Source organism: Ochlerotatus camptorhynchus, unplaced genomic scaffold, assembly GCF_037179485.1.
Source record: "Ochlerotatus camptorhynchus isolate MF236.1 unplaced genomic scaffold, CSIRO-AGI_Acam_v1.1 ptg000493l, whole genome shotgun sequence".
Classification (NCBI taxonomy): domain Eukaryota; kingdom Metazoa; phylum Arthropoda; class Insecta; order Diptera; family Culicidae; genus Ochlerotatus; species Ochlerotatus camptorhynchus.
Window position 1 is genome coordinate 1,416,632 of NW_027040978.1, and position 123,300 is coordinate 1,539,931.

General features: G+C 41.4%; 2 protein-coding genes and 1 long non-coding RNA gene across 6 annotated transcripts; 1 reads left to right on the plus strand and 2 right to left on the minus strand.

The window, feature by feature from the left end:
* The first annotated feature begins 21,254 nt into the window (after nt 1-21,254).
* Nucleotides 21,255-95,774, plus strand: ctrip (E3 ubiquitin-protein ligase ctrip). Of its 4 annotated transcripts, none has more exons than XM_065235515.1 (10): nt 21,255-22,132; nt 84,396-89,615; nt 89,688-90,094; nt 90,156-90,495; nt 90,588-90,949; nt 91,010-91,306; nt 91,371-92,027; nt 92,095-92,283; nt 92,344-92,545; nt 92,612-93,577. In XM_065235515.1, exons 2-10 carry the CDS (start codon nt 84,704-84,706, stop codon nt 93,073-93,075), a joined length of 7,830 nt encoding a protein of 2,609 aa, XP_065091587.1. In that variant the 5' UTR covers nt 21,255-22,132; nt 84,396-84,703; the 3' UTR covers nt 93,076-93,577. The 4 variants fall into 4 exon arrangements, with proteins under 4 accessions (XP_065091587.1, XP_065091589.1, XP_065091586.1 ...); XM_065235517.1 differs by lacking the exons at nt 21,255-22,132; nt 92,612-93,577 and adding exons at nt 33,024-33,239; nt 95,765-95,774 and having other exon boundaries at nt 92,344-92,557; XM_065235514.1 differs by lacking the exon at nt 21,255-22,132 and adding an exon at nt 33,037-33,239.
* Nucleotides 95,775-104,851: 9,077 nt separating this feature from the next.
* LOC135712580 (uncharacterized) lies at nt 104,852-108,206 on the minus strand. Its single transcript, XR_010518657.1, has 2 exons — nt 106,432-108,206; nt 104,852-106,140 (listed from the first exon to the last, which is right to left on the minus strand). It is a non-coding gene; the product is annotated as an uncharacterized LOC135712580 (long non-coding RNA).
* Nucleotides 108,207-113,746: 5,540 nt separating this feature from the next.
* LOC135712567 (SAFB-like transcription modulator) lies at nt 113,747-118,676 on the minus strand. Its single transcript, XM_065235528.1, has 8 exons — nt 118,411-118,676; nt 118,028-118,273; nt 117,759-117,963; nt 117,465-117,552; nt 117,371-117,402; nt 115,907-116,948; nt 114,754-114,885; nt 113,747-114,694 (listed from the first exon to the last, which is right to left on the minus strand). Exons 1-8 carry the CDS (start codon nt 118,534-118,536, stop codon nt 114,055-114,057), a joined length of 2,511 nt encoding a protein of 836 aa, XP_065091600.1. The 5' UTR covers nt 118,537-118,676; the 3' UTR covers nt 113,747-114,054.
* Between the last annotated feature and the right edge of the window lie 4,624 nt (nt 118,677-123,300).

A 123,300-nucleotide genomic window follows, 5' to 3' on the forward strand; every position in this document is an offset into this window, starting at 1 on the left:
AAGTAGATGGGCAAAAATACAACATTGATGGAACCTCCAGTTCAGCAGTTGCGATCATCACGGCTCATGATTTCGTCGTAGGTACATGGTGGATCTACTGGGGAGGACGTTTTAACAGCAGATGTCGCTCTTATACCAGTGACGAAATTCAGGAACTTACCTGCAAGCCTGCGCTTCCGTTCGCTGCGCATCGTGTTGGACTCTACACAGTCTTGACGTCTTGGTTGCGAAGGGAGCGCCCCAGAATTTGCTCCAGCTGGTTCTGGTTCTTCAACTTCATGCTGTTCACCATCAGATGGATTATCTACCTCATCGCGCTCATCATCAGTCGCTTCATCGCTATGAATCGCACCTTCAGAATCAGATTTCGCATCGTTCACAGCATCTTGATTATCGCAACGCATTGGAATCACTAGACGATCATTTTCAGCTGGAGTTTCTATCGTTGAAAACGGAAAACAAGCTTCACAAAAGCAAACATCTGGGGCGATAAAAACCTTTCTTGATGATTTGTCCCACAAACGATACCCGTTGGGAGTGTAACCTATCATCACAGCTTCTAAACTCTTGTCATTTAGATTCTTTCTCAACTGATTAGGCACCCAGGCACATGTCTGGTTTGACTTTCGTCCAACATTCGGCTGTTGGACTTCTGTTGATCATCATTGTAGCGAATAAGCAACGGTTAGCTGTATTTGAATAGCTTTTTGCTTGTAAAGGGTGTCCACGATGAAATTGCCACACACAAAATTGATTCGCAAAATTCGAGTTTTCATCCGATTGCCATCAAATTTTCAGGGATTGAGAAATAACTATTAAACTTCATTTTACCTTTTTACTCGTATTTTATTTACAGTCCATACGCAAATGCCCGCACCTTGGCCTTAACCCCGGCCATAAGATTCTGCACAACCTGTGAATCAACCGTTTTTTGCATGTAAACCCATACTTTCTTCAGTTCCTCGACTGTCTTCACTACCTTAGGTCGTTTAAGAAGGTGCTGCTTCATAATCGCCCAGTACTTCTCGATGGGGCGGAGCTCCGGAGTGTTGGGAGGGTTGAACATTTTCGGAACGAAATTGACCTTATTGTCCGCATACCACTTCAGCACGTCCTTGGAGTAGTGGCATGAGGCCAAATCCGGCCAGAAGATTGTTGGGACGTTGTGGGCCTTCAGGAGAGGAAGCAGCCGCTTCTGGAGGCACTCTTTTATGTACACCTGTCCGTTCATCGTGTCCTGGGTCACGAAAGGTGCACTCCGCTTCCCGCACGTGCAGATGGCTTGCCAACAAGGAATTTCTTCGCAAATTTGGACATCTTCTGAGTGCGGACATGCTCCGGAACGCTGAACTTATCCTTGGGCGTGAAAAACAGGTTGCCGGGGATCTGTTTGAAGTCGGCCTTCACATATGTTTCGTCGTCCATGATGCAGCATTCAACTTTCGTCAGCATGTTGAGGTACAACTTCCTGGCACGGGTTTTGGCGGACTTGTTCTGCTTCTCGTCGCGATTAGGGGCCTTTTGTACCTTGAACGTTCGAAGCCCAGCCTTAGTTTTGGCCTTCTGGACAAAACTTCGGCTTAGGTGCAGCTTCTTAGCCACATCCCTAACGGAGGCGTTCGGATTTCGGTTGAAGGTCCCAACTACGCGGTTGTGATTTTTGGTGTTGTACGGAATACTTTTTCCTTCACTTCTGGGCTTCCGATCGGTGGTCAACCGTTCCTCGAACCGCTTAATCACTCGCGACACCGTGGAATTCGCGATTCCCAACGTTTTAGCGATGGAACGATGCGAGAGATCCTTGTTCTCGTGATGAATGCGCAAGATTTTATCACGCACGAGCTGTTCTTTCGACTCCATTTCCGCGAGTTTTGATCACAGGACTTTAAAACTTGCAGGATGTAAATACTGCACTATGAACTAAATCCACCCAAATTTTCATTAAATTCTACCCAACGGTTAAAAAGTTAGAGCAATTTCATAGTGTGGCAATTTCATCGTGGACACCCTTTAGAACTTCTTTTGGTCATTTGAGCAATACTCTCTTCCTTGATCCACAGTTAGTTTGCTTGTTTTCGGATTCCAGTAGGACGACACGAGGGCTTCGTAATCTTTGAAACATTCAAACACCTTCTTATTGATTGTGGCAAAATAGCTGAAGTCGTCTATAATGGACACGAAATACCGGGAACCATTCCAGGAGGGTCAATCGGTCCACAGACGACGGAATGAACTCTTGGGTGCTGCTTAACGGATCTCTGCACTGCTTTGCTTTTACACACGTGTCACAAAAACCGATGTCCTTCATTTTCCCTTTGATACCAGTAACCATTTCATGCTTGACTAGATTGTATTGCTTGCTGGCTCTCGTGACCAAGGCGACGGTGCCAAATATACAGATTGATTTTTGGTGTAACAGGGTCCGCAACCAGCTTGAGCTGATAAAGATTACCTCTCAGATACGCTTCTGCTATGAGTTGACCTTCATATGACTCTTCTTCTTCTTCTTCTTCTTCTTCTTCTTCTTCTTCTTCTTCTTCGCATTTCAAGCTTATTACATATCGCATACTAGCTTATTGCGTGCTCTCAACTTAGTGTTCTAGATGCACTTCCACAGTTATTAATTGAGAGCTTTCGATGCCTGTACCATTTTTGCATTGATATAATTGTGTGGCAAGTCCAATCATACTTCTATGCCCAGGGAAGTCGAGAAATTTTCCAACCCGAAAAATTCCTAGACCGGACCGGGAATTGAACCCAGCCACCTCCAGCATGGTCTTGCTTTGTAGCTGCGCCTTTACCGACTGAGCTAAGGGAGGCCCCACCTTCATGACTCAAAATCATTTTATCGCTTCCATTCTGTTTCGTAAATAGCATCTCGATGCAGGCCAGTGACAAGGCCTATACCAACAGCAGCGTTTGACAGTAGGCAGCATGTCCCGGGCTCAAATAATTTATTTTGCTGTGCTGGGCCCGCTGTCACTGTATAACATGTTGCTTACGCGCCTGCCACTGGGCTGATCTCGATCCCTGACTCGGATAACTTCTTTACTGTTGCAGACAACGAAAACGGATTTGGCAACACTGTCGGTTGCCCTATCTTTATCGCAGGCCTCGAGAGCACTCCCCAAGGCGGAACAGAACTATAGTCAGACTGATAGAGAAGGTCTAGCCATCATCTTCGCAGTTACGAAGTTTCACAAAATGATCTTCGGTCACCAACCACGCTCCATTGATTCGAATCTTCGGCTCCAAGAAAGGTATCCCGGTGTATACGGCTAACCGGTTGCAATGTTTTGCCCTCACGTTACTTCTGTACGACTTTGACATCGAGTACGTTCGGACTGAGAAGTTCTGCCACGCCGACCTACTTTCCCGATTGATTAGCCAGAATGGAAAGCCAGAAGAGGACTACATCATCGCTAGCGTTACACTGGAGGAAGATGTCAGTTCAGTAGCCGCGGATTCACTAATGTTCTTCCCCTTAATTTTAGAGTCGTCGCGCAAAGCACCCAGGCCGATCCACTTCTACGCAAGGTCTACCGGTACATCCAAAATGGCTGGCCGCAATCTAAGCAGGTCGAACCGGAGATCAAACGATTCCACGCCAGACTGGTATCCTTAACCGTAGTGGATGGGTACATTTTGTTTGCCAAACGACTCGTCATTCCATCGAAACACCAAAAACGATGCTTGGGCCAGCTTCATCGAGGCCATCCGGGTATGCAGCGGATGAAAGCGATTGCCAGGAGCTACGTGTACTGGCCGTCACTCGACGAAGACATCGTTGGTTACGTCAAGGCCTGTGCGCAGTGTGCGTCCGCTGCGCAGTCTCCTCCTCATACTACACCGATGCCGAGGCCGAAAACAGTTGGCCCATGGCAACGCGTTCACATCGATTACGCCGGACCAGTCGAGGGTGGCTACTTCTTAATCGTCGTCGACTCCTACTCCAAGTGGCCTGAGATTGTCAAAACGTGCAGCATTACATCGATATCTACAATTACCATCTTGCGTGGACTTTTCTCTCGAATGGGGATGCCGGTTACACTGGTCTCGGACAACGGAACACAATTCACCAGTGCAGAGTTTGGCAAATTCTGTGTTACGAACGGCATCGAGCACCTCACGACAGCCCCGTTTCATCCACAATTAAACGGACAAGCAGAGCGTTTCGTGGATACATTCAAAAGGGCCATCAAGAAAATTTGAGAGGGGAGAGGAACAATGGATGAAGCAATCGATACGTTTTTGTGTACAGGAGCACGCCAAATCACTCTGTACCAGAAAACAAGACTCCGTCAGAGGCTCTGTTCGGCCGTAAAATCCGAACCAGCCTTGAGTTGTTACGCCCTGTTACGCCCACCTCCCGCACCCATCGCAGTTCCAGAAGAGCAGAAAGAACAGAAGCGACGAACGTTCAACCGCGACGATGCTGTCTACGCCAAGATCTACACCAAAACCATCTGAAAATGGGTACCTGGCATAGTTCTCGAGCGAATCGGCAACGTAATGTATAACGTGTGGACCGATGCTCGGATGCTGCGCTCGCACGTCAACAAGTTGCGTAGTCGAAATTCCACTACTTCGAATTCCAGTTACCAGTTAGACAAGCCGTGATCTCACACAGTTCATTTCCATTGAACGTCCTGATGCCTACCTGGAACCTACCTCAACCACCGTCGCTTGCACTGGACGAGCCCGTCCAATCATCATCATCGCAAGCCTCTAACTCAGCATCAACTACAAATCCGATGACACCTCAATCATTGCCGCCGTCACCGAGATGTGGTCCACCAGTGACTACGAGTACATCGATGTCGTCAATGTCTTCTACGACAGCAACATCAACTGAGTTCGAGTTAGCAGCTGAAACAGAACCGGTAGAAGTTCTACCTCGGCGCTCTTCCCGTCTTCGAAGGCACCCTCGATAGTTTGACCCTAAGAGAAGAGGTGACAATACGGGGGCGAAAATGAATCACTTTTCCGTCAAACGTGAACCAGCTCCTGATTGGCCGATTTCATGTGCGTAAGATAGAGATAGAGATAGATAAAGATAGAGGTAGAGATAGAAATAAAAGAGAAAGAAGCCAATTGTCACCTCTTCCTCTTAAGTTTGACCCTTACCAGCTCTATTAACATTCCTATACCTGTTGGTGTCATTAATTTTCATGAGTGAGCTTTTATTTGCGAGAAATCGACGGCTAAAGTCATTGTTTACAAAAGCAATTACGCCCCTTTGAAATGTTGGCACTGAATTGGATCTTCACGACGATCGGATCGCTTCATCTCCTCGGCTAGCAACCTCTGCTTCACCTTCTCCAGAATAAGCTCATCCTCATTCGTGTTCTCCAACGCGGTAACGAGAGGGTCAAAAGTATCCGGCAACGTGAGGAACAGTCATTCTCTTCCAGCTTGGCGCCCGTCGTTTTTATTTGCCGCATAAGCGCATCGAATACCTGGAAGTGACTCCGCATCGACGATCCTTCTCGCATCCGAAGCCTTGCCAACTGCTTTCGCATTACCGTCTGACTTGCCACAGACTTTTTGGCAAAGGTGTCCTCAAGCGCCTTCCACATAGCCTTGGACGTTTCTTTCTCCCGGACTATTTCTAGACATTCATCCGAAATAAAACTCACCAGCATAGATTTTGCCTTTCGAGCCACCTGAAGAAACTTCTTCCGCTCGGGATCCAAAGCAGGCACATCCTTTTCCAGCGCTCCAGACACTGCTCTGTAGCCTCGAGGTGTGGCTTGACTCTATACTCCCTGAAATCAAAGTAGTCGTTGTAGTGACCTGACCTGGTCACTCCTGTTATTTTTCGCTGTCATTCCAATTCAAGAGCTCGATGTGAGCAATTCAAGTTTGCTTTAATATAACATTTTTTTTTTTGTTTGTTAAGTCTCGGCCTTCAGTTTGAAATGACCGATTGTGGAGAGTTGACTCACTTTCTTGGGATGAAGATACGGTACGATCAACAAAATGGTAGAATGATGCTGTCTCAAGAAACCGGCCTGGAAAAGATTTTGCAGAAGTTCGTTCGGCATGGCGGAGTGCAATGCAACAAGGACGCCAATGGAGAAAGGATTGAAATTGGATCGTCAAGTGGCCGAAGGTGTTCAAGAACCGTACCATGAATTATTGGGAAGCCTGATGTACATGATGATGTCCACAAGGCCGGACATTTGCTTTCCTATCGGATATCTGGGGAGATTCCAACATCAACCTGGACAACAACATTGGACAGCTCTGAAACGGGTTGTACGATACTTAAAAGGATCGATGGAGTGTTGCTTGACGTTTACTCGAGACAATCAAGCGGCGCCACTCATCGGGTTTGCTGATTCAGACTCGGCCACCGATACTGACGACCGGAAATCAGTAAGCGGATTTGTTTTCCGTGTTTTCGGATGTACTGTTGCGTGGTTACCCTAATAAAAAATAACCATAAACGAACGATAACCCAAATCATAGAACTATACAACAAATGGTTTGGATGATACCTGGAACACGTCGTTAAGCAAAATAACCATAACAATTTTATTAGGGTAAGCAAGAAACAAACAACAGTTGCAGCTTCTTCAAGCGAAGCTGAATATGTAGCGTTGAGTGCTGCAGCATCGGAAGCAATATGGCTAGTCGGTGTTCTAGGCGATCTCGGTAAGCTGAACATTGAACCAATCGCCATATACGAGGACAACCGTGGATGCATTGGTATGACCAAGAACTTGGAGAGTAAGAGAGCCAAACACATCGACATTAAACACCATTTTCTTCGTGATCATGTCGCTGCTGGTAAGCTATTGGTGGAGCCGATAGGCAGCAACAACCAATTGGCTGACTTCTTCACTAAATCGTTGGACGTCTGACGATTTGAGGAACTTCGGACGATGCTGGGACTATCCAAGCGAGAGGGGGTGAAATCAAAGTAGTCGTTGGATTACCTGACCTGGTCACTCCTGTTATTTTTCGCTGTCATTCCAATTCAAGAGCTCGATGTGAGCAATTCAAGTTTGCTTTAATAAAACATTCTTTTGTTCGTTAAGTCCCGGCCTGTTCATTATTGTCCCGTCCTGTCCACGTAGTTCCTTCACTCCCAGTTCACAAAATTGTCCTCTTTGAGCTGAGGAATTCCAGAAGTCTCCTTCATCGTGGTGCCCATAACCTGAAGAGATTTGGTCTTTCTGGAACTCAGAGGAACTTAATAAACAGGAACAGTTTTATTAAAGCAAAGAGAATACACGTCTACATTTCTTGAGGGCTTGTTGATGAGAGGCAAACAAGTTTCTAGCGATCGCTTCTTGCGTGATCACAGGCTTCTTCGATTACATAAACCCATCCTGTGGCATCTCAAATCACATGAGAAATAAAAAAAAAACGATTGAAAAAAAAAACAAAAATCATATCGTCCAGGACAACATTGGCAACATACGGACATGTTCCGTATACCTCAGAGGAAGTTGCCAGTTTCTGTCTTGGACCAAAACCCATTACGTGACACCTCAATTCACAGGAGAATTCAAAAGTAAGTGCAATGGTCGTTCTATCAAGTTTCCAGGACCACTTTGAGCCCATCTGGACGCGTTCCGGGTACCCCAGGGGAAGTGGATAGCTTCTAACTTGAACAAAAGCCCAGCATACGGCACCTCAAAACACATGGAAATTCAAAAACAAGTGAAATGGATGCTATATAAGAGCCTAGGATTAAAGAGGCTGAATTTATATAGAGACGACATGTCAAAATTAAAAACAATCGATTATCTGTCAAAGTCATAGGAAAAGTCATTCCAATCGAGCAGAAGACCTGTCAAATGGATATGATGTCGTCTCTTTATAAATTCAGGCTCTTTACCTAGGATCACATTAGACGCATCCGAACATGTTCCGGATGCACCTTGGATAGTTTGCCGTTCCTTTCAAGGGCCAAAACCCTTCATACGACACATGAAATCAATACGTAAGAAGAGTCAGATCTAACTATAGGTGGATAAATTCAGGTTATAGTACGTTCAGACTACAGAGTTATAACATGTTATAGCGCTATCTTGATGGTGGTTTCTGTGTTGCAATTATTTGACAACCGTTATAACATGTTATAACTGCTCAGTCTGGACAGCGTTTTAGATATGTTCAATCTAAATTAACAACACTGTACCAAAACATCATCCTCTGCTCGAATGAAACCTCAGACCATTCAAATCGAATAATCGAAATCGTTTTTTCAAATATGTTAGCTGACGGTTGTTTTGCATTGGCGTAGCTGGTGGGGGTGCCTGGGATGCCTGGCCCCCTCCAGAGGAATCTAGGCCCCCTCCAGAGTTTTTTGAAGATTTAAATAATTTTAATTTTTGGTACTAGAATTTCCTAAAGGGGTCCGGAGAGAGCCAGGATCATTCTGAAAGGGGGCTACGCCAATGTTGTTTTGTAATCATATGATGCTCCTCTCGAATACAGGATGAACAATGTTACGAGAAGCAAACGGACCTCAGTTGAAACACGTAATGCTCTCTGTTGAATGATTGTAATCCCAAATCGAAATGGATAATTATGGTATTGGTTCAGCGCAAGGGGTAATTCACTCAGCACATTGTGCCGGAATTATATTCTACACAGCTTGGGCACATCCATCGGCACATTGTCGACATACCTTCGACACAATCTCGTAGGCATTAGATTGTTGTAAATAAAATGGGAGCACTGCTGGACAACTGCCATTGAAGTTGTTCAGAACATTACGTGCTGTTTGACTGTATGTTCAGGAACATTTTCTAATTGAATATACCAGAGGAACTCAGACCAGCAGCTCACTTATAGATCTAAATACGAAATGTAGGTTCTAGAGTGGACTCAAGAGGAAGAGGCAGTTAATCAGACCTCATTAATACCCTTAATTCAAATAATGCTGCAACTCACACAAAACAAACTTAAGAAGTCTATTCATTACCCTCTATAGTCGGTCTCCAACAATACTCCCCACCGGTTCCAACTCTTTCCAGCCAAAAGGCTAGGTTTCTGGTCTGCTTTTGAGGGCATTATAAAACACTAAAACACAGGACATTTATTACCCCATGGATCACAAAACACCGAAATATCGCACATTCGCCACTTCCCGCGTCATCATCAATCCGATTTATCCTTGCGATTTCAAACCAAAACATTCAAGGTGTCAGAAATACCGGGTTGCCGGGATGGATATTTTACAAATAATCGAGCTTGCTCTATGACCGGCACAATCAGCATACTTGCGGCACACTGACAAAAAAGATGACCCAAAATTGGTGTGCGGAGTGACCTACCCCTTGGTTCAGCGCCATAACGCAAATCATCGAAAACGATGATGTAAATAATTCTATCGTACATAATTGCTGATCTGAGCTGACAGACAGGGTGGAAACATACTAATTTCTATCAGAGGTGGTACGAACATTGGTATAGCGTGGAAACCGAAGATTGTCTATTTCGTGGTGGAGGAAGTTTCCTCTACCAATAAACGATTTTTGTATCCATGACAAGGGGTGATCACCGCCCCTTGAAAGCTGACGTTTTTTTCTTTTGCTGCGGCTTTAAATTTGTTGGCTTTAAATTTGTTGATTTGTGTGCTGAAATTCAGTTTCAAGTGTTCATAAAGTTATCTTTTAGTGATACATCGTGTTTTGCCTGTGGTAGCCTTGAGTGACTAGGTTGACCTTGAATTTAACCTCCAAAATATACGACGCAGTTTCAGTTCCATTGTTCGGTGTCGGTTTTCATTGCCTCCCGGTCGAGCTCCCGGTAGCCCGGTTCTCCGAGTTCGGATGCTACACTTTCGGCGTGAATTATTCCGGGAGCGTGTTGATAATGTGTCCGTCGCGAGTTTTGGTGGTGATTCGGTGACCGACATTGCCGTGAATCAGCAAGTTTTCCGCTTGCAAAAGTGCTCGGCTGCTGGTCTCTCGCCGGTGTAGGAGATTGCGAGCAATATGAAAGATGCCTCGCTGGATACGCCCAAAACTGGACGGGTGGCAGTTGGTGGCCGCGAACTGTTCCTGGAGAAAGCACTAGACGCGAACCTCCTCCCAGATAACAATGGCAATGCAAGAAAATTTGTGTTCGTTAAAGGAAGTATTAATACAAAGGTGCATCACGAAATGAGATGCAAAGCTTACGGAAAATCAAAAAAACGGAACCCATGGATTGGAGGATCAAATTAACATGGTGAAAACAGTCCAAAGACATGATACAATTAAAAAAAATATAAACTAAATACGTGCCAGGTTTGAAAATATTATTTTTGAACCTGGAAGCGTGTATGTAATACCAATATCCATTTGATAACGGTGATGCATACAACCGGGGCTTATTGTAAGTGAAAGTAACCTCGAAATGGGCGTGACTCTCCAGACATTCTGAAATGGGTTGCTGGATCTGCAATGGAGCTATCACTTTCTAACTCCCGGACTAAAGCTGTCTACAATGACCATAAATGCGACATTGTAGAGAGAGTTCTTCCATAATAACACTGCCGGCCAGTGGGGGTTAGAGGGAATACACACACACACATTATTTTTTTTAACTAGTATGTTTATTTGGAAGGCTCAATCGCGTTAGCTTTACGGAGCCGATAGTTCATTGTTCTTTGTTTGTAACAAAATTCACTTAATTCTATGTCTAGTAGGAGTTGGGCCGAATACTCGCGGCTTACTCGAGGTTAGAGAGGTACATTGTTGAAGGATAGGATCAGGGAAGGAGCTTGGGGGTAAGGTTTCGTTGTCTCGTCAGAGCGTTGTCGCCAGTATGAATGGTAGTGCGGTTCTAGTTTCGTCTGGAGTTCGACCGGCTATGGTGGGTGACCAGTGGGCGACGATGAGACTCATCGAGACGGGGGGACAAGACAAACAAAAACTAATAAAGAGAGACAAAAGACAAAGGAATTAAATTCTTATACTAGACATTTGAAGAAATACATAAACCGACTGCATATAGCAGATATCGCGAGTTCCCAACACGTCTCTGATAGGAACATAGGGTTGTCTTCCTTGGGCCTCAAGGGTATTCAAAAGTCGCTCTCTGGCGGCGTAATTATCCGTACATTGCCAAACTGCATGATCGATGTCATCGTAACCGTTTCCACACCGACAGATGTTGCTGTCCACGAGGTTTATTCTATTGAGATGAGCATCTAGCAAGTAGTGGTTGGACATAAGTCTACTCATCACGCGAATGAAGTCACGACTTAAGTCCAAGCCTTTAAACCACGCTCTCGAAGAAACATTAGGAATAGTTGAATGTAACCACCGTCCAAGATTTCCATTGTCCCAATCGGTTTGCCAACTCGAAAGGGTACTCTGACGCACTAAATGGTAAAATTCATCGTGTGAAATTTGCCTGTCATAAAATTCGCCTTCCTGCGCGCCCACCTTTGCGAGAGAGTCCGCCTTCTCATTGCCTGGGATTGAGCAATGTGAGGGGACCCATACAAAGGTAATCATATATGATCTTTCGACCAGTACACTCATCTGCTCCCTTACCTTTGAAAGGAAATAAGATGAGTGCCTACCTTGTTTCATCGACCGAATAGCATCAATCGAACTGAGACTATCCGAGAAGATGAAGTAATGGTCTGCGGGCATGTTGGAAATCATCGCCAATGCGAAGTTGATTGCTGCCAGCTCAGCAACAAAAACGGAACAAGGTTCCTGGAGTTTGCGGAAGGCGCTAGAGTTTTCATTGAAGACACCGAAGCCAGTGGATCCATTGAGACGTGACCCGTCTGTAAAATATCTTTTCACGCAATTGACGTGTTGGTACTTTTCAGTAAAAATACGTGGGATAATAATAGGTCGAAGTTGATCGGGAATCCCATGAGTTGCTTGTTTCATGGTCAGATCATATTCAATTGAGGAACTGCGATTGGTGAAGTGAACACGGTCTGGAGTATAACAAGGAAGACACATATCCGACGATATGTAGTGGTGGTAGATTTTCATAAATCGAGATTGTGTGTTCAGCCCAAGAATTTTTTTCAAAATTTGCAATTATAAGTGTGTTCGTCACTCCGCATTTGATTAGTATTCTGAGAGAGAGCTCCCAGAAACGGTTCTGGAGGGGTGTTACTCCTGCCAGAACCTCGAGACTCATGTTATGCGTTGAGTGCATACAGCCAAGAGCAATACGCAGACAACGATATTGAATTCGTTCCAATTTTATTAGGTGACATTTTCTTGCCGAGAGAAAGCAGAAAGAGCCGTACTCTAGAACAGAGAGAATAGTTGTTTTATAAAGCGTTATGAGGTCTCCCGGATGAGAACCCCACCATGTGCCGCAAATTGAACGGAGAAAGTTGATCCTCTGCTGACATTTTTGCTTCAAATACGTAATATGGGCATTCCAAGTGCACTTTGAATCAAACCAGACCCCAAGGTACTTGAAAGACAATGATTGGGTAATGTTTCTGCCCAAAAGATTAAGCTGCATTTGGGCTGGGTACCGCTTTCGAGTAAACACTACCAGTTCAGTTTTCTGCGGCGAGAAATCGATCCCTAGATTCCTAGCCCAAGACGACAAGTTATCTAAGGAACTTTGCAATGGTCCTTGCAAGTCCACGGCATGTGGACCTCTTACGGAAACCACACCGTCATCTGCAAGTTGTCTAAGCGTGCATTGTTCTGCCAAACAGTTGTCGATATCTTTGACATAAAAGTTATAAAGAAGAGGGCTGAGACATGAGCCTTGGGGCAGGCCCATGTAGCTAATTCTGGAAGTTGTCAGTTGTCCAAGGGAAAAGTTCATTTGCTTTTCTGACAACAAATTGTACAAGAAATTATTTAAAATTCCAGAAAGTCCACATCTGTGCAGATTGTCTGACAGAATTTCAATGGAAACTGAATCAAAAGCCCCCTTAATGTCCAAGAATACTGAAGCCAATTGCTCCTTGTGTGCAAAGGCCAGTTGAATATCTGTGGAAAGCAGCGCTAGACAATCGTTTGTTCCTTTGCTCTTGCGGAACCCAAACTGTGTATTTGATAGCAAGTTATTTGATTCGACCCAGTGATCGAGTCTCCGAAGGATCATTTTCTCCAACAATTTCCTAATGCACGAAAGCATAGCAATCGGACGGTATGAGTTATGGTCAGACGCTGATTTGCCAGGTTTTTTAATGGCTATTACTTTGACCTGTCTCCATTCAGGCGGTACAATGTTGTTTTCTAGCAAGGAATTGAATAAATCTAGCAAGCGTCTTTTAACGATATCTGGGAGATTTTTCAGAAGATTGAATTTAATCATATCGCTTCCCGGTGAGGAGTTGTTCGATGAAAGAAGAGCCATAGAGAAATCCAGCATTGAGAATGGTCTATCCAGAGAGCCGCCGCTAGGAGACGCTTCTCGAAGAATATTTTGTGCTGGAACTGAGTCCGGACAGACCTTTTTAGCGAAATCGAATATCCATCGGTTGGAGTATTCTTCACTCTCATTGAAAGATGAGCGGTTACGCATATTGCGAGCCACCCTCCACAAGGTGTTCATTGAGGTTTCTCGTGAGAGTCCCTCGACGAAATTGCGCCAATAACTGCGTTTTTTTGCTTTGATTAATTGTTTCAGCTTTGTCTCAAGCTTTGAATATTCCTCGAAGTAAGTGGAGGTTTTGTGTCTACGAAAAGCTTTGAAAGCATCAGATTTTTCTACATACAATTTTGTGCATTCTTCGTCCCATCCAGGTGTGGCTGGTCTCCTTTTGAAGGGCGCACTTGGAACTTTTCTTTTTTGTGCTTCCAGTGAGCTTTTGTATATCAAATCGGCGAGGAATCGATATTCTTCCAATGGTGGAAGCGTATCTATTGATTCGGCACCGATTGTCACCGCCGTTGCATATTTCTGCCAATCTATGTTCCTTGTAAGATCAAATGGAACACGAGATGGTTCTGCAGAGTGAGGGGCACACTTAATTGAAATGATGATTGGCAAATGATCGCTACCATGGGGATCATTGATAACCTTCCACATACAATCCAATGATAGCGATCTTGAACACAAAGATAGGTCGAGTCGGCTTTCTCGAGCCGGAGGTTTTGCTATACGTGTCGCTTCACCAGTGTTCAAAATAGTCAAGTTGAAATCGTCGCATAAATCGTAAAAAATAGCCGCTCTATTGTCATCGTATAGATCGCCCCACCCAGTACCATGGGAATTCATATCACCTAGAATTAATACTGGGGATGGAAGAATCGAAACTAGATTCCAGAGTTGACTACGGCTAATGGAGGTTCTTGGTGGAACATAAACTGAAGCTATGCAAAGGTCTTTGTTCTTCACATTTATTTGGCAAGCGACGATTTCGACGCCTGATAGAGCAGGAAGGGAAATTTTGTAGAAAGGGTAGCACTTTTTGATCCCTAAAAGTACTCCTCCATAAGAATCGTCTCTATCCAGGCGTATAATGTTAAAATCGTGGAAGTTGAGTTCTTTATCGGAATAAAGCCATGTTTCACAGAGAGCAAATATATCACAATCAGAATTGTGAAGTAAAAATTTGAACGAGTCTAGTTTAGGCACTAGACTACGGCAGTTCCACTGTAGCACCGTGATCATATCTTCAACCTCGTTCGACGAATTATCCATCGAAAGATATGATTGATGCAAGGAGGGGCCATGAAACAGTCAATTGCTTAAGATATGATTCTAGTGTTGGAAGCAAGGCAGAAACTAAGCTTCTAAGAGGGTCTTGTATGTTGAACATATTTAATATGAATTCCACAATGTCCGAAAAAGCTAGCAAACCTCGTTCGGACTTGGATTTCTTTTGAGAAGTTTGAGGAGCAGCTTTATTATTTTTATTATCTTTTTTGGGCAATGGTGGAAAATTCCTGCTGCATCCAGGGATTGGTTCAGCAGGAGCCTTCGGTTTCGTTTTTTCATCCCCATTACCCTGGGAATTTGCCAATCTTCTGAAGGTGACTTTAGTTTTCTTACGGCGCACTTTCGGGGAGGGGCATTTTCTTTTTGTGGATCCGTCCATTTTTGAAGGTGCGTGTACCACCGTAGAATCACCTTCATCGGATGAGTCAGAGTTCGATTCTTCAGCTGACAAAATCGAAAATTGATTTGCTTCTTGGACGGCTGATGCAGCCTTCACCATTTGAGCATATGTCTGCTTGGAGCGTCCTGAGATTGAACGCTGCACTTTATCGGAGTGCTGCTTGTACATCGGGCACTCCTGCAAAGGGTGAGGATTCTCGCCACAGTAAGCGCATTTTACTGATTCTTTGTGGCAAGAATCCTCTTTGTGGTTTTCACCACATTTGCCACAACGAGTTTTGTTGCCGCAATGGCTGGCCGAGTGTCCCAGCCTTTTGCAGTTGGTACAATTATAAACCCTCTGTACAAACAACCGCACCGGAAAAAAAGCACCATCAACTTTGACAAAGTTTGGGAGAACTGAACCAGCGAAAGTCACCCGAAACGAGTCTGAATGCTGATAAACTTTCTTGCCATCTTGTAAAGACACTGAATGCAGTTGCCTAACATCCAGTATTTTTACAAGCTCGCTTGTGACTTTTCTGTTTTTAAAACAACCCGAGGCACGTTTCAAGTCCTCGACAGACAGACTCGCGTCGGATACCACGCCTTCTATCTCCACATCTCGAGAAGGGATGTAGATGTTGTACTCAACACTAAACAACTCGTGATCAGCAATTTTATTTGCTACATCATAATTCGGTGCTTCTACACGCAGTTTGTTGAATCTCTCCTTATGTACCAAGATTCCCGGATACTTACGCAGCAAGTCTCTCGAAATATCGAGAGTTTTCAAGGGTTTATTTTTAGGCCGAAAAAAGACAACCCATGGTCCTTTCGAAAGTGGTTGGTAATACCTGGTTCGCGCAACGTTGGCATCGGAAGATGCCATAAGTGTTGCGCAAAAGCGGTGCGCAACCGCTTAAGAAGGAAAAAAAAATAAAAACCTTCTCCAATTGATTAATTTCAATTACTATTAATTAAATGTTTTGCACGGCGTACAAGCAAATTTAAGAGAAAAAAAAAATCGAGAAAAAAAAAAAAACTTATATCGAGTTGCAACAAGTTGTCTCACTATGAACCATACTCCCTTACCAGGGGTGAGAGACAGAGCCACGCGCCACGAGGCAAAACAAAACTACAATAGGGAGGCAATGGACTTGCAAAATGTATTGTACTATACTTGTGCCGGTTGTGTAAACAACCTATCAGCCGGTGCAGCTAGGTATTCCGTTTGCTGCTGCTACTATTGCTGCTATTGACGGAGATGGTGCGATGATGATGGTGATGATTTTATGATGATCAATCACTGGGTTAAAGATGGACAGTCTATACGTAAGACTCAGCTTACGATAGCTGCTTCCGAAAACCGTGCGCGATTCACCTGAACACTTTTTTTTAACTCGAGAGCGATGGAAACGCGGTAAAAAAAAACGAGTGTCGTATGAAGAGACCAGGACGCTGTTAACTGGCTCAGCGCTCGATACGGAATCCAGTGACTGGGTTGACCTTGAATTTAACCTCCAAAATATACGACGCAGCTTCAGTTCCATTGTTCGGTGTCGGTTTTCATTGCCTCCCGGTAGCCCGGTTCTCCGAGTTCGGATGCTACACTTTCGGCGTGCAGTACTATCAACAATCAATACGAAACTAACGATTTAAAATTGGCTCACTACTTGACTAGCCTATTGGTCCCAAGGAAACGATTAACGTACCCCATTCTAGTCGAAATTCTAGTACTACACAATGTTTGTTTTGATTCGCTATGAAAGTTTGACAGATAAAATGAGGGGTTATTGGTTTTTCCTATGTTTCGAGGGGTGAATCGATTAGCTTGGGACCGAAGATAGTACCAGAGCTGAGTCAAAAAGTTGAGCACGTTATTTTGGGACCTTCTAGTCTTAGAGTTACCTCTATGGTACTATTGAGAGATCGGTCCGGTTAGTGAATTAGTCCGGGAGCGTGTTGATAATGTGTCCGTCGCGAGTTTTGGTGGTGATTCGGTGATCGACATTGCCGTGAATCAGCAAGTTTTCCACTTGCAAAACTGCTCGGCTGCTGGTCTCTCGCCAGTGTCGAAGATTGCGTGGAAAAAGCACTAGACGCGAACCTCCTCCCAGATAACAATGGCAATGCAAGAAAATTTGTGTTCGTTAAAGGAAGTATTAATACAAAGGTGCATCACGAAATGAGATGCAAAGCTTAGAGAAAATCAAAATAACGGAACCCATGGATTGGAGGTTCAAATTAACATGGTGAGAACAGTTCAAATACATTTTACAATTAAAAAAAAAAAAAAAAAACAAACTAAATACGTGCCAGGTTTGAAAAGAATATTTTCAAATAGCGTGTATGTAATACCCGGTAATACCAATATCCATTTGATAACGGTGATGCATACATGCGGGGCTTATTGTAAGTGAAAGTAACCTCGAAATGGGCGTGACTCTCCAGACATTCTGGAATGGGTTGCTGGATCTGCAATGGAGCTATCACTTTCTAACTCCCGAACTAAAGCTGTCTACAATGACCATAAATGCGACATTGTAGAGAGAGTTCTTCCATAATAACACTGCCGGCCAGTGGGGGTTAGAGGGAATACACACACACACACACACACATCACAAGGGGTGGTCACTCTACACACTTAATTTGCGCCAACTTTTTTCTCAGTGTGCCTCAGCGGTGCCGCAGCTGTGCCGGCAGTGCCGAGAAGTAATTGAACTGCCTTGTTTGGCAACCGGTATTTTAACAGCGCTTGTTTTTGTTTTGTTTTTCGAAACCTGAGATGACCCGCACACAAAAAAAAAACATTTGCAGATTTAAGAAAAACGTTGGTTAAAATAAGAGTACGCATTAGTTCTTTTTGGTAGAGAGTTCAAAGCTTTCCTTGCAAATGTTTAGTAACATTCACATCAAGAGCTTGGTCATAATTTTATTTTAAAAGGTGCTCCTCTCGTTCAAACTTTTTAAATGTCAAATCCAAAGCATTTCGTGTTTAATGTGAAAATCTGCTTATTTTGTAGGAACAAATAAATACTTTCCAAATAAAAGTGTTGACATTCGAGATAACTGTGATGTACTCTCATAATAAAATGATAACATTTTTGAAATGACATGAATCATTTCATAATTCTGTTGTAAAATGTGATTGTAATAAAAATAAAAGGTTTCAGAAAGATTATATTTTTTGTTTTATTTTTAAATAATGCATTTATACAGGTTATTAACTATACTAATTAAAATATTTCTTAACACGTATGTAGCTTTTACCATTGTTCAGTAGGTAAACATGAATTGGAGGGCCGTCAAAAATATCTGCGTCTAACATGGCAAAATTATCCATTTTTGATCCTACCTCGTAGGACACAAAATGATCTCTGTAACCTACGATCTGATATTCAGCAACAACTAACTGGAATTTGTTATCTGTTATAATGATTGTGTCATGAATTTCGTACAGTTTTACACTCTGTCCATTTGATATTGTTAAAAAATCATGTTTTTGATAAAACGTACCCTTATTACCCTTATATTGTTCAGTAGTCGGAACTTCTCTCCCGTTCGACAGGGTTCAAACAGTTCATTTACATCTGCTATTGAAACTTGTTTCAGGTCTTCATACTCTAGTCCTTTTTCTGAAATAACGAATTTAAGTAAAAAACAGATATTAGGAAAGACCGCGAGAAAGATTGATCAATTAAAATTAAAAATTAAATATCGTTAGAAATTCCGATGAGGATGTTGGTTTGCGTGGACGTGGATTATAGAGTATTCCTCTGTGCCAACATACACTTCAGAAAAACAACAATTAACGTACCTTTCAATAGCACATAAATGCTGTTGCTCAGTTTCCATTCGTCAAGCTGCTCTTTAAGAGGGGAGCTTGGAGAGCAGCTACTAGCCGAGCCACCGTCGTAAGTCCCACTCGATTCGGAATGCTCCGGAAGGTCTGAAGAACACCTAATATTCTGGTTCACTTTTTTCGGAAGCACCTCTTCGACTTCGCATGTTTCGTTTATGTGTTCTAAATAATGAAAGAAACGATAAAAAAATAAGTTAATGGCAACAGTTTTATTGTAATAATATAAACCCGTAAATAAATAATATGAGCCAAGTGTAGATCCGAAGTTTATTCATAATCTCATTGCAGAGAACATAACCTTACAAAATCCAAAACCTAATAACACGAAAATATGTAGGAGTATGATAAAAATTACCTGCATTACAATCCGTTCCTCTTCCGACAGTACCAGCCGCCGAAACTGAAGGTTGCTCTTCCTGCTTCTCGTCTTCGTCCTGCACTTCCTCAATCAGTCCCGCTCTCCCGGTCGCTCTCGTATACATTTACGAACTCTGGTTCTCTACGCATTTCCACTGCTTCCACACTTACTTTAACTATTTAGCTCAGATGCTGCGGAAATGTAATTTACTATATATCAACAATTTTTTTTTATTTCGGAATCTTCACACCTCGCGTGTTTGTGTTGTTATGCGAAATCCAGAACAGTGCATGCAGAATGGATGGTAAAAGACTGACGCATGGAATTGGCATCAATGCCACACTGAAAGTCAACCTATTCTAATTTTAAAAGTTTACACTTTTAATTTTAAATGGAAATCAACCAGATTTCACTTTTGATTTAAATGATATATTCTGGGAATAAGATTTTTCATCTTGATTTACCAAATTTAAGCGAACTTTTAAAAGAAAAGTTCAATATTTTCAAGGACACAATCTTTTTGTTTTGTGTGCGGGAGTACACACTAAGATTATTTTACAGATTTCTGTGAAAGTTTACCGAAATCTTAACAGCTGAACGTTCGGTAAACCATTTTACAGTTTTCCTGTAATTATTCACAGATATCTGTGAAAAATTCACAGATATTTGTGAAAAATTACAGAAAATCTGTGAAACTGTTTACCGAACGTTCAGCTGTTGAGATTTCGGTAAAATTTTACAGATTTCTGTAAAAATTCTAAGTGTGTAGGAAGAACATTTCCGTTCCGAGATACGGACCTTGCGGGTGGAGTTTCACCTAGTACGAGTCAACGTTGAGTAAAGAAAAGTTCCAGGTTTTTCAATAGCGGTTATCATCGTACCACATCGTACGTTGTCGCGAGCGATAAGTAAAGCATAGTGAGGTGTCGTGACATTTTCTCAACCCTTCCCTCCTCTTTGCTTGCCCGTGTGTGCTAGTAAAAAAAGCTCAATTTCAATGCCATGATCATTGAACGGAAACGGTGCCGGCGGTGGCCAGGACGGGCCGCACAACCAGCGCCTCTGTACCGGCCAGGAGATGATCGGGACGGCTACGCTCAGTAGCCGGAACAACAACAACATAAAAAAAATGTTCGAATAGCTGTTCATGGCTTTAAACAAGCGAATTATAAATCTAATTTAAAGCATTTGAAAGTCATCCTATTCTCAAATTGTTGTCCTCTGAGCGCTGTATGTTTTACAGGCAATTTTAAAATAAATATCCTTTATTTGGATGACATTCATATGTATGCTCGTCAGCTGACGACGAATTCAACCATGAAGCAATCATCAGAAATTCGAAAGCATATCGTTAAAGGGTTCGAGCAATACAATAATCATTCGAAGTATTGCTGATATTTTCGTTCAGTGTAATGTTATCAAAAACGGAGGAGCAAAACCACCCAATAGGGGTAGTAAAGTGTGGGAACCCAACGTTGAAAATAATCATATTTACCTACTTTTGGGTACAACTGACTTACTTTTGGGTAGAAAGCTAGTGGAAAATTCCATACAAATTGCACACAGGTAAATGAAAACTACTTTGATCTGCTTTACCTACTTTTGGGTTCCTGCACTATAGTGTCGAGATGAGTGGAAAGAACTTACTTTTGTAACTTTTTTCTTACCGTGCACAATAACAAAAACCATAACGAATGTCATCCTCCCTGTGATTCCGTGCACGCAAACACTGTGAACGCATTCCTCTTCGAAACTCAGCTGATCCAGTTGACACGTGAACGTCGCCATGTGACGTCCATGAACTCCTCCGCAGCGAAGAGAAGTGGGTTCGAATGGAAAGTTTTCGTATTTAATTTAATCTAATCAATCAAAAGTCTACGAAATGCCAGATTTTTTCACTCAACCGCTTCGTCATTCATGATTGCCGGTTCGCATCACCCACAGAAGTCGGGGGCGAATGTTTTGCGATGTGTGTGGGTTCGATGAACATCCCAGAGCTTCATCGCTTCGCACAGTCAATCCGTGAATAGAGTTCAGTGACGATAGGCGTGTATTAGCAGCAGCAGGCGAGCATACGGCGCGTTTCCTCGAGTGTCTGCGCTGCGGGAAAATCTTGCCTACTCTCTCTCATTCGATGTGTGCGATCAGACATTTTGAAAAGCTTGAAGCGAGAAAATTTCTATTTCCACTTTTTTGCGAAGCAATATTCACTGTTTTGTGCTCATATTCGGAGAAAAAATAGACATTTGCAGTGAAGTACGTTGGAATATTGCAAGATTATGGTAAAGTGAAGATAGAATCAGTGGTCTATTGGCGATAAACTTTGGCTGGACTGGATCCAAGCCCAGTATTGATTTTCCATTTTCTCTCGATGGTTTAATTTATGTGCAAAGTTGAAAGTCTCTTCGCATATGGCGATGATAAACTTGATGGAAATTGTTCAATATTGAATTCTTAGGAAATAATTTCTTGGAGAAGACGAATCTTGAACTCGAACAACGCAATAAACGAAGAATTTGGTTCTGTGAAAATAAGTGAATCGGTGATAAGAAAAGTGACATTCTGTCCTGCTATCTCGGTCCCGAAAGTCATACCTCCTGGTACTGTCGACTTTATTCGATTCTGTGTTATAGATGTGTCTCCCTTAAGAGGTTCAGTTTTTCATATTCGCCTCTCTGTGTTATAAAACGCTCTGTTGCTTGTGGGGAAAAGAGGGAGAAAAACATTAAGGGAAATATCGGCTGTAGTGGTGTGAACTAGTGTGTTTTGTTCGACTCAACGACTCATAAGAGCGAACAAGCAGTGATGAATCAAAAACAGCTGTGTATGCAGAAAATAAAGAGTGCTTCTTGGTCGTCGTTGTCGTCGTCTTTGTAGTTGCAGGGTGAAGTCAGTGATAAACAACACATATACGAGAGGTAAGGCATCTACTTGCGGAGATATCGTCTTTGTATAACTAACACCCTTTCAAGTGCGGTGCGGTCACCGCTTCAAGATTTTCATGCTTGTTATACATACAGGAAATGCTCCACGGCAAAATAACGAAGTAGGTAGATACTTAAGTTTCCTTGGTTCTGCGAATCATTTTCGCTTCTTATTTGAGTTATATAAATGAACTTTGGATGCAGTAGACGAAAATAATCCAGGACTACCCATTATGAATAGCCGTCAGTGTTGATTGGCACTTAATGTACATTTAATTACTTGTCATTGATACCTGCGTAGAACTAATAGATATGATTATCCGGTTCAAATCCATATATTCAATTTTGTGTATAGGATTTTTTAAAAAACGCAAACAGTGCGTTAATTTAGTTATGTAGCTTATAATTGGCAAATCCAAGTTGGCACTCGTGGAGAATAGAAGAAGTATGAGAGTGATGATGGTTTCAAAATTTTCCACGAGGAGGTATACAAATGCAATCTTAAAATGCTTTTATTTTGCAAATGGAGCATTTTATTTAATTCTGGTTGCTGCTACAGTTGTAGAAAAGCTAAAATCTATGTCTACACATAAAAATCTGAAAAGAAATTATTTTTTCCATATTATATGTCTATTAAGTAGTCCTTAAGTTTTCTACTAGCGTAGCATCAACCAGATTTAAATAAAATGCTCCATTTGCAAAATAAAAGCATTTTAAGATTGCACTCGTATACCTCACCGTGCAAAATTTTGAAACCATCATCACTTTCATAGTTCTTCTATTCTCCACGAGTGCCAACTTTGATTTGCCAATGGATTAATGTAAGCTTTCAGTTTAAATCTCACCACTACCGACAGGATGGCGCCACCTCCCTATTGAATTTTTTTCCAAAAATATCCATTTTAGAAACAGAAACAAACTAAAATAGCTCAGTAAAAAATTAAGCTACCACTTGTACCAAATATATATCTCATAAAAGGCTCGGATTTCGTAAAAAAATCAACGTTTTTCGATTTTCTGCATACAAAATAAATCGCCATTACTTTATTTTACTAGTGAAATCTGTTGCGAAAATCAACCATGTTGTTAATCTATTAAAAATCACATAGAAATATCGCTTTTAGAAGCGATATCGAGAAAAATATCTGTTAGACAAGTTCGGTAAAAATTAAAGCTATTAAGTGTACAAAAACATTTTTTGATATTGATTCTAATTTTGTGAAAATCAACATTTTCCGGTTGTATAAAAATCGCTTTAACTTTGTTTACTAACGATATCTCTTGCGAAAATCAACCATGTTGGTAATTAACTGATGGAAGACGCTTTTCCAGGTAGTCACATGTAGGAGGCCACCCACCTTGATGCACAGAGAACAAACGTCCAACTTCTGTCAGAAACTTGTGTAAAGATAAGTGGGAACATCGCCGTTACGTGGCGCTAGCATCTCCTGATTTCCTCTATAAATTTTCCACTTTCGACCAATTTGGCGCTAGTATCAATACATTTTCTGTTGAAAATTGCCACTTGGTGCAACCCGCACTTGGTGTCTAGTGTAAATTGTTCAACGCCAGCGCCATCAGATTGTAGAGAAGGGGTTCTAAGTGGGAAAGTCGCCGTTAGTGGCGCTTAAGTCAAATAGGAATCTTTACACTAGTTTTTAGAGAAAATTTGTTCGAACCTCAACGTCCGTTCTCTGTGCCTTGATTGCTTCATTAGGTCAAAAATGGTGCGAACTTTCCTCCCCAATAATGATTTGGCTGATGACTTTTTGTCGGACATAACAGCATAACATGGGTTTAAAAAAAAAATTGTAGTGCCGAATCGATGTTATCCCCCGCGATCTTCCATAAAGCTCGCTTGAGTGTCGCTTTACTTGTCCGTTCGCCTGCGGTTGGAATGTGTGCGGTATACAGTCATGAGCTTAAGAAAGTGTGAAATGAGCTGTATTAATTATTCGGTAGAAATGTATACGGAACTAAAGTCGACGTACACTCTATGTCCATTGGACCAAAGTAGGCTTCGTATATTTGAAAACCCAGAACTCTTGGCCTTTCATTCCTAGGAGCTCCAAGAGGCAAGTCATAATTTAGCTGCAAACTACAGCGTTGGGAGATTCCCCTTTGAACCAGGTGGAAATTCACAGAATGGTGGCGTTTTGACAAGTTCTCGGCAAAATTCAGCGAAAAGCTCGGAGTCAAATTGTGTCCCGTTATCCATAAGGAGCAAGGAGAGTGGACAATCGAATCTTGCAATGCACTCGCGAAGTTTACTCACGGTTGTTGAAGCTGTAGAGCGATCACCAGAAAGAACTTTCTTCGCAGTGTTCCAGCGTAGTCCAAGTGAAGACGTGACCATGGTTGAACTGGAGCTTTAGATGCAGCAGCACAACGTGAACATTTCCGAACGTAGTCAGCATCGATGTTTGGCCAGTAAACATAACTCCTAGCAATCAATTTCATTCTCTGCATTCCTGGGTAACCAACCCGCAACTGCTTCAGAACAGGAGCTTGTAACGATGTAGGAGTGGTGATTCTGTCCATGAACATGTTGCAACCTTTCACCTCCTTACAGCGATTCCCGTCGTTTGTAGAATTGCAGGATCTCTCCGGAAGATTTGTGTGGCCAGCCTTCACGAAATTGTTGAAGAACTGGAGACTGGAGCTTTGTCTCGTGTTGAATTATCTAATGGGTTACTGGCAAAGCTGCAACGGATTCCGCTTGTAGACAACGGACATCTGTTTCGAGCTGCAAGCTGGCGATGACGTAGTCTTCATCTGACTTGGAGTGTTCACCAATCAAACTGTCTGTCGACGTGAGCGCCCATCTCTGGAGTCGATTTACAAAGTGGACTGGAATACCCTTCTTTCCAGCAGCGGCTTGTGATCCGTGTGTAGCGTGAATCAGGGCTAGTCCTTCCTTTTCTCCTTGAGCGTAATTCTTCTCGGCATCCGTGAGAGTTCGGGAAGCATGGTAAACTGCTTTGACAGTACCATTGGGACAACGATGTAGAAAAACCGCACCAACTCCTTTCTGCGAAGCATCAGCAGCGACAATCATCTCCAGGCTTGAATCGTAGTGGGTTAGCAGCAAGTCTGATTGCAGAATTCTCTTGAACTGCTCAAACGACGGTTGACATGCTGGACTCCAGTTCCATACAGTATCCTTTTTGAGTAGAGCATCCAATGGGTGATGGAGTTCATGCATGGACCGCACAAGTCTGCCGTAATAATTGATCCCACCAAGGAATGAGCGAAGTGTTTGGACATCATGGGGTACTGGCATGATGACCAATCGGCTTGACTTTTTCAGGGTCAGGACGAATTCCCCAAGTATTTGATCGATCGATTTGAAAGGTATTTGACTCGATCTTCAAATGGAATCTGTACTCCTGAATGCGATTGAACAGGCGATCCAGCTGCTCGATGTGCTCCTCCTGTGAGCTGCTTACCACAATTATGTCGTCCACCTCCAAACCCGCAATCATGCAGTCAACAAAGGGTTAGAACTCACCAGGTTCTGTCTTGACGATTGAACTGGAAAAGACCCTTGTTCGTGTTAATTGTCAGCATCTATCTATGTGAAAATCTTCTTATCGGCCAGTTTAGCGAAAATATCTTGAGGCAAAGGCAACGGATGGTTATTAGGCTCCAGTTCATTGGTCAGTCCAGTGGAATAGGCTGCATATATCCTCACTCTGCCGTTGGGTTTACGTACAGACACTATCGGAGCTGCCCACTTAGAATAAAAGACCGGTGAGATGATCCCTAGGCTTTGTAAGACGGTCCAATTCGGCTTCAATTTTCTCGGCGGAAGCACACAGTACATTGCATTGAAAGGTAAACACAATCAGTCGTTTTTTGTTTGTCCTGTACTAATTTGTGTTTTTTCACGTTTTCACCGCTGTTTTAACAACTTGACCCACCTCGTCATACGCATCGGCAACCGCTGCATCGGAGAATCTTGGAGTTTTATCGCTTGAGCTGAAATTCGGTACATTATTAGTGATTTTTCGTTTGGCTTCGATTGGACCACTTCAGCGATATGGAGGTAAACAATATCTGTTTCTCATGCGCCAATGAACTGCAGGATGCCGAAGCTATTGTCTGCAATGGCTTTTGTAAGTCTTCGTTTCATTTGAAGTGTGTCAAGCAGACTTCTGCTATCCGTGACATGATCAACAATTCCTCGCAATTGTTTTGGATGTGCAAAGGATGCACTAAAATGATGTCTATCGCTAATTTTCGGCAAACCATATTGTCCACCAACACAGCAATGCAACTTGTCAATGAGGAGCATAACAAAGTGTTGCAAGAGCTTAGGAGTGAAATTGAGCTGAACACAGCAAAGATAAACTCCATCCTACAGCACAACTCAACGTCGGATGCAGAAAAAACGAGTTCTGGCTCAGAGTCCACACGAAAGCAAGAAAAGGCAGACAATTCTGGCAGAGCCGCTCCCCCTGTGAACCATGTCGAAGGAACGAAAGAGATGGATGCTGATGTTGCTGTTCCGCTAGCCGTCTCACAACGAGACACAAAATTCGTTTTGTATTTGTCCGGTTTTGCCCCCCAAGCAACAGTGAATGAAATTGCGGACCTTGTGAAGAAGAACCTTAACACTGATGAGACTATTGACGTTGCGAAGCTGGTTCCAAAAGGTAAAAATCTTTGTGAACTCACCTTTGTCTCGTTCAAAGTCGGCATTGGTCTGCACCTGAAGGATCTGGCTCTTCAAAGTTCGTCGTGGCAGAAGGGAATAGTCTTTCGCGAATTTGACTCCAACCAATCATCAACACGAAAAAACTTTCGTCCATAAATCACATTGCCCAGTGATCCATCGCACTGACGTCACTCCTTCAAACAAACGAGTATCCGATCAATCCCAAACTCACGAATCGACCACAGCTGACAGCCACGCACCCGACTCTCGCACTATACGTTCACTGACTATTTACTATCAGAACGTTAGAGGGCTACGAACCAAAACAAACGACCTATTTGTTGCCCTCGCTTCGTGTGACTATGACGTCATTGTTTTTACTGAGACTTGGCTGAAGGATGATATTCTCGACTCGGAGCTTACAGACTGCTACAAACTCTATCGTTGTGATCGTAATTCTGCCACTAGCCAATTTCGTCGAGGTGGTGGTGTATTGATAGGTGTCAAAACCGGGCTGATGAGCACATCTGTTACTTTCTCGGAAGACGCTATACTGGAACAAACAGCTGTTTGCATTGAGTTGAAGGACGAAAAGATTTTTCTCTGTACAGTATACCTGCCTCCTAATTCTGACCCTGCGCTTTACGAAACACACTCCACTTGTGTTCAGCAACTGACATCGCTTGCTAGAGCATGTGATAAGATAATTGTGTTGGGTGATTACAATCTGCCAGGCTTATGCTGGCAATATGACGAGGACATGAACTGCTTCTTGCCGATAAATGCGTCCACGGAGTCTGAATTAGCATTGGTTGAATCTATGTTGCCTACAGGACTGCAGCAGCAGAACCATTTCGTTAATGACAACGATAGGCTACTCGACTTGGTTTTTACCAACAGTTCAGCTTGTGCAGATATGTTTGAACCACCCTTACCGCTGTTGCAAATGGACAGACATCACAAACCGATCGTTTTAAAACTGGATGTTGAGAACAATTTTGTCGAAGAGGAGTCTGAATGCTTTGATTTTCATCGCTTTGACTTCACTGTGTTGAATGGGAAAATTCAGCAAGTTGACTGGGAACAATTATTAAGAACAGATTCAGTGGACGAAGCAGCTGTTCGTTTTTACGGTGAGCTTTTTGGAATCATCCGAACTAGTGTACCGATGAGAAAACGCAGACGGAAACTTCACAAAAACCAGCCATGGTGGAACGCGGACCTTCGGCACCTTCGGAATCGTCTTCGTAAATCTAGGAAACGATACTTTAAACGCAGAAGTGAGTCACGAAAAACTGAAATGTGTGATACAGAGGCTCAATACAACTCTTTAAACGCAAGATGTTTTCGCGACTACATTCATCGCATCGAGGACAACGTGAAAGCGGACCCGAAATCATTCTGGAATTACGTTAACGACCGAAAATCGACGAAAGGGATTCCTCAGAACATGCGCTACCAAGGAATGACTACCACTACGCAGCAGGAATCAGCGAATATGTTCTCGTCTTACTTTCAAAGTGTGTCAAGTAATAACTCACCACCTTTGTCTGTAACGTACCTGGACAGTATTCCGCAGTATGATGTAAACGTGCCACGGATGAATTTTTCACCAAACGATGTACTGCTCAAGTTGCAATCAATCGACGGTTCAAAAGGCGCTGGGCCTGACCAATTGCCTCCATTTGTCGTTAAACATTGTGCGAATTCTCTAGCGTTACCTGCAAGCATTTTGTTCAACCGTTCACTTAACGAGAAGTGCTTTCCTACGATTTGGAAATCTGCTTCAATCACACCAATTCATAAATCTGGTTCGCTCAACGATGTAGAGAATTATCGTGGGATCTCCATTCTCAGCTGTCTGCCGAAGATCTTCGAAAGCTTGGTGCATGATGTGCTGTACCAGTCTACCAAATGTATAATCTTTACTGAACAACACGGTTTCATGAAAAAGCGCTCGACCACAACGAACCTGCTAAGCTATGTATCGACTCTTGTGAATAGGATGGAAAAACGACAGCAAGTCGACGCTGTATACGTGGACTTTGCCAAAGCTTTTGATAAGGTGCCACACATCCTTGCAGTTGAAAAGTTCAAAAGGATAGGACTTCCTGAGTGGCTGACACAATGGATTCTGTCTTATCTCACAGGGCACAGTTCTTCGGTGAAAGTCGGTGAGTCCTACTCTGTTCCATTCCAGGTTCATTCCGGAGTGCCTCAAGGCAGTATCTTGGGACCTTTGCTGTTTGTTTTGTTCATTAACGACCTCTGCATGAAGATAAAATCTCCAAAATCCTTGTATGCTGACGACCTCAAGTTTTACCGAGTAATCACGTCGCTGGTAGACTGCTGTGCGCTTCAAACGGATATCGACGGACTTCTGGAATGGTGCAGTTTGAATGGAATGGAAGCCAATATCAAGAAATGTTGCGTGATTACATTCAGTCGTTCACGTACACCGATTGCTTTCGAGTACAGAATGGAAACTTGTTGCTTGAAACGTACGAGCACCGTTAAGGATTTGGGGATTCTCGTTGACAGCAAACTAAGGTTTGTCGAACACATCGCTTCAGTAACAGCCAAAGCGTATTCTCTGCTGGGATTTTTGAAGCGTAACACGAAATTCTTTGAAGATGTGTACAGTCTAAAGACGCTGTATTGCTCACTTGTACGCAGTGTTTTAGAATATGGGGTGCAAGTCTGGGCCCCGTACCATGCAGTTCACATCAATCGGATTGAACGAATTCAAAAGAACTTTGATCGATATGCTCTTCGAGGCCTTCACTGGAGAGATAGAACGAACCTGCCATCATATGAAAGCCGTTGCATGTTGATTGATCTACCAACACTATCAAGCAGACGAGTATTCCTTCAACGCATGCTCATCTTTGATGTCCTGACAGACCATATCGACTGTGCAGACATACTTGAGAAACTCCGCTTTAACACACCGTTTCGGGTGACGCGGCAACCGGAGTTCTTCCGCCGATCGAATCACCGTACTGACTATGGAATGAACAACCCTCTGGATGTCTGCTGTAATCGTTTCAACGAGGTTTCCAATATGTTTGATTTTGGTATGACTAAAACTGTGTTTAAGCTTAGAATTAGTAGATAAGTTATTTTTGTCTGTACGATGTTTTTATATATCGAAGATTAAATACATAAATACATAAATAAGTACTGGTCGCTTTTGACAAACGATCGGCTTGACACCAGGCCCTGAGCGTGAACGACACTTTTTTCTTCGTACAAAGTCCAAGATGTTCGCTAAATACGTGGCTATAATTCTCTTTGAAACGGTTCACCAAATCTGCCAAGAATGTGACTTCATGGTTGGTTGGTTGCATACCGCGTTAAACGGCACACCCCCATGTTCCAAAAAGCTCGATCCAATAAGCTCCAAACAGATTCAGATCGTTTCCTCTTGAGAGGAAACACCTTCGCCGCTTGACAACGTCGTTGAGCGTGATGGTACAGAAGAACTCCAGCTTGAGGCCCATATCATCACCAGAAGCGTTCACTACGTTGATAGATGGCGGTTCATGAAATCACACTGATGACTGCAGCACTATCTAACTGTAGTCTCGCTGGTATTCCGTTTAGTTCAACAGTGACAAATTTCCTTCTATCTACGGTGCTGATTGGGTTCACGGAGTAAATACCCTGTGCCGTCGCTGTTGTCTGATTGCGCTTATTCTTCTTCCGAGAAGTTTTGGAGTTGAAACAAGCACAATATCCTTCCCTGTGACCGACTTCCTTGCAAGATTTGCACTCATGCTGGATAAACGTGAATAATGTCTTTCCCGCATCTCCGACACGGTGAATTCTGAGTTTTGAATTGCGGCTGAATGGGCTGGGCGTTGCTCTTAGCTCTTGGAGGCTGCTTCACCGCAAATACGGTTGGCTTGTTTCCCGTCTTCTCAATAATTGCAGTGTCCCTCGTGAGATTCAGGAGTCGCTGGCATTCCTCGGCTAACGAACGTAGATTCATCGGTGCAGCAGAATTGGCACTCTCGATCTTGGACAGCAGGGACGTTCGAATATCTGCATCTCTTGATGAATTCAGACCCCAAACGAACAGCTAGCACTTGAACTGGTCCGCGTTGATTTCGTTCAGCTTAAACTGCTCGCACTTCTTATTCACGATTCCAGCGTAGGTAATCGTCCGATTGATTCTTCTGGACCTGTAAGCACAGATATCTTGAATTGAAAAGCGATGTATGTTGTCCAAAGATGGACGTCAATGTCTTGACGGTCTCATCGAAATTGAGTTCCTTCGGATTCTTCGGAAAGATGTAGCTGAGGTATTTCTTGTGAGCCACAGTATTGAGGTTTCGCAGTATGAGTCGGACCTTGGCTGGTCCATCCTGACTTCGAGCATCTTCAGCGTATTTGGCAAACAAAGCCAAAGTAACTCCAGCTTCCGCATCGTAGCAAAATTCTGTGATTCCAATTGACAATGACTCGATCAGGAACTCACTTTGGTTCTGGCGGTGTGGTTCAACCGGATGCTGCTGGCTTAGCTGCAGATTACAGTCCCTATTTTCGTCGTTTTGAACTGCATGAGCTGCTTGTGCCACTGCATTTTGGGAAACTGTAAGTGCTTCGAAAAGTCGACCTTGGTTGTCCAGGATCCGTAAAAGATTGACTTCAAACTCCGGAGACATCTCTTCTTGCGTAGCTTCTTAAAAATTCTCGTCGCCAATATTTGTTGCGCATGCAATGAAATAATATACCACCTTTCTTTTCTATGAGATGATAATACTTGATGATAGATAAGAACAGCAACTGAATTTTGTGGCTTCTGAATGTTTGGCTCCCAGCTGACAAGCATGAGTGAGTCCGCAGTACTAAGGGCTAAACGCATAATCCTAATAAAATGTGTATGGTCATTTAACTTAACGACGTGGAAAGCATAAAAACCCATTTGTGGAATAGTTCTATCTTTTGAGTTATCGTTCGGGTATGGTTTTTTTTTATTAAGGAAAGCCTTAGTATATGAATCTCATTAAGCTCCGGTGAGGAAATCAGCCCAATAAATTCCAAGCATTCGCCCACTGTGATAGTCAAAGCGTCAAAAGTTTCACCTGATCATCCGTCTTCTCGGAAATCCAACTCCCGAAGAAAGCCTTCATTCACTTGTGAACGTGCTCCGGGTCATTAGCAAACACCTTCTTCCGTCAGCTGCGCCATCTCATCGTTTACTAACGGACACTGCGTGAAACTGTTCAGAAAACATAAACACACCCACACAGCTGTTACCAAGGAACGAACATTCTCAAACATTCGTTCGTGTCGAGCACCAACACAGCCCACTCAGTTTGTTCACGACGGAGCGTGTCGCGACGCGTACATTCTCTACTACTCATTTACTCACTGTGCTAGTCATTACAGTAAGCGTCCGATAATTTAACGTTCTCTGTTCGTCGCAAGTTTGAATATTAAATCAAATATAATTATCCATTTTGGACATTTTTCCATAGATTTTCAGATTTAGTATGAATTGGTATTTTGCTATATCTAATACATGACCGGTCACACATTGTGAACACCGCCCAACCCCCCTAAAAAATCCTCATGATACATTTCAAAGGGGCATAATTGCTTTTGTAAACAATGGCTTTAACCATTAACTTCTCCCAAATAAAAGCTCACCCCTCCAAATTTAAAATGCTAGCTTGTGGAGGAAACATTCATCTACCTGTGGTGTCATTAATTCCCTAATAAAATGTGTATAGTTAATTTGCTCAACGACGTGTTCGAGGTATCATCCAAAGCATTTGTGGAATAGTTCTACCGTTTGGGTTGTTGTTAATTTATGATATTTGTTAATTAGGGTAGTCAGCTTATGTTTAACAGTATTCATAGTATGAGAATATTTATTTATGTTTTAATATCTTAAGGCATGAATGATTGCGCAAATTTTAAAATCTTCCTTAATTTTCTTGTTATAGTTTGTAGAAAAATACAATGTAAACGGTTTCCATTTTATTGCTGAAATGTTTTCAAAACAGTTGAAAAATTTAAGTCAATAGTAGAATCAATAATCGAAAAACAATTAGTCAATCTGAAATTTGATCAGAAATGTTTTCTCAATGTTTTCACATCTGGCACCCCTGCCCGAGCATCAAAGGAACACGCACCAACACACACGAGGCCGAAAAGAAAACACACTCACGAACTTCGACACCCCGAGCTGCTGTTTGGGCATCGTTCGCAGTTTGCTTCGGGTCCGCAAACGTCAGACACAGAGCACAGCACCAACCAAACCAATCGACCGACCCGACCAGAAGAAGAGTGAGTGCTCGTTCCGTGTGTTGCGACATTTTCGTTCTTTCCTTTGTTCAGCGAGTGTTGAAAAGTGGCAAGTTTCTAGATCGATAAAATTTTCCAGTTTTCCCTATGACTACGGAACAATCCGGAATCGGAAATCCAATTGTAAGTAGATGCCTGCTTCATTTATCTATTCGATCGCTGGGTAACGGCTGCGGAATTATATAATTTCGACGGTGAAAAAAGTGCCACTGGCAGAGCACATAATGGCCGATGTCGAGAGAAAAAAAAAACCCCCAACCTCCAACGTAGCTCGAAAAGGGCGATGGAAAATTGCGACGGAATTGATATTTTTCCGATAGATTCCCTCGAATTACTGACTAATTCGATTGCGAATGAACTGACTAGATGTTTGCGGGTGCAATTGTGGTTCCGTTAGTCGAGAGTAGAAAAATCCAAGGCAATGAAAAAGCTGCCAAGAGTGCGGAAAAGTATGGCCATTTTGTAGCAGCAATCAAGCAGTCGTGAGTCTATCGTCATCAGCGCACGGACGGCGGAGCGCTAGTGCTACACGTATGAACCATTTTTTTCCCTCATTCGATTCGATGGGAGCTGTTTCGTTGTTGTTGGCTGATGATAGCTCTCGGCTGAGCTGGTGCTGGTGTTCAGAAACGTAAACTTCGGTCGGTCATAAGTCTAATCTCGTTCGTTGCCCAGAATTTATATTTGAGAAGAACGGAAAACGGTGACGAATTTGTTCAATATTTGTTATGTGTTGGCATTGTTCGCATTGATAATTTGATGTTGTTGCTGAAGAGTGATGAAAAATTCAGTTATGCAACTCTGTGTGAATGAAATATGCTTACTACACTTTGTTTTAATTAATGTGAAAATTGGCTTATCTCCGAAATCGATTCTAAGATCTGCAAGTTAAAGGTTGTAATTTGGTAATCATAATGGTAGTTTCATCTCCCATTAAATCGGTAAATTTTTAAGCATGTTTTAAATTAAGTTCAAATGTTCCTCTAAGCTAAAAAATGCACATTGCCGACTGTAATTTGTGACAACATTACAGCGAATTTTATTAATAATATGCAGGTTGAACCCTGTTCTAACTTGACCCGAGCCAGGTTACAAAAACAAACGTCCAAACTGACTGGTGTAAGACAACAAGCAGTCCTTATCTTGATACCCGATCTAGATCGGATCTGATTTAAAAAAATCGTAGTATGTGTAATTTATAACTAAGGAACAATTTAGACTCATCCTGGCAAATTAACAGAATCATCTGGTGCCTAAATGATCTAACAGATGCGTGGGTGTGTTGTGAATCGCGAGATATCGATGTTTATTTTTTCCGAACTAGATCCTTCTGACAGAAGGACCTGATTCGATAAATTATAGATCGTTGTTTTCTCACAAATCATAACACACCGACGCAAACTATAGTCGCTATATGCATAGTCTGGCGGAAACAATGACGGAATGATCTGTCATTTTTGGGCAGTGATGCCATGTAGTCTTATTTTAATACACGAAAAAAGTTGGGATCCCCTTGTTTATCTTGTTTATGTTGATACCTTAAGGTACTGTAACAAGTTTGGTAGCTCAAAGAATTGTTAATTTTTGGAACTACGGTATCAAATTAAACAAGGGGGTCCAATCTTATTTCGTGTAAAACAAATCAGAATACTTGGCATCGCTGCTTGTGGGAGCCAATCGAACATAACTCTTTTTTTCTTCAGATCAATATGGTGGAAATATTGCAAGCGTGACGATAATTACATCGAACAAAAATTAAAGCATTATAGGTGGTGATTTATCAATGCATTTCTGAATGCTATTTTTAAGTTTTTCACGATAAACAATATACTATTAGAACGTTTTTTACTGATGAAACGGTAATTTGGCAAATGCATTGCAGGTATGCGGGGTTTAAGTTGATCGATATTATTTTTAAATATTCCCTCACATTACGTATGAAATTGTTAAAAATGGCATTGATACTGCGTAGATTAAAATGTTTATGTGCAAAGGATTGAGCATTTGCTGTTAATTTACCTCGGTGAGTTTTAAGTGAGAAATCGTTAATCGTCGATTATTTACATTTTTGAGTTGGGCCCAAGGGGACAACTACCAGGGAAACCTGGAATTATCATAGAATTTCTATTTCAAAAGCCTTGAATAATCAGGGATGGGTTAAACATTAATTTCCATCGAGTTGATGAATGTGTCTCTATTTTTCAGTCCCAGCGTCTTTAAAGTCTATGATTTCGTATTTTTCGTTATCTTCGATATCTCAAAAAATCCTAGAATGTTCAAAACTTTTGTATTATCAGTCTTGAAATGTAAGTCCCAGACTCATAAAAAATATTCTAAAAAAATACACGTGTACAAACCATATATACTATATTTTTTGAAGTAATGAAATTGGGTTGTTAGCGGAATGGTTTTTATTAGTTAGGTAGGTTCCGATTCAACACATTGTAGTTTCATTTTTATACTTTTTTACCTAGGGGATGAGTACTTAAGGGGACTAGATTTTGATAAGTTCTTAGTGGGAATGACACTGATGAAGACTGCACATTGTAGTCGAAATACGTATCTGTCATGGATACCAAAATTAATTAAGTGGAATTAAATGGAAGATAACCTTTTTTGCTGTTCTTTATTTTTTTATTATTTATATTTTTTTTAGAACGTTCTATCATATGTTTGCGTAGAAACAATAAGAGTTCAAATATATGCATGATGTCCGACAGTCAAGCTGCTCTAAATGCTTTAAAATCGGCGACATGTACATCAACACTTGTCTGGGAGTGTGTTCAAACACTTCAAAAATTGTCTTGTCATAATCAAGTCAACTTATATTGGGTTCCTGGTCATTGCGGGATTGGCGGAAATGAATGAGCTGATGCACTATCGGATCTTCTTCGGTCAGAGCCCTTTTGTGGCCTATCGGCTGCAGCTCTTAGAATGGAGCTAAAAGCATGGGAATTTTCGTGGAGGAAAACTGGAAGTATGCTGCAATTGCTAGGCAGTCGAAGCAATTCATTAATCCAAACATTTCTGTGACCCACAAAATCCTGGAACTTTCTAAGAAAGATCTTAGCATATATACAGTGTCCGAGCCGTTATCACTTGAAGCTGATTGGAAAACTTCAAGATGATGTATGTCGCTTCTGTGGTAAAGAAAAGGATGACTCGGAACATATGCTATGCCACTGTCCGGCAATTTTCAATAAAAGACGTAAGTTCTTCGACAAGGGGCTGATAGAACCCTTTGACATTTTGGAGAACAACTCCCGGTACGGCAGTGCACTTTTTTTTCGAAGTGTAATGCCTTGCTGGGATAATGCTATTAGTCAAACAATGGCGATCACTCCTAATAATAGTGAGTGATACGGCAGCTTGATATCAGAAAAATGGTATCAGTGATGAAAACACCCGACAAGGATTAAAACATAGATACAGGCCGGACTCGATTATCCGGAGGCTCGATTAACCGGAGGCTCGATTATCCGGGGCTCGATTATCCGGAGAAAATGGCTCGATTATCCGGAGACATATTTTTTTACCTATCTTGCAAATTATTTTTCATAAACCGCTTGGGAAACCGACTTTCGATCCGAGGACGAGTAACATACATCGTTCGACTCAGTCTGACAAGATCGGGAAATGACTATATTTAAGTGTTTGTGTGCCTTTGTTACAAAATCCAGCGTTAAGGGGTTTTGGATTAACTTTGACCTGAAAGGAATCAAACATATCATGTGCCACAACAACATACAAAAACTGAATCTCATGATGGTCCGTTCACTAATTACGTCTCGTTTCAGGGGGGGGGGGGGGGTTAAGGGCAACCGAACAAAAATTTTGAAGATCCGTAAAAAAATGTACCAAAGGGCCTTTAACCCTCCGTTACTCGCGCTGTTGTACTTTGTACAACACACATGAGTTTTCCATTGCCATTTTGTTGCTGAGTTACCAATCGATCTGAAACCAGCGAGTATTCCTCAAAAAACTTGTTTTAATCTAAACAAGCTAAACTTTGATTAAACTAAAAAATGCGGATAATAGGGAAAATGTAAATGTAAATCGCGAAAACTGTGACCATACTACGTTGGATTTGACTTAATTGATTACAACATGGAATATATCAAGATTCTGGCAAGATAGAAAGTTACTGTCTCTGACAAAGTTGTTCAGGAGATCATAGCCTTGTCGCTGGTGGACAGTAGTTCAGAATTTTCTTACTACGTAGCGTTAGTATACATGTGAAATTCTCGCATGTGATATATCTCGAGATCCTGACCAGATAAAAAGTTACTGTCTTTCACAAAGTTTTTCAGGAGGTCAAAGCCTATTGCTTGGTGCTCAATAGTTCAGAATTTGCTCACTACGCGACGCTAGTATACACGTGAAATTCTTATATAAAATATCTCGAGTTCCCAACCAGATAGAAAGGTATTGTCTTCGGTCTAGTTGTTCAGGATGTCAAGGCTTTTTCACAAGTGGACAGTAGTTCAGAGTTTTATCACTTTGCGGCGCTACTATAGATGTGGAACTCTTGCATATAAAATATCTCTAGATCCTGACCAGATAGAAAGTAAATGTATTCGGCAAAGTTTTTCAGAAAGTCAAGATCTTTTTGTCACCCAATAGTTTAGAATTTTCTCACTATGCGGTGCTAGTATATACGTGCCTTTCTCCCATATTCAATAGCTCGAGATCTTGATCAGCTAGAAAGTTGCTGTCTTCGGCAAAGTTGTTTAGGGGGTCAAGACTTTTTGGCTGGTAAATAGTAGTTAATAATTTTCTCACCACGTGGAGTTAGTATACATGTACACTTATCCTGATCAGATAGGAAGTTGTTCAGGAGGTCAAGGTCTTTTGGCTGGTGGACAGTAGTTCAGAATTTTCTCACTTCATGATGCTAGTATACATCTGAAATTCTAGCATATAAAATATCTAACGTTCTTGACCAGATAGAAAGTTACTGTCTTGAACAATGACTTTGTTGTAGACAGTAACTTTCTATCTGGTCAGGATCTCGAAACAAACCACATGCGAGAATTTCACGTGTATTCTAGCGCTACGTCGTGAGAAAATTTTGAATTACTGTCCACTAGAGAAATCTATCTGATCAAAATCTCGAGATATCGAGAATTTTGCGTGTATACTAGCGCCACGTAGTGTGAAAATTCTGAACTATTGTGCACCAAGCAATAGGCATTGACCTCATGAACAACTTTTTCGAAGACAGTAATTTTCTACCTGTTCAGAATCTCGAGCATAACATACGCGATAATTGTACACGTTTACTAGCGCCATGTGATGCAAAATTTCTAGGCTACTGTCCACCAGCCAAAAAATCTTGACCCCCTGAACAAGTTTGCCGAAAACAGTAACATTCTATCGGCTAAGGATTTCGAGCTATTGTATATGCGAGAATTCCATGTGTATACTAGCACCGAGTAGGGAGAAAATTCTGAACAACTGTCCACCAACGAAAAGATCTTGACTTCCTGAAAAACTTTGCCAAAGACATTTATTCTTTATTTCGTTATCTAGTGATGTATCACATGCGAGAACATAACATGTATACGAGCACTACCTAGTGAGAAGATTTTAAACTACTGTTAATCAGCAAAAAAGCTATGATCTCCTGAACAGCTTTGCCTAAGACAGTAACTTTCTATCTGGTCAGGATCTCGAGATATTTTATATGAGAATTTCAAGTTTATACTAGCGCCGTGTAGTGAGAAAATTCTGAACTACTGTCCACCAGCCAAAACTACTTGACACCCTGAACAAGTTTGCCGAAGACAGTAACTTCTATCTGCTCAGGATCTCGAGCTATTGTATATGCGAAAATTGCATGTAGGGGAATTTACGTATTCTCGTCAATCTAAGCAGCGTCTGCGCTTCTACTAGCATTTTCTCAGCGTCACGCACATATTTGATGTGTCTGTTTGTTTACATTCATCTGCTGCTTGCTTCTCTATCCATTCCAATCGACAGAATTTTTCAAAACACTTTGAAAGCGTTTTTACAACGCTCCAAACTTCTCAGGTGAGTGTGACTATTGTCGGCAGCCTCTTTTTCTTCGGCAACCTTCCCATTAGAACTGCGTGTTAACCAGCTGTTCTATTATCGGCAACTCGAATTCAACCCCATTTTGTAGTGCGTATGCTTTATTTGAAGAAAAATGTAGCATTACTGGATTGCTTGATCGTTCAAATATAATCAGATTGAAGCTGAAAGGCTAAACAATCGTTTGGACACATTCAGGGAAGTGCGTTGATGGGAAAACATAGTGAAATTAACGTTTAAATTTTGGTTGCCGAAAACAGTCAATGGGTGCCGAAGCCAACATTTACCCTATATTTTAGCGCCAAGTAGTGAGAATTTTCTGAACTACTCCACCAACGAAAAGATCTGGACTTCCTGAAAAACTTTGCCGAAGACAGTAACTTTTTATATGGTAAGGATCTAGAAATATTTTATATATGCGAGAATTTTACATGTATACTAGTGCCGCGAAGTGAGAAAACACTGAACTACTGTCCACCAACGAAAAGGCCTTGACCTTCTGAACAACTTTGCCGAAGACAGTAATTTTCTATCTGGTCAGGATCTCGAGATTTTAATGTGTCTCATGATAGGTTATTATCCAAGTCCGATTCTGATCACTTTCCCGGGGCACCTGGAACTTGTCCGGAAGTGGCCAATGTGGTCCAAGGTACTTAATTTTTTCCACCATTGATCTGGTTATCGAATTTTGATATAATCTGATGTGTCGCATGATAGGTTATTATTCAAGTCTGGTTCTGGCCACTTTTCCGGAGGCACCCGGAACTTGCCCGGAAGTGGCCAATATGGTCCAAGGTACTTAATTTTTGCCATCATTGATCTTGATATTCAAGTCAAATTTAGCCTCATGGCCCATAAACGCCGGAACTTGTTCCGGCCATATCTACAAAACCAGTGGTCTGATTCCATAATCCTTCAAAAGCGTTCAATGGAACCACTAAAACATTAAATGAGACCACATAAGACTAAAAAAAAATTTTTTTTTTGATGGCTCGATTATCCGGAGGGCTCGATTATCCGGAGTGAAATTTTTTTCAAGACTCCGGATAATCGAGTCCGCCCTGTACTATAGATTTCATAGATAAGCGGAGGCACAAAAAGTTTGTTTGGTAACCATGAAAAATAAATAATCTTACTGGCGTCCGTGAAAAATGTTCATGCCATCATAGAGCTCTTACCGTGAAATAAATCGGTGTGTGTGTGTGCTCTTTGTCAGTCTGCAGATTTAACTAAATTTTTGATAATGTTATGAATTCTCAAACTCTGCGCTATGAATAATTGTTATTCTTCCACTTCGCTGTAATGTGAATGTTAGGGGAAGCGGGGGTAAAATGTGCATACGGAGTCAAATTAACAATTGACGATTTTAAGTGCCTTTTCATTTAAATATCAATCAATTCAACGCACAGGTCTTTCATCCAATGTACCTTTTACATTTCAATTAATTTACATTAATGAAATATACTCTTACTAGGAATTATTAGTTTTGAATTGTTGTTTGCTGGAAAAATCATTTTTACCACGGAAAACCTGTTTCTTTTTTTGCAATTGTTATAAAAACATTGCTTAATTGTCAGCAACATTTCTAGACCAACAATTGAAATAGGCGGAACAACCAAACGTAAACAATGGCTTTAAACACAAAATTCTAGAGAATTAAAACACTCCCACATAAACTAACAATGCCATTCAATAAAGGGAGTTTGCTCTATCAGATGATGGTATTAGATTGCTTGGATGTGCTTTGATTCTCGTGGAATTTGCGTTTAAAGCCATTGTTTACGTTTGGTTGTTCCGCCTATTTCAATTGTTGGTCTAGATTTATTCTTAGAAAATAAAAAGGAGCAGTATATATTTCATTTAATTGTACATACAAGTTTTGATTGACTTTCAATTTTCAAGAGGTTTCGTCATCGCAAATTCTCGTATTCATCGGAGATAAATAACATCGCCAATTCTAGATAGAGCTGGAATTAGGGCGTAACAGTAACAATGACTTCTCTCGATGATTTCTAGCAATTCAAGCCTCGCCTACATAAAGCAACATATCCATCGAGTGGGGGAAGTCTTCCCCTACTTGATGGTGATATCTATTTGCCAGGGAGAGCCATGGCCTTCAAGAAATCGTCGAGAGTAGTCATTGTTTACAAAAGCTGTTGCGCCCTAATTCCAGCTCTATCTAGAATTGAAAGAGACAATTCTTCAACCTAATCAGTTTTGGATTGTCTGAGAGGCAGTTTGGATTCCGGAAAGGGAGATCAACGGTGGATGCAATTAGGACAATGGTCGAGAAGGCGTCCAAACAGAAGCGAAGAGGAGATCGATATTGCACCGTGATAACGATCGACGTCAAGAATGCGTTCAACAGCCGTAGCTGAAAAGCCATTGCCAAATCACTGCATATAATGAGGGTCCCTACCCTGCCCTACCTCCCGGAAACTACCTTTGCAGGATTCTGAGGCTTCCAGAGCCTGGTTCTGGTCTACGAAACAGATATGGGACAGAGATCGATTAGGATCACAACGGGAGTTCCACAAGGCTCCATCCTTGGTCCAACGGACGCATTTGCCTCGAATCGCGTGTTGAAATACCTGGGAGTGATCGATGACCGGCTAAACTTCAACAGCCACGTCGAATATGTCTGTGAGAATGCTTGGAAGGCCATCAACACAATAGCTAGAATCATCCTGAACAACTCTATTCCTAGCAATATCAAGAGGCGTCTTCTGGCAAGATACTGAGGTATGTAGGTCCAGACTTGTTTGCAGCACTGGAAACGAAGCAGAACCAAAGGAAACTGAGCAGTACGTTCCGGCACATGGCCATGCGAGTCGTGAGTGTGTACAGAACCATCTCATCGGAAGCAGTATGCGCTATCCCTATCGGCATCACCCGGTGGAGGACAGTGAGTGCTACAGTCGGAGAGAAGCCGGTAGAGTACGGAAAGTGGTGAAAGCGGAGTCTTTGGCAAAGTGGCAATAGGAGTGGAACACGGTGGATAGCGGTAGATGGACACACTGATTCTTTCGACCTAGGTGAACAGAAAACACGGAGAAGTCAACCACCACCGGACGCAGTTCCTGTCTGGCCACGGCTGCCTCAGGAAATACGTGCATCGGTTCGGACACGCAGCATCACCCCTCTGTCCGGAGTGTGGCAACGTGGATGCGACGCCGGAGTATGTGGTCTTCGACTGTCCAAGGTGCGAGACAGTGCGAAGGGAGATATCGGTCCTTAACGTGGAGAATGTGGAGAGGAGGGCACTTGGAATGGAGAGAGGAGCAGCGATCTAGCAACGCCAGCTAGCACTGAGACTATGAGAAGTGCCAGCCCCCTCGAAGTAGTCGCTTCAGCGTGGTCCCGGGGAATCCAGGCAGAGGAGAGAGTAAGGAATGGGCTTTAGTGGAGCTACACTAGGCAACTAGTGGATACCACCCAGTGCCAACTTCAATACAGGTCTGGCTTTTTGACCCCCCCCCCCTCCCCCCTTTTCTCTGCTTTGACAGTTGATACATATTTCATTATCGTCAAAGGAAAATTAAGTTGCGGTGCCGGTGCCTACTACTGATTACCTCTCACCCCAGCAGGCATGGGTTCAATCCCAGTCGACGGCGCAGGGATGTTCTAAGGCATAACATCTCTGATCACGGGAAGTAAAACCGTTGGTCCCCGGGTCATGAGTTGATGGGTCGATAGGTAGGGTCCAGGTGTGGGAGCTGTCTCCCTGGCGTCGGTAGCATTGGTGTTCAGCGCGGAAAACAAATCATGGAAAATTAATTCAATAATTCTAATTATTTGATGGTTTCGAAGAGTTTTTACAAATAATAGGACAAGATGGGGTAAAACGCACCTTGGCGTTATATGACCAACAACGTTTTTTCTCGTACTATTAAAAGACTGCTTGATATAAACAGTTTCCCAGATGACTGTTCTGCAGCTCTTCTAGTGATTATGGGTGAAACTCCGTTAAATTTGTTTTGCAAAACACGTAAATAAGCGCTTATGGTAATATAGCACATTATTCTGTAATAGTTTTGATCATAAAAAAATGGGAAATTTTGTCAGCCTAAAATTTGAGAAGGGGCTGACAAAAACGAGAAAGCACTGTTATCAAATTATGATCTTACTAAATACCTACGTGCCAGGAAGGATCAAACATATATATTTTTATTCTGGAAGTGTAAATTTACTTCAGCTATCCATTTGATATGCGGATGCCAGGCTCGTTCCACAAAATCCATATGTAGCTCTCCCGTCGCGCGAACATTAAATAGGTAAAACTAGGATTGTAATATTAGGAGACTTAGGCTGTATTCCATTTGGTAAATTTTCGCTTAAATGTGACACTTCGATAATAAATTATAATTTATTTATTGTTTATCAGTCAACAGGTAAAATGTTTACCCCAATGACACTTGTTCTACAACTAAATACAAAACTAACAAATAACATAAATTAACATAAAACTGGTTTATAACTACGCCTTTTTGTTTCTCGTGACACGTTGAAATCGTACACATAATAACACCGGTTGAATACACGGGACGCTTCGCAAAGGTTCGTGTAAGCCATAATTAGTTCTTGCCGGACGGATGGTGATAAACGAGTGCGACCGAAGATTGCGACAACGTGTGCTGATGTCCAAGAAACTAAGAAGCGTAGGACTGTCAATGTTGCCTTGCAGAAGATCCCCAACAAAGCACGCTTTTGCCACGTTGCGTCTTGCTTCTAGTAATTCCAGATTTATAAGTAGACAACGGCTTTCATAACTGGGCAGGTTGAATGGATCTCTCCACCTAAGATGACGTAGAGCGAACCGGGCGCACAAGTGAGCAGTATAAAGCTTTTAGGCAGTAAACGTCCTTGAACTTTTTTGCAAAGCGAAATAAAAATCCTAGTTGCGATGAGGCTTTAGACACAACGTACGCGACGTGATCCTTGAAGGTTAATTTTGTATCAACCAGAATCCCCAGGTCCTTGACTGTCGAATCACGTTGTAGATTCACGCCTCCCAAAGCATAGCTAAAATGGAAGAGTGATTGCTTGCGGCCAAATGAAATAACCGAACATTTGGACACGTTCAGCGACATTCGATTAATATGGCACCATTCAGCGAAGGCTTCCAGTTGTTGTTGCAGAATAAACGCGTCTTGTGGTTGCTTAATCATGTAGTAAAGCTTCAGGTCATCGGCATACGAGAGTTTTAGGCATTTCAAGATGAAATTGACATCGTTCATATACAGCAAGAATATAAACGGCCCCAAGTGACTTCCTAGGGGAACACCGGACCAAACCGGAAAGGAGGACGAAACGTGGTCTCCAATTTTGACGGACATACTTCGACCGGTTAGGTAGGATCGAAGCCAGGAAAGCAAGTTACTGTTCATTCCCAGCTTGTCGAATTTAGCAACTGCGATTTGATGATTCATTTTATCAAACGTCGCAGATAAGTCTGTGTACATAGCGTCTACTTATTGACCATTTTCTATTTGGCGGATCGCGAACGAAGTGAAACAAGTCAAATTAGTTGTCGTCGAACGGTTAGGCATAAATCCGTGCTGATCAACCGAAATGTAATGTTCGAAAATCCCTCTGTTGTTGATCGTTCGATTTTCGAGAAGGTGTTTGTCAAAATTGATTCCTGGTCTGTCAGAAATAAGTCTGGTACAATAGCAGGTTTAATTGAAAATTGTGTATCTGTCAAATTTAAGTGAAAAATGGAACACAGCCTTAGAAAAGATACATCAATAAAACTGTTTCTACAAACTGACGGCACATACATATCGAGCGACTATTTCGTTTGACAGTTCCGATAGCAGGGCTGGTAGCAGGTCACTTTTTAGTTACTCATATTTAGATTTTGTTCAACTTCGTGATCTAGACATTTGTTTCAAGTCTTCAAAATTCATCCAGATGATAACATTTCATTTTTTTTCTCCATTGCCCTTAATCTCGAAAGAGTCATAAACTTATTGTCTGAGATGTCTGGTCTCAGCTGTTAACTTCGTGATCTTAAATTTTTTGCAAACTCAAGATGTCGAAAAATTGTCTAGGAAAGTTTTCAAGCTCTGAATATTTTTAAATTACAAGAATTTTGAAAAATATTTAAAGTCCGGTAGCATTAGTGCTTAGTATCTGTCCAAACATTGAAAAAAATCATGTTGCGGATTCTTGAGTTCTTTTCTCGGTCCATAAAATTGTACTTTTTACAAGTCCAGAATCACAAATTTCGTAGTCAAGATTTCAAAAAAATCTACAGTGTCCACTACAAAAAAAAAGTTGAAAATCGAGCGTTTTACTAAAGTTACTCAAACTTCATATGGGCTCAGCCAATAATGTCCAAAACTGAATCATGAATCAGTGCAAGTAGCAAGATTTAAAAAATCTATATATTCACAGTGTTTCAAACAATTCTCGCGTCACTTTTCAAATAGACCAATGTAACAAATGTGAACAAATCGAGTTAAGCGATACAAACTATTGCTCTTCTCTCATTGTATGCGATACAAAAACATCCATCCAAATTTACTTTCATTTATTTAAGATAATCATAGGTCAAAAACTGTCCAATGTACAATTTGAAATTATGGGTACATGTTTGTTACTTCGGTCATTCGGACTGCCTAACATGATTGGTGCTCATTTGCTAAAGGCGGGGCCAACCTAAAGTTAGGTACTCTACTCTGAAATCTGTGAAAGGGAATCTAGTATCATGTAGACAAAACGTCCAATGTAACACTCATTGATTATTTCATTGAGAAAAATCGTCCAATGTAACGTGTCCGATGTACAGGGCTGGTAGTGAGTCACTTTTTAGTGACTTGGTCAATTTTTTCAAGGCAGTCACTAAAAAGTCTCTTTTTTTAAGGTCAAGTCACTAAAGTCACTTTTTCTTGTAATCAGTCACTATTTTACTATTTTAGCGTGAATTTATTTCAAGGTTGATCATTATTTCCTTTGTGACGTTTAATCGCCTTTCTACAGGCTGCCTACTCATTTTAAATTTTCCTGAGTTTTCCAGGTTTTCCCAGAGCATTAACGGATAAATTCAAGGCTTATAATAAGAAAGCTTTTTTTTAAATGCGTTCAAAATATGCTTTTTCTGGAAGATCAACAGTAATTAACCCAAGCGTTTTAAAGACATGGCAATCAGTTTTAAAGAAACAAGTTTGTAATCACTGTTCACAGTTTAAAAAACGTACTTAATTTGAGTAAGTCCAAAAATCTAAAAACATTCAATGTCTTGTAGTTTCGTATTCCATGTACAAGTTCATGATATTGTAAATTTTCAAAGTGCCTGAATTAAGGAAAACATTAAATGATTTATTTCAAGTTCGTAATTAACTTTATGAAATATTAGAGATCTTCATTGCAGTCCCATTAACTTCACAATAATTGTAGGAACTTTGAAGAATTTCTGAGGAATGAAAGGAAATTTTGAGAATTTCAGTAAAGCTCCATACACAAACTGCGGGAACATAAGGGAAGTTAACATACTGAAATTATGGGGAACTTACTGGAAGCTTTAAGATCCTCAAATCGGTTCTTTTAACATTCTAAAATTTTCAGAAACTTTTATGAAGTTCCTAGAATTTCAGGGCATATCACAGATGTTAATCGAACTTGAGAAATATAGAAACGTTTAGGGGTATTGTGCAAATTTTTAAGAAGTTCTAAGCACCTCAGAAAAGCTAGATCTAGAGATCTTTGGGGAATTTAAGATCTTGAGAGCATGACTTTAGTTCAGACTTTTTAGAGCAGTTTAAATATCTATAATCGTAAATTTAGGAAAATGTAGAACCCTTAAGATGTTCCGAGAATTTCAGGGAAGTACAGAGACCATCAGATAATTTATGAAAACTTCATAAATATTTCAGGAACTTCACAGAAGTCCAAAGAATTTCAGGGAAATTTATCTTTAATAGAATTGAGAGCTTTAGGGAAGCTTCGAGAACATCAAGACAGATCAGAGAATCAAAGGGCAGTTCAAATAATTTAAAGAAAATTGTAGAAACCTTAAAGAAGTTCCGGAAACTTCAACAAAGCTCCGATAGAACTTCTGGAACGTGATAAAAAGAGAGTATTTTAAGGGTGTTATATCATGGAAATATCAAGAACTTATAAAAAATACGAAAGTTTAGCTTAGTTGATTAGAGAATATCAACAAAGTTCCATTCATTTAAAAAAAATGCGAGAACTATTTTAGCAAGCAGCGATAAATATCTTCAAGAAATTCCAGAGAACTTAGAATTTAGATGGTTTCATAATATTCAGCAAAGTTTCGAGTACTTCGAGGACGATCAAATAGCTTCAGAATAATCCCATTAGCTTAAGCAAATTTGTAGCGACTTACAAGGAATTCCTGGGAATTATGGGGTGTTCCAAGAATTCTATGATTGATCTAAAAATGTCAGGGAATTTTAAATATATAATATATATCAGAAAATTTGCCGGACAAACAAATTTCGAGAACTTCAGGTAAGCATAGTTCAGGGAAAATAAGTGAGGGTTTTTAATGGTTAGAATACTTAAGGAAAATTGTCCAAACTTCAAGGTAAATCAATTAATTTCAGTAAAGTTGTGAGTTGTTAAAAAATACTCATAAATTCAGGGCAACCTAGAGAACTTTAAAGAAATTCGTTTAGGCTGTTTTAATAACACCCGGAAAGTTTGAACTATTGAAGAAGTTTTAATTTAGTGTCTATAATTTAATGGAAGTTTCATGAACTTCAGAAAAATCATGAGAATTTAAGTGAAAATCATAAAACTATACTAATTATTTCATTCTAATTCCATGAAAATTGCGGGAGCACAAAAGTTCCAGAAATTTAAAAAAAAAATTCGCAAACTTCGCATAAGGTCAGTGGTATTCAGAAACATTTCGAGAACTTCATAGGAAAAATTTGGGAAGTTCTCAGAATAGTCCATTTCATATTTAACGGAAATTTCAATGAAGCTATCCTTCGAATTCAATTTTCTTTTAGTTTTTAGCGGAATTATCTTGAAATTTACCACAATAAGACACCCTTTGGAAAGATTATCAGAATATTCATTGAATTCATTTCAGATTTCCTTTTGAATCTCACTCCTTCCCTTGGAATTCTACTCACATTGAAAGTCTCCTAAGAATTCATTGGCATTTCTACTCACAATTTCCTTAGATTTCTTCTCATAATTTGTTTGGAAAACGCTCCTGAATTTATTTCCAAATTCCTTTGAAGATGTCCTGGAGTTATTCTCAGATTTAATTGTAATCCTTCTTTTAGTATTTTCAAAACTCCGAATTTGTTTTCTCCCACACACTTTATGAAATTATTCTCAGATTGCCCTTGGAATTTTCCTTTGAAGTTCACAAAAGTTGTGCTCCTCAGAAATTCCTTAGAGTTTTCAATAAAATTTATTTTTAATTCAATTCAGGGTCACTTTTCAGTCACTATTTTTACAACTAACAGTCACTATTTAGTCACTTATTTCTTCAACATGGTCACTAAAATCACTATTTTTGACCGCAGTGATGGCTACCAACCCTGGATGTACAACTTGACTTGTCAAAACGTCCTATGTGGTTTTTTTTATATATTGTAGCATGAAATTCAAAGTAAAATTGTGATTTAACCGTTTCTAATGAATTTTCAACGTTATTATTCACTGACTACATCAAACGTGGTATTGCAAAATGTATTGTTTCTAAACAGTTAAAATAATAATCTGTCGAACTTCAACTTCGATTTTCTCAAAATGGTGGATATGTTACATTGGTCTATTTGAAAAGTGACGCGAGAATTGTCCATTGTCACGCCTTAATTTTGAGATACACTGTATGTCCAAGATCATGGAATGATTTGTATGTTTCAGATGCATTTCAATATTTCTAGGGCTGAAAATTACATCATATCGAAAATTATTCCAGTTCACGCAACTTTCTTAATTTGTTTGTCTTAGAAAACCGTCTTGTCTTAGAAAGCGAAAAAAAATGTAAAGTATTTCTAAAATTAATCCCAGAATAACTTTTATTTTCAAGATCGAGATTTCAAATCCTAACCGCAGGTAAAATTGTCTCAATGTCCGTGACGATCTTTCCAAGTGGGAAAATCTTGGACAATTTTCCTCGTTCCAGAATAATGAGACTTTTTCTAATACTGAGATCTAGAAAAGTTGTCTTGGTTCCAGAGTTATGAAAAATTGTCAAAGTTTGTCCAGGTCCGAATCTTAGAATATTTTTCTCTGCGCCTCAATTTTCTTGAAAACATAGTACCTAAAAAAATCGCACCTCAGTAACGACATCTTTCGAGATTCTCGCGGAAAACAAGCTTAGCGAGCTAGAGAGGGTCTAGTACAAGAGAGGAGCGGACTGGTTGATTCTGAGCCAATCAAGCAGCGCCTATCTTCATGCATTGGCAGTGTTGCTAGAAATCACCTAAGCATAGGTTGCCAAGGCAGTTTGTTTTTATTCCGCTCCTCTCTTATACTAGACCCTCTCTACTTGCTAAGTCACAAACAATGTTGCATGCAAGATAAACAGAATATATAGAAACGTGAAAGTGATCCGATGCCAGCGCTACGGTGAATAGTTCGCGGAAATTATAATATTCAAACGGTGATCCAGAATGAAGAGGTACTTCTGTTTGTCTGTGTTTCTATGTTCAAAGCTTGGAGTTTGACCATTCAGGTACCAGGTAGAAGAAACACTAGCGTCGAGGACCATCTGTTTCCTAGAGAAAACAACCGGAACTGAAGAGATCTGCCTCCTCAGAGAGGGGAACAGACTTCTTGAGACCCTGGCCCATCAGAAACTCCCCCCAGTGTCAGAAGTCCACTGGAACGGAGCCAGGAGATGGGAGGTCCCTCCACTTTGCGTCGATCTCTCTGTACGTCGCCAAAATCCTAGGGACTAAGTATCACGACTACTATCACCGATACACGGACGGCTCTAAAGCTAGAGGAAAAGTCGGATTTGGAATCGCAGACCCTACTGAGAGCCATTTTTTCCGGCTCCCTGACCAATGCTCCGTTTTCTCCGCGGAAAGTGCGGCCATTCTCCACGCTGTTACTATAAGCGCCAACAAACCCATTTGCATCTTGTCAGACTCGGCCAGTGCCCTTTCTGCCCTAGAATCCCAGTTCCCAAGGCATCCAGGGGATCCAAGAACTATCACCACCCAATACAATTTTCCTCTGGGTACCGGGTCACTGCGACATTAGAGGTAATTGTGAAGCAGATCATCTGGCAACTACCGGCCGCTCTGGCCGACTGTTCAGTAAAGAGGTGCCTGGTCCCGACATTAAGCGATGGGTCAGGTTCATTATCCGCAACGCCTGGAACCTTGAGTGGGCTTCCACAAGGCAATACTCGGAAGGTGAAAGGAGAGACTTTCAAATGACAGGACACCCCAAGTCGACAAGACCAGATTATCTTGTCTCGTCACCGTTCCGGGCACACACGTGCAACTCACAACAAGGGCTGCTCCTCCAATTTCCGGAAAACTTGTGACACTTGCAACCTTACCATAACAGTGGAACACATTTTGGTAGATTGCCCAGTGTTCAGCAATTTAAGAAGTTTCTACGGTATACCAAATAGCATAAGGAACGCCCTATCGAATGACCCATCAACCGAAGCAGCAGTCATCTGCTTTATTAAAGACGCCAATCTTTATGAAAGTATTTAAGCCCAAGGACTGACACGACCACAACCCGCTATCGACACTGACTACCGACTACGACAAATTACTTCTACCTAAACTACGCCAGCAACTGTGACACTACTCAGCTATTATATGTGTACTATTGTTTGAACCTGAACTCCGAACTCTGAAAAAAAAACTCTGTATTAGGGAAATCTCCTTCCGAGGCCCACTTTCTAGTCGGGGACCCTCTTCTGGGGTTGGCAGAGATGAACCAGCCGATAGCTGAAAGTCTCTTTAATAAAGAAAGATAAGATAGATTCTATGTTCAATCTTTCACATCCCGATATTCGTTCTAAATCTAAAATAAACTTAGCACGATCTAAATCTAAAATAAACCTAGCAAATCGAGGTAGAAAAATTGGGTGATGAAATTGGGGTTAAGAAGGAACCTCGCTCTTGCTCATTCAATCAATACTGATTTTTCGGGGACAAATTTGTGGGATCCCTTAACCCAGGCTTGCCCAACCTTTTTAAATGGCTGTATCCTATGTTCGATGAAAATGTTTCAAGCTGAAATTTGTCCATTTCTAATTCATTCTGGACTAAAATTTATAATGATGAATAAAATTGGACTAGCATGATCCCTGAGACCACGTCCGGCCTGCTTTAACCATTTGTTTTATTTTAAAGAAAATTAAAAAATGCTCATGATGGATTGAGTCTTTAAAATTTCTCGACGTGAACTCGCTATTAACGGAAAATTGGAACCATATCTTTCCGATCAATAAATGTCATTATTGGTCATTTTTTTTTAATTGTTCAAAAGTCACTATGTGGTCACTAAAGTCATTGCTATTATATGCAATACCCACTACCAGCCCTACGGTAGTAGAGTCACCACGTTAAACTTAGTTCATACAACATGATCCTATGGTTAAACGTTAGATTGACAAAAGAAAGGCTCGTTCGATTCATATCGTCATCAAAAATTACCATTTGCTCAATTTCAATCAACTTCTATGCACAATTTTCACTCTGTCGTACCATAAAGGATCTATCAATTAATCATGTTTTGTTGTCTTTGACATCATCCACATCCAGAGGGCCAGTCACTTTCGAATGTATGGGAATGGTAGGAAACCATTTGGAAATGCATGAAAATTTTCAATTTTTATTCATTATCGTCTTTATGGGCAGTTTTAGATGCATGAAAATTGCACGAGTACATTACACTCGTTTATTTGTTTCCTTCTGTGAAAGCATATTTAGTCACAAATCGTGGATTTTCTGATATTCTCCATACTGCAAAAATGATTTTCCTACCACTGAAGAGGCGACATCTCTCGGATCTTCAGTATAGCTACTACTCAAATCATATAATTAATTCTGGACTTTCATCACTTTCTCTAGCATACATCTGGTATTGACATTAATTAAATATAGATGATCTACGATTCCCTCAAGGAAGCCAATAGTTTCAGGAACTGTATTGGAATTGCTGCTGAAGTAACGTCAAAAATTTGCAAGATTCTCATAGGAATTATGTGGTCTTGTGAAATAGTAAGAATTATATTGCAGGCTATCTATAAACTACTTCGACAGTTCATGGAATATTTCATCATTCCTCTGCCTAAATCGTAATCCCTACGTGGACACTCGCTACATACATACAACGTACCTACATGCTTCACATCCACGTTCAGTCCCGTGCGCTGATTCATGGTCAGCAGAATTTCGCCAACGTGCTCAGAGCTCGCTCCACTCAAATCACACTGGTTCGTTTGGGATGAGCGAACAAACTGTACTTCTCTACAAAAATTTCCTGTGTGTATTCAGCATCGTTTGGTAGCCTGGTTAGTCATTTTGATAGTGGTGGAGGAGACTAACATAAAAAATAATGTTTAAAGTTAGGACTTACACGGTAAGAAAAAAGTACCCAACGGCCAGTTCACTGTTCCCTACTTTTGACTAGTTTGTCTCCTTTTCTCCTTCTAATGTTGTCAAAAACGGAGGAGCAACACCACCCAACAGGGGCAGTAAAGTTTGGGAACCCATATTTACCTACTTTTGGGTACAACTAACTTACTTCTGGGTAGAAAGCGAATGGAAAATTCCATACAGATTGCACGCAAGTAAATGAAAACCACTTTGACCCGCTTTACCTACTTTTGGGTTCCTGCACTATAGTGCCGAGATGAGTGAAAAGAACTTAGTTTTGGGTATTTTTTTCTTATCGTGTGGGGTTGAAACGATGACGACGACTGAACTGACGGAGAAAAACGACACTCGCTAGTCAGTTGGAAGGAAACCTAAAACTCACAGAGCTAACTCAGCTCTCTTGGACTTTGCTTCCCGTGATAATCCCTTCGATTTTTCTCTTATTTCCAACACGGCTGTTGTGTCGAGTAGAGGAGGTGTGCTTATGTGGGACTGGGAAAAATACGACAGTGAAATCAGTTTGACCACAAGCAAACCACCTTATGCTGGTTCGTTCTTGTACCCCTATAATATTTACATTAAAACGTTACACCGTCGTCGTCTTCAACATGGCCATAGCATACAAACCAAAGTAAACTGGTGCTACCACTGGTTCTGTTTCTGTAAGTGTGTGTGTGTTGTAGATCGTGTTCCCTTGAGCCCGGGGTCATATGCGGCCCGCTCTATTGTCTCTATTGACTCCACTTTCGATATGGTTTGTGGTTGCGGTGGCCTTCGTCGCGATAAGTGGGTTGCGCGAAGCATAATTAGCATAATATGCTGCTCGCTTTCTCAGCAGGCAAAAGCAGCAGCAGCGCCCCCTCGTTTTTCCTTTATACAGCCACACATCAGTAGGTTTTAGCCGTACCTATTAGGAAAAGTCGGACTACTTTGAGCTCCCCTGTCCATATTCGACTACTAGATAGGTTCGGTATAATGCAATGCATCCTTCCGGCCAGGCATAAGGTTGGCACTGAATATGCCATTTTTACTTCATTGCAACCCAATCGCACCGTTGTTGTTTTATTGGATATGCACATCGAGAGCATAATGAAGATATGGTTGTATCTGTGGTGTTGTGCGGTGCATATAAACAACATACATGACTTAAGAGATGCTACAGAGCTGTGTATTCTTATGTCCCGTGTTCTGAATTCGCCCGTTTTGAGTGTGCTGCCTGCGGTTCGTGTTCGTGTACTCAATTCTGCGTGAAATCAGCGACAGACGGTTGAATCACCGAACTATGGTGCAAGGTCGGGACCATCGGGATCGATGAACCCCATTTCCGTTGTTTGTCTTTTGGATCATTTTTCAGAAAAAAAAAACAATTGATAAAATTAAGTTGTGGATTATGATTTCCGAACTGAGTCCCACAGACGCAACTTCACCTACTGTGAGCTGCTGTTTGTGGGAGATAGGGGACATTACAAGCGAGCGAGCGAAATCGCAGTGCATTTTATCAATGTTGTGCTGCGGTGGGACAGTGCTCGTTGATGTCATGAAGAAGGGGCGAACGAAATGGAGTAACCAGCGAACGACTCTTGGTCGTTCTTTTCCTACACCGTACATTATAGGGTTAGTGACCCTTCGACAGGATGATGTGCTCGGGGTGTGTCATGCTCGGTCAGATTGAAATGGTTTCCGGCTGCTGGTGTTGTCTTTGAGTTCGGGTAGAAAAGAGCTTTTATGTTTTGCCTGCATTCTTATAGGTATGTTATGCATCTTCCTGCAATTAAGAATGCAATTAATGCGATTCTTACTTTATGTTCTGCGACAGTTGTCCTTCCTATGTATTATGAGCCGAATAGAACTTACGTTGATTTTAAATTATTATGATGTCTACATCATCATTGAAAGCCAATATTGAATGTATCTAGAGTTGAATAATGTTAGATTATTCGCTCTAATGTTTTATTTTATTTCAAATCATTTTCCTATTGTATCTTTTAAACAAGGTATAGAATGTTCTAAGCTGTATAGAAATGACCAAGTGGTTGTAATTGAATATATCAAGCGAACTACTTAGTTGAAATGTACTTTGAGCCTTAGGCAAAAATATTCCCTGCAACTGAAGATGGCATTTTACAAGTGTCCTCCAGAATAACTTTTGTAGCCGGGAAATAATTGAGATGTAGGGGAAATGGATCTAAGATTGGGCAATCGCTAAAAATCTATTTCTTATTATAACTTTCATAAACTTATCAGTTTTATGAACGCCATTGAAGGTGCATGCGCTCGTCCGAAACTCACTGGACGCCTCCAAAATGCTACGAATCCTTCAAAGTATTTTTAACTGCTGAGTAGTTCCAGATTTAAAAAAAAAATCAGACTCGCCTTCCTCTGAGGTAAAAGTGTTTGTTATGAACAATTATTCACATTTGTGCTCAAATTTGGTCATTACGAATCTTGCAAAAAAAAATTCAAATTGTGCCTTTAATATTTTTCAATAAATTATAGCACGCAAACGTCACTTCTAATCGAAATGACGTCTAGGACAATGTTAGGCAGAACTACCTATGTTTGAAATAATGTTATGTCACCAGTCGTGTAAACTTTTATGTAGGTGGTGGTACATGTTACACATCAGAGATGCGTAAATCAAAACGACCAGGCCTACTGTGCAGCATATAAGGGGCAAGATGAATCAGAAACATCGGGACTGATTAAATCCAAGATTTAAATAGTAAGTCACTCCTGCCACATTGTGTCTGTGGTTATTGTGTTTTTGGGTGTCAGAAGCAGTGCTGATAAAAATCCTTTCTTCTACACTCAATTTAGCCGAAAATGAAGAAAACCTTAACAGATAGACCAACTACCTGCATGAATTTGAATTTTGATATATACAAATTCCCTTGATCTAGGCAACCTCTGAGTATCAAAAATAACATTTGTTTTTCTTCATTCGTGGCTGGATTCTCATTATCGCCTCTGTTGTTGTAAATATTGATATTCGTCTTCATCTTGGTCGGGATGATATTGAGGATTAAATGCAAAACGATTATTTTCATTTTAAACAAATATAGCGCTGAAGAACGTGGTTTTTAGACATCAGTCGACGGCAAATTATTGCCTCAAGCTGAACTGATGATAATATCGATGATTTAGGCAGTGTGGTCGACAATATTCAAAATAATAATTTTGCCCAAAATGTCGTTGATTATTTTGCTTTTGAGGATCACTTCTGATTTTGACAATTTTGGGTTTGATAATCGAGCACTGGTGAATATCAACAAACGCGTATTCGTTGATGTATAATAAACTCAGTTGTTCATTTCGCTCGTTTCCTAACTACGAAGATGTTCAAAACAAACGCAATTCATCGACACTGGGTTGAAGCGATACTCCTTGCATGTGATGGTAAATGATAAAAACAGACACTGGTCAGAAGGTTTTTCTGAGTGTTTCTTCGTGTCGACCGAGCTGTCAAAACTTCAACCGAAAAAAAATATGCTAACTGGCAACCATATCCTCGACCAGTGGCGTCGCGTAACCTCACTTTTTACCTGTTCAACAGCTTTGAAAACGTTATTTAGGGTCATTTTAACATTCAAATAAGTTTCAAAAGGCACAGGGTCTTATAATTTCACTGATTTATATTAATTGATACCAATATTGTTTTATTTGATTACGTTTTGAAAGTTGCTGATCAGGTAGATTGAGGTTAGGGCGACGCCACTGTCCTCGACCATAACAAAGGTTAATGGGTAACAATTTCGATTGGAACGAGCTAGGTAGGAAACTGGTTTCTGAAGCCTCCTTCAGATACTACTCTCGGACGGTTGACCATATCCTGGCTGGGCAGGGACAAGCAGCACAGAAACAGGAGGATAATAAGACTGGAGCACAATGGCTGGAAATTGTTTGGAAAGGAGGTGATGATCACATCAAACTCTAACATCAGAGAAACAAAGGAATTCGTACGTAGATCGCCTGCATGTTGGGAAGATCACGGGTTCCCAATACATCTCTTACTTCACGGAAGGGTTGTCTACCTCATTCCTCTAGGGTATCCAACAGTTGTGCTCTGGAGCCGGGCAATGCCAAACTGCATGATCGATGTCATCATAACCGGTTCTGCACCTACATGTATTGCTGTCAACGAGGTTTATTCTGTAGAGATGTGCGTCTAGCGAGTAGCGGTTGGACATAAGTCTTGACATCACGCGAATGAATCCCCGACTTACATCCAGACCTTTGAACCACGCTCTCGAAGAAACATTTGGAGTAATGGAATGTAACCACCCGCCCAAGAGAATTACTTGTCCAATCGTTTTGCCAATCATGTGGAATTCTTCTATCATAAATCTCGCCTTGTTGTGCACCCACCTTTGCGAGAGAGTCTGCCTTCTCATTGCCTGGGATTGAGTAATGTGAGGGAACCCATACACAGGTCCAGAACACTCATCTGCTCCCTTACCTTTGAAAGGAAATAAGATGAGTGCCTACCTTGTTTCATCGACCGAATAGCCTCGATCGATCTGAGACTATCCGAGAAGATGAAGTAATGGTCTGTGGGCATGTCGGAAATCATCCCCAATGCGAAGTTGATTGCTGCTAGCTCAGCAACATAAACGGAACAAGGTTCCTGAAGTTTCCGAAAGGCGGTTGAGTATTCATTGAAGACGCCGAAGCCAGTGGATCCATCCGTAAAAAATCTTCTATTGCAATTGACTTGTTGGAACTTTTCAGCAAAAAATACGGGGAATTGAGTTGATATAGTCGAAGTTGATCTGGAACTCCTTGAATTGCCTGTTTCATGGAGAGATCATAGTCAATGGGGGAACTGTAGTTAGTAAAGCGTACGCGAGGGGGGCTATAGCACGGAAGGTTTATATCCGATGACATATAATTAAGATAGATTCGCATGAATCTAGACTGGATGCTCAATTCGAGCATTTCTTCGAAGTTTTCAATCACAAGGTTGTTACTGATACTACATTGATTCGATATTCTTAATGAGAGCTAATCGAAATGACGTCAGGGACTATGTTAGGCAGAACTACCTATGTTTGAAATAATGGTATGTCAGCAATCGTGTAAACTTATATGTAGGTGGTGGAACATGTTACGCATCAGAGAAAACGACCAGACCTACTGTGCAGCTTTTAAGGGGCAAGATGATTCAGAAACATCGGGACTTTTTTTTAAATCTTTATTTTAGAGATTTTAGCCGATGGCTAGTTCATCTATTAAACATCGGGACTGATTAAATCGAAGATTTAAACACGATGGGGCTTATTACGGATGTCACCTCACGGTGAAAACTTGTCACTTGTCGTCACGGTGAAGTGATTCCCATTTGATTTGTAATACAATCACGGCTCTTATTATGAGTATCACTTCCTTATCACCGTGTAGTGACACCCGTAATAAGGCCCGAAATTAATCAACAGGAGAAGTCAAGAAAAAGTTTGCAAAAGCTCACAATGACTCGTAAACATTTCCTTTGGTGAGCTTCGTAAAATTTTTCGCGAAATTTTCCCACACTGCACAGTAATATAACAAAAATACATTCAAATATAAATTAAAGCAAAGATCTCGCGCAAATTCATAATTTTGTACTCATTGAATATTTTGAACTGAAATTCCAAGCCTTCTTCGAAATGTGTTTCCATTTTATAATAGGGTAGAGAACTACTTTGGCCTAATCGCCCATTTTGGGCCTATGGAGCAGAACATTTCAAATAAATCCATGATTTCAGAGTTAACAAGTCAATTATGCGTTTGGTACGATTAGTTAATAAGCTACCAAACAAATTCAATGAGAACGTGTGATATGAAGGTGTGCACCCATTATTCCCAAAAAAAAACAAAAGAGGCGCTCCGACCGAATCAATTTTTATCTTCATCCGATAGGCCGAAGTGAATTCATTGGCGTTTCAATGCGTTAGTCGGAGTTTGGCGTCAAGAAGCAGTGTTAGACTTTTAACAATATCTCAACGACTGGTTTCTCTTTATCAAATCTTACGGTACGTACGGAAAGGTAAATAAATTTAGAAGTCATCAGTAATCATAACATTCCGTTTGGTGCTAAGCTGCGCTGGATTAAGAAAGACTAAGTGCAGGTTGTGCTTAATAGGCCGGAAATGGGGTAGTTAACCCTACTTTGAAACCAAGTAAGAGAGAAATAATGTCTTTATTCTTCGATTTTTGGATAGGGTGTCCTGAGTGAAAAAAACAATATGTAGTACCTTACAAACTAGACTGCTTAGATGTGTGTGTTTAGTTCGAGGGTACGTCGCAACTCTTGGAAACAGGATGTATCTAACGCCTTGGTGAACAAATCCCTAAACTGGTCCTGGGTGCTCACCGGCTCAATTTGCAATCGTCCTGCTTCCACATGATCGCGGATAAAATGATGTTTTATAACGATATTCTTGCTGCGCTTCGTTTCGCGGTTCCTGGCCATACCAATGCAGCCACGGTTGTCCTCGTTGATAATGATGGGTTTCACGGTTATCTTCAGGTCTTCGAGGATGACAGTCAACCAAATCGCTGCAGCGCTTAGAGCAACGTGTTCGGCCTCGCTTGAAGATGTTGCCACCGTCGTTTGCTTCTTGCTCGACCATGACACGGTTACTCCGAATACCTTGTACAAGAAGCCGCCAACGGATTTTCGGTCCTCGGTATCCGCTGCCCCGTCTGCCCTGCGTCCCTTGCGATCCGCTGCAACAAACAGCTATCTGTACGGTTCCTTTGTCGCTGGTCTGTCACGCTGCAGTTGGAGCACATTTTTCATAGAAGATTTGCACGGGTTGCAGTTGACCATTCCGAATCGCTGAAGGATCTTCATTACTTGGGCTTCTTGCGAAAGTTGAAGCGTTCTTTCCTCTCGGTTGTACATCAGCTACATGCCCAAGAAGTAGTTCACCTCGCCGCATGTTGAACACGGTAGAGAGTTGAAAATGATGATGATCAGCTCGTTCCATCTCGTATACAAGCAGTAGTCGTGGCATGACCGGGTGAATCCCATCTTGAGCAGCCGCTCATTCCAGCAGCTGGGAGACTGCTTTAATCCGTACAGGGACTTCTGTAGCTTGCACACCATGCCTTGAGCAGTTTCTACGCCGTCCGGTACCACCATATAGATGTCTTCCTTCAGGTCACCGTGAAGGAACGCCGTCTTGTTGTCCATCAGGTGGAACAGGAATCGATGGTGCCACGCCGACAACTAGAACAGTACGGATGGTGGTCAACATAGCGACGGGAGTGTAGGTTTCTTCATAATCGATGCCCTGACGCTGCAGATGATACCCTTTCACCACCAAACGAGCCTTGTAGCGCATCTCCTCGCCGTTCTTTTATAATATGTAGGTACAGTAAAATTTCGCTCGTTGGGCTACGTTTTAGTTGGGCTGTAGCCCACCTAAATCGAAGTCAAACGTCATTTTTGACAGTGCTATTTATTTTTCGAAGGGCTCATGTATGCACAATTTGGATAGTTGTTAAAGGATTGTGATGATATTAAACAATCGATGTATCCCTCAACCAGTTTTCAGCTTGAAAGCTCAACCCTACTAACGAAAGTCTTTCACTAAGTGGGCTACAGGTTAAGCCCAACGACCGAAAGTTGACTGTACTTGGTTTCAAGTTTGAGAGAAATAACGTCTTTATTCTTCGAGGTTTGGATTGGGAATGACAGTGGTGTCCTGAGTGCAGGGCTGGTAGCAGGTCACTTTTTAGTGACTTGGTCACTATTTTGAAGCCAGTCACTAAAAAGTCACTGTTTAGACCAAAAAGTCACTAGAGTCACTTTTTCACTACTAAAATAGAGTCAAATTTAAAAATATCAACAAAATGTTTATATTAAGTACTTGGCACTAAAAAAAGTCTACAGTAGTTTTAACATAATATACATATTTATTAAAAAAAAATTAAAATTTTAACCAGGGTGACCAGTGAACCGCAAAACTTTAAAACACCAGAAAAACTATAGGGAAATGCCTACAATTTCGATTAATAATCAGGAAAAATATACCTTCTTCCCCAGAAAATGAATTGTAAACATTGGAAACTTTCCAAAGGTATTTGTCTGTGATAGAGTTTCAAAAGTCTTTCAAGGATGATTAAGAACTTTGAAAAATTCAAAGTAAATTTTAAGAGAATTTTAAAAGATTCTAGGGATGACACCAAGATATATCAGAGAAGAATACCAAAGTACAAACTACGAAAGTCTCATGTAAAATTAAGCGCTCTGAGGACTGATTTCTTCTTCTCCGCTTAAATCTTAACCAGGTTTACATACATAGGGCCTTATTACGGGTGTCACTACACGGAAATAATGAAGTGATACTCAGAATAAGAGCCGTGATTGCCATACAAATCAAATGGGATCACTTCACCGTGACGACAAGTGACAAGTTTTCACCGTGAAGTGACATCCGTAATAAGTCCGATAGTTAAACTTGGCTTAACACATACGAGCGTCGCTTTTGATTATTGTTTAAATTATTTGAGACGCAAAATTCAGCTCCGAAACAATTTTGGAAATAATTCTAATATAATTGAGAGTCAATTTTTTATTTTTCAAAATAAGGTCTGAAATTTATTCTAATTCTGATTTCTGACGATACTTCCAAGAGAATTCTAAAGAGTTCGAAATAAATTCCGAGAATAATTCCAATGGAATCGAATTTTGAGGGTTCAATCTCAAAGGAATTCTGAGAAGAGTTTCAAAGTTTGTGATGGATTTTTGTTTGAGAATTTTGAGGAAATACTATGGGGATACCCCATGATTCTAAGGAGAATATGAATTGAAATTCCAATTGAATGCAAGGGAGAAGTCCAATAGTATTCTAAGCAGAAATTTATGAAATCTCTCAGGTTAATTTCATGGAAATTCTAAGGATGGATTTCTGGAAGGAGCCTTCAGGAAGTTTCTAGAAAAATCAATAAAATATCGAAAATAATCTACTTTAACTAATCATGTGTTATTACTTCATGCGTGAATTTAACGATTTACATAGTCGGAGATGCTTAACGTCAAATATCAAACTTAAAGTGGAGATTTTATAAGATCGATGAGGAGATTCAATTATAGAGTTGATAGTTCCGTTATAGTACGGCAGTGTGAAAATTGTATATAAAGTAGAAAGTGAGCAAAGGACAATTTTGAGGAAGGTACAAATCGGATAGTTGTTTACGTCAGATGGCGACTTGAGTGTGAAACAATCTATAGAACTGTTTCCGCACATCAGAGGTACATGAGCAAATCGGCGATCATCCCTTTTGCCAGTGGTGGCAGGGGGAAACACCCCTCACCATCCCTCATTAACGGATGAGCTTGGTAAAGGAGATGCTCTACCTTCCTCAAAATTGTCCTTTGTTCTATATACATATTTCACACTGCACCAGTATAACGGAACTATCAACCCTTTACTTTCATCTCCTCATCTATCGTCCACTTTAATTCTGATATTTGATGTTAAGCCTTTCCAACTACGAAAATAATCTATTTCCAACAATTTTGTAAAAGCTTATTTGCCTCTAAGTTTAAGAGAAGGGGAATTATTCGAAAGAAGTTCATGAGATCATTCTGAAGAAATTCTGTGAAAAGTTCATAGCAAATTATCAAAGTTATCTACCTAGATATATCAAATATTTAAGGTTCAATTTACTTTGATGCATTTTCGAAAAATTGAAAAGCAGTTTTTTTCAACGCATTATTTCGGATTGCTAAAAGCTCGCGTTATTTTGTTTAGAATAGTAAAAAGGAATCGAATAGTGCAAGCATTTTGCAATCTGAACTAATGCGTTGAAAAAAACTGCTCTTCAATTTTTCGAAAAAGCATCAAAGTAAATTGAACCTTAAAGATTTCGAACGCAGAATCAAATTCAAGATCATAAAAAATAGGAATTACTATTTGCTAGTCATCATGTATAACGTAAGCAAAAGTAAATTATTCAAATCACTTCAAATGCTCTTCAAAGGAGATTCCGTTGTGAGATTCGATTAAATTAGAGGAATTTATGAAATTTCATTTTACGTTCCATGACATAAAAAGTTTATTTCAATATCAAACCGAATTTGAATTTCTAAGTTACCATATAAATGGTTACTTATTTAGTATTTACAAGTCACTATTTGGTCACTATTTCCGAAATTTTGGTCACTTAAGTCACTACTATTATATCGCATCAGCACTACCAGACCTGCGAGTGGAAAAAAAACATTAGTACCTTACAAACTAGACTGCTTAGATTGAATAACGCAGGGTGACCAGCAAACCGGGAATTTGAAAAGTAACCGGAAAAAAAACCCGAGAATTCGGTGAGAGAACCGGGAAAATAAATTAAGCATACCATAGGAACAAATTTTTACACCAAAATTTCAGAATAAACCATTAAAACAGAGTGATCCTTTACCAAATGAATGTCTTGCTCTATTTGCTGCATAATTTTCTTCAGTTTCCCGTCTTATTTTTTTTTTTAGAATTTCATCACTCAGCAATATTGCACATTGATGTCTCAATTTCAGATGTAAAGTGCATGGTCCTTAAAAGAAAATATTGAAGATGCTGGAATTTGGAAACAAAAATTTGAAAAAAACCAAAACTGAATTATACTTTTCCGGGGGTTTAATTTTTCGTTGTTCAAAATTCTCATGACATGAATTCCAGAATTAACTTGGAATTCTACTCTGAATTATCTTGAAATTGTTCTGAAATAAACCAGAAAACACTCCGCGTAATAATTACCGTTGAAATCTTTTTGGAATTTTCTTGCAACCCCTTCTGAGAATTTAATTGTAATCCTTCTTAGAATTCCCTTCAGCCTATCCGGAGACTTTGATTCCTTTGAAAATCTTTTCAAAAAATTATTTTAACTCTATTCAAAATAGCAGAAATCTTTCGAAATTTTATTTGAAAACCCCTTGAAGTATTTTAAAGAATTTCTTTCTAATTATTCTGTGAAGAATCCTTCACACTAGGGTTGAAATAATTGCCAGAACATTCTATAATGGTTGTACCGGGTTGCTCCGTCTTCATTCCAAAATTCTTCAGATCCTTCATGATCAGCTGATACGATCTAGATTTCTTGATATGCTAACACTATTAACTTTCAAAGTTTTCGTACAATTAAGAAACTTCTATCTCACAGAGACATCGGTAGCTTAGTGGTTACCATTTCTGCTTACTGAGCAGAAGGTCAGGAGTTCAATTCCAGGTCCGTGCATTTCCTTGTTATTTGTCACTATGTCTAATTGTCTATCCCCATTCGATTTAAATAAACAAATCTGCTTTACCGATCGCATCACTACTTACCAAAGTGAATCCAGACCAAAAATAACCTGGCCCACATTAACACAACTTTCCAAATCCCAAGCGCCATCTATGTGATTCCCTGTGCAATTCCACTTGTTTTGATCATAAATGGAGTAGCAACTACGATATACACGGTCTTCAAAAAAAATAGAAGCCAAAATATTACACAGAATACCCTTTTGTATTGAATTAGATTTCAATATTGTAAAAAATCTTCTTGTGACAAAATCTACAATTCTTTTAAAAAAATCAAATACAAATTGTAATTGAGTTTATTAAAAAGGCAACGCATGATTCAGGCTGCCTCTCAAACTAAACGCTGCCATTGCGCCACTCGTAACTTAACATCTTCTTTTTTTACAGTCCATGAAACACCTCGATCAATATATCCACCATCATTTCGTTCGATAATGGCTGGAAGCTCCTATCATACGTGCTACAGTTGTATAGGTATCGAATCGTGAACCTTCTGAACTAAGCTTGCACGAGTCTGATTCTGAACGAACTGGTGTGTTGTATATCGGCATCGGAGCTCCTACCAGAGAGGCGGCACCTCATCCCTTTCCACAGTTTCTCGTCGATTCGAACTCGTACCATTCGAGCAGTCTCAGCTCTCAGCGCACAACAGTTGAGTTTCCGTTCTCGTCGCGTTCAGTCGGAACTGGAATTGATTACGTGCCGCCGTTGGGAGGAAATTGTGATAAGTACCTAATCTAGGTACGGGAAGCACTGATTCGTCAGTCGTTATCGTGCTACGCCGTGAAAAACAATTCCAGCATTAGCATTAGTATGCTAGGACAAACTGTATAGTGCGAGGCAACATTGGATTAGAACCGGATCCGGTAGCAATGAGCGATGCGTATTAGCTCTAATTGGCCTTCAGGAAGATCCATGGTGAGAAAAACGCTCAACTTAATAAATGTACCACTGAGCGCGTATGCCTCTTTGTGTGAGGGAGCGTTATAATTTTATTTTGAGCTGCTTCGCATCCGCACTCGGGTCGCCGGATTGAATCCGTTCCTCCGGTTTGTGCGTTGTGTTATTGAACTGGACAATAACCTTTATTTACATTTTGTGTATATTTTCATTCTTGTCTCGCGCACATAATGGAACGAAGTACCTACAGTGGTGTGTATTGAATGAGGGGGAAAATAAGAATAAGAAGAAGAAGAAGAGACCTCTTCTGCGAGTGGAATATCGTGTAACTAACCCAAACCACTGTTGTTGCAGAAGGCAGGGGACCTAATGGGACTCTAGTGAAGTGAACGTGTGTTGGTTCGTTCGTCGTAACATTGTGCTGGGTGGAAAGGATTCGTCGACTTCTTGTCCTACAGCCGACGATCAATGGAGGTGTGGCAGTCCCAGGGCATCAAACTGAACCAAAGAGGAACGATCGAGGATTATGACGATGCGAGAGTGTACGACCTCCACCGAGGGTCTCTTCTTGTTGGTCTTCGTCGTGATGTCACTGGTTGATGGTTTTGTTATGTTCCGTCCGTTGTGTTTTGAGCCTGTTTTCCCCTGTTATTTACTACGTAGCCTTTGATTCCTACACGTTTCCCAAGACGGAACGAGAAAAGAAGTCACACCGAAGCAGAACCTGTTGTGTGGTTGATTTGTAGAAGTGTGTGCTGTGCGATGGAACGAGGAATAACAGTTTGAATGAGACGTAGACTGTGTTTGCTGATTAAGAAGCAACATTTAGGCAGACGACGTCATTCGATGTGGTTCAATTGGCAGAACTCTAATGGGTCTGCAACAAACTCAACACTGAACAAGAGTGCGTAGGGTAATTAGCAGTTGAGTTGTAAGATCTTCTCTAAGTGCCTTGTTTCCTTCCTGGTTAAGTATTATATACGTCGTAAACAGGAATGATTGACCCAAGCAAATTGCATGCCAATCCTGGCTCTCATCATGGATGTCTTGATGTCAGTTTTTGGAAAATCCACCTCGAAACCCTCAAAATCATTTTACCGCAGCTTATTTTTATTTAGCATTCAAATGAATGTTGAGACAGACAGTATCCTAAGATACGGGTCTGGAGTAGTGGTTAGTATCCATGGTTCTTACGCTGATGGCCACGAGATCAAATAGCGTCCCTAAAATGTGTTAAAGTGCCTTAAAATGGGGTGAAGTTAATCAATACACCGTTCAATTAGAAATGTAGAAAATAAAAAATCAAATCTTGAAATTTAACAAGTAATACATAAACAGGGTGTCAACTACCTGGAAAATCAGGGAATTCCTTTTTGGACCTGGAAAATCAGGGATTGTCAGGGAATTTCATTCTAAGACAGGGAAATATTTCTTTATAACAGAAACTTATTAATAAGTATCGCTGACCTCGCTAGTTTCAAACAACTTAATTACTCGTTGTAGTTTGAGGGATGATTTTCAATTTCAAATTTTAAAAAGAGTTGCGAAGTTGTGGTGGTTCAATGCTTTATGTTGCATTTTTGCAAGTGGAGCAAAAGTTAATTCAAATAAAGGGTATTTCGATGATTTTGAGCCTATTATAAATTCAGCTCCCACTAGGTGTTGTCACATTCCTGAGTTGAACCGAGATAAAAATTCAGTTCCGTAGAGACGCTAGAGGTTGTTAGTTGTTGCAAAATTAAGCTGCTTATGGGAATGTGTGTCTCTTAATAGATGTTATTCCTAATTGCGTCTGACAAAATTTAACCTTCAAGTAGATTCTGCGTCTCTCGATCCAGCTGTGTCCAACAAAAATCAATCCTTTGAGCGTATTGGAGCACTTTTGAGTAAATGCAATAATGATTGAGAGTTAAGTTGGGCTTAGACAAGGCAAGTCATTGATCAACTCAGTTGAATTCAATTGGGTTGAAAAGTTGAGTCTGGTTCAACTTTTTTTTCAATTCAAGTCAGTTAAATGGCATAGTTTACACGTTCAAGTCGGCTGAATTCAACTGAGCTGATAAATTGACTGCCTTGCCTAAACCCAGCTTTAAGAGAAGATAATGATTTTTTTTCTGAATATTTATTGTGTTCTTAACAGCTTCATTAGCTCAGAGAACTGGCATAGGGTTTTTGATCTAATTTCCGTCCTACTAAGCACAACCCGCGCTTTACCTCTCTTTTCTGAACGAGTTTAAACAAAAATAGAATATTTCTGTCAAAGATGACTTGCAAATTTATTCACTTTTCCATACGTACCGTTGGATTTGTTAAAGAGTCACAAATTGTTGAGATTTTGTCTAAAATCTAACACTGCTTTTTGATTCTAAATTCGTTCTACGAGTTTCAATTCCGTCCTAACGCATTGAAACGCCATTAGATTTTCTTCGTCCTACGGATAAACGTAGAAAAGGCGGATTCGCTAGGAGCGTTTCTTTTGTTTTGAGAACAATGAGCGTAAATATTCATACACTGCACTCTAACAGGATTTATGTTGTAGCTAATGAACCAACGCATCGGAACAAACCTATTATTGATTTGTGCACGGTGAAATCATTATTGATCTTTTCTGATCGATAGAACGGAAATGGGCGATTACGACGAAGTAGCGCTCTACCCTAATAAGAATGAAGGATAATGGTCTTGCTTGGGAGCTTTTTTTGATTGCTTGGAGTAGCACTTTTATGTTTGAATAATGATTCAAAGATACGTAGACAAGCATTGCTTTGACAGCATAGAGTGGCTGTATTAAGTATTCTAGTTCTTCATTGTTAACCTGGTTAGCTCGCACGGCGAATGAGAACGACTCAAATTTGAGTTTAGTTCACTCATAATCGCCAAAAGTGCAGGAACGCAGCGATGAGTTAAATTTGTCTCATGGTTTCCTGTGGAAAACCTAAAAAATCTGCCGGAAAATGAGGAAATTGACGAAAATTTTATTCAGTTTCGGAGTAGTACCAATAGACTGAGTGAATCCAATCTTTACTTTTCTCAAATTCGGGAATTTTTCCATGGAAAATCCTGGAAAAACCTTGGAAAACATGAGGCAAATTAACTCATCGCTGAGTTCCTGCACTTTTGGCGATTATGAGTGAACTAAACTCAAATTTGAGTCGTTCTCCACGCAGAAAAATTTATCGTTGAAACAAAAATATTTGAGGTAAATTTAAACGTAAACTCAGTTTGTTCTGGCCACAAAAATAAACAAGGTTTATTTCAAACGTATTCCATGTTTGAAGTCATGTAATATTAATGTTTAAAATAAAAATAATTTTACGTTTATTTTAAAAATATTCGTGTTGAAAATAAACGTGAATATTTTTGTTAGGTTTGACAACAATGCGAACAAAAATAAATATGTTTATTTTAAACATGCTTCTTATGTTTGAAAGAAACATACTTAATTTTAAATTATATTAGCATTTGATTGAATGTAAGATAAAGCAGAAAAAGGATTGCCAAGAGATGAAAAAACGATCTGCAGGAAGATCCCGAATTCAGTTTGATTGCAATGCTGCTCGTTGCAATGTAGGATTGGAAATGCAGGAATCGGAAGAAGATGAGGATGATGAGAAACCGTTGAGTTCGGTAAGGAAGGAGGATGAATGCAGCACTGATTTTAGTAAGAAGTTGATCCAACAAATTAATCAGTCGAGTCAGGATTGTGTGAATATGATAAAGCTCGCTGAAGTTTCGAAGCGAATGGAAAATGAGCGGATGAAGTTGGAGCAATTCGGAAAGAGCAAGAACACAAGGCAGGTGTAAATGAGGAGCATGTTTCGGATCTGTTTGTGGCAGGAGAGAAGATCAAAGACAAAAGCTCGAAGAAAACAGGAAGAAATGACTTTTTCAGGGTGGGGGGAAGTGCTGGAGGTTCCGGAATAAATTCAAAATCCATTTCGGATTTTCGTTTCCCTTTGTTAAGTTACTTACCTAGGTGGGTTTCCGCATCCATGACTTCGGTTTTGTTGCGGGCCGTTTTCAGTTGATTGGCAAAGCTGGGGCAATTTTTTTCCGAATGTAAACAAGAAGGAAAAAATGCAGGGCACGCTAAAAATCGTTTACGCAAATCCCATATTGTTGAAATAAACATGCTTCTGACTTTGATTCAAACATATATATCTTTGTTGCAAACATGGTTTTAATTTATTTTGAATTATTCATATGTTTATAGAATGAACATTTTTATTTTTGATTTAAATGAACAAAATTCGGTTCCGTGTCATTCGCCGTGCGTAAAATTACCTTCATTGTAACAGAATTTTGGAGATGAAACGTTGTTTTTACTATTTCCCACTAGAGGAATCCGCCCGCGAATTAGCTTTTGGTTAAGCATATTATCCGGAATAATTTTCTTACGGAGCTGGGTCTCAAAATGTGCTCAAGGCGCAAAACAAATATAATGGGATTAAAAACAAGTGTTTCATATGTAAAATGCAGAGTGACCAGTGCACCGGGAAAACCGGAAAAAGCTGGGAAAATCCCATGAATTTAGTTGCCAAATCTGGAAAAATATACCTTGTCCTCTCTTCGAAAGCAATAAGATGTCAAGACCCTTGGACTGGTCTAGATTTCCATGATAACTACAGTCACTTTGAAGAACTATTAAGAGAATTTTATAATTTTTATCCAAAACTAATTTGAGCAGATTTTAGAATGAATTCTAGAGATAACACCAAGGTATTTCAGATAATATTTTTAGGAGAGTTTGTACTAGATCTTCCAAGAGTGAAGATAATTCCAGGATTCTTGAAAAATACCAAGGAACGCGAACGGGAACAGTTCCAAAATAATTATGCGAAGATCTATAACGATATTCCGAGTATAATTCCAAGTGCATTTCGAAAGGAATTTTTAGAGAATGTTAATGAGAATTCCATGCAATATTCCAAAGAATTTAGAGGAGATCTGAGGTGAATTTTACGGAGAATTTCATGCATTTAAAAAAAAATTAAGCTCCGGTGAATTCATAGCAAGAGTTTAAAATTCGAAGAAAGGATGAATTTAAGGAATTTTTGGAGTGCTCTACAGAGAAAAATTTCAAGGGATTTCCAGAGAGAACTACAAATTTATTTTTGAAGAATTCTGGAAAGATCTCTGCGAAAGGAAATTAATCTGAGAACAATCAAATAAAAGCCGGTAAAGTTTTGAGTAAAATGTTCATATAGAAATTGTGAAAACTTTGAACTTGTCGTAAATCCAAATTCAAGCTCCAGCAAAGGTCTTATAAATTACCCATTTAACCTTCAGTTTAAAAGCTTAAATCTCGCGTAACATTTGAAAAGGGTCTATCCACGTTGATCGATTCTCTTCATCGACTTTCTCTTTGGTTTACCACGGTAACATAAACGAATTTTTCGCTATGCTCGTAGCATAGTTCGACAGAAGACGATATTAGCTTGTGCCTGAAACAGCACACTCAATGGAAAATGAAATTGCAGTCGGGTTATTCGTAAAAGCGAAAATCGATGAAGACAATCGATCAACAATGAGAGGCCCTTTTCTCGTGTTGCGCGAGAAATAGGTTATTTCTTTAGAAAGCAAACTTAAATCATTTTTCTAGATTCTAAATTTCAAACAAACTCTTTCTGAACTTTGAATGAGTCAGGTGAACGCAATGGAGATTTACGAAAATTCTACCAAACTTAAATGATAATAAATAAATGATACAGATTAATTTACAGAATTTTGTAAGCCCAGATACAGATCAAAAAGATTTTTTGCGGTGAAAATACAGATTGAAATTGATAAAAATATGGCAACACTTTATGAAAGAAGTAACGATCCATCATCCAATACAGCAAATAGAGGAAATGGATGTAATGTCGGCCTAAATGCCCTTAATTTGGGCCCATACATAAATTCAGCAATCGACTAAATTTTCAATAGCGACCAAAAATATCCATTAGATTTCATCTAATTCATCTAGATAAAATTGATAAATAGCAGATTTCTAGCAATGGGTGCAATCTTAGATCCATAGGCCAACATTAGAGCCATTTCCAATACGTCAGCAGTTCCATGCAAAATGATATCACCAATTGCTATGGGCAATCATTCACATTTTTGCCAAAACTCAGCCATTTTGTTTCTTGTAAAATTTTCAAAATGGCGTTCTTGATATTTTTCAATGTCCATTTTTTTGATTTTTGAATGTTGAAAACTTTTGGAATGTTCAAAATTATGGACACTTGAATTGAAAACTGACAAAAATCGTAGAACAAGAACATCTTTTGAACTTTTTGTTAGTACACTTTTTTTTACAAAACGATTTCTCGCGCATCACGAGAAAAGGGTCCTATCATTGTTGATCGATTCTGTTCATCGATTTTCTATTTCGCGAATAATCCGACTGTAAATGAATTTTCCACTGAGTGCAAAGGGGTGAGACAGCATTACTCTGCGTTTCGGTTTTGCTGCGAGTAACTCAATGTACCTCAAAATTAAATTGACGTTCATCGATGTCTGTTTACTCCTCGGCTTACTCCGTTTACCGTCTTCACATATTAGGCGTCAATTTGGTTTGTAAACAAAACAAAATTCTCGCGTCACTTTTCAATAGGCCCTTTCTGCATTGATCGATTCGCTTCATCGAATTTCTTTTTCGATCGTCACGGCCGTGTTAAGATATTTGCGGATATTTTGGACACCCAGATCGATGGAAGACGCAACAATCTAGCATCTAATACGACAAATACAACAGGAAATGTTTTTGTAGAGGGTCGATGAAGAGAATTGAGAATTGAGAGAATGTAGATTTGTCTATTTGAAATCGGAGTAGGTAACCTAAATGATACGACGAGAGCGGGATGATCAGCATCTAGACTGATCAGTGGTAATGTAATGTGAAATTATTTGCCAGGACAAGATCTAGCAAACGTCCGTTTCGGTTGGGAAAAGTGTTTACTTGACTTGACGTGTAAATTAAATCCGTCCAAAGAAGTACAAGAGTCGGTAAAGTGCCACTGTAAATCAGCTTGGTTGTAGTCGTCAAATAGTAGTGCGGGAGACCGGGACTCAATCGAGACCTAACGATGAAGTTCACCAGTCGGCAGGAAGACAGCGCCAATACTGAGAATGTTTTGTGGAAATTCCACGACAATCCAGAGCTGTTCCACAAGACTGGAAATGGGCGAGATACTTCGGTAGCTGGTTAGTCTATTTGAGACAGCAGTCAGAACGCCTCCACCGCGCGATTTTTTGACTGTGGGAGATCGGTCTCTTGAAGACGGAATAAAGTGATCCGAAGTTGCGATGAATAGATCCGGTCATCCAGTCACGTTTCCGTCAGTACGATCAAATCATATTCAACCTCCGCAACAGCCAAGAAAATTCGTAGGCTATTCAAGGAGCGATCCCGGGAGCTGGAAACCGAAGAATATTTAGGACCGAAAGTTCAGATACGCAACCATACTCGCCTGGAGTTGTAGGCCGGAAGTCCTCGATTGTTGTTGTTGTTTTGCTTGACAGCAGCTTTTCGGCTTCGCACCTCCATATGTTGTTGTGATGCGAAAAGTGAGAAAGCAAATGACAGTGATCTTGCTTGCTCAATGAGGTGCCTCAAAAGTAACTCTGAAATTGCTCATGATTAGGAGCTGTCTTGCCCCTTGTTGAGTGTGTTGTTTTAGGCGCAAGCTACCATCATCTTCTGTTGAACTGTGCTGCGAGCTTAACGAGAAATTCGTTTATTTAGCCGTGGTAAACCAAAGAAAAAGTCGATGAAGGCGGGGCTGGTAGTGAGTCACTTTTTAGTGACTTGGTCACTTTTTTCAAGCCAGTCACTGAAAAGTCTCTTTTTTTAAGGCCAAGTCACTAAACTCACTTTTTCTTGTAATCAGTCACTATTTTCAACTTTTTAGCGTGAATTTATTTTAGGATTGTTCATTCTTTGCTTTGTGACATTGAATCGTCTTTCTCTATCTACAGGGTGTCTACTCATCGTTCTAAATAAAATTACCTGATTTTTCCAAAACTTTAACGGATAAATTCCGACCTTATAATAAGAAAGCTATTTTTAAATGCCTAAAAAATATGCTTTTTTTGTAGATCAAAACAATAGAAATGTGTCCAAACGTTTTTAAAACAAAGCAATCAGTTTTAAAGAAACAGCTTTTCAATCAAATCCATTGAATGTTGGTTTAACACTTACTTAATTTCTCACTTTATAAAGTTAAAAAAAAACTTACTTAATTTGAGTAAGTCCAAGATCTAAAATTATTCAATATCTTGAAGTTTCGCATTTCATGTACAGCTTCAAGATATTGAAAATTTTCAAAGTGCCAGAATCAAGGAAAAAATAAATGATTTATTTCAACTTCGTAATTCATTTTATGAAAGATTAGAGATCTTCAATGCAGTCCTATTAACTTCACAACAATGGTAGGAACTTTGGAGAAGTTCTGAGTAATGAAAAGAAATGCTGTGAAGAAATTCAGTGAAGCTCCATAAAGAAGTTCTAAGTACTTTAGAAAAGCTAGATCTAGAGATCTTTGGGGAATTTCAGATCATAAGAGCAGTTTTCGTTGCTTTAGTCCAGACTATAATCGAAAATTTAGAAAAATTCAGGATAGTTCCATCATGCGCTGAAAAAAAATCGAGAACTCTTAAGATTTTCCGATTCAGGAATGTACAGAGGCCTTCAGAGATATTATGGAAAATTCAGAAATATATCAGGAACTTCACAGAAGCCTAGATAATTTCAGGGAAATTTAAAGGTGTTTACGGGAATTCCATTTATTTCTCATCAGAACTGAGATCCTCAATAGAATTTAGAGCTTAAGCGAAGCTTAGAGAACATCAAGACAGATCAGAGAATCAAAGGGCAGTTCAAATAATTTCAAGGAGTTGTAGAAACCTTAAAGAAGTTTCGAGAAACTCAGAGAATTCCCGGAAACTTCAACAAAGCTCCGAGAGAATTTCTGGAGCGTGATAAAAATTTAATGAACATCCGGGAAACGTGAGAGTATTTTAAGGGTGTTTATATCATGGAGATTTCAAGAACTTAAAAAAAATCCAGAGAATTTCTAATACATTAAGATATTTTTAGATGGTTTCATGATATTCAGCGATGTTCCGAGTACTTCGAGGACGATCAGATAGCTTCAGAATAATCCCATTAACTTAAGATAATTTGAAGGATTATCAAACAAATTTTGAGAACTTCAGGTAAGCATAGATAAGTTCAGGGAAAATTAGTGAGCGTTTAAAATTATTAAGGAAAATTGTCGAAACTTCAAGGAAAATCATATACAGTGACTCAATTCCGAATTCGTACACCACCATACAGATTTTTCCTCCTAAGTTTCTAAGAGTCAATAAATATTTTTTAGACATTTTTTGTATGTACAGTCATAGTCTCAAATGTGAAAAACAATGCATTATTTTTATTTCTGATAAAATGAATATTATTTTCTTGAAAATAATAAAAAAATAGCATGAATGCCGAAAATAAACTCAAATCCATATTCGTACAGTAGGTCGTTGAATTGGGATATTAACCAATTTTTCGGTTTAATACTTCGTATGGTAACCTTTACTCATTGCTACTGCCTTTAGGCGTTTTGGAATGCTGTCTACAAGTTTCTGGGTGTATTCAGTGGGAATTTTTGTCCATTCTTCGAGCAAATGTTTCTTCAGATCGTTTTTGTTTGAAATATGGTGGCTTCTAACTTTTTTATCAAGATATTCCCAAAGATTTTCAATGGGGTTGATATCCGGAGATTGTGGTGGAGTATCAATAACTTTTGAGCAATTGTAAAGCAGCCATGAACGTACTTTATGTGCTTTGTGTTTTGGATCGTTATCTTGGTAAAACTTAAACTCTTCATTTAATCCCATTTTGCTGGCGCTTTGCTTCAAATTTTCTTTTAGAATGTTTAAATATACATTCTGATCCATTATGCCTTCGATGAAAACCAAGTTGCCTACACCTTTAGCAGACATACAACCCCAAAGCATTACCCCTCCTCCACCGTGTTTAACCGTCGGTTTCAGATTTTTTACATTCAGTTCATCGTTTGGCTTTCTCCAGACAAAACGACGACCATCTGAGCCGAAGATGTTGTATTTGGACTCATCAACAAAGATGACATTTGTCCAGTAGGTCGATGGAGTGTTTTCATGCTGTTTAGCGAAATCAAATCGAAGCTTTTTATTTTTCTTGCTAATGAATGGTTTTTTTCTCGGTACACGGGCGTTGAAGTTGTTCCTTCTCAACACAGAACGAACCGTTTCCGGGCAGACCTTCACTACATTTCGCTGATTCAGTTCTTTCGTGATGTCAACAGCTGTTGTTTTTGGATTTTCTCTTATTTGTCTCATTACAAATCGTTCATCTGCCGCTGTCAACTTTTTCCTATTTAAGTTTCTAGGAGAATCGGCAATCCTTTTCTCTTCTACAAACCGTTTAATGATGTACTGAACTGTTGATCTGGGTCTTTTCACCATGGTCGCAATTTCACTGAGTGATTTCCCCTCTTTATGGTGAGCGACGATAAGCTTTCGCTCCACAACTGACGTATGTTGACCCTTCCTCGCCATCGAAAAGATTTGGATCTGCAGCCTTTACTTAACAGATGCTGTTGAGTGAAAAAAAAAACCACACTTAGTAAGGAAAACAACTGTACGAATTCGGGATTGACCTGTTTCTCCGTGTTTAAAATATGACTCAACGCGTAGGAAACCAAAACATGATTTTTCGAATGAAACAACTACTGCGCAATGATAGATGGTAGTCACACTACTACATCCACACCATACCTTTAATATTAGATCTTAGATGTAGATGTGAGAGCATAATGATCAAACCCATTAAGGGTGTACGAATTCGGAATTGAGTCACTGTAATTTCAGTAAAGTTGTGAGTTCTTAAAAAATACTGTTAAATTCAGGGCAGTCTAGAGAACTTTTAAGAAATTAAATAATCGTTTAGGCAGTTTTAATACCACCAGGAAAGTCTAGACTATTGAAAAAGTTTTAAATTCGTGCCAATAATTTACGGGAAGTTTCATGAACTTCCAAACAATCTCGAGAACTTCTGAGAAAATCACAGAACTATATTAATTATGTGTTAATAAAAAGTTCCAGAAGTTTAGAAAAACATTGAAACCTTCACAGAAGGACAGTGATCTTCAGAAACATTTCGAGAACTCGAGGAAGTTTAAGAATTTAATGAGAAGTATTGTGAGCATCAGGCTAGTTTCTGAAACAAAAAATAACTGCAAATTTGGGAACTTTCAAGTAGTTCTGAAGACCTCAGAATAGTCCATTCTGATTTCCATTGAAATATACCTCAACATTTCGATGAAGCTTCGAATTCAATTTTCTTTTAGTTTTCCTCGGAAATATCTTGAAATTCACCACAATAAGGAACCCTTTGGAAAGATTATCCGAATATTCATGAGTTCATTTCAGATTTCTTTTTGAATCTCACTCCTTCCCTTGGAATTCTACTCACATTGAAAGTCTCCTAAGAGAATTCTTTGGCATTTCTTCTCACAAATTCTTTAGATTTCTTCTCATAATTTGTTTGGCAAAGTCTCCCGATTTTATTTTTCGAATTCCTTTGAAGATGTTCTGGAGTTATGCTCAGATTTAATTGTAATCCTATTTTCATAAAAATATTCAAGGACTTATGCTCCGGATTCGTTTTCTCCCACAAACTTTATGAAATTATCCTCAAAATGCTCTTGGAATGTTCCTCTGAAGTTCACAGGTGTGTGCTTCTCAGAAATTACTTTAATTCCTTCCGGGTTTCTTGAAATTCTACTCAAAACTATCAGGCTTCACCAGAAATCTTAAATTCCTCAGAATTACCTTGAAAGAAGATTACATTTGATGTTTTTTTCTGAAAGATTGTTTTCCCAGAACTTCCTCGATCATCGCGTTTACGGCTTTATGCATGCTCACTTTTGACATGCTCAGGTATTTAATTTCAATATTTTATTTTTTGATTTTTTCTTAAAAATCCTTAACACATTTTTGACATAGGAGGACTACGTCTTTGTGGACTATACTGGGGTGAAAATAAAAAAAAGTTTGACGAAATAGTGTCAGGATTTGAACGCCTATAACATGTTAATTTATCAATGAAATTCAATTTTAATTACACAATTTTATTCAGATTTACTGTAACATTTGTTTGGAATAAAGATAATAGTTGTTTATCGATTTATCAATTAATTTCAATTAACTATTGAAAATCGATCAAAGTTTTTAGCCGTAATCAACCAATCACGTGCTCGTTCGCTATGACTATCGAGAGAACAGAGACACGAGACGGTAGACTCGATGCTCAATTTAAGTTTAGGGTTGATGCATATATTATGTCACGTTCTAAGGGGGGGGGGGGTCTAAGATTTTGTGACAAGCAATGCAATAGGTATAGGAAAACGTCACGATAGGGGGGGGGGGTTATTTTTTGCTCGATAATGCATGGTCCCTTATTTGCTTTACTTATTTCTATTCATTGACCTACATCAGCAAAACACAGAACAAGGTGGGGCTTATATAACCCTTATAACTTTTTTTGTTTATGTTTTCCCAGAAAAAAAAACATTATTTAACCCCACAATCTTGTCTCAAACGTCATTCTGATCAGAAATGCCGTTACCGTGCTTATTTTTTTTTTTTTTTTTGAAAAATTCAGACGGCATTTTGAAATTTTTACAAGATTCAAAATGGTCGATTTTTATCAAAAATGTGACACATGACAGCTATGCAAATCAGAGTAGGTCGAGTTTTTCCCATTCGTCATTTGGCGTGGAACTCTGTGCTCTATGGTAAAAGTTTAACGAGATTTCATTCAATGACCGTGACTGTAACTTTTCCATAAAGTACATGACAAATGTCAACACTGGTCGTTAATGAAATGAAACTGTCTGTCGATGTTTACATTTTGGTTATCCTATTCTAATCCTAATGTTCCCTTCCGTTTCCGTTAGACTAGTCAGCGTTATTATTAACATTACGTGCATTGCTTCCTAAGCAGATGATTTGAATGCCTTTTTACGTCGTATTACATAGCAAACTGCCTTGAATGTTTAGTTTCACGTTCATCATTTGTACCTGACCTCGCTCTTCTACATAATACGCACATAACTACCTATATATATAAACATTTTGTATACCCCGTGAAATCCGCTCTGATGGCAACTGGACGATGAGAACATCGCGATCGTTTTAAACCTGTTTCCCTCATTGCGTTATTTGTTGTTAGGGCTTTTGCCGTTTTAGCTGTTTCTCCCTTATGTATTAGGGGTGCTGTGTGTAGGTATCGGCATGCTTTTCCGATCGTTCGTTGCTCCTTGCTTCACCCACCGACATTCTACTACTGTCTGTCTCAACTCAAACTTGCGATCGTCTTCCGAATCGAAGCAACGAAAATAATCGCAAAAGAACCATTGCAGGCAGCCTACTTTGATCCCATCATTATGTACATCAAACATAAAACAAGTCAACATTAGGTGGCCTCGACTGCGACGTCGTGCCTACTTAGGTGATTCTGCTTCTTCTGCCTGCCAATAAGTAACATCTGGTTTCCTCCTTCTTCCAATCCGCTAGACATGATCCTCTTTTATTTTTTTGCCATGTTGTTTTTCTAACCCACTAGCTGATTAACAATAACAACACCATCAACTTAAACATCGTCGTCACTTGGCTCAATCGGGTTGGTGTGTTGGTTCTTCGTTTCCTTCCACCCATTCCACATCCCCTTTAATTTGCTAACTGACTATACCCGCCGCCATGCGTGCGCCGTCGTCTGCCTCGGTGCCTGTTAAGTGGACCCTACACGATTGCTTCTATTGACAGTACTCGTATTGTCAATACATTCAATATTGACTATTATTCTGCATTCACATTATCAATATGTCAATAATTCCCCTTCGTGTCAATATATTGATACGTGTGGGGTTCGCTTTAGCTTTGCTGCTGATGATGACGACTTGGAAATTGAACCCCGTCTTTTGTCGTCGTCGTCTTCGTCGGTCGGGCGATCAGCTGTTTGGGCGTCGATTGTGTGCGTTTCGTTTGCGATGTTCAGGTAGATGTGTGCGTGTGAACATGCGCCTGATCAAACATCCACCCGCGTGCTCCGTCGCCACAATACCAGTAGGCGCCTCCGTCTTCTGGGTTGATGATTGCAGTGTGTGTGTGTGTGTAATGCTGTACTGGGTACGGAGTTCAGCATACTGTACTACTACAGTGTTGTGTGATGATGGGAAAAATAATGAAAACATGGAAATTCGAACCGTGTTGCTATGGTATTAGACGGGTTTTCCTTCCAAATAGGTTTCAGATGTATAAGGGCAAGAGCAGAGCAGATTGGTACGTAGGTTGATTAGTGTAGGGTCTCTAGATGTAGACCGAGAGAGGAACTAGGTCATTTTCGATCTGATGGTCTAGATGTGAGTGGCTTTGATTTATTTTTAATTTTCAAACCAGTGACATCGGAGTTTCCTTTTCAATCTCACTCCTTCCCTTGGAATTCTACTCACATTGAAAGTCTCCTAAGAATTCATTGGAATTTCTCCTCACAAATTACTTATAATTTGTTTGGCAAACTCTCCTGAATTCTTTTTCCGAATTCCTTTGAAGATGTCCTGGAGTTATTTTCAGATTTAATTGTAATCCTCCTTTATTATTTTCAAAAAAAATTCCAAAGACTTATGCTCCGGATTCGTTTTCTCCAAAAAAATTATGAAATTATGCTCAGAATGCCCTTGGAATTTTCCTCTGTAGCTCCTCAGAAATTCCTAAGAGTTTTCATTAAAATTTACTTTTAGGTCACTTTTAGTCACTATTTTTACAACTATAAGTCACTATTTGGTCATTTATTTCATCAAAATGGTCACTAAAATCACTATTTTTAACAGCAGTGATTGCTACCAGCCCTGTTAAAACCTATGTTTTATAATTCTTTATTAAGGAGATTTAGTATAGGCTAGGCTAGTTCATTTCCGGGTCCCTTGATATCCGAAATCCGCTTATCCTATGTGAAGTGGTGCGCGTTGAAGTCTCCGCCAACGAAAACTATACGGTAGCACTCGATCCTGTCATATATTTGCCTTAAGCTCGCTTTGAGGTCTGTATTTTTTACATTAGGAGCAATGTAAATAGATACTACTACTAGGTCTAAAGATACTATTTGTCTAGCTAAGCACTGTATTTTATCGAAAGTGGGGACTGATATTTCTCTTGATTTATATTTGTTGTTGATAATGATGGCTACAAACTTATTATTTTGTAAACTTTGTATGTTACATTGGAATATTCTAAGTACGTTGATCATTACGTTACTACTCACGGTTTTACATTATCCGTTTCATGTATGAAGTCCGGCCAACCCATAAGCTTTCCAGTTTGGGAGCTGCTGGGCATGTTACTCTTGTTGATTGTTTCATTAGTTGATTCTGCTACGTCCATTCCGGTTGCACCGAGTTGTTGAGTTATGTTCTGTTAACGAAGTTGTTCGAATTTCTGAGCCCAGCTATCGAAGTCCGTCACACGATACTTTTTTAATAGAGCTACGCCATTCTTCTCTCCTTCCTGATCCGTCTTCTTCTTCTTGTCGGCAAATACTTGAACTTTATCCGCGATGTTGACATCCTCCTGTTGTAGTGTTCGTTTGTTCCTCTCCTTTCGATACTGATGTGGATTCTTAGTTTTGAAGTTGCCTGCAACCATATCAGCGAAACTGTCTGCTGGTGTCGGGAATTCTTCCACGTTTTCGAGTATTTCGTATCGATTTTGGGTCAACACTGGATTCAGTTCCCGTGCCTCCATGTCAGATTCGTCTAGGACATGATGGTTTTGATATTTCTTTGCCTTGATCATTCTGGTCATTCACTGTCCGTTGTTCTGTGTGCTTTCGTGCAGTACATACACTTCTTTGGGTTTGGACAGTCTCCACTGTCCATTCCTTCATGTTGAAGTGCACACACCGTGCATCGCTTTTTTGATCGGCATGAGTCTGTCTTGTGTCCGTATCGGAGACAGTTGTGACAGATAACCGGTTTGTTAATGAACGCCATCACCTTGTTATGGCAGAAGTAAAGCTTGACCTCCTCTGGCAGCTTACTTGTTCTGAAAGTAACACTGATCCTGTTGCTAGCAGTCTATACATTGTCGGCGACAATCCAAGATTGGAACTAGGCATTGCATGTTTTTCTTAATTCGGTCATATCGGTAGGCACTAGAGGTGGGCAAAATAGCTCATCTGGCTGAGCGGATCAGACCCGTCCAGCTGATTCAAGGGAGTCGATTCTTTTGAACAGCTCATCAGCTCACCTTTAAATTATAGAAATATTTACACAAATTTCACACGCGATGGATCGACATCGTGTTACACGATGTTACGCCTTTTTCTAGCCATGTAATCCAGTCTACATACAGATTGTTGTTAATGATGTTAATTCTTCAGCAGATTCGCTGTCACTATTCTTGGCTTCAGCTCCAGATCACCAGCTCAGATCTGGAGATGGGCTCCCAAGCTGGTCTTTAGACCCGATTCATTCAAGTCAGCTGATGACCCGTGGGTCATTTTTAGGAACCGCAGCTCATCAGTTCACTGATATCATAAGTCAAATGGTGTATTCAAATATGAGCGTGCATTTGCGGAGCGGAGCAGAATTTGAATGAGAGAGACAACTAGTACTTCTATCCCTCTCGTACATTCGCAAAATCTCGCCCAGCACGTGAAATATCGCTCAGGACGGAGGCCGGGTAAAGCAGGTGCATAAAAACGCCTATCAAAGGTTGTTGGGTTCTGCCCTGACCGGCGATTTGCGACCTCTGTGCACCTGAACTCCGATTCTTACCTCCACGCGGTGCACGGTGGGGTTGCTGGCGGTGATATTTGCCGTCAGTAATGCGAACAAGAACGGGGGATCATCGTTGTCACTAATGCACTATTGTCAATAAATCGGTAGTACCCGTGATGACGATGACAGAGCAAAGAGGTTATAGCCAACTCTAAGTAGCCTGTGATTATCGCTACCTGGGGATGCTAATCGGCTGGGTGCTGGTTACGACTTGGCCGTCCTGAATGAACTTTTTCCACCTCTTCAAGGTGGTTCGTTTAAAAGGACGTTAATAAATGGAAGCACAGCTCAGGACGGAATCTACCTTGATTCTCCAGCACAATTGCTCTCACTATGCTCGGCTTCAGCTCAGATCTAGAGATGGACTCCCGAGGTGTTCTATAGATCCAACTCACTAAAGTCAGCTGATGACCCGCGGGTCATTTTTAGGAACCGCAGCTCATCAGCTCACTGATATCATAAGTCTAATGGTGTATTCAGATCAGAGCGTGCATCAGCGAAGCGCCTTTGTGCTAATAGCGCAACATCATCAGCCAAATCGAAGTCGTTGAGGTGCTCCATAGTGATAGGGTGCCAAAGCAGTCGACGGTTCGGTACACGGTCAATTGCACCTACCATGATTTACAATAACGGAGATGGTATACACCTGCGACTACCCGTATAAGGTCGGACAAGGCTCCGCAGGACTCTACATGGGAAAGCCTCGTACTGCACTTCGATTTTATCCGGGACTCCTTTGCGTCTCAGGGCGTTGCACAGATTTTCGTGACTGAGTCGATCGAAAGCTTTTTCGTAGTCAATGAATACCAAATAGAGGGACTCTTGCAATTCGTTGACCTGCTCCAGGATGCTGCGGAGCGTGACAATATGATCCACATCAAGGTCTTCCGGCACGGAATCCTGCCTGCTGACACCGGAGAGTCGCGTCGATCTTCTTCTGTATCCGATTCAGGATAACTTTGCACAGAAATTTGAGAACAACATGATGCCTCGCCAGTTGTCGCGTACAGTCTAATCCGCCTTCTTAGGGACCTTCACTAAGACGCCTTGCATCCAGTTGGCCCAGATATTACAGAATAGTTGATGCAACATTTGTGCGGATAGCATTGGGTCAGCTTTGAGCATCTCTGTTGATATGTGATAGCCTTTTAGGATTTCATACTTCGGATAGCTCCTTCAATCTCGTGCAGTGATGGGGCCTCGGAGTTGACGCGAGTGATGTGCCGTACCTTTGGCGGATCATGCCGAGATGTTGATGGTTGGTTGGACGTCGAAACTTGAACAAGTGCTCAAACCAACGTTTCAGCTGGTCAATGGGGTCGCTAGGTAACTGTACAGCCGATTAGTAACTGTCCACTGACATCGTCATCCTTGGTCCACCCATGCGTCGTGAGATATCGTAGAGGAGGCGGTTGGCCTTATTCGCCTTGGATCCACTCTTCGCTGAGTGCACAGTTCACTCAGATTGTTATCACTAGTTTCGATCAACGCATTCTTGATGACCGTCCACTGTTCTTCTAGTCGGCGTGTGTTAAATCTCTGTGCGAGCCTCTCCTCCCTCCGCTGGATCCGTGCAATGCGTAGGTGGATCTAGCCGATTAGAAGGGTATAGTCAGACGCGATGTTCATTCCGGAAGGCTCCGTCTCCATTTTCGATTAATGGGGATGTCGATTTTCGGTATATTCACGTATGTCCCACGTGATTTTGTGCACTGGTCGAGCTCCCGATCGTCGTTATTGCCACATAATTCTGCAAACTGCACGCCGTTTTCGCTCATTTCTTCGAAATCATGGCGTCCCACGACACGCTCATAGTCCGTGTTGTCGGAGCCGATCTTCGCATTCAAGTCGCCAGTGTAGATCTTGATGTCACCCTTTGGGACTTTATCCACGACGGCATTCAGTTGACTGTAGAAATTATCCTTGTCCTGTAGTTCGGTAGTCCGGTTGGTTTCTGTAACACCTTGTAAAATTCGGTAGGTGGTCGACCCGAAGGTCTCCTATCCCCGTGATGGGGCTGCCATCTTAGGTGTAGGAACTATTGAAAACTTAATTTTTGCTCAGTTGCTGAAATCTACCTTGCCGGTTATCATTTTTACCAGGACTGCACGATGGCATTAGCAACGATATAGGTCCAAGCGGATTCATACAGTATATGTTTTAGATTCTCAAAATAATCCTGGACTTCAGATCAAATGATCTACTGCATCAACCTCGTTTCGGACTGTCATTAGCAAATTCATTTTCATGTCTATTAGATGTTCTAGATTCTCCTAATCGTGCTGGAGTTTCGATCAAATAATGACCTAACCAATTCACCACGTTTGAGACTATGTTCGTAGTGGCGAAACATGTTTAAGCACTTTCATAAAGTTTATGCGCATCATATACAATCCATTGTAATGTATATTAGAAGTTCGACATTCTTCAAATATCACTGATTTATTAAAAAAAAATACTCACAATTCTGTGTACAACATACCTGCTGCACATAAAATTTACTATTACCACTTTAGTTAACCTCATTGAAATATTAACTCTTGCCGCCCCCCCTGTAGATAAAGACCATGCGAGTAACATCGGTTTTAATTTTTCCCTTTTTTTCTCTGTTTGTGCTTTCAGATTCGAGAATCTAATAATAGCAACGGAGTGAAGGAGAATCGTCGCGTTCCAATCGTATGCTGGCACTAGCCGCTGCATCATCGTTTGACCTGAGATCGTAAAGCAGTGTCAGGTTCATTAGTGTAGAATATTCACTGTAGTGTGTTGTGCAGTGCATGAATCTTTTTGTGTGAGACTTGAAAAATCAAAAAAAAAAATACGCAAATATTAGTGTTGTGTCCAGGAGCAGCAGCCGCCCATCAGCGTCGCCGAATCTCGACCACGGGTATGCTATTTAATGGACACAAGGGGACGTCGAAGTGTCGTCTATGGCCGAATCCGTTGGTAAGCAAGTGCTCTCTGCAGTGACGGAGGGGCATCATCATCAGCAGCAGCAACAACAACAATATCATCGGTATCAACACCACCATCAAACAACAACAACAACAACAACAGCAGCAGCAGAAAATAGCAGTGGCAGTCGGAGATCAAAAAGTAGATCTTCTCAGAAAACCCATCAGCGTTCCGAAACGTCGAAAACGGATTACAACAGCAGACAAAGCAGCAGTGGTCGAAAACGCAAGCACGAGGAAGACAGGAAGCAGCAACAGAATTCGACTCCCTCGCCGATAGCTTTCCGAACACGTTCACGAACCGTTTCGAAGGAAATTCCTCTTGCTCCAATTGCCAGTAGTAGCAGTAGCAGTAAGATCCAGCAGGCGTCATCACCTTCGGTGGAAGCCCAGTGCAGTAAGCGTCACGGCGCCATACGGAAGCACGCTGGTAACATACATGATAGCACAAAGTCCACTAGCAATAGTCATAGTGCCACCTCCGCCGCCGTTGGATCAGCGTTAGCAGTATCACCAACTACTTCGACACTTTCTTGCTCATCGTCTCTATCGTCGTTGTCATCGCTTCCATTTGAGGGAGGAGCAAAGCAAAAATTAACTAAACAATCACACCACGAACAACATTTGCCGGACTTTTACGGCCACAGTTCCACCAGCAGCACTTGCAGTAGTAGTCGTGGAGGTAGTGTCAGTTCCATCGCTTCGTCGTCACGATCAATCGAGAAGGAGAAACGCAGGAAAGGAGGGGACCCGAAGCTGTCGAAAAAGGTCTTCGATCGAGTGTTCCAGGAGGAAAAGCAGCAACAGGAACGCAAGCGTAGTAGATCTGGTTCTAAGCTAGACCGGTCAGCAGTAGCAGCAGCAGCAGCAGCAGTACAGGTACAAACAAGTACGGTGGAAGAGGGACGGAATTTGCGTTCCCATCACCACCATCCAGAGCCATCAGCAGGGTTAGCAACAGTAGTAGCATCGTCGAGCGTCGTAGTACCGAAAAAGCGACAGAAAGTGGGGGACCAACACCCGGGCGGTACGGGCAGCAGCCATAAAGCCCCGAACCTGGGGGCACGTCTAGCTCGTAGCAGCGGAGGTAGGGAGCCCCAACATCATCACCAACAGCAGCCGCAGCAGTATCATTCCGGTAGTGTTCACATCGGTAGTGCAAGTAGTAGTAGCAGTCACAATCACAGCACCCAGGGGCACCTACCTAGCGGCCTGCTAAGACGTAGTTCTCGTGGCAAAAGTTCTTATCAATCCGCAACAACGGGTTCTTGTGTTAGTTCGAACACCGCCAATCCCAGTCAAGTGCAGCAGCAACAGCCATCATCATCACAATCTTCTCGCTCGGGCAGTCATCGTGGTGGTGGTTCCGGTAGTGGTTCGGCCAATCCATATTCGGCTGGCAGCTCCTCCGGTGCTACTGCCAAAGGCTCATCCTCCAAAGGTGCCTCGTCCTATTCGTCGTCATCGGTGGTGACGGCGGCAAACAATAACAATTCCACTTCGCTCGGATCACTAGCGGCAGGTTACGATCCAACGGCAGCAGCGCCTGGACCATCCAACTCAGCAATGGCCAATGATGGCTCTCGGAACAATAACAACGACCATTCGCATCACCATCAACCGAGCGGATCCAGCTCGTCGCACCCATTCATCAAACTGCACAAAACGACCAGTCTTGGATCGGCTTCGGTCGGAACATCCGCTCCCATCGATGTGAACATGATGAACGTGACCGGTGCCGGTGCTTCCGGTGGTGCTGCTTCGAATTCCGCCAGCTTGGGTGCTGCCGCTGCCGTTCCGCATCCCGATTCGGAAAGCGACGACAGCGAAGTTGGCAGGCTTCAGGCTCTCCTGGAAGCCCGGGGTCTCCCTCCGCACTTGTTCGGTGCTCTGGGACCCAGGATGCACCACCTACTGCATCGTACCATGGGAGCAAACAGCAGTTCCAAAGCGCAACAGCTTCTCCAAGGGCTGCAATGTCAGGACGAAAGTCAACAGCTGCAAGCTGCAATCGAAATGTGCCAAATGTTGGTCATGGGTAACGAGGACACCCTAGCGGGATTCCCAATCAAACAGGTCGTACCAGCACTGATCACCCTTCTCCGAATGGAGCACAACTTTGACATCATGAACAATGCTTGCCGTGCATTGGCGTACATGCTAGAAGCTCTCCCACGATCATCCGGGACCGTCGTCGACGCAATTCCGGCATTCCTTGAAAAACTTCAGGTCATCCAGTGCATGGACGTGGCAGAACAAAGTCTCACGGCATTGGAAATCCTTTCCCGTCGGCACAACAAAAGTATTCTACAGGCCAATGGAGTGTCGGCCTGTCTCACTTATCTGGACTTCTTCTCCATCAACGCCCAGCGGGCGGCTCTAGCCATCACAGCCAATTGCTGTCTGAATCTACATGCCGATGAATTTCACTTCGTTAAAGAGTCTCTGCCCTTACTGGCTCGACTTCTAGCTCAGCAAGATAAAAAGAGCGTCGAAAGCATATGCACTGCATTCTATCGCTTGGTGGATAGCTTCCAGCATGATCCGACTATCCTTCAGGAGATAGCAAGCATGGAACTGCTGAAAAACTGCCAACAACTGCTGGTAGTCACCCCTTCGGTTCTCAACTCCGGAACATTCACCAATGTTGTCCGAATGCTGAGTGTCATGTGCGCAAACTGCCCGGATCTGGCTATCACCCTGCTGAAAAACGACATAGCCTCTACGCTTCTCTATTTGCTCACCGGATCGGCGGATCCCGTAACGTCGGATGTAGAACTGGTTCCCAGATCTCCCTCGGAACTGTACGAAATCACGTGTCTGATAGGAGAGCTGATGCCTCGTCTACCGACGGACGGTATCTTCGGAGTGGACTCCTTGCTCGAGCGAACCCAAGCCAACGTTCAGGATGCTGTCCAGTGGCAATGGAAAGACGATCGTGGCGTTTGGAGACCATACTCTTCCATCGATTCCCGTATGATCGAAGCGGCCCACCTGAATTCGGATGACGAAATCAGCCTGAGTACGCTGGGGCGGACCTACACGATTGATTTCCACTCGATGCAACAGATCAACGAGGACACCGGGACGACCCGGGCCGCTCAAAGGAAGATCAATCATGCTCTGCTGGCTCAGCAACAGGGAGCTGTAGTGATCAATACAGGTGCAATAGCAGCCGCTGCTGGGATCTCGGGTGAAACTGGCGAAGCTAATTCTGGCACTTCCGGAGGCACTGGATGTGTCAATCTGGCCACTAGGCCACCGAATGCTACTCGAGATGCACGGATAGCTTGTCTCAAGGAGGAACGAGGATTGGCTGCCGAGTTTATCAAGAACCTCTTTTCGGTTCTGTATGAGGTGTACAGCTCGTCGGCTGGCCCCTCGGTACGTTACAAATGTCTACGCGCGTTGCTGAGGATGGTGTACTTTGCCAATAGCGATCTCCTGCGAGAAGTGCTGAAGAATCAACTGGTTTCGTCACACATTGCCGGAATGATGGCTTCAAACGATCTCAGAATCGTAGTCGGTGCTCTGCAGATGGCTGAAATCCTGATGCAAAAATTGCCGGAAGTCTTCGGGATGCACTTCCGCCGAGAAGGTGTCGTGCATCAGATCACTCAGTTGACGGATCCAACCATACCGATCTGTGCTGCCCCGTCGCCCAAATCTGGAGCTCAAAGTGCCCCCTCGTCGGCTACCATTCACCCGAACAATACATTCGATTTTGACAGTGCCATTGCCTCAAGTTCAAAGTCCGGCTCCCAGGCGATTGCCATCGTTGGCGGTGCCGGTCCACACGTCAAGAACCTCAACTCTGCTATGATGATGGCCAGTAAGATCAGCATGTCGATGCCATCGACCAGTTCGACTCTGCTGCATTCACCGACATCGGCCGCCAATCTACCCGGAACATCGAGCAGCTTCACGGCGATCAATTTGAACACCTCGGCCAAGGGTCTTCACCACAATCACCACCATCATCAGCAGATGTCCACCAGTACACTCCATCTGGAATCGCTGGCCACTAATATGCAACCGAGTATCCCCGGAGCAATCGCTACGCCAAACAATGGAAACATTCTGCTGAATGCAATCTACAGCTCGGCCATCCCAATCAACCAGCAAGCCTCTCATCATCACCAAGCGGAGGCGGGTTCCAGCAAGCAAACACATCTCTATCAGAGTCATCATTTTCCGGATACCTTCGCGTACAATGCCGAACAGGGCATCCTGACGTCTCCTCTGTCCGTAACATCCGGTGCCGGAGCTACCTTGGTGGCCACAACAGTGGCTGCTTCCCATCACGACACTCGATCTCACAGTCCCGGCCAGCTGAAGGTTTCCGATATCCTCAAGCGTAAAGTTCCACCAAAGCGAAAATCCCAGAGCAGTTCCAAGTCCAAGTCTCGTCATGACGATGCCGGTGCTTCCGGAAGCGGTTCCCACTCGGTAGCCAGTGGATCCACTGTGGCTGGAACGTCTAGTTCGTCCACCACTTCGTCCGTCATGCAGGAATTGATCAATAAGGCAACCACTCTGGGATCTTCTTCCGGACGGAATACCCCATCGTCCAGTTCCCGATCACGATTCTCTGGTGCCTCGTCAAAGACGACGTCCTTCCTAGCTTCGTTGAATCCGGCCCGCTGGGGACGTCAATCTTCGTCCTCATCGTCACATCATTCGACTGCATCGTTCGGCAAGGACGGCGCCAATGCGCTGGCAAAGAGCCAATCTAACTCCAACCTGATTGCTGCGGGTAACCGTGAGAAAGCTCGTCAATGGATCCGGGAACAGGCCATCACCTTTGTGAATCGTTACTCAACGAATGGGGTGGGAGCAACGAGCGGTTCGCTGCATCCAGCTTGCTCGATCCTTTCCCGGTTAACTGGTAAGTTTGTTTGTCGTCTTTTCAGTAAATTGTAGTTCAGTGGGATTTTGATTCGATGATCTTCTTCTGCAGGTGCTATTCAAAAGATGGACGGCAACCAAGGCGAGTGTCTGGCTGCGCTAAAGGAACTACGGGACATCCTCATTGAGAGCGACATATCCCCCTTCGAGGTGAACCATTCCGGGTTGATCCGAGCCATGCTGAGCTACATGGCCAACGACGACAACCAGCTGGTGGAACGTGCCGACCGTCTTCGGATGTTCCTGCACGTGTTTGCCAACCTTCCGTTAGACGGAAACTTCTCGTGCAATATGGCTCCGGCGATTAACAGTGCACCGTTCAGTGCCTTCGTGGCCAAGCTGAACGGATGCGTTACGCAGCTGGAACAGTTTCCGGTCAAGGTGCACGATTTTCCCGCCGGGGTTGGGGGCCGTTCGAATACAAGTGCTCTTAAATTCTTCAATACGCACCAGTTGAAGGTATGTAGGGGGGAGGTTTCTGTTCAGTTCACAGCATTTGAACGGTTATTTTTGTTTACAGTGTAACCTCCAACGTCATCCCGAGTGTACGAATCTGCGCCAATGGAAGGGTGGCACCGTGAAGATCGATCCCCTTGCCTTGGTGCAGGCGATCGAGCGCTATCTGGTGGTGCGCGGCTACGGAGGAATACGGGTGGACAGCGAGGAGGACTCGGAAGAGGATATTGACAATATCGATGCCGCTGCGATGATTTCGATGGGCGGGCTGAAGCACAAGTTGCAATTCCTGATCGGAGAGCACGTACTGCCATACAATATGACGGTGTACCAAGCGATCAGGCAGTACTCGCCGCTGGTGAACGATCAGTCCGAGACCGATACGGACACGGAGACGCCCATTGGTAAGTTTATTACATGAAGAGCTTATTTATTAAAGCGATTAACCTCGATAACTAATGAAAATTTGTATTTTTCATCTACCTTGGTATTGCAGGAAGCGCCAGCATTTGGGTACAGCAGCATACCATCTACTATCGCCCGGTGGAGGAAGATTCCAACAGCGCTTCCAAGAGTGGCCAGTCCAGTTCGTCCCGAAAGAACAGCAAAAATTCCCAATCGAAGATAATGCGCCGGAAACCGGAATTCTGGATCGACGGTATCGCCCCGTCAGTCGTTTCCCCACTGATGCCATTCCTGACATCCAAACTGCCCGATGTGGTTAGCGTGCAGGACGCTTCGCTTGATGCCCTCTGTATGCTACGCATCATCAATGCTCTGAACCGCCATTGGGCCACTTTGTACTTTTCAGTACCGCAGAGTCACATCATTCCCCAGGTTGAATTCATCCATTCGAAGGTACATGGTTGGTTGCTTTGAAACCGCAGGGATGAGTCTGACCTCCTTGGTTCATTACAGATCGCTGCCAAGGCCAGTCGTCAGCTGCAGGACCCGTTGGTCATCATGACTGGCAATTTGCCACAGTGGTTGCAGCAGATTGCGGCCGCCTGTCCATTCCTGTTCCCGTTCGAAACACGCCACCTATTGTTCTATGCTGTATCATTCGATCGCGATCGTGCGCTGCAACGCCTGCTCGATACGACGCCCGATCTCAACTCGGCAGACACTAGTGAGCGAGTAACACCTCGTCTGGACCGACGCAAGCGTGCCATTTCTCGCGAGGACATACTCAAACAGGCGGAATCGATCATACAGGTTTGTTATTCATCTTTGCTGCCCTTGATCCTATATCTAAATAATGGCTGTTTTCGTATCGTAGGACTTTGGGCACTCGAAGGCTCTGCTGGAGATCCAGTACGAAAATGAAGTCGGAACCGGTCTGGGTCCAACCCTTGAATTCTACGCACTGGTCTCAACCGAACTGCAACGCTGTGATCTAGGTTTATGGAACGACAGTGATAGTTATAAGAATAACAACAATCAACAGTCGAGCTCGATTGCGGACAACATTGTAAAATCTGCGCTGAATCAGATCGACGATGATACCACCTCCGCCACGACTACGAACCGATCGTCCTTGTCGCCGATGGGCACACGGCATCACCATCATCAGCAACAGCACGATAGTGACCATAATGTGAGCGATGGCAGCTTCGTCATCAGCAATGAAAACTCACTTAACATGCTGATTGAACAATCGGACAATCTGCTGCTGAGTAGCAATCCCCAACAGGCGGAGTTGGAGAATAATCAGACACCACCGCCAACGACGCAGCAGCAGCAACTTTCACTCATTTCGCCGCCATCCACTGGTGCCGGTGGCAGCAGTGGAGCCGTATCCTACGTCAATGCACCCCACGGACTGTTTCCGATTCCGCTTAGCAAAACAGCGAAAACTTCGCAGATCTCACGCTTGAAGTACAAGTTTAAATTCTTAGGAAAATTTATGGCTAAAGCTGTGATGGATAGTCGAATGGTAATGTGTCTGCGTCATCTGTTGTTTTATTGAATTTCATCATTAACGGTATTTCTGATTTCCACAGCTTGACCTTCCCTACTCGATACCGTTCTACCGATGGTTGCTGTCGGAGGAGAACTCGGTTGGGCTGCCCGATCTCGATCAGGTGGCACCGGAAGTGCAGGTAACGCTTCTTCGGTTGACAGAAATCGTTAAGCAACGGGATCTGATACAGGCCGATCCCAGCCTGGATGCCATGGAGAAGACTGAAAAGGTAAGATGAGATATCACCTCCAGTGGAAAGATGGGTCTTAAAATCGTTCTTCTTCCACAGATCGAATCACTCGACCTGGACGGCTGTCCGATCGCTGACCTGGGCCTGGACTTTGTTCTGCCCGGTCATCCGAACATCGAGCTACGCCGCGGTGGCCGCGATATGGCCGTCACCATCCACAATTTGCATCAGTACATCTCGCTGGTGACCCATTGGTTCCTGGTCGAAGGCGTTTCGCGACAATTTGAAGCACTGCGAGAAGGTATGTAACCCTGTGGCAATTCGGCATCATTGGAATTTTCTCAAATTCGAAATTACTTTCCCACAGGATTCGACTCGGTATTCCCGGTCAATCGGTTGCGTATGTTCTACCCGGAGGAGCTGGAGAACGTGTTCTGTGGATCTGGACTGAATGCGGCGTCGCACCAACGGTGGGACGTTCGAATGCTGACCGAGTGCTGCCGCACGGATCACGGGTTCACGCAAGATTCGCAAGCCATTCTGCACTTCTACGAAATCCTGAGCACCTACAACCGGGAAGAGCAGCGACTGTTCCTGCAGTTTGTAACCGGAAGTCCTCGGCTGCCGACGGGTGGTTTCAAGGCCCTCACGCCTCCGCTGACGATCGTACGGAAGAAGATGGACGGCAACCAGAATCCGGACGAATATCTGCCATCGGTGATGACCTGCGTGAACTATCTTAAGCTGCCGGACTACTCGAGCCGGGAAGCGATGCGACAGAAGCTGAAACTGGCTGCCAGCGAGGGCAGCATGAGTTTCCATCTGTCCTAAGCCGGGCGCCAAGAGCGAGGGATAGAAGAGGTTCACATTTTAAATGCTAGTCGTCGCGGTTTGTTTATCTTATCGTTTCGTTATCGTCTCGGAATCGGTTTTGTTTTCTTTTCGGGGAGAAGGTAATAACCTCTTTTTTATTAGTGGATGATTTGTTTTAGGGGCAGGCGCTGTGTCGCTGCGCGGAAAACTACCGATTATCTCAACCAAATAAATGCTAGTGAAATGTAAGTTCATTTGAAATGAAGGACGGAAGGATACGTGAGTGCGCGTGATGATGTACATTGTTAGGCAGTAGAAGCGAGGAAGTTTTTTTTTTATATTTGTTTTTCATTATTTTGGACATAAATTTGCCACCCTTGGTTATATCATTGGAAAAAAAAGCGTTGGATTGTTCTTCATTTGCAGACTTTGAAAAGAAACACTTTTGTTTTCAGGGAAGCTTTATCTCTAGCGGCGATTCTCAATAACTTTTTTTTTTAAGGTCGTTGGTACGTTTTATTTTTTGGGGATTTTGGAGATCTCTGTATGTTTTGATTTGACTGAGGTATTAGGCCTTTCAAGCAACCGACGTTTAAGCCCGAGAGCATCGGTTTGGGAAATCTTCTCTCCACAGAAGTGTCAGAATCAAATAGGAAAAAGCAGATCAACAAACTACTTTTTTGCAAAACAAGGTAACTGCTTTCAGCACAAAGCGCATTTAGAAACAGAGAGATACCAATCGGGGAAAAGAATAGAGCAATCATCCAGAGCAAGTACGTTTTATTGGGGCCTCCCTTAGCTCAGTCGGTAAAGGCGCAGCTACAAAGCAAGACCATGCTGGAGGTGGCTGGGTTCAATTCCCGGTCCGGTCTAAGAATTTTTAAGGTTGGAAAATTTCTCGACTTCCCTGAGCATAGAAGTATGTGGACTTGCCACACAATTATACCAATGCAAAAATGGTACAGGCATCGAAAGCTCTCAATTAATAACTGTGGAAGTGCATCTATAACACTAAGTTGAGAGCACGCAATAAACTAATATGCGATATGCAAGCTTGAAATGCGAAGAAGAAGAAGAAGTACGTTTTATAACTATCTCCATAATTTCTTCAGAATGGTATTTCTAGAGAGCCGTACTGACAAATGCATGCGTTTAATTCTGAAACCGGCAAAAGAAAAAAACAACGTTCTGGACCTGGGACTGAACTGATTTGCAGGATTCTGTCACTTTGAAGAATTATTACGTGAATTTGGATCAACATTTAAATTCCTTCAAAGATATTTTGAGAAGAATTAAGAAGGACAAGGTGACCAGTAAATCTGGATTTCGAAATCACCAGGGAAAGCCAGCGAATTTCGATGTAAAATCGGGGGAAATGACAATCTTCTGCCAAGAAGGAGGGTTGCTGAAGCCACCACCATTGGTGGTGTCAGCACTGTAGCCTACAGTTTTTATGCTATGTTTATATGTGCATTGACGACACGTATGCGCCGCGTAATAAATCAAAAATCTATGTGGACGGAGCATAATTTCTCTATGTTTGCATCAGCTGTCTTAGATTGGCAGATAATCGAGCCAAAGAACTAACAACTTTTACTTCAATCAAAATGTTGGTGGATGACGTTTCTGCCACCGGAGTGGGAAATGACGGCTCAGGCACTTCTTTATCTGTTGTCGTCAGGGTGGTAAATGCAATCCCCTGGCACGGCCATTGGTTCTTGAAGCTGCCGTCAGTGATAGCGGTGGCGTTGATGTTTGAATGATTTTAAGCTTCAGTCATACGTTACCATCATTATGGCTTGCGCTGAGTTTCACCGATCCGAGTATGACCAACCGATAGGACGGTCATTGTTTCTTGAAGCTATCGTGAACTCACTTGCATGCACTGCTTTCTTTTAATTTCATAGAGCGATAGAAACGAAACTGAAAAACACCGAGAGAATAATTGAAAACACAATTTAACCAGAGTTACCTCTATGATTTAACCACTTGATAAATTTTCATCAATACCATAACGTTACCATGGCCGTTCAAACAAACGCAGAAACGGAGCGTAATGTTTACACTGAACCAATAAGGAACGTAAATTTCACCTGAAAATTCAGGTAACTTCTCAAAAATAGCAATCCAATAAGAAGCACCTAATGCATATGAAATTCAATGACATGGTAATAAATTCCATTAGATTGACTGGTCGAAGTCAAGTGTCATACTGGTGAATGTTAAGTGAAATTCACGTAAATTGTACGTGATCTCTTGGTGTGAAAATTATCGTTCAAAATGACGACAGAAAGAAGTGTGAGTTCGTTGTTGTTGTTAGGTGATTTGGGATTACCAGACGGTCTTTTTGAAGTTTTTGAGCGTAAGTGTAATTAATTTATAATTGAATATTCTGTAATTCATTGTACTATGAATTGTAGAGTGTGGAATCGGATCATTTGAGCTCCTCACAAGCTCATACAAAGACCTACAGGAGTGCTTACAACAAGCGGACGTAAATTGGAATTATGATATCCTCTTCTAGCTTATCATTTCCTGGCGAAACAGAAATGTAAGTGTCTAAATTTTATGATTTTACAATAAACCAATAAATAACCATTGCAAATTTCCGTTTTTTATACAGAAAGCAGCGATTATAAGTGCCTTGGTCAGCAACGGAGGCACATAGAGCAACAATAATATCACCCAAAATTCCAAGCCTTGAGAGTATTCCCGGAAGTGAATCTCTTTGTGACACCCTAGAAGTCGTTCCCGGAGCTGAACATCGTACACCATATTAACGGTCTTTATATGTATAGAATTAAGAATAGGTTTGATACAGATTGTAGTAACTAAGAAATAAACTAAGCTTATTACGCTAATTAAATGAAGCAAAAATCCAACTAATGAAGTTAACTTTTATTCACATCTACGAGAATTGTTCTTTTATGGCTTGCCTTTGGTCAAAAAGAACATTAACTAGAATGCATTGAGGCCTATTCTGTGCCGCGAGTGAGGTGAGGTAACAATAGTCACCTCATGTGAGGTGGCTCTCCGAGTACATCAACTAAAGAATCACCTCACATAAACTGACTTCACTAGTGACAGCGAGTCACCTCACCTCACTCGCGGCGCAGAATGGGCCTGATTATTATTTAAGATACATTTAATAAAGAAATTAACCAAAGAAATCTACCATAAATTCACAGAAACATTACTGCAAAATCCAGTGAAATGTACTAGAAAATCACGTAACTTTTAAGTGAAGCCAATTTGACGTCCATCGGTACGTCCGATAAAATTTACGTGAAAATCACTTGATTTTCATATGACACATTTGAAAAAAAAAAATATTCCAAAACACGTAATATTCACCTGAAAAGTTCGATGGAAAATATCTACGTACCTTTTCAGGTGAATATTACGTGAATTTTATTTGCAGTGTACATCAACTGTCAATCCCCCCTATTCTGCGAGTCACGTGACTCTCTCTCACCGGTGAGGTGACAATAGTCACCTCGTGTGAGGTGACTCTCCATTTGATTTGCATGGAGAGTCACCTCACCGGTGAGGTGACTCTAAGGGGGGCTGTCCAGACTAGAGAGTTATAACATGTTATAACGGTTGTCAAATAATTGCAACACAGAGACCACCTTCAAGATAGCGCTATAACATGTTATAACTCTGTAGTCTGAACGTACTTTAAATTATGTATTAGAGCAGTGATGCTCTTCCAATGGCCCACGGGCCACATGCGGCTCTCCGAGTGAGTTTGTGCGGCCCGCAGAATGCTTTCAGTCTGTGGAATGTATAACTTTTATCAAATTAAGATTTCCCTGGATTTCATATCAGAGTTCCTTTAGAATTTTTCTTGAAACTTCTTCTTTTTCATCCTCTGAGTTCAGAATTCGTCGTTATAATTTGCCTTTTAACAGAGGGAAAACTAAATACACCTTTTACTGTTTGGTGGTAGACAAAGGGATGAAAGTTTTATTTTCTAGACTTGATACAATCGTATATTCATAGATTGCTGTGATTAATTGTACTTCTAACATTCCGCCCTCAATTGAATGATCCCAGAATTATCCGCAGTTTTGTAAATCTAGGAGTAGGAAGTCCTTTTGTCAATATGTCTGCTAATTGATCCTCGGTTGGTTGGTACTGTAGCTTGATATGCTGAATGTCGATATGCTTCCTCGGTTCTTCGCAGATAGCAATACACGGTTGGTTGTCCTCATATACAGTCACCGATAAGGCAATTGCCACGTCAAGCATCTTCAATAGATTCACCACCCACATTGCCTCGAAGCTAGCTTGACAAAGAGCACAGGAGTGGAACTTCGGATCAGAAAGTGGCTCCACTTGTCATTTGCGAACACTAGCGCACCTAGCGGTAGAAGGCATCTTCTGCCTGCAGTTAAGATAGGCAGCATGCTATGATAGTGTGAGTGCACATAGAAAGTTCGTCTGGAACGCTACCACACACATCGCTTGTTGAGCAGAAAAACGAACCACTTTTTGATTCACCGATTTGTTTGCACTTCTCCTTCTGTTCTGTGCAAAGAGCCATGAATTCCGCCTCAGTTGTTGACAGTGCCACCGATGTCTGCTTCCTGGTTGCCCACGAGATCGTTGCTCCATGTAGCTTAACCACGTATGTACGCAGAAACGGATTGTCAGTCGTTTGGATTGTTACCCCAATCCACATCAGCATACACAGCAAGTATTTCCGATTCCATTGATCTCCGGTAAACAAACTTGTGTTCAACGGTAGCTCGCAGGTACAACAAAATCCGCTTCAGGTGAGCCCAATGCTCGTCAGTGGCACAGCACTGGAAACTCGCAAAATAACTTACCGCTGCGCAGATATCAGGACCCTTATTACGAATGTCACTTCACGGTGAAAACGAAGTGAAGTGACCAGTTGTCAGCACTCAAGGTGAAGTGATTGCCGTGTAAATCAAATGGGAATAACTTCACCGTGAGTGATAACTTGTCACTTCACCGTGATGTGACATCGGTAATAAGGGCCCAGGTCTGGATGTAATCATTAGATACATACACTCATATTCTTGTTTTCGTTCGAACCGTATTTTCCATACAAAAAAAACTTTTTTTTTGTATGGAAAATACGGTTAGAACGAAAACGAGAATATGGGTGATATACATTAGGCACCCAATCAGCTCCTTGTACGGCTTCTTCGTGAACCGCGGAGCATCTTCACACTTGAGCAGCTTCAGATGAGGATCCATGGGAATAGCAGCGACAATCTGCCATATCTAAACGTTGCACAATCTTCTTCACGTACTGCTTCTGGTCGATTGTCACCCGCTCTAGTCCAGGTCCTTCATCTTGAATTCTCTTGATAGCTTCTCCTTAAGACGTTTGATCTCCGCAATCGAATTCCCAGCAATCAGGATGTCGTCCACATATATCACGGAGATAGATTGTATCGTTTTCCTTTGATCAATGATAGGGACAGTAGCCGTGCTGACTCCGCTTGAATCCGATACTCGTAATCGTTGTGATATCGAGCCTGCTCTTGACGACTCAGGGCATTCAGCTCGCTTGTGGCCAATTTTTCCGCAGCCGACCCACTTCATACGGCCGTATCCGGACTTACCAGCAAAAACGCTACTTCCTCCGATTCTTGATTCATCAACGTTTTTCTCCCCTTTCGCTTCGATTCGACGTCCAGATACTTGCCCTTCACGAAGCTGTTTATTGTTGTTGTTGTTTATTGAAAAATTCAACTGACAATTATTGTCTAAATGAATAAAACTTAAACTAAATAGTTACGGTCAACGGTACGGAAAAGGCCAAGTAGCCGATGCCGAAACACGTCAGCTGATACATTGAATTGCCGGCTGATTGCACGAATTGGCTCGTGTTGTGTATAATTCCGGCTCCGTGGTTCCCAAAACAGAAAGTCGCGTTGACGAAGAGACCTCTCAGGGGCATACATATTTAGCTGTGACAGCAGTGTTGGACAGTCAATGTCACCCGTAAGCAGCTTTCCAGCGAACATAGCTTGAGCGACCGTCCGTCTCACCTCTAATGGCTCGATTCCCAGGAGACGGCAACGCTCCTCGTACGGTGGCAAGTTCGTTGGGTCACGCCAGTTGAGGAAACGGAGAGCATATCTCACAAACTTGCGTTGAACGGATTCAATTCTAGTGATCCAGCTAGCATGGAAAGGGCACCAAACAACTGAACTTGACTCCAATAAGGATCGCACAAGCGAGCAGTAAAGTAACCTGAGGCATAGCGGGTCACGAAACTCGTCGGCAATTTTGAAAATAAAGTCCAATTGTCAATTAGCTCTGGAGATGATGTCATTGTAGTGGATTCTGAAAGTGAGTCTGCAGTCCACGGTAACGCCGAGATCCTTTATGTGCTCTACACGAGCAAGACAGCGTGTGTTCACCGATTCGTACGAAACCGGCATGGTTAGCATCAGGTGGCACACGATGTCCTCCTCGTCCATCTTCGCACCGGTTGACTTCAGCTCCCGAACAAACTGGTCAAAACGGAGAAAATGGGCATCCGGACTCGCCGGTTTCCGACGTGCTTCATCTCCAACAAGTTTCCGGTTGAGCATGAACTGATTCGTCAAGCTTTTCCGCTCGAAAACTTCGTGCAATCCGTCCCAAATTTCCTTCGGACTCCTCTTGTCCTTGATATACTCAAGATGACTATCCGCGACCGCACCAATCAGAACCGAACGACACCTTGTTGTCCTGCTTTTTCCGGTACGCCTTCTTGTCCTCTTTTCCTGTCTTGACAGCTGCCGAATCCGTTTCCAGGATTTCCTAGAAGTCTTCCCCGTTCGATTCCTTCCCGACATAGTGCGCGATATTCAGCTGTTCCATTGTTGAAACCCGTACCGTCGAAGGGCTTGATCTTCAGGAACTTCTCATCGTCTCCCATCGTAACGGATTTTCAGCTTGGGTTTGACTGGGCCTACAACCTTTTAACAGAGTGTAAACTAAATATACCTTTACTGTTTGGTGGTTGACAAATCAATGAAAGTGTTTTATTTTCTAAACTTGATACAATCGTATATTCATATATTGCATTGCCTCCGTTGGAATTTTCCCAAAGTTCCGTTATACATATGTTTTAATTTTGTTGAATTCTCGTCAATACTTCGATGACACCATCCTCAGATATTGTGAGTTTAAACTTCCATGAAATTTAACTCAAAACTACTGCTAAGTAACCTCTCTCAAAAATAATAAATTCTCCTTAAGATTCCATTGGAATTGACTCATCAACTTCAGATACAGATTCCTTTCAAATTCTTATCACAATTATTTAGAAATTTATGTAAGAACTTCTAAAAAGTTGTCAGAATTTATTTTGAGTTGTGGAGTTTTGAATATTTTTTGGAATTATAGAGTATACTCTGAATTCTCTTTCGAGTTCTTTTCAGAGATTCTCTGAAATTCTCCTGGACATTTCCTCAGAATTGCCATGTTTGCCATTCGCGAGGAATCGACGACTAAAGCCATTGTTTACAAATGCAATTACGCCCCTTTGAAATTTTGGCACTGAATTCGACAGTGAGCATGCATAAGGGCGAATACGCGATGATCGATTCTCTTCATCGATTTTCTCTTTGCATTGCTACAGCTAAGCGAAACCATTTTCTAGAATTTGTTAAATGCAGAGTAGTAACAGGTTGTATTGGTTAACAAAAGCAACAGCTAACGCACCGAAAAACGTTAAATCTAGCGAGTTATTAACAAAAGAGAAAATCGATGAAGAGAATCGATCATCGCGTATAGGCCCTTATGCATGCTCACTGTCGAATTTCTCTTCAGAATTCAAGCTGAACATTGCATTAGGTCCTAAGTAACATTGATCGATTCTCTTCATCGATTTTCTCTTTCGTTTATAACTTGAGCACATAACCGTTTCTTGATCTGGTTGACGTATTAGATGCTACTTAAAAGCTTTTTTTTATCGATCTGTGAGATGAAAATAAGTGGAAATGTCTTTACATGGCCTAGGGGATGCAAAGAGAAAGTCGACGAAGAGAATGTCAATGTTACTTAGGACCTAATGCAATAGTCAGCTTGAATTGCTTTGTAGTCTCCTCGGAATTCCTCAAGAATATTTTCCAGAATTCCCTAGGAGTTTTCTTCGGAAAAACCTTTGGATTATGCCAATTCTCATCATTTAATTTTTTTCCTGTAAATTCCGAGGGGGGCGACTCTATCTAAGATGCAGGAAATTGTTTGCTTTTTCGTAGATTGATTCGCTAGTGTGAGATTTTTCGACCATTTAAAATCGAGATTTAGATGTGTCGCACCCCTCGGTAAATTCATCCAAGTTCAAGACAGATTCCAGAGTTTTTTTGCAAGCTCAAGATTTCTAAAAGAATGTCTTACTACAATCTTTCACTTTCAAAAATTGAACCGTTTTTACCAGGGCGTTCAGCATAGCAGCCTTCGGATAGTTTTTTTTATGATTCTGTAGCTCGGAAAACTTCTTAAGTCTTAATGAGACCTTGGAAATCTTTCAAAATATTAACTTAATTTTGGAGCTCATAAAATCTGTTACAGTTTTATCACACCAAATTTAAGTTTTCATTATCAGTAAAACAAATTGCTGGATCATGATCAGCAATCCAATGCTTTCCTGAAAAAACAGCAAACAATATTTTTACCCAAAAAATCAGCTTACTTAAACTTACACCCAGTCAAAGAGCCGTAAAAGCAAACTTCCAAGCGGCTGTATGGGAGAGAGAACATTGCATTATGTCCTAAGTAACATTGATCGATTTTCTTCGTCGACTTTCTCTTTCGTTAATAACTTGAGCACAGAACCATTACTTATTGTGTTTGTCATGTTACATGCTAGTTAAAAGCTTCTTTTATCGATCTGTGCGCTGAAAATACCTGGGAAACGTCTTAACATGGCCATGGGGATACAAAGAGAAAGTCGACGAAGAGAATCTGTCAATGTTACTTAGGACCTAATGCAATGTTCGCTTGATATGTACATGTGTTACACGATGTTAAATTTCTACTGGTATTATCCAATGTATTTACGTACCCAACTCTTATTGCTGATGTTATTCATCCACCTCTCCTCCCATCATTCTCTGGGGGAGCGGAAGATCCGCACAAAAGCAAATAACCGAAAAGCTAAATGCAGCTCTCCAGCTTAGCAGCTCATCTCCGGATCCGAATCAACGGCTCGAGTGATTCAGTGAGATGACAGCTGTCGGACCCGTCCAGCTCTTCGGATCTTTTTCTCTCTCGATTCTTCACGATTCAGCTCCGGATCCGGATCTGAGCTGATGATCTAGAGCTGAAGCCGAGAATAGAGAGAGCTCCACTTCGCTAATGCCGCTCTGATCTGAATACACCATTAGACCTATGATATCAGTGAGTGCAATTGTGCTGGATAATCAAGGTAGATTCCGTCCTGAGCGATATTTCACGCGCGGGGCGAGATTTTGGGAATGTACGAGAGGGAGAGAAGTACTAGTTGTCTCTCTCATTCAAACACAAATTCTGCTCCGCTCTGCTAATGCACGCTCAGATCTGAATACATTATTAGACTTATGATATCAGTGAACTGATGAGCTGCGGTTCCAAAAAACGAACCGCGAGTCATCAGCTGACTTTAATGAATCGAGTCTAAAGAACAGCCTGGGAGCCCATCTCCAGATCTGAGCTGATGATCTGGAGCTGAAGCCGAGAATAGTGAGAGCAATTGTGCTGAAGAATTAACATCAGAAATAAAATCTGTATGTAGACTGGATTACATAGCTAGAGAAAAGGCGTAACATCGTGTAACACGATGTCGATCATATCATCGCGTGTGAAATTTGTGTAAAAATTTCTATAATTTAAAGGTGAGCTGATGAGCTGTTCAAAATAATCGACTCCCTTGAATCAGCTGGACGGGTCTGATCCGCTCAGCCAGATGAGCTATTTTGCCCACCTCTAATTCGTACACCGGTCAAACCGCAGGAGGTGGAAGAGGTTAAAAAAAACTACAAATAAATAAAATTATGTAGGTAAGGACACTGGCTCGGACACTGGTTATATTTAATAAATGATACTTGGAAAAGTATCTACGTTTCGAAGGGTTCATCGATTAGTTTTGGACCGAAGATAGTACCAGAGCGGAGCCAAGAAGATGAGCTCGTTTCTTCGGGACCTTCTGGACTTAGAGTTACCTCTATGGAAATATTGCAGATTTTCAGTAAAAGGTTGTCATTTTGACAGAAGTTGGAATTGTTGAAAAATTCAGTAGCATTATTTTGCTGGAACGTTTGCTGATCTTTCAGCGATTTAAATTTGGTTTGTAAACTCCTGGTAGATTATGAAGTGAATTTAAATCTGAAGAGATTTCAAAGAGCATTCAATGGAAATTCTGAGGAATGTTCCAAGGAAATTCTGATGACAATTTCAAGGAAATCAAAATACAAGGACATTTTCAAAGGAATTCTGAGGAGGGTTTCAAGGAGTTTCCTGAAGTAGTTCTAGGAAACTCTGAGAAAAAATCAATGGCAATTCTACGGAGATTTCGAAGGGATAGGTCTTCTGAGCATAATCCGAAAGGAATACCGACAAGGTTCTGAGCATAATTTCCAGTGAACTCGGACAAGAATTGCAAGGGGATTATGAGAAGAGGATTTCAATAATTTTCAGGAAGCAAGTTAATTCTGAGATGAAATTACTAAGGACATTTTTAGAAGAGTTCAAAAATAATTCTGAGTGAAATTCCAAGGCAATTCTGAGGTGAACTCCTAGGGAATTCTAAGGATACTTCTTGGGTAAATCTGGAGGGTATACCACAAGAAATATTGCAGAGGGTTTTAAATGAGAATAATGCATACCCGATTATGGCTGGGTCGCTGAACGTTAAATGCGTGTATGACTATTGAGGAGAAAGAATTACGTCTGTTTGTCAGTGGTTTTAGCATTTTTCAGCAACAGACGCTGAGGGTTATTTTTTTAAACTACCCCACGTGGGCCCATTTACAACTTGCCAGAGGAATACCAACAATCAATACGAAACTAACGATTTTAAATTGGCTCACTACTTGACTAGCCTATTGGTCCCAAGCAAATCGATTAAAGTACCTCATTCTAGTATAAATTCCAGTACTACACTATGTTTGTTTTTATTCGCTATGAAAGTTTGACAGATAAAATGAGGGGTTAGTGGATTTTCCTATGTTTCGAGGGGTGAATCGATTAGCTTGGGACCGAAGATAGTACCAGAGCTAAGCCAAAAAGTTGAGCACGAATCTTCGGGACCTTCTGGTCTTAGAGTTACCTCTATGGGAATACCTTTCAAAATCCAACAAATTTCCGCAATTGGGTTCTTTAAGGGTATTCAGGTTAATGCATATTCGTAATCTGCATTAGAAATGGAACCCAAACCCAAAATTTCATCAATTTTGGTACACTGGAACTATTTTAAAGAAGAACGATTACATTTGCAAAAATCACCAAAATTTATCAAAATTAGCGCCCCTTGGTGTCACTAACAACTGAGCCAAAAATAATAATGATTTTCTTCGGGACCCAGTGGTCTTAGAGTTACCTCTATGGTGTCACTTTGTATGGGAGCGTGCGGTCAGTTTATCAGTTTAGTGTCAAACAGTGAATTTTTTGGTTTAAATATTTTGATTTAAAAATCGAGATGAAAGTGTGTGGGTTCGAAAAAAATATCGCTGTGCTCAAAAAACGAAGCTCTTTCAGATGTATTTTTCAAAATTAAATAACCAATTGGCTTGAAAATTCACTTTCAACAAGAAAACATGTATAATTCTGCTGGGGAAGCATCCATATTCTTTTTTAACCGAAGACAACATATCAAGAAGACTGGCAACTTTGCCGGAGTCCAAGCGACACATACAGTAGCGTTGCACTTGGGTGAAGGTGGAAGCAGCGTATAGAAATATGAGCAAATACACAAGCCTTTCTTCTTAGGTTGTAATCTTTGCTATCAACTTCGTTCGAAGCGTTTACCTTTGAGCGACAGATGACTCGATTGTTCCTGTCTTATAGAGGTTGTATGAGAAAACGAAGAGTTGCCAGTCTTCTTGATATGTTGTCCTCGTTTTAACGGAAGGATTCAGTGCTGCAAAATCTCGATGCACGGCGATATTCAAAATTCTGCTTTGGTCACTTATTTGAGCTAACAGTCATCGTTAAGGCAAGCTATGTCAATTGTCAGTGGCAATGCTGTCAGTGATGAACATGTTCAGATTTTTTGTATTAGCTAAATTGGTAACGAAATTATATGACTTGAGCAAAACAATTACATGGAACCGTGAAACAAGCATCTACGTCCTGAACTGCCTGGATAACTATAATGTGACACAGAATGCACGAAATCAAACGTTTGGTTGTCAACTGAAACTTTGTCATTTACGAAAAAAATGAATGAGATTTTGACAAACGTTTTTTTTTTAGAATCAATTTTATCAGTGACTACGCAATAAATAATTTTGTCAATATCCCGCGAAAGTCTGTCAGACAAAGGCAAATCTCAGCACTGGAAGGATTTTTAATAGAGGTATGCGGTATGAAATTCTTTGAAACTTTCACAATTTGGATTCGTTTACCTTATTGTTATTATGCGTGGGTCTGTAAGAGCCTATTAATTCAAATTGTTTGCATAATTTCCTTCAAAATATTCTGTAATCATAAACTTAGCTTTGGCCAATTTTTGTCTAAACGATACGAAACGAAATTTTCAATTTCCGGCAATAGCTATCAGAAACCTCGCCAGGCCCAGAAACAGCAAATATTGTATTCAAATGTGAGATTTGGCCAGCAAAACAATTTTCCGAATGTTAAACTTCCATAATTCTCCTGTTTTCATAGTCAAAACCCAAAAGTTTCGTGAAATTCCGTACAATTCCATCTTATCAAACTATCACAAGACTAAAGGGTGGAACGGTCAAAAATTGGTCAATCATGATTAACGGCACACTGATTATGTTGTTGTATACATTATCAATCTACAGGAAAATTGTTTGATTAGGCTTCCGAATTTCAAAATGCGAAATGTCGGGCTTTACGTTTCACACCTTTTATCAGATTTTGAACCACTGTTGTATCAACCTTATTTGCTTTAGCGGCGCCGGTGGTGTAGTGGTAAGCGTGATTACCTCTCACCCCAGCAGGCCTGGGTTCAATCCCAGTCGGCGCCGCCGGGATGTTCTGAGGCATAACATCTGTAATCACGCCTTCCTTCGGAAGGGAAGTAAAGCCGTTGGTCCCCGGTTCATGAGTTGATGGGTCGATAGGTAGGGTCCAGGTGTGGGAGCTGCCTTCCTGGCGTCGGTAGCATTGGTGCTCAGCACGGAAAACAAGATCGACGGAAAAACAAATCCAAGGAAAAAAAAAAAAAACCTTATTTGCTTTGAACTGTAACTGTTTTCTGAGATTTCTTTAGGTTCCGTTTCACGATTGCCCAATATTTTTCGATTGGGCGCAGCTCCGGCGAGTTTGGAGGGTTTTTGTCCTTGGTTACGACTTGCACGTTGTTGGCGGTATACCGGTGAGCCATTTCCCCGTAGTGACAGGAAGCGAGGTCTGGCCAAAACAGCGCGGAACAACTGGCATCAATCGTTTTTGCAAATTTCTTTTCATAAATATCTTGATTGACAATGCCAGTTGTTACGAAAATTTCGCTTTTCAGCCCAGAGGTGCAAATGGCCTGCCAAACCAAGTATTTTTTCGGGAACTTTGACAACTTCTTCTGCTTAAACTTATCTTACCTTTCCCGGTAGCCGGGTATCTTGACCTGGGAGCTGCTTGAAATCCGCCTTGACGTATACTTCATCGTTCATTATAACGCAATCCAATTTGAGACGCAATCAATCTGCGTGGGAATAATTTGGATTTCTTATGCGCTTATGCGCGAGCAAAATTTTGATACGCTGTTTCTCTTGCTTCGATGTCATTTTGACAACTGAAAGGAAAATGGCAAAAACAAAATAGAGGCAACAGTCCGTACGTACAGACCTACAAAATAAGTGGAGTGCAAGTTTTTTAAATGCACGATTAAAAAGAATTCGCCAAATTTGAGTCGACCAATTTTTGACCGTTCCACCCTTTTACTAACAAGACTTCTAAATCTCCTTCTTCCCTAGAACTTCATGGCTTCCAATGCTTGTCGAAAGCGCTTGTGCGAATTATTTAATCCCAAAGATGTGGGCTCCACAAATATCCTTAAAAACAAAACCCGTACCTAATCGAGAATCGCTCTAGTCGCAAAATCTGACGGATGCTGGGGAGAGATGAGAGATGTACAATAAATTCACACCAAGTCCCACCGGTAGAAACGTGAGAGCTTTAGATTTATTAAGTTTTTTTTTTCTGTTTTCTTTATGTAAAAAATTACGCAATCAGGCTGTTCAAACTATCGTTTAGTTTTATGTTGTAGTTAGCTTAAGTTTATTTTAGATAATCTACATAGTTTCAATTTCTCATGTTTCGTTAGAAGAAAGAGAAGCGTCTGTAGGAAAGCCACTGTGCAATGTATAGAACTTAAACAAAAAAAACTTATGATACATCCCCGCCCCCTAACTCCACTCCTTCTCTAATAGTTAATAAACATATTCATAACTAGCTAACATACAATAATTACGGAAACAACAATAACAAACAATATGGAACTCAAGTAATAACGCAAACACGACGATGTTGAGCGATTGGTTCATACAACTTTCGAACGCTGTGTTGTTGTAAAGTAGCTGCAGGATTGTCCATATTACACTTGAAACCGGGTAGAAAGCGCATACACAAAATAAATAATAGTAATTAAATATGTTCACATCAAACAGAAAATAAGAACCAGTAAAATGCGTTTTTTTTTTAAACACGACTAACGAACAATAGTGAATTGGTACCTTTGCAGTTTTCGTTTATTGAAGGTTCATGTTTTTATTTAACTGTTCAAATATCAAAACGAGTGACGGAAGCCACGGAAAAGAAGTCGTCAGTTGCGAGAAAGAGAAAGCGAAAGAGAGCACTGTTTGCAAAAAAAAAAAAATAGTCGTGAACCAATGTTTGGTTGATTGTGTGATGTAAGTATAATAAGTGGATTGCGAGCTGTGTAACAAAAATACATAATAATAATTGACAAACAATGATCAAGAATAAAAATAATCAACATGAATAAATTGAAATGGATACGAATTTGCTGTACACGGTTTGAGAAAGAACAACCCCAACAACGTGGCGCTCATTTTCTGCCGACTATCCAAAGCCTACAACCGGGCATGGATGTCGACCAGTTGAAGAGCTGGTGACTCAAGGGACACATCCTAAAATTTATCCAGAACTTTTTGTGCAAACGTACCTTCCAAGTCACGCTTGGAAACTGCGGATCCAAAACATTCGAGAAGGAAACAGGAAACGGTGAAGGCACTTCGAAGAAAGCTTATTCAGGCCATCACCTTACGTATCGACATGGACCTCGTCCGCCGGCTTCCAGCTGTCCGCTACTAAGAGCGGATTCACCCACATCTGTCCGATAAAACACCAAGTCCTCAGCATCAAAGAAGAACCGATTCCGTTTCGGAAAACGATTAGAATCCTAATCGTTTTCTGCTTTGACCGACATCTCACCTTCGACACACACTTCAACAATTTCAAAAACGGATGCAAACACCGTATCAACCTGCTCAAAACTCTAGCGGGACGACATCCAAATGCCAACCGAAGATCCCGATGAACGTGGCGAAAGCCATCATCAACTCACGCCTAACCTACGGAATCGAAACCCCGTTCCTTGCCAAGCCCCGATTTATCAAAAAGCTAGCACCGGTTTATCAACAATCTCTCCGAATCTGTTTGGGTCTTTTGCCAGGTACTCCCGGAATAGCTGCTTGCATCGAAGGAGGACTGCTTCTCTTTGATCGCCTCATCTCCAAAACTATCTGCCAACGAGCCATCGGACTTTACCAGCAGACGTCAGGAAACGACGAGGAAGATTCCTTCCTCACGGAGGCGAACAATTCACTCAGGGAAGCATCCAACCCGACTCACCCCCTGTGGAATTCAGCCTTCTTTGCTCATTTATTGGAATACAACCAATGTATTAACTGTACACTCGATTATAGAATAACTTCTGCTTCGAAGTCCTCCAGCGATGGTATTTTAGACCTAATCGTTCTTCCATAACAAAGCTCACTAGGCAACCGGTGGAAACTAACGATTTTAAATTGGCTCACTACTTGACTAGCCTATTGGTCCCTAGCAAATCGATTAACGTACCCCATTCTAGTCGAAATTCCAGTACTACACTATGTTTGTTTTGATTCGCTATGAAATTTTGAAAGATAAAATGAGGGGTTCGTGGATTTTCCTATGTTTCGAGGGGTGAATCGATTAGCTTGGGACCTAGCCAAAAAGATGGGCTCGATTCTTCGGGACCTTCTGGTCTTAGAGTTACCGCTATGGTAGGCGTCTTCCCTGTCACCGAGTGAGGTGATGTGTAATACATCATAAGATCAAGACCAACAATTGAAAAGGCCTCAACTCCCTTTTAAAAACAAACCTTGTAATGCCATTTTCTCGCGAACCGAAGTCCGCCAAAGCTAAACAACAGAATGAACAGGTAGGGGAAATTCTCCTCTACCCGATTGTGGTTTAGGTTTGCAAATGTAGGTTTCGGTTCGCGAGAAAATGGCCTTGCAAGGTTTGTTTACAAAATGGAGTTAAGGCCATTTCAATTGTTGGTCTTGAGATAGTCTTGTAAGGCCGCGGCCAGGGTAAACGCGACTCACGCAAGAAATAATAATAAATAATAAGATTCTTTTGAATTGGTCGCGTCGCGTCTACCCTGGCCGTACGCTAAGCTCGACCCTAAGTCAGTTTTCCAGTCTCGCCCTGAAGCATGACTGATTTGGAGACGCTTTAGTAACGAGCGATTTTGACGCTCAACAAGCCCATTCTCTTGTGGCCAATAGGGAGTGGAGTAATTCAGGAGGATTCCATTTCTTTTACAGTAGTCCTCAAACGTTGCGCTCGCAAACTGCCTTGCGTTATCCAAAGTCACTGTAACAGGAAACCCAAGTCGCGTGAACATTTTATGCAAACGGGCAATAGTTTCATCAGCAGTTATGGGTCTCATTAGAGTCGGTGTATAATGAGTCACGCCAAGAGTGAAGTCAAGTCTACCTATTGAACTGTCAAACCGGCTACCTATCGTGCAAAGTAAACAAGCATTACGATGCTATGAAAGGTCCACGAAAGGTATTGCAATTAAATATTAAATATAACCGAAGAAATGATCATATACACGCAGTGAGCATTACATTTGTCATGCGATACGTTTTGTAATGATCAGTAATGACAATTTCTACTATTTTTCCTTAAGATAATTCCACAAAATCACTGATATAATGATATACTACAGCCGTTATTTTTTTTTCCTCGCTAGAAGTCATTTGAAGTTGATGCAGAAGTCCTCTGTTGCCAAGTTAAAAGAAAGGGAATCTTTCGAAAACCGTGATGCGAGTTCAACTGTTTTTCTCTTGGCGTGACTCATTATACACCGACTCTAGGTTTCATAATCGTGACTTCCTTGTAACGGCTGTAATAGCATAGAGGTAACTCTAAGACTAGAAGGTCCCGAAGAAATGTGCTCAACTTTTTGGCTCAGCTCTGGTACTCTCTTCGGTCCCAAGCTAATCGATGCACCCCTCGAAATATACGAAAATCCATGAACCCCTTATTGTATCTGTCAAACTTTCATAGCGAATCAATTAATTAATTAATTTATCTTTATTAGGGAGGCTTTCAGCCTGGGGCTGGTTCGCCTCCAACACATAGCGAATCAAAACAAACATAGTGTAGTACTAGAAATTCGATTAGAATGGGGTACGTTAATCGATTTGCTTGGGACCAATAGGCTAGTCCAGTAGTGAGCCAGTTTAAAATCGTTAATTTCGTATTGATTTTTGATATAACCGATTACAAATATTTTACTTTTCGGTTCGTTAATCGATTAATCGATTATTCGAATGAAAATCGGCCATCACTAGATAAATGTGAAACGTCATTTCAAATATAAGGACCGTACATAAATAATGATACAATTTGAAAGGGACCGGGGCTAATCACAAATTATGTCCCCACGGTAACTGAAATAAACGCGAGTGCTCACCAGTTGGTTTAACCATAGAGGTAACTCTAAGACCACTGGGTCCCGAAGAAAATCATTATTATTTTTGGCTCACTCAGTACCAGAACAACGGTCCCAAGCAGTCCCAAGCTATTTCACTCACCCCTGCATGTTCTGCATAAATCCACACACCCCTGATGTTATCTGTCAAACTTTCATAGCGAATCAAAACAACCATAGTGTAGTAATAGAATTTCAACTAGAATAGGGTACGTTAATCGTTTGCTTGGGACCAATAGGCTACTAAAGTGGTGAGCCAATTTAAAATCGTTAGTTTCGTATTGATTGTTGATAGTACCTTTTCAATTGTTGATCTACAATATATTGAAATGGTTCCGCTTTTTGATAGATCGGAATTCTATCCGCCAGACTATGAATATAGCGACTATAGTATCAACCACCGGATAGCTCCAACTCCAGGATACACGGCGAATGAGAACGACCCAAATTTGAGTTTAGTTCACTCATAATCGACAAAAGTCCAGGAACTCAGCGATGAGTAAATTTGCCTCAAGTTTTCCCAGGATTTTCCAGGGAAAAATTCGCGAATTTGAGAAAAGTAAAGATTGGATTCACTCAGTCTATTGGTACTACTCCGAGACTAATTAAAATTTTCGTCAATTTCCTCATTTTCCGGCAGATTTTTTAGGTTTTCAACACGAAACCATGAGATAAATTTTACTCATCACTGAGTTCCTGCACTTTTGGCGATTATGAGTGAACTAAACTCAAATTTGGGTCGTTCTCATTCGCCGTGTAGCTAGTACCAGAAATTGATTATCACCGTCGAATTCTTGAGTAGAACTTATAGTTGCCAGACGTGAGAATGGATCGGCTATGTTACTGGCACCTTTACGATAACACACTCTGAACATAGAGGTAACTCTAAGACCAGAAGATCCCGAAGAAACGAGCTCAACTTTTTGGCTCAGCTCTGGTACTATCATAGAGGTAACTCTAAGACCAGAAGATCCCGAAGAAACGAGCTCAACTTTTTGGCTCAGCTCTGGTACTATCTTCGGTCCCAAGCTAATCGATTCACCCCTCGAAACATAGGAAAATCCACTAACCCCTTATTTTATCTGTCAAACTTTCATAGCGAATCAAAACAAACATAGTGTAGGACTAGAATTTTGACTAGAATGAGGTACGTTAATCATTTGCTTGGGACCAATAGGCTAGTCAAGTAGTGAGCCAATTTAAAATCGTTAGTTTCGTATTGATTGTTGCTCTGAAGGTGAAAGACTGTAGTCGTAAAGGGCCACCCACATTAGATCCGTTTGCGTTGCGTTGACGTAAATTTGACAGTTAGACAATAGATTTAGCTGTCACTTTGCCGAAACGCGTCCGATCCGGATCTAATGGGCGTGGGCCTTAAGAGTGGAACTTCCGTGTATATACGCTATTTCAAAACTACCCAAATTTGAGTAGAATCCACCCAGATCTGTCAAAACTGAACCTACCCAAAAATGGGTAAACTATGTTGGGAGTGACAAGTTGAAAAATTAACAACGTCGATCGGATTCATGCCAATGTTGTTCATTTGTCAACTTGTAACTCCCAACACAGCTTACCCATTTTTGGGTAGGTTCAGTTATGACCGATCTGGGTGGATTCTACCCAAATTTGGGTGGTTTTGAAATAGCGTGTAGACTTCTCTGACGTTTGTGAATTGCACAAGTGTTAGTGCAGAACTTGGGTTAAATCGAAGACAACAAATCAAGAAGACTGGCATCTCTTTCATTTTCTCATACGAACGCTATGAGACAGGTACAATCGCGTCATCTACCGCTCAAAGGTAAATGCTTAGAACGAATTTGATAGCAAAGATTACATCCTCAGAAGAAAGGTTTGTGTATTTGCTCATTTTTCTATGCGTTGCTTCCACCTTCACTCAAGCGCAGCGTTACTGTACTTGTCGCTTGGCTTCTGGCAAAGTTACCTTGATTTGTTGTCTTCGGTTAAATTCTAAGGATTTTCTAAAGTAAGTTCTAAGGATTTACCTTAAGTTTTGTACTAATACTTGTGCATTTCACCAACGTCAGAGAAGTCTATAGATACGCTCATAATTGATTATATAAATAATGCTCATGCTAATAGCTTCTCATCTGCAGCTTAACTCACGCGAATGTTTTCGAAGGTCATTGGATCGAACCTTAACCTGCTTTGGTCATGAGCCCCATTTCGACTTTCGAGATAACGGACATATAAAAAATGATTATTGATGTTTCAGACGCAAGGAATAGATTATTGGGGAGAAATAACTTGTCGAGCTGATAGTGGAATTAATAATTAATCTTTATTTCAGCATCAGTACAATACAGTGGTTGCAATTTCTAAGTAAACATAAACACACAATTCCTTGAACAATTTCACTACCTCAAACAATCGCCAGCCGGTTGTTAAATAAATTGTACTTGTAATTGTTCAGTCAGTGATTATGACCCGAACAAAGAGGGGATTAAGACAAATTCGAGACAAACCAACTAGCAGTGCTTTCTCAAAAATGTAGTTGTTGTCGATGTACATTGATTATTTTAAGAGTAAGTTTCATTTGTTTATTGAATCCTGCCTTAAATTACTTAGTTCCTACACTCAATAATGACTACAGAGATGATTCTTACACCAAATGATCACACATCTACGACAGAAGTGAACTATATGTTGGGATGTAGAGGGAACGAGGTGGGGCGCGAACTAGTTCTTGCCATACATTAGCCTAATGTTGAACTATGTTTAAAGTTGTCATTCATACGTGAATAATGTAAATCTAGTTTTAACCACACAGCAGGGCGTTAGGAATTCCAACGTACACCACAAACCAGTGTACCTTTTCCTACTTAGTATCGTCCATTATCGAACCGTCCGGACACAGGGGCTCCATATCGGTCTTGTGGTCGTCCACCGCTGCTGCCACCTCCCATGAATTGACTCTGCCTCGATGGATCCATGAAGGGGCTGGCGCTCATTTGCGGGGCTTTCCTCTCGTTGTAGGTACGATCGTACCGATCCTGTCCGTTATCCATTCGCCAGCCATCGTTTCCCATACCAGCCGGTGCCATGCTCATCTGCGGTGGTCCAGCATTCCATGGTCCGCTGCTGCTACCGCCACCGCCACCACTGCTACCGGACCGATCAGGGTAGCGTTGATCCATCGGATCCATGTAACGGGACTTTGGTGCCGATCCATTGCGATCGCGATCATCCCGTGGACCACCGCTTCCACGATAGTCAGTTCCAGCACCGGAACGGGAATCCGTATAGCGACTCTCCATCGAAGGCATCGACGGGCGATCCAAATCCCGCTTGCTGTAGTCGTCCATTACGCCACCTCCGCCGTTGCGCTTGAAACTGTCCCGTCGGTAGTCATCTACCGGGCCCGAGCGTGATTTGAAATCGTCACGGGACTTGTAGTCTTCCCGTTTCGATGGCGGGTAGTCATCCAGGCGTTTCTTTTCAACCGCCGAATAGGAACCGCGACTGCAAATGAAAATCAGTTGAATGAATAAATCTAGATGTGAAAAGGCACAAAAACTTACACCGAAGTGGAAATAGATGGTGGTGGAGGTGCCTCGAATCGTCGGTCCGATCCCGTCGAGCGTTTCCGATCGTCATCGTAGTGATCCGTTGAGGCTGCTGGGCGCTTCAGGTTCCGTTTCGCCTCTTCAATTCTGCTCGGTTAAGGGTTTTTATTTTTTTGAACATACGTTTCAAAAAGAAGACAGAAAGAAACAATGTGGAAACAGAAGAGAGAAGATGAATTAGCCTATCTGGAAGTGAAAGATGAGGTCGGCTTTTCGTGAAGCGAAGCTCAGTTCGCTGACAAAGTTCTCATTAAATACGCGCGCATCGAAGATTGCGAGAAGAGATAAATTGGAAAACCAATCGATTTTTCGCATCAGACGCAATGTTCAAAAAATCGTTGGCTTTGACTATCGAAACAAAACAAAAGTGCCCGAATTCCCGCGAGAAGGTGACAAAATATTTCCCAAGCCATGAGTTGCACAATAACTGCTGCATCTGCTATTCCGTTGAGCGCACGAACAGGATGAAATGGCTGCTACTTGCCAGGAACATTGGACTTGAAGTTCATCGTTGCCGTTTTTCTTCTGATTTGGATGGATTCGTGTTTCTATCGCGGTTGAATCATCTCGGGCTGCCTCTCTATCTCAAGTTTAGTTTCTGCTCTATAACGGATGTCCGAATCTACTAAACAGGTACTCTCTGCATATTGGATTTTCCGGTTTAGAAGACAACAGATCCAATTGAATTCCAAAGACATTTCAAAATGTCTAAATGTTCAGTGTTTACTGTTTGGACTCGACGTTGCAGCAGATGATGATGGTCCTGGGAATGCTACTTGCTGAGCTGCAGTCGGGTTGTCGTCTTCAGCATCATCACGGGAAGTTACGCTAGGAAGTCACTTCGACTTGTGAATCACCGTGGAAACGCCAAGAGACAGGATTCGTAAGCTTGTACGGGGAAATATTTTGTCACTTATAAGCTACAGCTTCTCGATCTTCTAAGAAAAACTACATCAACAGGTTGCCCAAAATAACTTAGCAATGCAAAGCACGCCCTTCTGCGCGAGCTTTGTAGTTTCGAAGTGGCGGGAGATGGGGAGGAAATACCGTAATAAAATAGAGAATAGAAAATATGGATTAATCTTAAAGAGATAAATTTCAACCGTACTTCCTTTGCTGACGCTTCAGCTCCAGCCGCTCGAGTTCGATCTTCTCCCGTTCCAGCTTCTGGCGTTCGCGTTCGATGCGCAACAGTTCGGCTTTTTCCTTCTCGATGCGAGCACGTTCGATGGCCAGTTTCTCCCGTTCACGTCGCAGTAGTTGCTCCTCTTCGCGCTGGCGCTGGCGAATCTCTCGACGGCGCCGTTCTTCCTCGCGCAACTGGCGATCCTTCTCGCGCAGTCGTTGACGTTCGCGCTCTTCACGAATCTTCTGTAACGATAGAACCTCGCGATCCCGGTCCCGATTGCGGTTGTCTTTGCGTTCGCTGCTGCGGTTATCACGCCGGCGGTCTGCATCTTGGGTTCTTGGTGGACGATCATCATCCTTGCGGGTCGCTCCTTCCTTGCCATCCTCCTTCTGGATGTCATCTTTCTTCTTGTCGTCCTTCGGTTTGTCGTCTTTTTCCGGCGATTTACCACGGTGTTGAGACCGGCCTCTATGCTGAGATCTACTCCTGTAACTCGACCTACCACGATCCCTGCTGCCGTGCGATCCGCTGCCGTTCTCTTCCTTCTTCTCGGTTTTGTCTTTCTCTTTTTCCTTGCCACTATCTACTACCTCCACCGTCGTTGTTTTGGGTGGTTCCATCTTGCTGGTGCTACTGCTACCATTGCTTCCGCCGGAAGGTTTTGCTGGCCCCAGATCTGACTTTGCTCGTTCTACCGAAATCATACGTCCATGCAGCTCGGTCCGGTGCAGATGGGTGATGCATTCAGTTGCGTCCTTGGCCGATGCCATCGTCACATAGCCATAACAACGGGTTCCCGGAGTACGAGTATTCGTCACCACTTTAGCGCCAATCACTTTACCGTACTTGGAGAAGATTAGCTTCAGATCCGTCGCACGAGTTAGCGATGATAGACCGGAAACCCACAGATTCCGGGATACGGTCGACGTTTTCTCACTCGAGCTCGGTGACGATTTTGACTTGGAGTCGCTGGATGTGCCGGACTTGGCAGACGACGATGACGACGGCTTTCCAGCGCTCTCTGCAAACACACAGATTCCGCATCCGAACGAATGAGAAATATAGACAAACATTATACATTATTTTTTGGTAGTGGCAAAATTAGTATGGTTTGGTTGGTGGATGCTTGTCGAATTCTCTGACAACTCAACTGACGACGAAAACTTTCATATTTTCATGTGACACTGCGCCAACTCTGTCTCCTCCGGGAAAAAAAATCGAAAATTTATACTCATTTGACAAACAAAGCCTTATTTGGTAGCACTTGAATTCAAACACTAACAAAGCTCTTACTGCCGTATTTCTCACAGACCAGTGTAAGTACTCAGAACAAAAATACGAAACCAACAATTTTCGGTAACGAAAACAGTGTAACGTTACGCCTTAGCCTAATCTTAAGAAAAAACACCTGTAATTCGCAGATTTGCCACGATTTAAAATTACCTTTCTCGTCCTTAGAACCGGCCGTTTTCTCACTAAAACAAAAGGAAATTATTACACAATCGTTCAACTCGATTAATGTATATTATCGAACTACCTTGAAGAGTCACTCTTATCAGCCTTGTTGCCTTCGTCAGAAGCATCTACCTTCTTGCTGTCCGTGGAACTCTTTTCAGTGTCAGCACCTGTAATCAATAATGTCCATGTAGATTCATGTTGAAAGCTCTATGCAAAAATATTCCTTCTTTCCCAAAACTCAATCAGAATGAACCAAACATTTTGGAAATCACCAAGGTCATTGATTATGACCTTTCCACAAGAATGTGTAGATATCATCAACTAGAAGGAACGTCTCAACAGAAAATTGTGGAGCTGGTAAATCGATGCTTACCCTTCTTTTCACTCTCGACGTTGCTATCGTCATGAAGCAACTTTTCATCCTCTTCGCCAATCGTCAAATTGAGCGAATCCTCATTATCAGCTTCCTTGGTTTCATCCTTGCTGGTCTTATCTGTTTCAGCAGTCGCAGCAGCAGCTTTTCCGTTGGATGTTTCCACTTTCTCTTCCTTCTTTGGTTCTTCTTTCGGTTTTTCCTTCTGCAAATTTTTCAAAATTTGATTATAACGCCTTCCCGTTTCATATCGTATCAAGATCTTCTACCTTCTCTTCCTTCTTCTCCTCCACAGCCGGTTTCACTGCCGGCACTTCCTTCTTTGTCTCTGCTGCAACCGTTTCGTCTTCATTGCACTCATCCTGCACCACCATATCGGCCATATTCAAATCGCCTTCTTCAGCAGCCTCATCTTCCGCCTTTGTCGGTGCCTTTCCCTTCTTAGCAGGAGTTTTTCCCGTTACGGTTACTTCAAACTCGTACGTTTCCGGATCCAGCTTTTCATCTTTCAAAGCCTTCAAATAGAACCGAGAGGAAAACAAACACATTCGATCACTCTTGCTAGCGCTACGCCCCGATGGCGAAATCATTGCCGGTGCTGCTCCCCCCGAATCCAATATGGCGAATTTCAAGCAAAATGTCTGCCACTTACCTGAGTCAATCGATCGATGAGCACATTTTTCACTCCACTTCCATCTTTATCGCGTTTCTCCAGCTCCTGCTTCAGGTCTACCACCCGGAGCTCTGAGAGCTTACGCTTTTCCACTGTGTCAGACATATTTTTATTTTTTGATTTTCCAAAGTAATACTCTTTTTGATTGTGCACACCCAAATGGACAACTTTTATGGATTTTTTCTCACTTGTTTCACTTCACACACAGCAAAATGCGGGTCAACCGAACGCGACGGGTGTTGAGTGGATAATGACAATCATGACTTGGCAGCGCTGCCAGAAGTTATCAAAAATGGTTAGAATTTCATGACTTTCATAGTTCTGGTAAAGTTGGCAGCACCGAACGCAGCACAGCCCTGTTTGGTGACGTTCAATACAGGGGAAATATGTCAGAAGGGTCTAACTCGAAACGTAAACAATGACTTGGATCGTCGGTTTCTTACGAATGACTACATACCCACTCAAACTTACTAAATCATCTGACAGAGAAATGTTTGTTATATGAGTTAGCGTAATCAGATTCCGTGGGTGTGTGGTCATTCAAGAGAAATCGACGTTCAAAGTCATTGTTTATGTTTCGAGTTATACCCTTCTGATATGTTCCCCTGAATACTGATGCGCCGGCACTAAACCGAATGAAAATACCCATTATTGGGTAAAAAAGACCCATTTTGATGAAAATGGCTTAACCATTGGCGTTGACGGCACCGTCGAAGAATTGTCTCTTAAGGCCTGTATAGAGATCGAAGCAAAGCGAAAATCTCATACAAAATAATACATTTTTCACCTGCGTGAAAAACGTAATTGGCAAATATTTCGCTTCGCTTTGAACTATAAACAGATAGGATCCAGCGAAATCTATTTTTGTGGATCGTATAGTATACAGATCGAAGGGAAACGAAATGTGAAGCACGCGAAAAATCATGAAATTTCGCTAGCGAAAAAGGTTGTGAAAAAATGTTTGTGGAACATTTTCCAGTTTCTTTTTTTCGCAGTTTAAGGCCTATATACACACTTAATCTAGCTCGGTAAAATCTCCAACAGCCGATTACCTCGGCATTTACTTTTGCTGATATCTCTGCAAAATTTCTATTTGTTAGCTGATGTCTCAGCAAAATGTTATTTGTTAGCTGAGTCTCGGCAATTGTTTTACTGAATCTCAGCAAAATAAATTGCAGAACTACTCGGCTGTTGGAATCTCGGCGAAAAATATTAAGTGTGTAGAGATCGGAGCGAAGCGAAAATCTCATACAAAATACTACATTTTTCACCTGCGAGAAAAACGCAATTGGCAAATATTTCGCTTCGCTTTGAACTGTAAACAGATACGATCCAGCAAAATCTAATTTTGTGGATCGTATCTTTTACGCTTACGTTTATTTTTTCGCGCATGCAGCCAGGGGGTAAGTCACTCTGCCACCTTGTGTTAACACCCACAAAAACACACTCCGACACACTCCAAACACCTTGCCACGCAGGCAGTCTCCACATAACAGATAGTTTTTCATCAATCCTGGCACCACTTCCAAGAATGTTTACATCATATGTTGTTTATAATAGACCAATCCATGATCTGATTTTATCATTCATTTTTGGCAGTATGATCTGCTTTTTATTGATCTGAACCTCTCAAATGAGTAAACAAACCCAACTAACCTGCCAAATTATTTAGAACGCTTGGTTTATTTATGTGACCCAGAGCAATTTTTTTGCTGTAGGTTTTTATATAGCTTATTACCCTACTTACCGTATATTTTAATCTGTTATCTGCGGTTATTTCCTGGGTTGTTTTTAAAATTTGTAAATTTATTTTCGCGATATTATTACAGTTCATCATGGACGAGGTAAGTTTTTATTTAGCATTTTTACCTGCATTTTTATTTGTTTAGTTAACACCAAATTTTATTGCAGGATTACTTCTGGCAAAAACTGGAAGGAATGTATGGAAGCATTCATACTCATATAAAAACTATATTGAGCATGTCTAACCTATGCAATCAGTCGCTTGGTAGATTGACCAGGAAAGAGATAATGCTTGTCGAACAAGATCTGCGAGAGATGGCAGAGGATATAATCGCAAAAGCGCATGCTGGTGGTCCCTCGCTTGAAAGCGTGTATGGGCGGTTTGCAGGCCAACCGCATCAATTTAAATTCCTCGAGGGGGAGATTTTATGTTTAATGGACTAAGCGAACATCATCCAAACTCATGGGGTCAAGACGTGTATCCGTCCGGTGATGAAAATCGGGAAAAGTTCACATGGACAGTTCAGACACGAGTCCACTACCGATGAGCTTGACAGACTTCGGCTCAAGATTGCGACACATTTTTCTAATCCGTATGTCTTAATCGTATCTTTTACGCTTACGTCAGTACCTGGTATGTCTTAATCTTAAGTAATCACATTCAATTATGTATTTAATAGTATACTATATTGTATGACGTTTCTTGCATTTGTATGATTTTTTCAGCATATATTTATTCTTCATATTTCATTACTCAAAGCTTTTTTTTTACATATTACAAGTTTGAATTTCGTTTTGTTTTTTGAAATACTAATTTATTCTTAGGAAATATCTCCTCAACCTCCAGGAGTTTATGTCCAACTTGAAAATTTCGATCGCCACGGTTTCAAGCTCAGGACAGTTCAGAGCTTGAGCTTGAGCTTGAGCTTGATTGACCGCCCACGGTTACTACTCTGTTATTGCCAGATCAGCTGTAATTACACAGAGAACCAATAGACGATGCTTGGGACTAGCAATCATCCTCAATGTGTAAAAACTGGTGATCTTAAATTAGGCAATACCAGTGCCGGCCGCGCCCGAACACAGGTCAAGAAAGGAATGGGAAGGATTGTGTTGACATAACACTCGCTTTGATGGAAGCCGAGAACACTTCTGCACTTCCACGAGGAATCACTGGGATGTTGGATAAGAGGGTTGGGTTTGCAGCAGGATTCGTTTTGGTAAACGATAAGCTGAATTGATGTCCTAACAAGCTCGGGACAGTTCAGAGCTGACATAACATGTTTGGTCGGGCAGACTACAAAGCTAACAGCCATCGCCGATGCCTCTGAGAACTGGAACATCTTTAGTTTCACGTGGCATGTTGCTAAGTTGCATGATTCACTGGCATCAGAAGTCATCAAACGCCTTTCGTCAGATGTCGCTTGCCTAGAAGCTTCACCTCCTCCGAGGAAGCTTTCTCTAATTGAAATGGGCGATATAGAGAACACGATCGGGATCGAGAGCGACCATCAGCAAAATGGTGAAACGACTCATTTCACCGAGACTCAATGTTCATCAACAATACCGTCTCCGTTGGTTGCCAACCTCAAGCTTGAATCGACAAATGCTACCGAACCCGACGAAGATGAAGATTTCATGATGATAAATTACAATCAAATTTGTCGATCACCCCTTTCTCTATTCCGTTGTATGGGAAATCTGTTTCGAGAGACTAGTGCCCGTAGAGAACTGCCAGTCTTATACACTTAGTACGGGGCGAAGTTTACCAGCTGTGAGCTTTCATTCGCGAGTAATCGACGTCTAAAGCCATTGTTTACAAAAGCAATTCGGCCCTTTTGAAATGGTCACACCGCATTACTCAATTACGAATGTCCATCATTGCTAAATTTAATGCGGCATGAAATCGCCAATTCAAACTCATCCATCTTCACAAAATAGTTGTTCTCAAGGGAAGCATTGAACCAACTTCCTTAGGATCCACTTTTATTCCACTCACGGATTTTCTTTCTCAACTAATTACGAAGAATGTTCACATGGTTTCTTACGGATCTTCATCATTTTTACTCCCTAAAAAAGAGTGGAATTAACAGAGATCCCAACAAACAATTGAGAGCTCTTATAAAACACCTGAGTTGATCAAACGTTGAATAATAGCTTCCAGAGTTGAACAGAATGTAGTTGTATTGCCATTTGATTAAAAGTTTTAAAAGCTGTTGGAGCACTCTTAAATGATTGTTTACGTTCGACCAACTTCCAACCACAATTTTGTTGCTAAAAATAGCACAAGTGATAGGCACGTTTATATGACCATAAGGCAATGATTATTCGACTGCAAGAGAAGTCACTCAAGATGAGCTTCATATACTTCTCTCATATGATCAAAATATGTATTCAAGAATAGAGCAGATGGAAACAGAAGCGGCTGGCAATCCGGGATCATGAGTTCGAATCTTGCTTCGAGAAACCCTCGGTGGAGTAGAGGTAAATTATATATAGGTGTTATATTAATAAATGCAAACATTAATTTAAGACATATATCATATAATCAACGATAACATTTCTAGATAAATTCTCTCAATTAATGATTAGAGAGATTAATTGAAAGAATATCAATCAAAGATTAAACAGATGCCTGTTACTACTTCCTCCATGATCACAGAATGTGAATTATGGCATAATTACATATTTTTCAATGTGCACAAATGAATTAAATTAATAAAAACTGTACAAGCAATTATTTTGGCGTACCACGACAATTGTTAAACTAATTTTAATCTGTGAATATTGTGAGTACTTACACAACGGTTATTAAGGAGTCATTAAAAAGTGCTATAAACGCTTTTCACCGCTTGCTGTACAATGATTATTTAGGAGTCATAAAAGAGTGCAACAAACGCTTCTCAGGTTTACTCTCTACTTAATTTCAAAGCAGCTGTCAAGAAGTGTCTACAAACGTTGTATAAGCGCTTTCACCAAAATAATAAAGCTTGAGTTTAAATATGCATCTATAAACGTTGTATAAAAGTTGCTTCTATCCGGTTATTAAGGAGTCATTGAAAAGTGATACACACAAAATATAAAAATTGTTCTATTGAATATTTTACACTTTTGTTTTAAGAAGTG

Coding starts and splice junctions, on each gene's coding strand:
- ctrip (XM_065235515.1), top strand. CDS start 84,704: ATGGCCGAATCCGTTGGTAAGCAAGTGCTCTCTGCAGTGACGGAGGGG. Junction 90,950..91,009: donor TTGAATTCATCCATTCGAAG/GTACATGGTTGG, acceptor GGTTCATTACAG/ATCGCTGCCAAGGCCAGTCG. Junction 92,546..92,611: donor ATTTGAAGCACTGCGAGAAG/GTATGTAACCCT, acceptor ACTTTCCCACAG/GATTCGACTCGGTATTCCCG.
- LOC135712567 (XM_065235528.1), bottom strand. CDS start 118,536: ATGTCTGACACAGTGGAAAAGCGTAAGCTCTCAGAGCTCCGGGTGGTA. Junction 117,403..117,464: donor GATAAGAGTGACTCTTCAAG/GTAGTTCGATAA, acceptor CTTTTGTTTTAG/TGAGAAAACGGCCGGTTCTA. Junction 114,695..114,753: donor CCATCTATTTCCACTTCGGT/GTAAGTTTTTGT, acceptor TTTCATTTGCAG/TCGCGGTTCCTATTCGGCGG.